Source organism: Mytilus californianus, unplaced genomic scaffold, assembly GCF_021869535.1.
Source record: "Mytilus californianus isolate M0D057914Y unplaced genomic scaffold, xbMytCali1.0.p SCAF_7, whole genome shotgun sequence".
Classification (NCBI taxonomy): Eukaryota; Metazoa; Mollusca; class Bivalvia; order Mytilida; family Mytilidae; genus Mytilus; species Mytilus californianus.
In genome coordinates this window covers 44,673,930-44,818,108 of record NW_026262723.1, presented here as the reverse complement: position 1 = coordinate 44,818,108, position 144,179 = coordinate 44,673,930, and the positions used below count along the sequence as shown (strand labels likewise).

Genomic DNA, 144,179 nt, shown 5'->3' with positions numbered 1-144,179 from the left:
GCGACAAACTGAAAAAGATTTTTTTTCATTTAAATACATACATGACAAATATAATTTAATAAAATATTATAAATACATAATTACTTAACCATGTCCAACACAACGAATAGGTAACACAATATTATTCTGTAGTAATGGTCTGGTCTCTGATTCAAACTTGATATTATTGGCAATCTTGCTGCTATTAGTGTGTATACCTATATGTCAATAAGATAATAAACAAAATAATAAAACATGAAAATGAAAAGAAAAGATGTGTAAAAATAAAATGAATAATAAATAAGAGTAAATTTCAAAATGGCTTTAGGCTCTTATACATTTATTGGTTTTCAAATATTTGGATTTGGGCGTTCCCGATGAAGGTAAATCCATAAAAAAGGGCGTCGGACGTTACAAATTTATAAACTGTTTTTTTTTTTTTTACTTTTTTAGAACTACTGTAGTTCATGTTTAAACAGTAAAAACATAAAGATGATAAAATAATTATGCTTGAGGTATTATAACAGGAGAATACAGCAATCAGTTAATCGATCCCGCATATTGTTATAGTCCTTTTGAAATTGAGAAGTTTTTAAAACTTCCTCTACTTTCATTTTCTTCAACCGTTAAGGTTATTTATTCTATACGTAGCAAATAAAGAAACATGGAATATTTTGTTTAGCACTTTCTCAATCTCTACAATATCAGAATCCTGATTTTATGCAGTGAGGAAATTTACTTAATTTTTTTCCGTAATTATTTTCAAAATTACTACTAACATTTTTTCTTTAGAAAGACAATTATACAAGTCGATGAGCGTATTGGTGGTTGTAAAATAAATATCACAGTGACTATATCATTTTCTCGGAGGAGAATATTTAACTGCGTGAACCTGATATTATGTAATCTTATGTAATGATACATATGTGGTTTAGTATTAAAATGAACTGCAACAACGTTATCTCATAATATTTTGTTTGAATTGAAATCAATAATAAAAAAAATGGTTAATCAAATAAAGAAAGAAAATGAACAAATAAACCAAAAGATTCCAGGTTGGAACCGTTAGAACATGTTTTAGGTTTAAACTGACCAAAACTATTATGAGTAGAACCGATTCTGTAATTACTTGTTCTGTAGGTACCAGGAAACCTGTTCTACATGCTGTTCTATACCAGTTTTCCTGACAGTTCCTGACATATTTTGAGAACTGATACTGATTGTGGTGTTAAGAAATAGCAGATAGGAACACTTCATTGAGAAGAACACTTTTGTATAACCTCCTTTTGAAATTAACTTCAATGGTAAGAACATTTGCTGAAGAATTGCAAATGGTTAAATCAAATTTGAGAGCAAAAACGACTCAGCATTATCAAATAAAAAGTCGCAAAGGTATAGGAATATGATACTATAATCTAATTGAATTGAATCAGAGCGATGGTATTAGTATATATGAAAAATTTTTATATGTAAAGAGTACTAAATTAGGAAGGTTCAATGATGATGAAAGATGTATGCAAGAGAAACATAAGCGGTTAGAACTGAAACTGATTGTGATATTAAGATATAGCAGATAGGAACACTTCATTGAAAAGAACACTTTTGTATAACCTCCTTTTGAAAATAACTTCAATGGTGCTAAAGAATTGCAAAGGGTTAAATCAAATTTGAGAGAAAAAACGACTCCGCATTATCAAATAAAAAGTCGCAAAGGTATAGAAATATGATATAATCTAATTCAATTGAATCAGAGCGATTGTATCAGTATATATTAAAAATCTTTATATGTAAGAATATTCTACATTAAGAAGGCTCAATGATGATGAAAGATGTATGCAAGAGAAACATAAGGACATGCAAATAATATTTACCTAATGAAAGTACCTATGATTTGTAAACAATGTGAACAATTTAAAAATAATTCACAACAAGTGGTATCAAGAATTTCAGTTCTTTTAATGCACACTTTTTTTCAAATTTGGAACATTTGACCAGTATGCTACAATATTTAATGATAAAGCAGGGGCAACCAGTGTACTTGTAATTGCTTAGTTTTCTTATCACTGATTACTTTATGTTTTATCCCAAAACACTGAACCTTAGATGAAATTTAAAAACCGGAGATGAATTAGAAGCAAAAGGATTATTTAAACATATATTTTTTTTTTATTTTGATGAACCTCCAGCCATGATAAAAATTCATGAAGGGAGTTTTACATTGAAAAAATACAAAATATTCTGTTTGTTATAGTTTTGCAGTAGAACGAGTTGATTGGATATCTCACCTTACAAGAATCAATTCAAAGATGCATACGGCAGTCAAACACATGTCTCATTATGATCGCAGCTATGTGATTAGCAGTTCGTTATAATGATCATTAACACCTTGATTTTGTCACTCATTATGCAACAGAATGTACACTACATAACCCATTTGATATCATCGACAAAATAATCTTAATTCAATTTCCTGACTAGTTTACTAATTGATTAAGATTCACAATATGAAGTTCTACCTGTATTCATCAGTACTAAGGATATAGAGGAAGTTATAAACAAGTAGATCACGGATCAACAGCTATGATTGCTATCCGTGACAATGTTAAAATAATGCATTGAAAAGCAAACAAAAAGCTACGGCGCTTCATACAGAATGTGCTTCGGTCAAAGAAGTAACACCTAATAAAATTATAAAAAGAAGCATTCAATTCTTAAATGTGTGTCAAAATATAAGTACACATGATCATTATAACGAACTGCTAATTATATAGTTCCAAAACGTGAAGTAAGAAAGGATAAATATTAAAAAAGAGAACTTGCTTCAAAAAGAAAAAGTATAAAGAATGAAGATTTTAAAACAAGAGATAACGTGTTTCAAAAAGAAAAGTTTGAATGGATAAAAACTTAAAACTGAGAAAACTTGCTGCTTAAAAGAGTGGGTAGAAATGGATATGTTTTCAAAAGAAGTAAAATCCTACATTAGAAAAAGTTCAAACGAGTCTCTCACTAAAACAAGAATACAGGTCAACTCAAGAAAATTAAGTAAATGAGCGAGATATAGACAGAATGACTTCGAAAAACACAACGTTTTAACCAGTAATTCAAAATTACTGAAAGAGAAGACACCGATTTAACAGACCATGAAAAAAGAATGAAATAAAATAAGAATTCAAGGTATAACCCTTAAAGATGCATAAGAAATTTTGAAACAAAAAATTATGAATGTCTCCGTTTATTTGTATTTTTTGTAAGCAGACTTGGTTTTGTGATTAAAGTAAATAATGCAAAAACTGTCAACAGGAATGCTTTTACAAAACTTCATTTTGCTTAATTCAAATCAAATCAGAAGACGAAATTAAATGAATTACCACACTTGTTTTGGCGCAATTTAAAATTTCCAGATTTTCATTATAAGAGAAGAGAGATTGATTTCATTAAGAATTATTTGACAGTTACCTAGCAGTTACAGTTATCAGGTACAGGTAACGTTGCAAACATGACTGTTAAAGTTCAATCGACAATAAATCCCTTTTAACGTACATTAGAAAAATCAAGTACAATATTAGTTTAGACGAAGAAATAGCGTTCAAAAGGTTTGATTTCAGTTAAAATGTCAGACTAATATCTGTTATTTGTGCATTTCATTATTTGGTGAAAACATTTAAATTATTCAAGTCTTCTTGGATAGAAATAAATGCAGATTGAAATACTAAAAAATAGCAAAACTGAATGGAGAAGTAATACAAAATGGAAAAAATAAGACGGATTAGGAAGAAATTCAAGATCAGCAAGATAAACGTGAGGCGAAAGATGACAAAGGGACATTTAAAATTAATAGGTCGAAAATAAACTGTCAACGCAATTGCAAAAAAGAAAAAAGAAAAAAAAACAAACATCAATCAACAATAAATACAAAAACAACACAGATAACTAAAGACTGAGCAACACAAACCCCACCAAAAACCTGGGGTAATCTCGGGTGCTCCGGAAGGTGGCACCCGTCGTGTTGCTCATGTAAGTACAAACCCAGTGATAGTATAATTCGGAAGGTCACATTCGGGGAAAGGTGAACGGGATTGTGGTTACGAAAAATGCAACATATCCGTCGTCATTTGTAAAACAAATATTCCATAAAGGTCAACCGGCTCGGGATGGCGTCCGTAAAATTTTCCAAAGGGATAATTTCAACTTCGAATTCACTCTTGGAACTTTTGGTTTGATAGCTTCCTTGTGAGTAGCAACCTTCGATCAAGGAAATCATTATAGGAAAGGCAAACCCTGGAAAATTATATCAACTGTGAAATATATACTCCATATGTAGGCGCAGCTGGAATGTTGCTAAATAGAAATGGAAAGTTCACAATTGGAATGCTGAAGTCATCTCTTTTGTTGTAAAATTTTGTTCTCAACCGACTCTTATTGTCAATTCCTCGATTTAAATCAAGATATGAAGCAGACTTATCTGTATCTGGTGTATCCTTTATTTCGATGGGACAGATGCGTTCAACATAGTCACCAAACTTTTGGTTGCAATGGGAATGTCAATTGTTTGTTGAAAAACACGTCCTCTTAATGTAACAAATATGTTGTCAATCAAGAAATACAGAATCTTGATAATGTTAGTTTGAGAGAATTATTTGGTTGTATCAGAGGGATTTTTTACAGTAAGATGTATCCTTCAATGAAGTGTGTACTCTAACAGATCTTTTGAATTTTTAGTATCCACATCTGATTCACGTCGCCTCCTCAATAGGTAGTTTCACAATATTTTTGAAGCTCGCCTTTGATTGCTGATGAAATTGATGTTGATAATATAGAAAGAGGTTTCGTGGCGCACTTGTAAGACCCAGAAATATAACGTTGTTTTTAATGACACTTACGTAATTTAGGTATCTAATACAGTGATGGTAGATCCAGTTCTTTATCTTTGGTTGAAACTCCAGAGGAACATAGAACAGACCAATGATTATCCAGGATTTCCTCCTAGGTAAGTGTCGTTGGGGTGTGTGTTGAGTTTTCAAGTGAATTGTCAATTAGTTGATTAATTCGATCATTTCAGTGAAGTAGATGGAAACGATACACATACAAATACAAAAACACTGTAAGATTACATTCCGGACGGCGATCAACCATGTGGTACAGGTTTTGTTTGTGCTCCTGGTAAACAACAAATAAGTGTCTATAGTGATCCTGATGCTTAGTACTGATCTTTTCAGTATATTTTGTAAAGACAGAGCTGTTCCAATATACACTACATGGGTTGACGAGTAGTACAGTTTGTACCAACTATATATTTTTTTTTCAGGTTAAAGATATTCAGTTGAAAAGTATAAGGGATAAGGAAAAGAGAGGCGAAATATACAACAGGGATATTAAAACTGAAAGCGAACTAGCAATGACATGGCAAAGATAAAATAAAAACACAGAAAACCACCAAAGACAAGAACAGTTAGACAACACAACATTGGAAAACTAAATTTGCTAAAGACTGAACCCCATTAAACAAAATGAACCCAGGTGGCCAGAAACATTAAGCTGATCCTGCTCCAAATGCGACATCCGTTAATCTACTTTTAAAGCCCATAGAAACAGATGTAAAAAAATCAAATATACCAACTTGACCATTTTTACCTTCTCTAATAAAGAGTTTCATTTCATTTGTTTAATTTCAATTAGATATCAGCCTGTACAGCACCATGTAACATCATTACGAACAATACAAATTGAATTAATTCTATAAATATCTGCATACACTTTGGTCATCAACTTTTTTTTAGAGCGTCTCGTTGAAACGAATCACCCTCGTGGCGAAATAATTGATGACATTATCTTTGATCAGTTTAACGATCATCATCCCGATTCGGTTGACCGATACGATGTGTCGGAATCTCAACTAAATAACGACATGTTTTTGTGGTATTAGATAAAGGCAACAGTAGTATATACCGGTATTCAAAAGTCATAAAACGATTGAGAGAAAACAAATCCGGGTTAAAAACTAAAACTGAGGGAAACACATCAACTATAAGAGGAAAACAAAGGAACAACAGGAACACTGAAGTGCAACAAAAACAAACGCCAACATACATAGAAACTAACTATTTGATAACAACTGCCATATTCCTGACTTGGTACAGGACATTTTAAGAAAAAAATGGTAGGTTGAACCTGGTTTAATGGCTAGCCAAACCTCCCACTTTATGACAATGTTAAAAAATATCGCTAAAATGACAACACTACGTGACAGAAATACAGCACAAACTCACGTAAGAACATTCATCAAAGAGAAACGTACAAACAAATATAGTCGACACAACATGCAAACCGCAAAACAACAACAAACATATTCCATCAACGACCGACACCACAGGACATCAAAAACAGTTACGCGCTTACGTAATTACCATGCAATCTCGAAATTTATACACTTGTTTTCACAATACTCGTCCAAACAATTTTCATGACAATGATGGTTTTGAAAGGTAATTTAGATATGATCTTTAGATACCAATATAGTCGTTTGATCTTTATTTTACCGATTGCGTCCTATTCCCGATTGTAGCGTTTTGACTAAGTATGCATTCGCATGGCAGGTGATGCATGAATAGCAAGAGAAACTAACCTCTGTGGACGCAATGGTACTTGCTCCTTTTTGAGTTCATGCTATTCCCTCGGTTTTTGTTTGTAACCTTGATGTCTCGTCAGATTTACGAGACTTAAATATCGGTAATTAACTACTATCGCCTTAATTGAAGATAAAAAATGAATCTCTGACAAAGGATAATTTTCTCTAATATATACGTGTATGACAGATGGGTCAATATCCCTAATGCGCCTCAAAATGAGGAAATCAAAAGTTGTGTGTAAACAAAATATCTCTGTGTAGTGATATTTGACACGTTTCTATGATAAACAAGTGACTGAGCTTAACCATTTGTGTTGATTTAGAAAGTAGGGGAACATAGAATAAATGTGTAAAAACTATGGAGCTATTAAATGTGTTCAAAGTATTAAATTTTCAAAGAACTTATTGTGTTAAAAAAGGGATTTTTTTTACCACGAGGAGCCGCATCACGAAAGGAGTTTCGGGGTTTGCTAATTTACGGAAAAAGTAATCTCACTTCGTACCCCGAAAATTTAACCACATATGTGAAAATGTCTCAGCTTCAAAACGAACCATCATACATATCCAAGTTAACGATATGGACTGAGCAACATATGAAAACGTTACCATTACCGCCTATGGAGAAACAATTGCGAACATTGACCCATCTTACAACAAGATATCAGCAGCTCTCAGACTGATTTATGAATGATTGCACCTTGTACAACAGAGAAAATTGTGAAAATGAAAGTTAGTTGTCTTTAATATATACCTAGTTATAACAACTGGTTCTAGATAAACATTATATATAAAGATAAAGCCACTATTTTCGCTTTTGAAATGCATTACTGGCACGGGACTGAACCCTTCTTTTAGGCACAATCAAATCTCTGTTTTCCCGAGAGATCCGAAAGGCACTTGTTATGACTGGAAAAAGGCATGAAAATTTAAAAATATCATTAAATTGTAAGTAAACATGACACAATAAAGTCTTTGTTTTGTAATTATCATTCTAGTCTACAGGAATTACTGAAAACTGTAGAAAAATAACACACTTCATACAAGTAAAATTAGATACATAAGTCATCATTACATTTTGTACATGTGCATTTACCCAATAATTTGACCCCTGGTCATTATAAGTTATATGCGAATAAACAGACAAATATGTCTTAAGAAAATCATGAACTATTCTATTTTAATGCACACAAGCAAATCACAAGATATTGTCTTTTTCTCATTGAAAAAGGGGGAGGGTCAAACCTTTTGAAACATAGTGCTGCACCTATTCAACTATTATAATTAAGATACTACTCATTAATCCTCATATAAAAGGTTTAAATGAAGGTTAATAAGCCACAAGGGAGAAACATCTCCCTTTTTTTGTGATAAAACTTTCAAGAATGAGAATTTTTCTCTCTCAATAATACTTAATATGTATTTATATGAATTGGTAACACAGCCTTTGTCTTATATCAGTTTGAGACATATCATTACTATTTAACCTGAGACGGCAAACTAGAGGTTTTAAACAGTTCTAAATAACTGGTAAGCATTTTATTTTATTAGGCAAGCTCTAAATTGTTTATTTATGGTATTTATGCAATTCAAATTACAGTCAGTATGTTGAAAATATGCTGATATGAAAACTGTTGCTATGGTCTTGATATTATATAAAAATGCTTAGTTACTGATCTTTTCGACTCGAAATTTCGAGTTAAACCTTGAGGCAACTGTTCCTCATGTATCACTGCAAACTGTTATTAGCATTATTTTGATCGGTCGTTATTTAAAGATGTCATAATACATGTGATGTCACAATGTTTCCTTTAAAACCTCATGTGCATTTCTCACTGATAAAGGGTTTTCACAGAAATACATCTAAAAAACCTTTTTTTTTTAAATAGAACTAGTAGTATAAAATTAATGACAGTATTACTTGTTAATCTTAAACCGCGTAATTATTGATTTCATAATAAACCCAAATATATATATATATATAAGTCTGAATTGAAAACAACGTTCAAACCTATGATTGCGTTGGATAAAAACAGCAAGTTTTATACGTGTGCATGCAAAACAAATTTCTTGGTAGAGTGGTCTAAATACAGCACAAACAACCTTTTCCAAAAGACCAAAAAGTGAAAAAGTATATTTAAACAAAACAGGTTAGTTCGAATTTCTGGTGGTGCATGCATAGAAGGAGAGTATTTCTGGATTTTTATCTTCTGGGTTAATTTCTAAGATTTGAACAAGGGAAAATGAGTGTAACCTTAAATTTATGATGCTAAAGATAATGTTAAAAATACTTTTTCACAATCTCTGTTTGATTTTAAGCTACAACTTTCTAGGCTTAGGGAAATTAAGCTCAAATATTTATGACGGTTGAAGATCCTTTTTTGGCCGACGATGGCATTAATGGTTTTATTGTGATGTTGTATGATGTTTACTTGACTTTTACCTAGTAGCATATTTGTGTATACTACACATTAAATCAAAACTAAAATTCCGTCGATTTCTGTTTATTATTATTACATATGAATACAGCACAAATGACACAGCTAACAATATTTACAAAGATACCTTCAAAAATATCAAACTTGTAAATCGTATTTTTTCCCACTTATATTTTGTAACTTCAGTCAACATTTCTAAACAAAATCAGAGACAGAATGCTATGTTCCTTTCATTTCATGTAGAAAATATAGTTCTTAAGATGTTCGTGCGGTCTTACATTGTTTAGGAACATTAGACTTGCCAACAGTTGTTGGAGTATTTGTTGGTTGTATCATTGTGGTCGCAGGAGTCGTTTGGTTGGATCGGAAACATTTGCATATCACCTGATGGCGTACTTCTTTGATTCTGAAAATATAGATGAATGGGTCTACCAAAGGGTTAAGCAAAAGCAAATTGTTAGTTGCTCTGACGATATCTCCATTTAGAGTACCAGTAATGTTAATGTACAGACCAAATATAGTTCTTGGTAATACTGAGCAAGCTGTTATAAGAATGATACAACAAAGGGTAAGCATATTATAGCGCATTCGCAATTCTGTTGTTCTTTGCTGATAAATTTGCAATCCACTCAAGCTCTCGATATCATGGATCTTTTTCCGATTTTGAATCATTATTGTCATTACAGCGATGTAACAGCATGCAATCATAGTAACAAATAAAGCATACATAACATCAGCATATAAGAGAAAGCGTTTCTGAGTGTTATATTTTGGTGAACATGGAAATTCTACTCGTTGGACATTGTCGATGAACTCTAAAACGCAACGAAATAAGTAGTAAATAAAGGCAACAGTACCGCTGTTCGAAACTCATAAATCGATAGAGATAAAAACAAATCCGGGTTACAAACTAAAACTGAGGGAAACGCATCAAATATAAGAGGAGAACAACGAGTAAACGTGGGGAAACAGAAATCCTAGTCCTATTGCAACATCATTTGTCAAAACCGTCAAAATTCGTTTTTTGACTGTAAACGTCGCATTTAGCCTGTGTAGGCACATGATAAATATCATCAGGAGAGAAGACAGTAACGCTGCAGGAACAATTTGAGTCACGAATAGACACTGGTCTTGGTGTATCTCATCAGTATAGAAATCATTCATATTCATCAAAATGGTGAACCACGCATACTCAAGTATGAAACATGCATCACTAATAATTAGAAAAAAAGCAAACCGAATTAACCTGTTTTTCGCTAGTTTTCTTGTTTTAACTAATGCAACTGCTGCAAAAACATGAATCCAAATAATGTAAAGCATATTCCAAGAATAAAAAACCACTTCATATTGAATGATGTTAAAAAATATAACAGCATTCACCAAGCCTTCTTCTAAGACTATATTTTGCCAGTTATTGAAATATAACTACTAGCAGTCACTTATCTACTAATCTGAATCATTATCTGTAATGTATTTAAGAATGTAATTATAAATTACGAGCGCATTCATCCCCTATTTTATTTTCTGTATTGATTAGAATCTTGATTTCCTCTGGTTTTGTCAATTATCATTGATATGGTGATAATTATGAAAAAACTGTTTATATAACTTTGAATTTTTCGAAATACTAAGGATTTTCTACCCCAGAAATAAATAACTTTAGTTGTTTTTGGCATGACCTTACGGAATTTTGGAACCTCAATGCTATTTGGCCACTTTAACTCTTTGATTCGAGCGTCGGTGATGAATCTTTTGTAGACAAAACGCACGTCCGGCGTATAAATTTTAATCCTGGTATCTTTGATGACTGTGTTCGTTGAAATGAAGCAATTTTTTGAAAAATCTCAAGGTACCTTGGTCGAGGTAATAACTATTAAAACAAACCACAGTAGATCGGAACGTTGTAATCACGAATTAGCAGAGCCAATAAACGTGTGTTTTTTGTTTCGATTAAAAAAGATACAAGTTTCTGCGCTCTATGATCTTAACAAGCGAAAAAAAGTCGTCTGATCTGAATTCATAGATTGTTTCCTTTCCCATTTTCTTTTACTAAATGTGGATTCGCATGAGAGGTGCTGGAAGAACACTACACGTTTTAAATGTATGCAACTTCGTTTTTGATTTCGGCTTTTCAATTGTATGATTAGGGTGCCACTGATGAATATTGTATGGACGAAACGTCTGTCTAACGTATCATATTATAAGCTTTTATCATGTCAACGACTTCCTTTTGGAATTTCTTGGTTTTTATCTTGATCTTTATATCTCTTAAGGATTTGCGAAATCAATATAAGGAAGTAGTTTAGTTTTGTATAGTCCATTTGACTTCTATATATTTGCTGAAAGAGATGCTTTAAAATTCCTTTGATAAAAATCAATATTTTTTCCTTGATTTATGTTAATATATGATACATACCAGCTCTGACTATTAATTTTATAATTTGGGTCTCTAATTAAAAAAGTTACCCATTTGGTCTCTATGCTATAATTTTAGTTTGTGAAGTGTTAATTACCTCTTGAAGTAAGTATACACAGTTTAACAGTCTTCCATTCAAAACAAAAACAACATTCAATTTTAATTTTAATGTTTGTTCAATTCTTCTTTGCCCTGCTCGTCTGAATTTAAAATATTTCTATTCTTAATTCAATGGTTATAAACAAGACAAACACAGAAATAGGATTAGTTGCTCGCACTTACATAGTATTTTCTCTAGCGATACATTTTTTTTAAAATTTTACTTGATAGTACAAATCTGTTACATTCAAACAACATATAAATACATGTACATGTTATAAATGTATCGGCAAAAAGTAAAATAACAAAAATACGGAACTCCAATGGAAAATTCAAAACTAAAATTCCTTTATCAAAAAGCAAAATCAAAAGCTCAAACAGACAAACGAACGGAAACCAACCTTCATATTCCTTCATTTCGTTATGCTGAAAATGGTGAAATAAACCTGGTCTTCTAGCTAGCTAAACCTCTCACTTGTATGACAATCGCATAGAAGTCCACCATATTGACAGCAATGTGTGAGCAAAACAAACAGACATAGCAACTGTCTATATACAAATGTATCTTCGATTCGACGTAACTGCGAGCACCTTTGATTCAACTACATCTGAATGCTAAAATGTATATAGTATCATAAAATAACACCCGTAGAAACCGCAAAAACATTTGTCTTTCCCTATCAAACTTCTTAAAGTGTAAGTTAGAAAAATCATACCTTGAAATAATAAACTTTTAAATGTCAGTGGTAATAGGCTCTTTTTTGTTTATGAGACACTCTATGCCCCCCCCCCAACCCCTCCAACCCCGAAAAAATAAAATTATAGTCATGGACAATGGATTATATCACAGTGTCACAGTGTCCGTGTTGAGGATACAAAACCTCAAACATCTAGCTCGAGAAAAGATGAAATGAAGGACATGTCGAATTTGACAGAAAGTTTACATAACCGAAGTTACCAAATAATTAAATATAAGAAAATTGACCCTGTACATAAGGTAGATAAATTCCTCAAAAATAAAAATTATAGTACACTCCCCCTTATCATTTGGATTTGAACCCTATTGAACTTTTATGGGGAGATTTGAAGGGATTCTATCGGTCAGGAAAATTCAACTTTTAAACTTAATGATGCTAAATCACTTATATGAAAAGGAGTTGAACAAATTGATAGTGTTAAGTGGTTAAAATCTTGTGATCGTGATAAAACTGTTCTTGACCCGAGCTTTTTGGACAAATGATGCTATCCAGGAGTAAATTCATAACATTGATATACACATTCCTTCTTACTTTGAATCTGAGGGTGAACATGACAATTCTAGTGATAGAGATGAGACTGAAAATTATGATTGGCCATAAAAATGAATTTGATGTGTCAGAGTAATGTTTTGTCCTTGCCCTAAACATGCTAAACCGTTAAATAAAAAGTGGATAGATCTTTTCATAACTCATGTCTATTAACATAGCATATGAAAGGATAAATATAACAGAAAATTCTATATTCATTTTCATCTATTTTGCCCATAAAGTAATGTTTTAGTAGTTTCTATTTAAAAAAAACATCTTTTTTTTTTCAAATAGAAAATGGGCAATGGGGAATCCTTTTATATATTGAACAATTAAAACAATCACATGATATACAATCAAATATTGTCTATTAGGAATGGATAAATACCCTGCCACATCCGGTCTGTGTTTATGTTTATATCGATATGATGAGTTAAGCCTTTTCCAACTGATTTTTATAGTGTGTTCTTGTGTTGTGCTGTTACACCACTGTCCCAGGTTAGAGGTGGGTTGAGCGTTCACAAACATGTTTAACCCCGCCACATTCTTTATGTGCCTGTGTCGCCCAGTGATTACCATTTATGCTCTACTAGATGGGGTATTAGGTATACTTTGATAAAAAGTTAACATTACGAAATGTACATCGAATGGAAGATTTTATGAGTGAATAAGATAATCTTAGCATAACAAACTTCACATAAGTTATTAATTTATGGTTCACTATTCAAAATATCATTGTATATGTATGAGCATGCTTGGTATTAAAAGATGAATTTTAAAATAAGGATAAATTCAATGCAATGCCTGTAATTATGACTACATTTGTGAAAAAAAAACACTCAAAGCTATACCATCGCAAATACGTACATGTTTAATGCAGATTTCTTGCTGAATCTAAGATTATTATAAATTGGAGAAATTTTGCTATATATGCTCTATGAAATATAATTCTAGTCATTCCTTTAATTTTTTTTCAGATTTTATTTTCGGTTCTATTCAATGTTGCTGTGTATTTTCATGTATCATAAAGTTTTGTTTTCTTTTTGATATATTGCGTAGCTAATTTGCTTTTGAAAACAAAAAAGAAGTTTTGCATTAGTCAAGAAGCAGTTTATACTGTGTTGTCTTTGGTTTTTCGTCCTTGATGTAGAATTTATAACTGATAATAATAACAAAAACTAAAAATATTATCCGTCATGCATGCATTTTATGAACAAATGTATTGAAATATCAAATATACTCATTTTTTGCAATGCGTCCTATCCAAAACCTGAAGTCATGACTTAATGAACAATGTAAATGTTTATGTATCTGTCATTTTGAACTGTTCAATATTCTTCACCTTGGAAAAATAAGTCAGGTTTTATGGCGAAAATGTGTGTGATTTTGAACTGACGTTTAGGGACTGTGAGTTCTCTTAGAACGGTACTTTGTGTCTTTAGTTTTTTTGTTTGTTTGTTACATGTTTGTGCTTTGTAACTATCTGATGAGTAGAATTATTTTTAACTAACTGTTGCAGTTTGTTCTATGTTGTGTTTTTACACCACTGTCCTAGGTTAGGAGAAGATTGACCGCTCCGGAACATGTTTTACTCCCGACACATTCTGTAGGTAACTTTCCAAAGTCAGGAACCCATAACTCTATGATTCTTGTTTGACGCTGTCTATCATGTTTATTTTTCGTTTTTCGTCTTGTACTATTTTATGTAGAATCCTTTTATTGCTGACTATACGGTATGGGTTAAGCTGATTGGGGAAGGCCAAATGGTGTATAGTTGCTTACATCTTTTCATTTGGTATCTTGTGGATAGTTTTCTCTTTGGCAAAATGACACCAGGGCCATGCGTTTTTCCGACTGTTTATAACGTTTTTATAGTTAATCCGTTGAATGTGAACTGATTGATACTTAAGTCTCGGAAATCATGATTTATTCATCAGTTGTAATTGGCTTTGAACTAACTTTCAGGAAATGCGCATAGTTTACTATTATATCGGTGCTTTGTGTATATTGTTTTTATAATAGTTTGTTTTGTGTTAAACATTTGAGTTAAGCTCACAAACGTTTTTTAACCACGCCACATTTGCATGTCCCAAGTCAGAAACCTATGGCTCAGTGGTTGTCGTTGGTTCCTGTCTGTCTTATTGTTTTTCTTAAATTATTTTGTTATTATTTAGTTCGGTAGTTTTTTCGTTTTGTATCTGGGGCCTTTTATAGCCGACTAAATGGTATGGGTTTTCTCACTGTTGAAGGCCGCATGGTGATCTATAATTGCTTATAATCACTCCATTATAACTCTGGTGAATAGTTGTCTCATTGGCAATCATACCATACTAGAATCTTCTTGTTTAAAATTTTTTCTAATTTAGTTTTGAATCTGTATCTTCTTTAGTTTTGCATTTACAATTAATTTACGGTTACCTAAAGACCATTCAACCGTCGATAACCGCCACATGTGCCAATAATATAAATTTTATATTAACTATGTTTTCTCTCTGATATAAGCTTCTTGACTATATATATATATTTTGCTGGGTAAAAGGCCATGAAGAATTGGTTATCCAAAATTAATAATTTTGCCATACATGAAACTTTTATAGCTTTGCAGACACTTTCCGGACGGAAGAAAATGAATGAATCAGATCTGTTTTCGGTTCCTTTCCCTTTTTGTTATATAGTTTTTCATGTTTTTCGGTTCTTAAACATCATTGGCTTTCAAATATTTAGATTCGGTTGTTTCCGATGAAGGCAAATCCATAAAAGCGCTTCGGACGCAGCAAATTTGTAAAGCGATTTTTCGATTTTTTTAAGACTACTGTAGTTCATGTAAAAACATTAAAATCATAAAATAATTATGCGTTAGGTATTATTACGACAGAATACGGCAATTACTTATATAATAATCAATTGTTTTTTTATACAAAGTAATCGATCCGGCATATTGTTAAAGTCGTCCCGTTCCTTTTAAAATTGTGAAGTTCTAAAACATCCTCTTCTTTTATTTTAACCAACGTTTGAGGTTATAAGTTCTATACGTAGCAAATATAGAAACATGAAATAGTTTATTTAACTCTTTCTCAATCTCTACAATATCGGAATCCTGTTTTTATGCAGTGAAGCAATTTACTTAATATTTGCCGTAAATATTTTCAAAATTACCACTTATATATTTCTTAGAAAGACAATTACAATGTATGTATACAAGTGTATGAGCGTATTGATGGTTGTTTGGTGAAATAAATATTACACAGTGACCATATCATTTTCTCGGAGCAGAATATATAACTGAATGAATCTGATATAATGCATTCTAATGTAATGATACATATGTGATTTAGTATTAAAATGCATGAAAAGCATTAACGATATCTCAGAATATCATGTTTGGAATGATATTGATAGTTAGAAAATAGATAATCAAATAAAGTAAGAAAATGAATAGATAAGCCAAAAAATTCTACGTTAAAAATGTTAAAAACTATTATTTGTAGAACTGCTTCTGTAATAACTTGTTCAGAGGGTGTCAAGAACACTGTTCTACATCCTGTTCCATACCATTTTTCCTAACAGTTCCTGAAATATTTTGAGAGCGGTTAAAACTGATACTGATTGTGGTATTAATATATAGCAGATAGGAACACTTTATTGAAAAGAACGCTTTTTGAATAACCTCCTTTTGAAATTAACTTCAATGGTAAGAACATTTGCTGAAGAATTGTTAAAAAAAATCAAAATTGAGTGCAAAAACGACTCAGCATTATCAAATAAAAAGTAGCAAAGGTATAGGATCATGATATAATAATCTAATTGATTGAATCAGAGCGATAGTATTAGTATAAATGAAAAATGTTTATATAAAGAGTACTAAATTAAGAAAGTTCATTATGATTAAAGATGTATGCAAGAGAAACATGACATGCAAATGATATTTACCTGAAGAAAGTAGCTGTGATTTGTAATCAATGTGAACAATGTAAAAATAATTCAGAACAAGTGGTATGAAGAATTTAAATTCTTTTAATGCACACCTTTTTTTTCAAATTTTGAACATTTGGCCAGTATGCTACACGATTTACTGATATAGCAGAGGGCAACCGTTGTACTTGTAAGTGCTTAGTTTTCTTATTACTGGATATTTTATATTTTGATCCAAACACACTGAACCTTAGATGACATTTTAAAAATCGGAGATGAATTATCAGCACAGTGATCTCAAAATATGCTTCTTTTTTAAAATTTGATGAAATTCCCGCCATGATATAGAAATTCACGAAGGGGGTTTAACATTGGAAAAAAAGAAAGTATTCTTTTGGTATAGCTTTGCAGTAGAAAGTGTTGATTGGATTTCTCACCTTACAAGAATCAATTCAAAGATGAATAAAGCTGTCAGACAAATTTCTCATTATGATCGCAGCTACGTGACTAGCAGTTGGTTTATATAATGATCACGTATATCTTTATTTTGACACTCATTATACAACAGAATGTACACTAAATAATCCATTTGATTCCACCTACAAACAAAATCTTAATTGGATTTCCTGACTAGTTTACTAATTGATTTAGATTCACAATATGAAAGTCTACCTGTATTCATCAGTACTAATGATATAAAAGAAGTAATATACAAGTAATTGAAGGATTTTTTTGAAGACCAGATGATACTAACATTACATGTATGTTTCATTAGAATCCGTAATTTTGATTGGCTGACAGTATTTGCGTGGCACTCCAACATCATATTTCATTTCTGTACAACAGCTATGATTGCACGTGCTATCCGTAACAAAGTTAAAATAATGAATTGAAAACGATAAAAAAGTATTTTTATTAATTTTTAATTTCATGGTTGTAGCATACAAATGTAAATATCTGATATGAAGCACTTCCGAATCCATGCTTCATACAAAATTTGCTTCGGTCAACCCTTTTACACCCCAATAAAGTTGTAAAAAGCAATTAATTCTTAAATGAGTGTGAAAAAAGTATACATGATCATTATAACGAACTGATAATTATATAGTTGCAAAACGTAAAGTTAGAGAAACATATTAAAAAGAGTGAACATGCTTCAAAAAGAAAAGGTATAAAGAATGAAGATTTAAAAATAAGGAAAACTTGTTTCAAAAAGAAAAATTTGAATGGAAAAAAAATTTAAAAAGAGAAAATGTGCTGCTAAAAGAGTTGGTAGAAAGGAATATGTCCTCAAAAGAAGTGAAACAGAAATCATTATAAAGCAAGGCAATGTGAAGAGTACAATAACAAAATTCAAACGAGATTATCACTAAAAAAAGAATACAGGTCAACTCCAGAAAATTTAGTAAATGAGCGATTTGCAAAACAGAGATATAAACAGAATGACTTAGAAAAAGACAAAAGTTTTAACCAGTTATTCAAACTTACTAAACGAGAAGACGCTGATGTTATAGACCATGAAAAAGAATGAAATAAAAAAAAAAGAATTCAAGGTATAACCCTTGAAGATTGCATAAAAAATTTTGAAACAAAAATTAATGAAAGGATTTACATTTCTTTGTATTTTTTGTCAAAATGCCAAAAACTGTCAAAAATAATGCTTCGACAAAAAATCATTTTGCTTCATTCATATCTTATCAGATGAGGATATAGAATGGATTTGCCACACTTGTCTTGACGGACTTAAATATTTCGCATGCGACCTACAGAATTAGGCATATCACCAGTACTTTCATGAGTTACACGACGGGTGACACATGTGGAGAGGATCTGCTTACCCTTCCAGAGTATCTGAGATCACCCTTATTCTTTGGTTGGGTTTTTGTTGCTTAGTCTTTAGTTTTCTATGTTGTGTTTTATGTACTGTTGTTTATATGCTTGTCTGTTTCTTTTTTAGCCATGGCGTTGTCAGTTTGTTTTCGACTTATGAGTTTGAATATCCCTTTTGTATTTTTTGCCTCTCCTTTCCATATTTTCAATATAGGTAATAACAAATCATTAGGAGAAAGCCTGATTACATTAAGAATGATTTGACAGTTACATATCAGTGGACACTGATCAGGTACAGGTTACGTTGTAAATATGACTGTTAAGGTTCAATCCACAATAAATTCCTTTTCACGTACAAGAGAAAAAATCAAGTTCAATATCAGTTAAGAACATGATAAAGCTAGCATTAAAAAATAGTGACTTTTGTTAAATTGTCAGACTATTATCTGTTGTTTGTGCATTTAATTATTTGATGAAAACATTTAAATTATTCAAGTCCTCTGGAATAGAAATATATGCAGTTGGAATATTAAAAAATAGCAAGACTGAATGAATAAGAAACACAAAATGTAAATATAAGACGGAACAGGAAGAAATTCAAGATCAACAAGATAAAAGAGAGGCAAAAGATACCAAAAGGACATTCAAACTCATAGGTTGAAAATAAACTGACAAAGTCACGGCAGAAAAAAGAAAAGGACCAAATAACAAACAACAATTTACAAAACACAACATAGAAATCTAAAGATTGAGCAACACGAACCCCACCAAAAAACCGGGGGTGATCTCAGGTACTCCGGAAGTCTTGTTGCTCATGTAAGTACAAACCCCGTGATAAATATAATTCGGTAAGTCACATTGGAAAAAGTAGGACGGGATTGTGGTTACGACGATTGGAACATATCCGTTGTCAATTGTGAATCAGATATTCCATAACGGTCAACCAGCTCATGATGGCGTCCGTACAATTGTCGAAAGGATAATTCCAACTTCCCTACTTGGAACTCTTGTTTAAAAGCTGCCTTGCGAGAAGCTATCCTCTATCACTGAAATCATGATAGGAAACGCAAGCCCTGGAATATCATATATACTGGGAGATAGGTACACTATGTGCAGGCGCTGCTGGAATGTTGCTCAATAGAAGTAGAAAGTTCACACTTGGAAAGCTGAACTCATCTCTTTTGTCGTAAAGGTTTGTTATCAACCGACCCTCATTGTCACTTTCTAGATTTAAGTCAAGATATGAGGTAGACTTAACAGTATATGTTGTATCCTTTATTTCAAGTTCGATGGAATAGATGCGTTCAACATAGTCACAAAATTTTGAATTATTTTGTGAGAAGTATCATCTTTATAGCGCAAAATAAAGTTAAAGGATAAAGTTCGTGTCTTTTCATTCTTCCTAAGAAGCTCCTGTATGAAGTCAGCATATAAAAAAGCAGGACCAACTTTTTCAATTTGTCTTTTAGTTTTGAATGGGGACTACTTGTGTTAGGTGTTAAAGTCAAATGTTTTTATATTATTGAAAGGTGAAAGAGTCTTATATTGTATGTACTCTTTGTAGCTTTTAGTATCCACATCTCATTCACGCCACCCTTAGAATTAGTTGTTTTAAAATAACTTTGAAACCCGGCTTTGACTGCTGATAACATTGGTGTTAATAATATAGAAAGAGGTTTCGTGGAACAGTTGTAAGACCCAGCAATATAACAGTGATGGAAGATCAAATTGTTTATATTTGGTTGAAATTCCAACGGAACATACAACAGACCTATGACAACCAAGGGGTGTCGTGGGTTTTCAAGTGAATTGTCATTAAGGTGATGACTTCTATTAAAGCAGTGAAGCAGATGAAAATGATACACATGCAAATACAGATACACTGTAATATCATATTCCGAACGACGATCAAACAAGTGGTACAGGTTTTGTTTTTTTTTGCTCCTGGTAAAGGCCAACGACAAATAAGTCTCTACAGTGATCCTGATGCAGAGCACTTATCTTTTCAGTTATATTTTGTAAGGACAGAGCTGTTCCAGTATACGCAACATGGTTGACGAGTAGCACAGTTTGCAGCAAACATATTTTTTTCAAGTTAAAGAAAAAATTCAGTTGAAAAGCATAAGTGATAAGGAAAAGAGAGGCAAAATATACAAAAGGGACGTTAAAACTGAAAGCGACATCACAAATCTGATGGTTAGAAAAGGATAACAGAATATGTACTGAATCATTGCCTTGTAAATGATATTGTCAGATTGGATGAAGGTTAAGATATCTTTCGCCTCTTGTATTACATCTTCAGAATAACATTAATTGTATACCAATTTATCTGCACCAGATGCGCGTTTCGACAATAAATTCTCGTCAGTGATGTTCGCAGCAAAACAATTTGAAAATCCAAAACTTATTTATAAAATGAAGACCTTATATAAACCTTAAAGGACAAAAGGTAAAGCCAAAGCCGGGCAAGGTTTCAAAGCTTTGCATGAGGGAGTTTCAGAAACTCTCCGATATACCTCAAAGAGAAAGAAAGATTTGTTTCCAATTATTAAACTCAGCATAGATACCAGGCTTAAAAGTTTGAATGTCAGACGCGCATTTCGTCTACACAATACTCATTAGTGACTCTCGAATAAAAAAGTTAAAAAGGTAAAATAAAGCAAAGGCATTTTCCAACATGGTTATGGCTCTCTTAAAGTTAATAAGCAAATACTAACTAAAAAGATTTAATACGAATTTTTGGCAAATTCAATGATGACAAAGATATAGTAGGAAATTGTCAGGATGGATATGAATCAGAAATCTTAACTTGCCATGTGGCATGCCCTAGATATCTCAATTATCGGGTTCAACGGTTTATCAACTTGGTGTTGAAAAACGAAAACAATTGGGAAATTCACAGCTTTTTATGGTTGATCTTTAATAAAGAGGTTCACCACACATTCATATCTTGATTTGGATTTCAGATGATCTGGAATATTGAAAAAAAAAACACATCGATACCAGGCTTATAATTTTAGACGCCAGACGCAATTTTCATCTACAAAAGACTCATAAGTGACGCTTGAATCAGAAAAGTTAAAAGGCCAAATGAAGTTCGAGAATCCAAAATTAGAAAGGTTTTGCCAAATAAAGGTGAGGTAATCTATCCTATGAGTAGAAAATCCTTAGTATTTCGAACAATTCAAAATGTTGGAAGTGATTCAAATACGGATGTAGTAGAATTCATAGATGAATATTTCTCCTTTTCATCACTTAAACATCACACTAGTTTAGTCATTAAACAAGTTCATAAACATCCAAAAACATACAGAAAAAAGTAACCCATTCTGTCGATGTGGATACCAGTAATTTCAGAGCTATTGAAAGAAGACGATGATAATGTTAATTACCATGCCGCCACTTCAAATTTTAATTTTATTATACACGTCTAAACATGTGACTACTTTATGACAGACATTCTCCATCGGATAACACGTGGTTATACAGGGATAACACCACCATAATATATATATAATTCGTCTCAAATTTAGCCCTACAATGTTAGATCTTCAAATTTGCGTTAGCAAATTTTTGTTTTTCCCTCAGCGGGATTCCAATCCTTGCTTCTGTGACATCGTGGGAACACCACCTGCACCGTGTGCAGCGCCCTAGACCACTCGACCACCTAAGCTACATTAAAATATAGCTTTCGGTGGTCGATGTAATACCTTTCCTTGTCGGCTTTATCTAGGGTTGTAACACAGAACATGCTGTATAGTGGCAAGTAGATGGTGTTCTTTTCAGATCAGCTATTCTGTCTGTCGTAAAGGATGATAATATTAATAACTATGCCGCCACATCATATATATATCTATAACTGTGATGTATTTGAAATATTCACGTAATCAATTAGTACAAAATTAATGATATCATTACTTGTTAATCTTCAACCGTTTACTCTATGTTGTGTATTTTATTGATTTTTTAATAAACAAAACAAATTTGATATATTTATATAATTTTTACTCTTAACTCTTTTATTTTGTTGAAGAAAATAAAAAAGAAACAAAACTGCCAGTCAAGCAGGCAATGTCTGGATACACATACAAACCTGGTTATTACTAAAAAATGACAAACATATGACAGTTTTATGCATGAGAGAATTACTGTAAAGGTCAACTCTTCTTAGAGAAAACTTGTATTCTTTGTCACTCTCTTCCAGTTTTTTTATAGAAACTTTGCCTTTTGAGTCATCTCTCTTTATAAGGTGCTTATCTGCAGTCAAATATGTGGTATTCCTATACTGGTTTGAGTTCAGTTTGATTGTTCATATGAAAAACAATTAAGCTTTTACAAAGTTTAAGATTATCCCAAGTAATTTGTACTTACATGCGCAACACGTGTAAAGCAAGATTTGTTTACCCTTCCGGGTCACCTGAAATCACCCCTGAATTTTGGTGGGATTTGTTTTGCTCAGTCTTAGTTTTCTAAGTTGTGTTTTGTGTACCATTGTTTGTTTTTTTCATTGTCGTTTTTGCCATGGCATTGTCAGTTTGTTTTCGATTCATGAGTTTGAATGTCCCTTTGTTATCTTTCGCTTCTCTTTTTCTCTTTGTTTTTCAAGCTACTTGTCATGTTTATGATTATGGTTATATTACGAACAGGAAGGCAATCTACAAAAAAAGAGAGACAAATCTGTTTTCATTTAGGAGTAGTCTCCATAGCAATATATAAAAGTTATTTGTATTTAAGGATTACCGTGTAACTTCAGTGTACATTTAGCATTGATAAAGTTTGCTTAAAATTGTCAAATCTACGAAACCAAAAAGACTTGATATATAAAAAAAGTATTTCTATGACCGATAATGTTATAAAAATATTTTTTCCGGAATTCACATATTCTTACATTAATGTTTTGAAAAGTTTATAACTTCAGTCCGTAGATCTTAGTTTGACCATAAAGCTTTTGTCATGAACATACTTGTAATTGGTTGTTAACTGCTTCAAAGACCCGGAAACTAAGGAACAGGAACTAAACGTGCGATAGCATCTCATTTTGCCACAAATTTAAACAATTAAAAAAAATGTTACAATTTATGAGCTAAGTTAAAGTGTTTCATAATTTAAGTATACGAATGATATGACTCAAAGACCATAAGAATAAAACAGCTAAAATTTTCTTATTAAAGTCTGATAGCACATCTAGAGAATGGCAACTAAACAGGATTTGTTTCTGTTTTAAACAATTTATTCGCATTTTCATATACCACTGGCCATTGACGTGACCGCGTGAATAAAAAAAACCCCAATACATTCATTGTATTCAACACAATTCAATTCAAAGTTATATAAAATCGATATTAAGAAAACAGACTACAAAACACAAGCTCTATCACATGGAATAGATAATAAAATATACATACACGAAAATTCGTTAATGCGATACCATTTTTTGAGGAAATGAAAAACATATTGTTTTATCTGTCAAATTTATGCCAGAAATAACGGCAAAAACGAATTGATATCAACGGTATTAAAGCATAACCTTGATCAAAATCAAACTTGCTTTTGTAACAATGTTTGAGAATGAGTAAAAGAATTATTTTATTTACCTGCAATTACAATTTCTTAGGAATCAACAATCAGCTATATAACAATATATGCACACATATAAAAATCATGCAAACAGCACAACCAAATCAGTATCACCTGAAAATTAAAATAAATATTTTCAAATCAGCGTTCAGAAACACTTCATGCAATATAAGTTATATTTTAAAACATAGCATTTTACGTTGAAAAAAATTAGCACATAGTTAAACCGAACTCCAAGGCAACCTCAAAAGGATTTAGTCCACAAAAACTGACAGAATTTAACACTCGACTATTCTAAGGGAATACGATATATTTTTGATCCCACGGTTTTTTTTATGAAAAGTTGCATACAAGCTTTTTTTCACCTAGTCAATTCAAATATGTAATAAATACAATACCGTCGTGTGCTACTTTAAATTTGTTCGAAATTATACACTTACGTGGACATTTCTAACTTTTGAACAGATATACCTAACTAATTTTGCTCCAGAAGATAAACACAAGCGGAGTTTTGTAAAAGCATTCAGAATATCTTCTTTATATAAGAGTGCTCTAATTTTGTGAAACAATTTTTTTTAGAAATTATTCATTTTAATTAACTTTTGATGATTTTAGGCAAAACCGTAATTTTCTGGTGTATATTTGTCTAATTTAAAAACAAAACATCGATAATTTGTTCATAAAAAATGGTATAAATCATCATCATATATGTAATCAAGCCAAATGTCATTTTTAAAATGAGAATTCGATGAACTCGTTTTCATACTAATGATTAAATTCAGTCGAAAATGCATGTTTTCCCGATGTCATAGTTTGAAGTCGCGAAAAATAACATTTTACGCTAGCGACGTCTTGACGTCTATTGTAACTGTATCATATGCCTTTTTCCAACAGAACGACTAGAAAAAAAAACTGTCAAATCAATGACTTGGCACATGCATTTACCGAAGACAATAATTGGTTCAACCTGGTTTTATAGCTAGCTAAACCTCCTTCTTGTATGACAGTTGTATATAGTCCTGTTATATTGATAACATTGTTTGAGCAACAGAAAAAAAATACAATTTGGTAACTGGACAATAATTGGGATCAAGCAGCCAATTGTAAAAACATACATCATCGATATGTTCCGGACAATATGAGTATTTGGACCATACGCGTATGATCATGACCCTATGCGTATATACTCATACGGTCCTACCTTACGCCTATTGTCCGGTTAATTTAATACGGTGAACGTTGCATTAGGTATAACCTTTATAGTTGTCATGAATTAACAGTTTCTTAAATTAAATTGTGATTATTTTGATTAAATAGTAATCATTGTTACTTGATTAACGAAAAAAGTGATGTTTACTCACAAGTTAATATTATAGCAAAAGCATTTTTACACAGTCATTATCAATTTTACCTTACGAAACACAATATGTCTACTTGGACTTTGAAATATAACCCTATTCATACGATTTTACAACCACAGTAGTTGTCTCTTAATTCGTATGTATAAAAAGGGAATTAGGGGGCAGCACGTACAACATATTGAAATTCTGACTTGGGACAGACACATAACGAATGTGGCGGGTTAAACATTTTATTTTGTACAGATATTTTGATAATTTATCTGTGACTTTGAAATAGTTTGGGGACTTTTGTTAAATTGTCAGACTATTATCTGTTATTTGTGCATTTCATTATTTGATGAAAACATTTAAATTATTCAAGTCCTCTGGAATAGAAATAAATGCAGATTGGAATATTAAAAAATAGCAAGGCTGAATGAATAAGAAACACAAAATGTAAATATAAGACGGAACAGGAAGAAATTCAAGATCAACAAGATAAAAGAGAGGCAAAAGATACCAAAGGGACATTCAAACTCATAGGTTGAAAATAAACTGACAAAGCCATGGCAGAAAAAGAAAAGTACCAAATATCAAACAACAATTTACAAAACACAACATAGAAATCTAAAGACTGAGCAACACGAACCCCACGAAAAACCGGGGGTGAGCTCAAGGAAGGAGGCATTTGTCTTGTTGCTCATGTAAGTACAAACCCCGTGATAAATATAATTCGGTAAGTCACATTGGAAAAAGGAGGACGGGATTGTGGTTACGACGATTGGAACATATCCGTTGTCATTTGTGAATCAGATATTCAATAACTGTCAACCAGCTCATGATGGCGTCCGTACAATTGTCGAAAGGATAATTCCAACTTCACTACTTGGAACTCTTGTTTAAAAGCTTCCTTGCGAGAAGTTATCCTCTTTCACTGAAATCATGATAGAAAACGCAAGCCCTGGAATATCATATCTACTGGGAGATAGGTACACTATGTGCAGGCGCTGCTGGAATGTTGCTCAATAGAAATGGAAAGTTGAACTTATCTCTTTTGTCGTAAAGGTTTGTAATCAACCGACCCTCATTGTCACTTTCTAGATTTAAGTCAAGATATGAGGTAGACTTAACAGTATATATATCCTTTATTAGCTCACCTTTCCGAAGGAACTGTGAGCTTTAGTCATCACTTGGCGTCCGTCGTCGTCCGTCGTCGTCGTCCGTCTTGTCTAATCTTTTTCAAACATTTTCTCCTCTTAAAACTACTGAATCAATTCCAACCAAACTTAAGCTGACTGATCCTTAGGGTATCTATAATAAAGTTTGTGTTTTATATTTGGTTTCGTCAATAAACATGGCCGCCATGGCTAAAAATAGAACATAGGGGTGAAATGCAGTGTCTGGCTTATATCTCAAAAACCAAAGCAGTAAGAGCAAATTTGACATTAGTTAAAAGTGTTCAATAGGTAAAGTTCTATCAGCCCTGACATTTTCAGATGAATCTATTAACCCATTGTTGGGTTGCTGCCACTAAATTGGTAATTTTAAGGAAATTTTGCAGTTTTTGGTTATTATCTAGAATAGTATTAATGATAAAGATAAACTGTAAACAGCAAATATGTTCAGCAAAGTAAGATCTACAAATAAGTTAATATGACCAAAATTGTCAATTGACCCCTTAAAAAGTTATTGCCCTTTAAGGACAATTTTACACAATTTGTTTATCATGTTTTCTAACTTTAAAAGATATTCTCCTCTGAAACTACTGAACCAATTCCAACCAAACTGAAGCTGAATGATCCTTAGAGTATCTAGAATAAAGATTGGAGTTTCATTTTCTATTTCGTCAAAAACATGGCCGCCATGTCTAGAATTAGAACATAGGGTAAAATGCATTTTTTGGCTTATATCTCAAACACTTAAGCAATTAGAGCAAATCTGATGAGACGTTAAAATGTTCATTAGGCCAAGTTCTATCAGCAATGAAATTTTCAGATGAATCTAACAGTCCATTGTTGGGTTGCTGCCACTTAATTGGGAATTTTGCAGTTTTTTTGTTTTTATCTTGAATATTATTAATGATAAAGATAAACTGTAAACAGCAAAAATGTTCAGCAAAGTAAGATCTACAAATAAGTTGAATGATCAAAATTGTCAAATGTGTCCTTAAGGAGTTATTGCCCTTAAAGACAATTTTTCACAATTTGATCATCTAGTTTGCTTACTTTAAAAAATCTTCTCCGTTGAAACTGCTGAATCAATTTCAGCCAAACTTGGGCTGAATGAGTTTCAGAATATCTAGTATAATTTTTGTATTTTATTTTCTTGTATGTCAAGAAACATAGCCACTATGGCTAAAATGAAACAAAGGGGTAAAATGTATTTCTTTGCTTTTGAAGAAAATATGACAGATACAAAGAACATTTCAATGGAATTTTTATGCCACTCATTGATGAAAGATTTAAGCATACATTACAGATGAGCGATTCATGCTCTTGAGAGCCTCTTGTATCAAGTTCGATGGAACAGATGCGTTCAACATAGTCACAAAACTTTGAATTATTTTGTGAAAAGCATCATCTTTATAGCGGAAAATAAAGTTAAAGGATAAAGTTAGTATCTTTTCATTCTTCCTAAGAAGCTCCTGTATGACGTCAGCATATGAAATAAAGCAGGACCAACTTGTTCAATTTGTCTTTTAATTTGGAATGGGGACTACTTGTGTTAAGTGTTAAAGTAAAATGTTTTAATATTATTGAAAGGTGAAAGAGTCTTATATTGTATGTACTCTTTGTAGCTTTTAGTATCCACATCTCATTCACGCCACCCTTAGAAAAAGTTGTTTTAAAATAACTTTTAAACCCGGCTTTGATTGCTGATAACATTGGTGTTAATAATATAGAAAATGGTTTCGTGGAACAGTTGTATGACCCAGCAATATAACAGTGATGGAAGATCAAGTTGTTTTTCTTTGGTTGAAATTCCAACGGAACATACAACAGACCTATGATTACCTATGATGTCGTGAGTTTTCAAGTGAATTGTCATAAAGGTGATGACTTCTATCAAAGCAGTGAAGTAGATGAAAATGATACACATGCAAATACAGATACACTGTAAGATCATATTCCGAACGACGATCAACCAAGTGGTACAGGTTTTGTTTTTTTGCTCCTGGTAAAGGCCAACGACAAATAAGTCTCTACAGTGATGCAGAGCACTTATCTTTTCAGTTATATTTTGTAAGGACAGAGCTGTTCCAGAATACACAACATGGTTGACGAGTAGCACAGTTTACACCAAACATATTTTTTCAAGTTAAAGAAAATTCAGTTGAAAAGCATAAGAGATAAGGAAAAGAGAGGAACAATATACAAAAGGGATGTTAAAACTGAAAGCGAACTGGCAATGACTTGGCAAAAATAAAAACAAAAAAAATAAAACGCGGAAAACCACCAAAAGACAAGAACAGTTAAAAAAAACAAAACTTAGAAAACGAAACTTGTTAAAGACTGACCCCATCAAAACAAAACATGAACTCAGGTGGTCTGGACAATAAACTGATCCTGCTCCAAATGCGACATTCATTAATCTTATGGTTGTAAAAGGACAACAGAATATGTACTGAATCCTTGTCTTGTAAATGATATTGTTAGATTGGTTGAAAGTTATGATATCTTTCGCCTCTTACATCTTCAGATTAACATTAATTGTATACCAATTTATGTGCACCAGATGCGCATTTCGACAATAAATTCTCGTCAGTGATGCTCGAAGCCAAACAATTTGAAAATCCAAAACTTATTTTAAAAATGAAGAGCTTATATAAACCTTAATGGACAAAAGGTAAAGCCAAGGCCGGGCAAGGTTTCAAAGCTTTGCATGAGGGAGTTTCAGAAACTCTCCGATATACCTCAAAGAGAAAGGAAGATTTGTCAGACGCGCATTTCGTCTACACAAGACTCATTAGTGACTCTCGAATAAAAAAGTTAAAAAGGTAAAATAAAGAAAAGGCATCTTCCAACATGGTTGTGTCTCTCTTGAAGTTGCAAATACTAACTAAAAAGATTTAATACGAATTTTTGGCAAATTCAATGATGACAAAGATATAATAGGAAATTGTCAGGATGGATATGAATCAGAAATCTTTACTTGCCATGTGGCATGCTCTAGATATCTCAATTATCGGGTTCAACGGTTATTCACAGCTTTTTATGGTTGAACTTTAATAAAGAGGTTCACCACACATTCATATCTTGATTTGGATTTCAGATGATCTGGAATATTGAAAAAAAACTCATCGATACCAGGCTTATAATTTTGTACGCCAGATGCAATTTTTATCTACAAAAGACTCATTAGTGTTGCTCGAATCAGAAAAGTTAAAAGGCCAAATGAAGTTCGAGAATCCAAAATTCAGAAAGGTTTTGCCAAATATAGGTAAGGTAATCTATCCTATGAGTAGAAAATCCTTAGTATTTCGAACAATTCAAAATGTTAGAAGTGATTCAAATACGGATGTATTAGAATTCATAGATAAATATTTCTCCTTTTCATCATTTAAACGTAACACTAGTTTAGTCATTAAACAAGTTCATAAACATCCAAAGTAACCCATTCTGTCGATGTGGATACCAGTAATTTCAGAGCTATTGAAAGAAGACGATGATAATGTTAATAACCATGCCACTACATCAAATTTTAATTTTATTATACACGTCTTAACATGTGACTACTTTATGACAGATATTCTCCATCGGATAACACGTGGTTATACAGGGTTAACACCACCATAATATATATATGATTCGTCTCAAATTTAGCCCAACAATGTTAGATCTTCAAATTTGCGTTTGGAAATGTTTGTTCTTCCCTCAAACCCTTGCTTCTGTGACATCGTGGCAACACCGCCTGCACCGTGTGCAGCGCCCTAGACCACTCGACCACCTAAGCTACATTAAAATATAGCTTTCGGTGGTCGATGTTATACCTTTCCTTGTCGGCTTTATCTAGGGTTGTAACACAGTACATAATGTATAGTGGCAAGTAGATGGTGTACTTTTCAGATCAGCTATAATTCTGTCTGTCGTAAAGGATGATAATGTTAATTACCATGCCGCCACATCATATATATATATATATCTATGACAGTGATGTATTTGAAATATTCACGTAATCAATTAGTACAAAATTAATGATATCATTACTTGTTAATCTTTAACCGTTTACTCTATTTTGTGTATTTATTGATTTTTGAATAAACAAAATAAATTTGATATATATATATATATAATTTTTACTCTTAACTCTTTTATTTTGTTGAAGAAAATAAAAAAGAAACAAAACTGCCAGTCAAGCAGGCAATGTCTGGATACACATACAAACCTGGTTATTACTAAAAAATGACAAACATATGACAGTTTTATGCATGAGAGAATTACTGTAAAGGTCAACTCTTCTTAGAGAAAACTTGTATTCTTTGTCACTCACTTCCAGTTTTTTTATAGAAACTTTGCCTTTTGAGTCATCTCTCTTAATAAGGTGCTTATCTGCAGTCAAATATGTGGTATTCCTATACTGGTTTGAGTTCAGTTTGATTGTTCACATGAAAAACAATTAAGCTCTTACAAAGTTTAAGATTATCCCAAGTGCTCCACAATGGGTAATTTGTACTTACATGCGCAACACGTGTGGAGCAAGATTTGTTTACCCTTCCGGGTCACCTGAAATCACCCCCGAGTTTTGGTGGGGTTTGTATTGCTCATTCTTTAGTTTTCTATGTTTCTAGCTGAAAACAATAAATACAATTAGCAAGACAAAGTTTGTTCACGACATTTTCGTTTCCAATAAAAAAAAAGTATTGTTGTTGCATTGTTTTTTTGGCAAAAATATAAAGTGAGCACCTTAGAACCTTAGTTTATTTGTAGAGCCCCTAAAGAAAATATAAAGCGGGACAACTAACAAATGTCGACTGGAACATAAACTACTTAGAAAACAATTGGACTTATAAATAAAAATATAAAAAAAGGGTTTGCTTTAGACATATGATACTTTAACACACTGAGATTTCTACTTTTTAAAAATCAAACGAAGCCATATCTTTCAAAAGATAAAATGTTACTGTATTTGAGGTGATCAAAGCTCAGATGGGAGACGGACGGAAAAACGTTAAAGTGTGTTTTTTTTTGCCACCATGTTATGCAGACAGATTACAACCTTTAGACTTAAGTGAAAAGAAATCAAAAATTCCATGCCTATTTTGTTTGATCAGTTGTATTTCAACAAATTGTAAAGAAGATGGACAGAAAATGGATCGTACTTATGCGATAACTATTGCACGTTACCGTGTTACCCCATGGCTCAGAGGCAAAAGGCAACCAATGCAAAACTATCGCACTTAAGCGAGTCACGAAGTCACACTTTAGCGAAAACTATCACACTTTAATTACATCCTCGCACATTAGAGTACCATCGCATTTTGGAGTTCTACATTTTTATATGTATGGTGGGATACTGTTTACTGTCACTTTTAATTTTATTTCGTCATAGTTAAAAAAAAGATACTTACAATACATACAATTACCATTAGATTGAAAATAACAGAAAACTACTTTGATTAAAACGGGATGAGAGTGAAACCTGACAAAGCAGAAGTACTAAATAGACATCTGGAGGTCACCCGATGGTCTAGGATGAGATATCATTTGAGAGCAGATGAACTGCTTATCATATTTATACTTCAAAACATGTAGCATCAGATGTTTCTATGTTATAAACCTACCAGCATTGATCCTTGCATGTCAAAATAATTGATAAGAGAATTATTCTAATGCTGAACAACCGTTTAAGTACCAAGCTATTGTGCTGTAGGGAAAAGAAGTTAAACGGTTACGTACGATATGTCCGATTTTTATTACAGCATATGTGATATCATATATATTTTATGGTTATCTCGCTTTTGTTGCTGAACAACTGAATGATGCATGTCAACCAAAAATAAAAACAAACCACAAGATGGAAATGATATGTGATTTCATGTACATTCATCGGGACATTTATTATGTCTTTCTCAACCATAAAATTTTGTTGTAACGTCAATTGGTAATATAAAAGTTATTTGTATTTAAGGATTACCGTGTAACTTCAGTGTACATTTAGCATGGATAAAGTTTGATTAAAATTGTCAAATCTACGAAACCAAAAAGATTTGATATATGAAAAAGTAATTTCATGTCAGATAATGTTAGAAAAATATTTTTCCAGAATTCATTCACATATTCTTGCACTAATGTTTTTAAAAGTTTAACTTCAGTCAGTAGATTTTAGTTTGACCTTAAAGCTCTTTGTCATGAACATACTTGTAATTGGTTGTTAACTGCTTCAAAGACCCGGAAACTAAGGAACAGGAACTAAACGTGCGATGGCATCTCATTTTGCCACAAATTTAAACAATTAAAAAAAATGTTACAATTTCTGAGCTAAGTTAAAGTGTTTCATAATTTAGGTATACGAAAGATATGACTCAAAAACCATAAGAATAAAACAGCTAAAATTTTCTTATTAAAGTCTGATAACACATCTAGAGAATGGCAACTAAACAGGATTTGTTTCTGTTTTAAACAATTTATTCGCATTTTCATATACCACTGGCCACTGACGTGACCGCGTGAATAAAAAATAAACCCAATACATTCATTGTATTTAATACAATTCAATTCAAAGTTATATAAAATCGATATTAAGAAAACAGACTACAAAACACAAGCTCTATCACATAGAATAGATAACAAAATATACATACACGAAAATTCGTTAATGCGATACCATTTTTTGAGGAAATGAAAAACATATTGTTTTATCTGTCAAATTTATGCCAGAAATAACGGCAAAAACGAATTGATATCCACGGTATTAAAGCATAGCCTTGATCAAATTCAAACTTGCTTTTGTAACAATGTTTGAGAATGAGTAAAAGAATTATTTTATTTACCTGCAATTACAAATTTCTTAGGAATCTACAATCAGCTATATAACAATATATGCACACATATATAAATCATGCAAACAGCACAACCAAATAAGTATCACATGAAAATTAAAATAGATATTTTCAAATCAGCGTTCAGAAACACTTCATGCAATATAAGTTATATTTTAAAACATAGCATTTTACGTTGAAAAAATTAGCACATAGTTAAACCAAACACCAAGGCAACCTTAAATGGATGTAATCCACAAAAACTGACAGAATTTACCGCTCGACTATTCTAAGAGAATACGATATATTTTTGATCCCACGGTTTTTTTTAATGAAAATTTGCATACAAGCTTTTTTTCACCTAGTCAATTCAAATATGTAATAAATACAATACCTTCGTGTGCTACTTTAAATTTGGTCAAAATTTTACACTTACGTGGACATTTCTATCTTTTGAACAGTTATACCTAACTAATTTTGCTTCAAAAGATAAACACAAGCGGCGTTTTGTAAAAGCATTCAGAATATCTTCATTACTTAGTATGCAATTTTTTAGAAATTATTCATTTTAATTAACTTTTGATAATTTTAGGCAAAACCGTAATTTTCTGGTGTATATTTGTCTAATTTAAAAACAAAACATCGATAATTTGTTCATAAAAAATGGTATAAATAATCATCATATATGTAATCAAGTCAAATATCATTTTTATAAAGAGGAGTCGATGAACTCGTTTTTAAGCTCATGATTAAATTCAGTCGAAAATGCATGTTTTCCCTATGTCACAGTCAAACAGCCAATTGTAAAAACATACATCATAGATATGTTCCGGACAATATGAGTATTTGGACCATACGCGTATGGTCATGACCCTATGCGTATATACTCATACGGTCCTACCTTACGCGTATTGTCCGGTTAATTTAATACGATGAACGTTGCATTAGGTACGACGAAGCTTTTAAACCAAGAGTTCCAAATGGTTAATTGAAATCATCCCTTCGTAAATATTACGGACGCCATCACGAGTTGGTTGACCGTAATGGAATAACCGTTTCACAGATGATATCGGATATGTTCCTTATGTCGTAACTACAATACCTTTCCCTTTTCACGAATGTGACCTAACGAATTAGACTATTTACCGGATTTGTAATATCATAAGCAACACGACGGGTGCCACATGTGGTGCAGGATCTGCTTACCCTACCGGAGCACCTGAGATCACCCCCAGTTTTTGGTGGGGTCCGTGTTGCTTAGTCTTTAGTTTTCTATGTTGTGTCATCTGTACTATTATTTGTCTATTTCTCTTTTTATTTTTGGCCATGGCGTTGTCAGTTTGTTTTCGATCTATGAGTTTGACTGTCCCTCTGGTATCTTTCGTCCCTCTTTTAAAGTTGTCATGAATTAACAGTTTCTTAAATGAAATTGTGATTAATTTGATTAAATGGTAGTCATTGTTACATGATTAATGAAAAAAGTGATGTTTACTCACAAGTTAAAATTATAGTAAAAGCATATTTACATGGTCATTATCAGTTTTACCCTACGAAACACAATATGTCTACTTCGACTTTGGAATATAACGTCAAGAAGTATCGTTAAACAATTAGTCAACTGTCTATCTCACAGGCACTTGAGGGCATTGCACCCTCTTTTTGTCTTTATTTTGGTGTTTTAATTTGATTAAAGTAAATTAAAATTTCTTAAATATTTCAAATGGTTTTAGTTATTTAATTTGTTCATGCTCCTATTCATACGAATTTACAACCACAGTAGTTAGTCTCTTAATTCTTATGTGGAAAATGAGAATAGGGCGCAGCACGTACAACATATTGAAATTTTAAGATCGTATGCATAGGAACAAGAAACATCAGTAAGTGAAAATAAGAAGAAATTAGAAAATAAAAAAATAAAATAAAAACTATCGGGAAAGAAGAAAAAAAGTCCTTTCGCCAAACGACGGTTGTTTCACTTACGGACGAAAAAATAACAGGATAAAGGCGCTTTAAATTGACTATAGCGAAAGCAAGATAACAGATACAACCAGATTCATACAACATGTCAAAGATAAAGGATTTCAGTAAGTAGTGTTGCCGATTTCGGCTCGAAGAATGAGTTATGTGTTCCTGTGAAGAAAGTTAGAATTTATTCGAAAATGACCTATCTGGTCTTAATACTAAGATGGTCCGGCACATTAATTAACAATGTTTGGTCATGACCATACGCGTATAGTCAAAATACTTATACGGTCATATTGCAACTAATAGAGACTTACTTTAAGGCAACAATATTTTATCGATGTTTAATCTCATAAATTCGGTAAAAGACACAAATCAAGGGTTTAAAGGATTTAAATAGAATCTAAAAGGAGCTCGGGAGGACAGGGTAAGCGTCTTCTGCTATAAAATTGAGAATGGAAATGGGGAATGTGTCAAAGAGACAACAACCCGACCATAGAGCAGACAACAGCCGAAGGCCACTAATGGGTCTTCAGTGCAGCGAGAAACTCCCGCACCCGGAGGCGTCCTTCAGTTGGCCCCTAAACAAATATGCATACTAGTTCAGTGATAATGGACGTCATACTAAACTCCAAATTATACACAAGAAACTAAAATTAAAAATGATACAAGACTAACAAAGGCCAGAGGCTCCTGACTTGGGACAGGCGCAAAAATGCGGCGGGGTTAAACATGTTTTTAGGAGATCTCAACCCTCCCCTATACCTCTAGCCAATGTAGAAAAAACAAACGTACAACAGTACGCACAGTAAAACTCAGTTTAAGAGAATTCCGAGTCCGATGTCAGAATAGGAAACAAAAGAAAATAAACAAAATGACAATAATACATAAATAACAACAGACTACTAGCAGTTACTGACATGCCAGCTCCAGACCTCAATTAAACTGATTGAAAGATTGTGTCTTCATCATATGAATATCAGGCACAATCCCTCCTGTTAGGGGTTTAGTATTATACCATCATAAAATGTATGAGAAGAACATAACCCGTGTCATGCCAACAACTGGTTTTAGAATAAATATGTTTAATTCCGATGCAAAGACATGCATACATCACCTGCCTTGCGAATCCACAAAAGGTCACAATCGGGAATAGGACACAATCTGTAAATTAACATATCAGACGACTGTTCTGGTATCGAAAGATCTAACATCCCAAAAGCATGTCGCTAGTGAGTTTAGACACAGACACACAGTATAGGTCAAACGATTTGTTTTTGTGACCGGAAAACTTATATAGTGTTGATTTCAGTCGTTTTTCTTTAGAAGCCTGTAAAAAAAATTATGTAAGCAGCACACTCCTGTTAATAACGACCGTATATTGTCATCATGCACGAGCGTAACGTATTAATTGAGATATGTAAACGCTGTACGATGTGAAAAGGGTATGTTAATGCTGAAAAATATGAAAGTTGAAATCATCAAGATTATCATTGATTCTAGTTTGAAGTCGTCCATCTTTTTCAATATCGAGAAAAAGGTCAATAAACGAAGGCGGCCTTCTAATTCCGGTATTATCCGTAATTGCAAGTTCACTGGAATTTGATAGAAGCCTGAACTCACTCAGAAGCCTGAACTGACTGAAATGTGGGTTGTTGAGGGACAAAACATCATCAATAATAAATCTTTGCAAGATACATTTTCTTTTTGTCTTTGAGAAGGTTCTCTACGAATTGTACTTCATATGAGTACAAAATCTAATACATATTGAACAAGTAAAAGACTACCAACTAGAGTGTAAATGCCATTAAACAATGCAAAACACAATAGTAGAATATCGAATGTTAAAGACAGATATACAAAATGGAAAACAATGTATTAAACAATGCAAAGCACAATGATATAGAAGATCAAATGTTATAGATAGATATGATATGATATTAATCAAATTAACTGATACCAAATGGAAAACAATGATTTAAACACTGCAAGGCACAATGATATAGAATATCAAATTTTATAAACAGATATGAAATGATATTAATCCCATTAACTGATACCAATTGGAAAACAATGAATTGAACACTGATACTAAATGGAAAACAATGAATTAAACACTGCAAAGCACAATGATATAGAATATCAAATTTTATAGACAGATATGATATGATATTTATCCCATTAACTGATACCAATTGGAAAACAATGAATTAAACACTGCAAAGCACAATGATATAGAATATCAAATGTTATAGACATATATGATATGATATTAATCCCATTAACTGATACCAAATGGAAAATAATGCATTAAACAATGCAAAGCACAATGATTGAGAATTCCAAATGGCAAGGACAGATATACCAAATGGAAAAAACACAATAATAATTCTCGGACATTATGATTCACTATGCATCTTCAAATACATAAAAAAAAAAAATTTTTTTTAATTGGACGTAATGATAGTCATGTTCAATCAGTCAAATCAGTAAATGGGATTAATATCATCAGTTTTTACTCATGAGGTTAATGACAAATAATAAAAAAAAATAAATAAATAAACATACAATAAAATCTGACTGCAAAGATAAGTTATTTTTAGAAACGTATAGCTAAGAACAAGATTAGAATAATCTGTAGAATAATGAAATTTACTGTTTGCGACAAATATAAATCATTTGAATACATTTGTACTGTCTCCTGAATGTATGACTACCAAACATAGCAAAGATATTGTATTAAAAATAGAAATATTCTCATGGTACATGTACTAGAGTATATGACTCGATTGTACAGTAGAGACATAAGTTTCATGGAACATCTTGCTGAATTATTGATATAATGAATCGTTATCGCTATTTAGGTACCATACTGAAAGAAGTAGGATTCATTACATCTTTGATCGAAAGGCAAAAGGATCCACAACGTTTACTCGAAGCGCGATCATAAACGACTTCGCTTTTTTTTTTAAAATCTTTTTCAAAAGCCAAGATTAATGACATCCTCTACATCCCCTTCATCAAGGAGATTTTTTAATACACACTTTAAAGTCTTTAGATTGACCCAACAGGGGATAGAACACACAAACTCCCGTACTCGTGACGAGCACAATACCACGAGATCACCGAGGCTGTGGAGGTACTTCATAGATTCACATAAATAGAAAGCCTGACTTAGCTATCTTTCTGTAAAGAGATATTTGGTATATGGTAGTGAGAAAGGAACCCTTGAACATAATAAAATCATACAAGACATCGAAAGACTAAAATATGGACTTTCATAATTGACAATGTACCTACCCCGTTGTGTCAACTTCTAAATTGTTTCAAGTTTAAAGAAGTTGCGACTATTGAAAAGAGGCTATCAAATACATCTATTTTTTAATTGTAATTGAATTATTATATTTTTCATGGTTTTCATTCAATTCACTGCAATTCTTAGCAAAAGAAATGATTTACTATATATATTGTGTAATGAATGCTCAAGTGGGTACATTTAATTTATGCAAAATGACATCGATCTAGATAACTTGCTGCTTCGATCAAAACAAACAATTTAAGTAATCGCAATAGGCGAATGGATTAAGCTAATTCATCAGTGATATAAACAAAATAGACGACAGTCTTTTTCCGGTCGCTCGATTAACCGTATTTAGAGTAGTTGACCATAATTAGATAACAGGAAATTAACAGACTTGAAATGACTTAATAGTAGGTCAATGATACAACTAACTAAGTGGAAAAAGAGACATAAAATTCCCTGTTTCCCACATGACGTAAAATATGCCACTCTACAACACATTAATGAAGACAATAGTATTTCCGAAGTAACCGATGGAATGAAGAATTTTAAAGAACACTGTTTTGAAAAGAAATTGCTTCTCACATTTTACTTTTACTTTATAATTCAGACGAATAAAAGCGCTACAATTGATATTTAACGAAAATTAAGAATGATTGTGTTTTATATAACAGAACTAACATATGACTCCACTTTATATTTTTAATTTCGAATTTAACAATCATATAATGAAGGTGTGATACATGTGAGTAAACATTAGTATTATCAAAAAAAGAATAATATTTTGTTTTCTTCATCTGTTTTGTTTCTTCAAATTAAAACAAATCGAGTTTATCGTGTAAATCAGGGACTTCTTACAATTCAGGAATTATTGGTGTGATTTATATGAGTAAGTATATTTCTAACTACTGCTGACAGTGTAAGAATAAAAAATAGAATTTTTTATGTTATACTTCAATTGACTATTCTAAGCCAGTTCAGCGGAGAAAATCAATGCTTTGTCTTTCTTTTAACTTATTTCATTGCTTTATATGAACAAAAGAGGAAAGTCATACAGTATACTTCAATGTGACAACAACCCAACAACACATAAAAACACAAAAGACATCAATGGTCAACGTATACGGTTTGCAAATAGAGATTCTATAACATATGTCAAACTCTAAATTGCCTAGTCAGGTCAAGTTAGGTCAAGTAAAGTCTTTGGTCTTCTGTGATATTCTGTTGAAAAATTATGTTTAATTTCAACTGCCATGAGTTTATTTACAGGCATGTGAATGTTCTCATTATTAAAGACCTTGTAGTTGTTTTTAGTTTATTCTCATTCATTGTTATACTTGTCATTTAAACTCAATAAATAATCTTATTAACATTTCTCTTGAAGATCGATCCAATACTACATTCACCTTCTATTTCAAATATCAATATGCTGCTTTAAACCTCTTCAGTGCAGTATAATAATTATTAAATATATATACAAGTCTAAATTGAAAACAACGTTCAAACCTATGATTGCGTTGGATAAAAACCGCAATTTTTATACGTGTGCATGCAAAACAAATTCCTTGGTAGAGGGGTCTAATTACAGCACAAACAACATTTTCCAAAAGACCAAAAAAGTGAAAAAGTATATTTTAACAAAACGCATTTGACTAGCAGGTCGAACAACGGATGTTCTTAAACCCTGTTGACTGCCATTGGCGATTGCCAAAAAAACGGACCACCAGATGTAACAAAATGGATTTTAACTATTAATTTAATACGAAACAGAAAACAATAAACTTGCGGAAAAGATGGTATACCGCAAACAAAAGGTGCAAAAATTAGTACACCATATCCGGATTTCGACAATTAATGTCTCTTCAGTGATGTTAGGAATCGAAACGGTATTTGGAAGGCCATATAATTTACCTCAATTTAGGATAGACTCTTGAATTTGGAAGAGTCGAAATAGGATGAACGGATCATATAAACCCGAAGGCAAATATAATACAAGCCCAAACGAAAAATATAAACAAGTCTAAATTGAAAACAACGTTCAAACCTATGATTGCGTTGGATAAAAACCATATATATATATGAGGAAGCATTCATAAAATCCTAGAAACAAGCTTTTCTTTGTGACTCTAATAAAGATAGTCATGGTAATAAACTAAGAACATATCGCAAAGTTAAAAATATTTACGAATTAGAAAAATATCTCCTACTGGACCTTAACAAAAATGTTATTTCTTAAATGGTTAAAATTAGAACTAGTAATAGCAAATTACTAATAGAAGTTGGTAGATATACTAGAACACCTTTAGAACAGAGAATTTGTTCACTTTGCAAGGATGGAATTGAAGATGAATTCCATTTTCTCATTTAATGTAAAGCGTTAGAATTTAATAGAAATATACTCTTTTGTAATTTAAGTGAAATAGTTCCATCTTTTGTTAATATGTCTGAACAAGATAAATTTAGTTTCATTTTGAAAAGTAATGATACTGACATTTGTACTGTATGTGTAGCTGGAATAAGCGATATGTATGATTCGAACATTCATTTAAAGCAAACATAATGTTGTTAAGAACTGTTGTAGTATTAAAGCTTATTGTAATAGCTTGAAGTGATAATATAGTATGAATAACACCTCCACGCAATGTAGATATAAAATATGTGTCTCTTATCATTGAGAAAACATATCTCTGTATATTTGCTTTTTGTTTATTTTTGTCTGTTTTTGTATTTGTATTTTGTAAATGTCAGCTGGTATCATTCCTGTATTGGAATTTACACCAATAAAATTATTTGATTTGATTTGATGTTATCTATATATATATTTAAAGTTTAATCAATACATGGTCTTATATCTTGGAAGATGTAAAGGTTTCTGAATAAAATCTTTCATTTCGACAATGGCCTGTAATCATTGGATTAGTAAACTTATACGTCCTCCTTGAATTACCAGCAAGTTCAAGACTGAAAAGACCGTAATAGATTTTACTGCTGTTTTGTTGCAATTCAAACCTGAACAACAATTCAAATTTCGAGATAGAGCTAGGAAAAAGACGCTACATATGGAATAATCAAAATTTTCTATCAAAATAAGTAAAATTTTAAGCTTACAGTTACAAAATGTTTTGAATTTAGACGTACATGTATACGTGTGCAAATAGGATATTGAGCTAAGAGTTATACAAGTCATATACTTTCCTTGTACCTGAGAAATTCTAATTTTTCAATGAGTTATCGAAAACAATCATCTTCTGAAACAACAAAGAGAGCTATAAAACCATCGGAAGTCTATAGCTTTCGTCAATGCATTCACACAACTTTTTAACTTTTTTAAGTTAAAAGTCCAACAACTCTCAAGCTGATAGGAGAAATAAAAACTTTGTTTTTTGACATTTTGTATCTACATGTACTTGTATTTTATGGGATTGTTTGTGTATCAAGTTACCAAAACATCAATAGATTTCAATTTGTTTCAGCATTCATTAAAAAAACACAAAAGGTATGACTGTTTAAAAAAAATAATGTTCTGACTTCAGTTAAGGAGCTCAATTTTTTTTTACCATAAAGCTGTATTTCATTTTAAGTCAGTTTGTTGTCATAGCCACGTGAGATTTCTCTCCTTTACAGAAAATAATTCCAAAATTATTATTGCATAGCAGCATGGTTTGAATAAAATGTTAACAATAACTTGAGAGAGGAACTGTAAGGCAAATTTCCACTTCGATCATTTGTTTCAACCACGGAACAAATCCGAAAGCTGTTGAACCTCTCTCCCAAGTTTTTGGTGGAGTTCGTGTTGTTCAGTCTTAATTTTTCTATGTAGTGCTTTGTGGACTTGCTTATCTTTTTTTATATTTCGTCGTCTTTGGATTTTGTTTGTTGCTAGGGCGTTGTCAGTTTCTCATCGACCTATGAGTTTTGAATGTCCCCTTGGTATCTTCCGCCTCTATTTTTTACAAGCAATCTTATATTCAAGCGTCTAATACTATGTACAATGATATCTAAGAAAATGTTTACCAATTTTTCATGTATCTATCAAATTATCCAGTGCCATACATCTTTTTTAGGCAATTTTGATACAAAATATCGCATGTGTTGTAACCTTTTATATCAAAGGACATCGATCACTAAATAATTAAATCAATTTGTATCTGACGGACAGTTTTAACATAAACATCCTTATTATTCTTTTTAATAAGTCAAACTTTGACAGGAGTTGTAGTTTTTAATCATCTTGTAGAGATGGTCCATGATTAAGCTACTTGTTCAGGATTTCGTCATAATGCTGTTACTACATTAAAGCTGTGTTACTATTATTATATAAAAACATAATCAGTCTATTTTCGACTTATGAGTTTGAATGTCACTTTGGTTTCGTTCGCCTTTCATTTAGTAAAGATTAAAAGCTAGACTACTTGAAAATGGCCCTAGTCCAAGCGTGAAATAAATTAAGAGAATATTGGTTCTACCTCTTTTGGAACTGTATATAATTCGTTGTTGAGATTATCAATCTGTGAATAATGAATCTTACAAAATTACTCATGTACAAGGGAATGGTTAAAGGCATTTTGTATTCTTTGATAATATTTATGTTCGTTGTGATGGTGAATCTTTTATTTGTGTCCTTCTGATATATAGCAGTTTGTTTCTTTACTGTCGTAAGTGTTCATGACTAAATGTAAATGTCACAAGGGCTAAACGATATGCATCTGAAAGATATTTTCAATAATAACTTATTATTCAGTGTCTTCAAGAATTTCATATTGTTCAAAATACAACCACCATTTTTTCCTTGGTTATGATGTACCATTAGCTCTTTCTTATGGAGTGTCTATGTCACAGTCGGTTCGATTTGCGCGTGTTTGTAGTGACGTAATAGTTTTCAATGAACAAGCACACTATTTGCATTACTAAAAATCTTACAGCAAAGATACAAATTCATAAATACATTTTTTTCACACAAATAGAAATTAATTGTGGAATTATGTTGAATTTGATAAATTTGTTTATAATTGATTGACCTCTAGATTTCTATATTTAGTTGTGTGTTATAGGTTGATATCTGTCTGATTGAGATATTATACCCTATATCCCTGTTATTCATATGATAAAATTCCCCCTCCTGCTCTTACCCTTTCCAACATTAGCACTAGTTTGTGTTCTTTCCTTACGAAATTCTTTACGCCTAAAACGCACAAAAGACTTTTTCAACATTGATTATCATCCTTTCCTTATTTCATATAAAACAAAGAAGATGTGGTATGATTGTCAATAAGACAAATCTCCACCAGAGACCAAATGCCGTAGAAGATTAGCAACTATAGGTCACCGCACAGCCTTCAAATATAAGAAAATTTCATACCGCATAGCAAGCTATTAAAGGCCCCAAAATGACAAATGTAAAACAATTCAAACGAGAAAACTAACTGAATGGATGTACAAAACAATAAACGAAAACAAATATGATACACAGCAACAACACATCCTTAATTATGGTTTAATCAATGTTTTTTTTTATAATGAGAATAACATTTGATATCTTAACAACTAGACAATGTATAATTTCGATATAATGAATTGACAAATACTTTGTACTACTAAGCTAAATTTAAACACAAAACTTATTTTTGATTTAATTATAAACCGTTAACAGCCAACACAAATGTGCATGTACATTAACAATCTTTATTCACCATTTAAGAAAATTGAAAAATTGACAACTTTCATCACTCACGGGTGTAGACTTCATTTCAAACTATATGACACAGGGTATCATATGTCAAGAATCAAGTGCTTCTGCATTTGATGGTTTTGATAAAGTTTCCGGTTGGAAAAATTTGTAATTTCCAATCAAATAAAATTATCAAATACCGCACAATCAGTATTGAGCTTATCTGATTTGGCTGTGCTATTTAGACTCTATCTGCTTAATATGTTTTTGGTTCAAAAGTGTTTAATTCCTTAGGTTTCCGAATATTTATACAAGAGCAGTTTTCTAGAACATAGCTACAAATTCAAGTAAAATTGTTCTGCGCTTTTAAACTTTTTATTACATCTCTAATTGACAATGGTGGTTTGATTTCACAGTTTATTTGTATATCTGTTACTGTCACAAGAACTAAAGTCAACAACATAACGGACCAGGGGCCGGTAACAAGAAGCATTCTTATGTCTTACGAACGTCTAAAGAGCGTCTTAAGATTTAAGAGTGTAACAAGACCCAACCTCAGACCTATCTTAGAATGATTGACAGCCCTTAATGTTTTGAAAAAGTGCATGATTTAAGAACGATTCTTAAGTCTACCTTAAAGCGATCTTACTTATTCCGGTAACACTAAATCATTCTTAAATTTTGGTCAGTTATTAAGTGTTCTTAAAACAAACTTAGCGAATTAGGGGTGTACCAAGAACAACTCGCAATAGCTTCTCTTGATATTTTTTGTAAGAGTGGTCCCGACTACTCTTACATTGTAGCTGCACATTCACTTGTTAATAATATAACAAAATGGCGTTGCTACTGTATGTATGTCAAAAAGGCTAAACTAACTTTACTGAAACGTTCTGCGAAAAAAATCACGCGCGATTTTGTGAATGAAAGGGGAAAGAAGATCCTTACGCGGTGCACCCGCGCATGTCAATTGCTTACTGACCCAATTATTTTTTATCACGACCAGTCAACTGATACTGACATTATCAGAGAGTAAACATCAAAGGAAAAATGCACAAATTACCGATAAATTGTTATATATGATATTATAGAATTAAATATGTTTTATTACAAAATATGTGTTCTCAATCTTGTAGACAGATATAACAGGATGTCATATCAGTACCAAAGACAACTCTCCATCCAAGTCACAATTTGTAAAAGTAAACCATTATAGGTCGAAGAACGGTCTTTAACACGAAGCCTTGGCTCCCACCAAGCAGCAAGCTATATAGTCCATAACAATCATGACAATAAACATAAACAAATAAAACTAACAACTATCGCTTACTAATAATCCTGCCTATATGTATAACATTAACTGGTTGCCATCAGAAATGGAAATATAGATATTCCAACTAACAAAAGCATATGCTTACACATGCACCCAAATATAAAGCACTAAATGCTAATACCAATATGAAGCTCTCATCTATAGAACTTGCAAAAAAAATGTCAAGATTACAAACCACAACGTAATATATCAAAAAATAAGAAGCCAGCTGACAACATGTGCTAGAACATTATTTGCAATTAATATTTCATTCCAAATCCATTACCACAAAACATCCTCTTACAGTATTACTACATCTGGAAATTAGTAACAACAACACTTAACCTGTACCGTCAAAACTAATTGCTTCTTCTAAGACAAAAACCAGATAAGATATTCATCACTTTTATACATATAAGATGTAATATTCTTATATTTGAACGGCCTTCTGTAGTAGTCCATTTTGTCAAGCAGTAATCCTCAAAAGTAAATAATACGTTTTTCTTATCAAGTTGATTATATTAACCTCACAAACTATTACATAACTGTCTAGACACAGTATGCATTTTAAAACTACTTGCATTGTCATAAACAGTAAACAATCATATTCCTCAAAACAAAGAAAAAGGTGCTTGTATTGCTACTCTAGCTATTATATATATATATATACTGTCTGAAATGCTGAGAAACTGGGAGAAGTGCTGCAAATGTTGCCTACAGATGCATCACTCATCAACTTTTCACAGTAAGGCAACCGAAAATAACTATAGGATATTTTGCAATGTTACCTGCAAAAGTATGAATGTTATTTACATTCTAGAATGTCTGTGGCCTCCAATATGTTGGTGAGTCAAAGCAGCCTTTCCACAAACGCCTCAATGTCCATAGGAGTGATATCTCTAAGAAGCCACTTTTCCCAGTTTCTCAGCATTTCAGACAGTCAGGTCACAAACATGATGACTGTAACCGCATGAAAATCCTAGTGATTGAACAGAACATTCAGTGGAGTGATGCCCAGCGACAGGTTCAGGAAAGCTTTTGGATAAAGGAACTTAATGTACATCATCCAAACGGCATCAATAAGAAATACTAACAGTTTTATTTTCACTCATTTTCGGACGTAAATATACTCAGATACGTATATCTGAGTATTGAGTTTTGTTTTATATTATGATGTTCAAGATTTTGGATTAAATCAATACACCAAAACTTACCTGTATTACTGAGCTATTTTACACATACAATCAGAATTGTTAAAATTATTGACACTGACGAAGGCTATTTGTTAAGCCAAAATATTTGTCAACACGGTTTAATAACAACATCTTTGTGTAATACCATCTTATATTAGTACCGTTGTGCAAATTTTTAGACTTATATACATATAAGTACAATAGTATGCAATTTTATCTGGATCTAAATATATATTATATCATATGTGACTATAATTCCTCCTTCCATCATTACCCTGATCCACCAATACTACAACTAAAAACAAGAACCAGGAGAAAAAAACCCACTATATATTCATATTGCTTGGAGTGCAAGATTCCAATAAAAAAACCTATACCCGCAAACCACCGATCTCGACATAATCAGCTAAAATACGGCAAGCTTTTTAGAAGAGCTATTACTTGTTAGAATGAACCGTTAGAATTCCTTAGGTTAAATCTGAGACTACTATAACACAGAGATTGGTCACTATAGATTTATCGGATTATCTGAGTCTCCGGTAGTTAGCTACGTTATTTTAACGTAGTTTCGTATTCGACCGTAGCAGACGACATATATCACCTATCACTGAGAATACTATAACAGTATCGGATATTATTATTTTTCTTTTAAAAATAATAAAAAAAAAAATTGAATTAATCAAAAAAAAAAAAGAATAGTTTTTATCTTTCAAATGCAGTTATCTCTATTCATATTTAAATTTTTGTTTTTAATCATTAATAATTTGTTAATAGTTTGTTATTATGCGGCCACTCTTGAAAATGTGAATATGATTAATCTTATCAATCTTACAGTTACATTGTTTTGCTACACGTCCGTTAATTGTATCTAATGTACAAATATTTTACCTGTAGACAGGTAGTCTCAAAAGCATGGGAGATGAATTTTGTTTCACAGCTGGGTGCCCAAGGTACACGAGGCTCCGTTTATTGCAGTAAACTTTTATTCTATACTTGTAAGGTATTTCACTGCTGAGTGCCCAATATACATGTGTATTGTAGTAAACCTTGTCAAATATCGTCGGTGCACTTGTGGTAGGATTCAGGAGGGTGTGAATGGGGTTTTATAGAATGGAGAAATAGGGGCAAAAAAAGTATAGAATGGAGAAAAATGGACCGACAAATAAAGAATAGAGAAGAGAAAATAATAAGTTATTAAGATTTAAAGAATAGAGAAAAATGGCATAGAAATTATAGGAAATAAAGAACCCCCATCCAGACCCTCATTCAGATTATCAAACGTAAATATTTTTTTTCAAACAAGTTTCACCCCCCCCCCCCCCCCCCCCACTTTTTTAAAATTTCCGTCTGATAATTAGGTCAAGTTTTTGCAAACAATGTAATAAGCGGCGATCACAGAAGAGAGAAAAAATTTCATTAAAGGTAAAGGAGTAATTTCAGGGGCGGATCCAGGATTTTGGAAAGGGGGGGGGGGGGGCGTAGTATTAAAGTTTTTTTGGACATTTTTTTGACTAAAAAAACATTATATAAGTGTAAAATGCATTTTATAGTTTAAGTGTAGGGGTTGGACATTTTTGGTGCCTTATTCTCTCAATCAATTGTCTATTATGAAATGATTGGATGGATCCAAAGCTATGTACTAATTAATATATTTGATGTGGGATTTGTCAGTAAAAAATGGACATGGAAAATTCTCGTTTGTTGTATGGGTAGTTAGCATAACCTCACAGGTTTCTTGTTGTAAACAAGGTATACGGCTATTCAATGAAATTTACAATACGACCGACACGAAGAAAGACAAACAAGCAATGTTCATCCAAATGTTTGGTTGAAATGTTTCACCCAACAAGGGAAGTGAGGGGTTCCAAATCAACCAAAGGCTACGAATGAGTCGGAAATGACAATGAATTTGTGAATGACGGTCGACACATGGAGACATATAGGCCACACCCAGCAGGCAGGTTGCAGTCGGGCCATGAAAAAAGTATTCAGTATATCAGTTCGGCGAAACAGACATTCCGGTCAGATTTTTTTGTTTAAGGCAAAAATCAGAATTTTTTCTCTAAAATATCTCAGACTGCTCCTTCATATCAAATGGTCCGTACCTTAGACTTTAAATGTATATCTAGAGCTTACTGACTGGGGATCACTATTCAGCAATGTTATTAATGGGCTGGGGCGTGTGGGGTTAAACATGCTTTCGTAGGTAAATAATATTGCTGTGGAACTTTTTTTCATGAGAGTATTACTTTTTGTTGTGTGGAATTGTGAAATAGAAGTCAATACTTTGTCGCTTTGAAGGCGTCATGCTTGTCATCCTCAGCCTAATAGATTATAGTTATCAAAGGTACCAGGTTTATAATTTTGATACGCCAAACGCGCGTTTCGTCTACATAAGACTCATCAGTGACGCTCAGAAAAAAATAATTGAAAAGCCAAACAAGTATAAAGTTGAAGAGCATTGAGGACCCAAACTTCCAAAAAGTTGTGCCAAATACGACTAAGATAATCTTTGTCTGGGATAAGAAAATCTTTAGTATTTCGAATAATTTTTACTTTTGCAAACAGTTAATTTATAAAAAAAAAATACCATATAATTGATATTCATGTCAACACCGAAGTGCTGACTACTGGGCTGGTGGATACCCTCGGGGACGAAACAATCTGTTACTGTAATTTGAATTTCAAAATGACTGAGTGACGTTTTTTTTTCGACGAACTGGTCAACTCCACCGTAGAGAATCACATGACTTTGACATAATCAATAATATATTACAGTAAATACAAGCGAAAAATATCTTTATAAGTAAAAAATTAAATACACGGGAAATGGCAAAGTTCACGAAGTCTAGTCTGATAAATCATTTTACAATAAAAAAAAAAAGTGCAAGCAAATGGGGGGCGTACGCCCTCTACGCCCCCCTCTGGATCCGCCACTGAATTTCCTTACGTAACAGATCAGCAAAGAGGTTATAACTGCAATGGATACATAAAGCAAACATAAGCCCTACAAATTATATACATGTTTCCAAAATATCGCCGGCATTTTCATTTTTCAATTCACAATGTCCAGTAACATTGATTTTTTATCTTGGGATGATAGTGATCTCAATCGTGATCTTTTACGTGGTGAATATACTGCATCAGATATTGAATCTGAGGATGACTATACGTCCCTGCTGCAAAGACTGCAAAAACTACAAAAACTCCAAAAGAAGCATCAACCGCAAGTACATGTAAATCAGAACGAAGAAGCTTCAAAATTATGTGACTGAATAATCAAATTATCACTGTTGATATAAATAGAACCACATTAGTGTAAATTACGATGACATTTTTTCAACACCAGAAATATGTGCCCTCTTTCAAAATCCCAGACAAGAAATTTTGTGCTTCAATACAGAGCCGTAAAGTTTTTGGAAAATTTGAATATTGTCTATTGTTAAAGTGTCGTATGTTTTAGTTATATCGCTATGCTTTTTGTAACCCTAATAATTGAGCAACTCAGATGAAAAGAGTTGTGATTTGCTTTAGTTTTTTTAGCCACAGCAAATATAAATGTGCTTGTTCAATGTTTGGTGACAAACCATGTTAATTGTTGTCGGCATGATGCTTTGTAAATAGGTTCCCTATAACATTTTTTTGTTGGGTAACTGCTGACAGTTTACCATGTGAAAATTCTGAGAAGCCAAAAATAATGCGGAATGTATAAATACGTAGCAATGTCAGATCTAAACAAGAATGTTAAATATGATAGCATATATTGATGTCACCTTTCTGTAAATTCAACTTCGATTCACAACTGCTTGTCAATGGCAAATATTTCATGTACAGTCAGCCTGATTAAATCGGAATGAACTATTTTCAAATTATGTTTAAAGTTTGTTTTTATGTTATGTCGTTACACCAATGTCCCATGCTAGTGGTGGTGATGAGCGCCTAAAAATATTTAACATTGTCACATTCTTTATGTGCCCGTCTCAAGTCAGGAGCCTGTAATTCAGTGGTTGCTGTTGGTTCATGTCCGTCATATTTGAATTTTCGTAAATTGCTTTGTTATTGTAGACACTTCGTTTTCTCTAGTGAATTGTTATATATTTTCCATGTCGGGGACTTTTGAAGCTGACTGCACGGTATAGGTTTTCTCATTGTTGAAGGTAATTACGGTGCATTCCAATAACTTACATCCACTTCATTGAACTTCATTTGGAATATAGGAGTTGTCTGATGATCATTAGCAAAAATATATAAAAATCTCCTTAAAGTTTGCTTCAAGTGGCTATTCCTTTAATATATAAAGATGTGTGGTTACTTGTTTTTTTTTCTTTCATTGAACTGTTATCCAAACTGAGCGTGTTAGTGAATTTCTGCATTCCTGTCTTAGTTTTAATGTATATAATAATAAAAATGTATATTCAAATACTTAAATATTTATTTCTCCATGTACGACAAGCATGACAAATTCAATGAAATTAAAAAAAATAATAAAAAAAGTCATTTTCTCCTGTAGTACTTCTCCCTTCTTCTAATGCGTGATTTCTTTCTAGGGGTATTCCTACAATAAAGAATATATAAATAAAAAGAAATAATCTTTGTCAAGTTTATAGCATAGGCAATTCATTAATTTTTAAGACAGTAATCTGAGACTTGAGACTCAGCAGTAATTGACCAATCATGTCAATATGGATCAAAATAGTTAAACTGATAAAGGATGCAGACCAAAGGTGCATGTACTTTTTACATCATGTTTGGGTCAATTATTTAAAAAAAATACGTCTATTTAGGAACTCATGATGTACTGGTATTTCACATGGTGACACATTTTCATTGCATAATATTATTATACTAGCATGTATAGACTGCATATATATTATCAAGGGAACCAAATATAAATCTAAATTTCCTTCACTATCGATACAAATTCACCTATCAGACCTCATGTTGTGTGTGTGCAACTTGTCTCGTGTGTTTCTCAGTTCTGCGGCGGGAACTTAATGATACAGAAAAATTGGAATTTCATATAATTACAAATTTTACATCATTACATCGGTTAATTACTAAGGCTTGCACATACATTATCCGGAAAACATATTGTTCATCTGAATGTAAGTTATGGGTGAGTTGCTCATTGACCCTGTCCCACGGACTGGTAATAACTCGAGGTTACTTTCCGGTTTGGTCGGTAAATTCAAGTCTATAACTGCACTTATTTTATTTAAAGTGCTTATAAACCAACATTTATGAACATGTCAAATCTTAAATTCACACTTACCGGAACATAACACTCTTTATAAATCCACATTTGTTAATTATTATTTTCTCTTTCGCTGTCAAAAATGGCGGTCGAATCCTTCTTGTCAATCATTGCGAGTCACGTGCCGAGTCACGTGATCGAAGACTCACAATTAATTACTATTTGACTGGTCAGTACGGGAAGTGACCAATCTCTGTGTTATAGTAGTCTCAGGTTAAATGGGTAGTTGATTATTGTGCATATTTTATCGTTCATTAAAACGTTTGTATGATTCATTTGAGGCGATTCTAATTTCTTTGCGATGAGTCTAACACGGAAAACTCGTAACATGAAAACTATTACGATGCAACTTAAGGGGGAAACAAGACCGTTCTACGACCAACCTGAGGGAGCTTTGATTTACACTCTTTGAATGATCTTAGGATTATCTTATCTTCCCCTTAATTCAATACTTACATTCTCAATTTTACGATCTCTTTTTATAAAATTTCTTGTTACCGGCCCCAGTTCTCCCCTTGTATAGAAGCTTCATAATTCCTTTTTTAATTCTAAATTGCTTGTATATTTCAAGCTTTTAACCTTGCAATTAAACTTCAATTTATAACGAAATTTTCGTTTAAGAGCGGTCAATACGATTAGAAATCAAAAATCTGAGACTAGTTACTTTCAAATTGGTCATTAGAAATATAATCGATTAGAAATTTAAGCATCAAAGTCATATTCATTGTTTCAAGATAAAAAGATACACGCGACTTCAGTTTTAGAAAAAATTGCAACATTTTTCATTTTTGAGTTGAATTTTTATTTTTTCTTATGTCAAAAACAAATAATCAGAATTTCTTCATTTTCTCAGAATTTAATTGACTCCAAAATTGTGTTAAAATTTTGTCTTATTTCAATCACTTCTTTAAAAAGTTATTTCCGATAGGAACTTGTATTCCAAAGAATGTAATAAGGTGATGCGTTTCTTTTGTTGTTGAGCATATCTTTCCAGTCAGTCCTATCTTCCGATTGATATAAAATCGTTTCATTCATTTTTTAGAACGAGCAATTTTTATAGATGCATCGCTGCTACATGTTATGGTCGTCCACTGTAACTAAATACGTTTCATTTCGCTTAATTATTCTCGTTCTTCTTACACATTACTTACATTGCCATTGGTTTTTATGCAGGGTAGATTAGATAAAACAGTGTCCTTTCTTACATGATTAGACCAAAATTACGAGTTCTTCTCCATTCACTTCATAAAAGACATTGCTGGAAAGTCGACTATACACACCCGTTCCGTTGGTTGACTTAAAAATGTCGAAATATTTTAAATTGATATTGATTGGATTTTGCTTTAAACTTGTAAGAAAAACAATTCCAAAAACATTGTATACTAAAGGAATTCAAGCCCAACGAGTGCTTTTAAATTGTGAATTGGTTGATTCCGTATTGGAATTTTTAAGATACAGTATCTTTTCATTTGCCCCTCTCATTTCTTAAACATGTAGTTTATTTTTGTATTCTTTTTTTCTGTTGCAAAAAGCTTAATCAAACTGCCAAGGTAAGCATAATTTCTTTTTTCATTTGCTATGTCTAAATGTGTTTTTTGTGTATTTGTGTTTCTATCTTTCAAACGTATATCAAACATGCCTTTTGTTGATACTGTAAGCTTAAAATGATATCATGTTCTCCGGAAATGGCTTTACTTAATCCTGCTCTCAGCAGGCAACACTTTAGATAAATTCAAATATCGAGTCAAATGAAATCCCAAATACCACGTACTTTACGACGGGTAATTTGCAGGGTTAACGTATCCCGATTGTCATACAGAACCTGCCCAGGCCGTCGTGTAGTCAAAGAGTAGTCAAAGAGTACCTAGAAGAATAAAAAAAAAAAGTTCTCTGTCACAACTCATGATATATACAAAGTCTTAATGATGACCGCAAAAAAAAATAACAACCAAGAACTCGAGTACGAAAATCAGTGCCGATAAGCTATTTTTAAAAGTTTTGCCCATTGGAAACATTAATTATATGGAAAATTGCATCGTTAGCGCTCTCATTTGTACAATTCTTGCCACATTTTTATGAAACTTTATTGTAGGTTTATATCAGCAATGTCTAGGACGAGTTAAAAAGTCAGTGCCGATCAATTATTTTTAAAAAGAGTAATGCCCCTTGGAAATATTAATTATATGAAAAATTGCATTGCGAGCGCTGTCATGTGTACAATTCTTACCAGATTTTTATGCCCCTTGGAAACATTGATTATATGGAAAATTGCATCATTAGCGTACAATTCTAGCCAGATTATTATGAAACTCATATCATAGGTTTGTATTATCAATGTCTCGAACAAGTTCGAAAATCAGTGCCGATCAATTATTTTTAAAAGAGATATGCCCCTTGGAAATATTAATTATATGAAAAATTGCATTGTGAGCGCTGTCATGTGTACAATTCTTACCAGATTTTTATGAAATTTGTATCCAATCAATTATTTTTAAAAGAGTAATGCCCCTTGGAAATATTAATTATTTTGGAAATTGAATTGCATTTGCTCTCAAGCCCTTGGACCTTGGACAGATAAAATATGTGCAACGCGGGGCACATTGGAACCCTGTTCTTTTATCTATTTTGAATGATTATCCAATCGTCAAATGGCAAACAGTTTCAATTGGCTTCATTTTGATGAAATGTAGTATTTAATATACGCATACGTACACCATTACATGCTCTTGTATTGCAAATATAAAAGAACAATTAGTAACCAGCAGTTTAATATCAGTCTTACACCGACGAACAAAAGCAAATCATCCCACACATTATCCAATTAAGAAACATTACTTAATGTTCATAATATTTTCACCTTGTTAATAGACGTTAAGTTAGACCTTTCAATCCCCATGGCGTCTTTAATGAATCACCTTATAATTATTTTTTGAAGTATGCTTAGTTTATGTTGTGCGTCTTTTTGATGCTTTATCCTCCGAAACAATTAACAGATATTTGTACCTGATAGAGGACTAACGTTCATCTAAATGGACACATAAAATTAATTGATCAGCTGCCGTTATAGTATACTGCATTGTAACATTTATAATTTAGTAGATTTAGAATGGTGAAGAAATTACATATTTCAATCAATAATTGTCGTAAATTACCAAAGAATGATTAAATTTGACTTAATGTGATGTGATTTGGGAAAAGTGTGCTATTTTAAAATCTCTCGTTTTATGTGTTTGGCGAAAGTAAACAACAATGGAATAAATATCGAAAAGAATAAGCAATTACATTTTTTTCAATAAAATTATTAGACGGAGCAATAAAAACCAAACCCCAATTAGAAAGCAGACAAAATAAAATTATAGACGATTATCTTATGCGAGCTTTTGATTTATTTAAAATATATGATGCTTGTTTCCTTGTAATATTGATACTAAGGCATTGAAAAAAATGCAATGGTTGATACAAACAAAAAAATGTAAATTATCACGCGAGTAAACTTAATTATACAAAATGTCTTTTGAACAGTGACTTGAACTATTATGAACAAAGATGAAGTGATAACAATTAAACCTATAAATATAGGTCTTGTTAAAATATGATAATAGTATTTAACTCATTTTAAGATAATTTCGTTATAAAAGAAGTGACTTGAACGATAACAAAAGAAAAGAAACTAATTTGCAAGACGCGAAAACTCTTTTGAAGTTCGTATTATAAATTAATTTCTACACGGCGTGCATATATTTTGATGCAGATGTTTTTTTTTTTTATATTTTTAGTATGAAACATCAGATAATATTAAACATGTGTAAGAAGAAGTAATCAAACCAAATGTAAAGTATTTATCGTTTTATTGATTGTCTTATTAGTATAAATATCTGTATACTACAGAAACAGGTGGTCAATAACTTTTGGAGTTGTATTCGACAGAAAACGTCTTTGAACAGAAGATCTCTTATCAGGATGTTTTACAACACTGATTGCGTATTATCGTCGTTACAAGATCAGCGAAGTTCAAATCGGAAATGATTTGGAAACTTTGAAATGAGAAAACAAACAACATCGGATCATAACATTCTTGGAAGTGAAATAAGGTTTTTATCTAAACAGTTAAGTTTTAAAGAAATTAAAATTGATTGCATGAACCGAGTAATTGAATGGCAAAATAGAATTGTACCGCATAACTGGTATATGGATAATAAGTTTTAAAGAAATGAAAATTGATTTTATGAACATAGTAATTGCACGGTAAAATAGGAATTGTGTAGCATAGCTGGTATATGGATAATTTTATGATGTGATCGGCCAATTGTGAAGTTGGGAAACAAAAATGAACAACAGTTTCACGAATGAAACTTACATTTCTGAACAAAAGATTTCTCATTTTTTACAAACTATATTCATATTCCTGTATTCTATAATCGTAGTAATAGCTATAGGGGGAAATAGTATAGTTTGCTATCTAGTTTATGCATACAAACGGATGAGAACTATTCCAAATTATTTTCTTGTGAATTTAGCAATAAGTGATATAATAATGGCAATTTTTTGTATTCCGTTCACATTTGTGGCCAATCTTTTATTAAACTATTGGCCATTTGGTGAAACCATGTGTCCTTTAGTGAGCTATTTACAAGTGGTAGCAGTGTTTCTGAGCGCATATACATTGGTTGCAATGAGTTTTGACCGCTATATAGTTATTGTACACCCATTTAGACCACGAATTACTACAAGAAAGACCTTGTGCGTTATTATCATTATCTGGATATTATCTTTATCTATACCTATTCCTACATTAATCAAATCAAAAGTGCAATATTATTCAAACACAAGTGGCCAGTGTTTAGAAACCTGGGATAATAATCACACTTTAATGTATGCCTACAGTACAGGAATAATGGTACTACATTTTTTCGGACCGTTAGTTGTGTTGATATTCTGCTATAGTAGAATAGGATATAACATTTGGAAGAAAACTCTTCATGGAAATGATGAAAATAAAAGAAGATTACAGCTAGCTTCAGCAAAACAAAGGGTGAGTACAAAGAAGTGTCAGTTCTTCACATCCAATTTGCGTATTTTATGCTGTTAATTGACTGTTTTAAGGTCAAAGGTACTCATATTTCTCTTTTGTTATCAGAATAATTCATGCCAATGTCCTGTCCATAAAATGATGATACTTAATATCATATATTCTACAAAAGGTGTCTGTACGTGATAAAAGATAATTAGTAGTGCCATTAAGAATCTACAAGTGAAAGAAGACCAAAGTTGTTCTGACACAAAACAGAAATAATTGAACGAAAACAGACTGTTGATATTGATTGAATCTATTCAATGGTTATATATAAGAATCAATCATTATGGTTTGAAAATGTCATACGTTTTTTGAGTTGTCTAAGACCATTCCCGACTGAACTACTTGTATAATCGACACAATTTCCTTGAAACACCTGGTTTAATAAAATCTTTTATAAATTATTACATGCTCAAAAGGTTCATATAGTATATATATACGAAACACAAAATATTCTGTCTTCACAAGATAAAATGTTAAAATATTACAGTATTATTTATTATTAAAAATTGGAATATCTTTTAAGATAATTAACCTTAAATGGAGAAAATGATTAATTTACAGATAGTCATTCTGAAGACTATTGGATGAATAGAAAAACGAACAAAATAGTAATATTTGAAATAAAGTCTGAAAAGAGATCTTTCATTTAGTTCATTTAGCCATACATATTAAAGTGCGCATACCACATTCTCAATTCACACTGACAAGAAAACAAAACGGGAATAGGCAACAAATCCCATCGAGAACACCAGAACCATAAAAATCAAAACAGAACGGTAAAATTACATCACGTGACTGAGCCGTATCACATTGTGTATTTGAACGTGACAGAACCTTTGAGCAACAAGAATAAATAGAGATGTGGGATAAACGTCAACGAGAAAGAAACCCAGCGACTAGAATACCAAAAGACATTTAGAGTGCAACAACAGTCTTCAACAATAGACATGTGACTTAAGATCTAAATCGCCCCGCGTTCATACTTAAGGATGTTCGCTAACTCTCTATAAAATTTGCAAGCTTTTTAAAAGACTGTTATAAATTGATAATATATAAAAACGGAACTAATCAGAAATAAATTATAGGTCTGTGTCCTTGTTTTTGAGATATAATACATTGAAAATTTGTCTGGAAATGATTTTCTCTAGATTTTTCTTACATTTAACATTGGTTCCTTTTTAAATCCAAAAAACTATGAAAAAACAAGGATTTTATAACATTGAAAAAATGGCTTTATAAACTATATGTAATTAAACTATGAAAAGAAAAGTAGGGGTTGGCGAGCAAAATATTTAATGGCACTACATGGACAAAACCAGAAGATTCCGAAAATCCAAAGAGCTAAATTTTCAAAGGAATAATGTATTTCCGAAAATTATCTCTCACATCACAGTCACATTTAATCCTTTCAGCCATATTTTCAATGTATTGGCTAATACTCTAGTATAATTCCTACTCAATATAAAACAAGTAAGCAAATAAGCTAAATTAAAATCAGAAAATATTAATAACGTGTAACATTGTTTGATTATTGTGATACGATGTGCTAGGCCTTGTGCCCGTCTTTATCCAAAATAAAATTTAAGGCTTCTTATTTTAGAATATTTGTTTTTCTTATTGTGAAACTAAACTAAAATTGAATAAAATAAACATATTCCATCAGCATAAGTCAAAATGAAAAACACGAAATCTTCACTTGGAAACTGATCAAGGGGAGATTCCTTTTAAACGGAGAAAATATCATTTTAGCTGCTAATTTGCCTGATTTTTATTTTATTTTTTTACAAATATATGCATGTCTACATGTAAGTGTATCATAAAACGAATAGCATGTTATTTGTTATTCTATAAGATATAAGCAATAAAGTACATAAAGATTTATCTGTCGTATACTTGTATGTAAACAAAGACACTATAAAAAGTAGGTAATGTACCTTATACTGTCAAAATTAAAACAAATGTTAGATCTTCAAAGGTTGAACTCATTTACAGTTTTTAAAGGGAACGTTATTATTCTCACTTCCAAGAGTTCAGATCTTTGTTGATATGTCTGCTATATGTAGGACTCGGAGGTGCGGAGGGGACGCTGAAGTGCGATGGTCACGCTAAAGCGAGATAGTCTTCGCAAAGTGTGATGTTTCTTTTGCTGATGGACCATATAACGTGTTATGGCTAGTTTATAATATACAGATGTGCAATTTATATTTTAAGAGTAGATTTTTTTATTAGTTAGCATACAAATTTGCATACATAGTTGTCCATAAAAACATTAGCATGTCCGTTAATAAATTTTGAAATTGTTAGAAACTAAGGTTTCAACTCCCTGAGGCAAAGTTGACTTGAGATGAATTTGGCTATTTTTTTTAGGTCCTTCTTGGTTATATAACTCTTCAACTGTTTAGGTTCTTATACATCCTTGGCTATCAAATATTCGGCTTTGAGCGTTCCTCATGAAGGTAAATCCAGGAAAGTGCTTCTGACATATGAAATTTATAACATGTTGTTTTCATTTTTATGGCATTTTGGTAAAGATGGTATGTATGCGTATTGTTGAAATAAAAAAATCGTCCAGGACGAGGACTGCAATAAGCTTCTTTACTATACAAATTGAAAAAAAAAGTATGTTATAATCGTATACTGTTTAAATTTCCTCGTTAGTTTCCTGCTAATATTATAGTTTCACATTTCTTTAAACGGAGTTTGCAACATTTGAAATACAGGAATTATATATTTCATATTATGTTCTCAGTTACAGTCTTGTGCTAGATGAGACATCGCCCTATCTAATTTTACTGCATATTCTCGATGATTTACTTACAAAAAGACATGACTTCTACATCGACATGTGAACATGAAAACCATTGAAAATATATAATTTATGTAATCTATTATAACACTTCAGCATTACCCCCAACGCACTTCGGCGTAGCTATCAATAAGATAGCGTCACAATGCCACCATTGCAACTCAGCGTAATCAAAAACCCACTTCAGCGTCAAACCATCGCACTTCAGCGTGACCATCGGGGTTCTGAGTATCATGGTGGTTTAGAGTCATACAATGATATAAACCCTGTTAAGTATAGTCCTTTTTTATAATTCTTTACAACATGAAATTTCAAAAAGCTATTCTGTTTTGGTACCAAAGTATCTCTCTCACCTTTAAATTGTTCACATTTGAGTACAAAATGAAATAGAATGTTTGTGACTAAGGGTCCTTAATCGAATAAGAGTTGTAATGTTTTTATAAATTTCACTATCGAGGATTTTGAAGTAGCTTTATCTTTCAGGAAATGTTTGAGTACACAATAATTAATAAAGTTTGGCGATTCTGTTACAATGAAGTTTACTAAACTGTTAAAAATGGTCTGTAAGAATAACTTTATTATCACGATACAATCAAGTAGAACTGACAAAGTACTTAGGCTACAAAACATTCTATAAAAAAGAATGAAATAATATTAAACCATAGAACATTTACAACATACAAAAATGTACTTTACTGTATAGACAGAAGTTGCGACCAGTAGATTAAATCCGCAACTTAACATTCATATCTAATGGATACCTATCAGTTCTTCATATATGACGAAACCATGTGTTGGCTCCTTTATAAATAAATTCAACCAAATTTTATAAACTTTGAAATGAACCCTTTTGAATGCAGAATAACTAAGTTTGACGATTTATCAAAAAGGTCAAGATAACATTCCACGGCTAAAGGATGTTTTCAGTCTTTGAGATCAACTCGTACATTGTACTTGTGTGCGTCTAATTTGCTTTGAAAAAAAAATTCGGTTACAAATGTACGTAAATTCATTTACATTTTCAAATTGTTTTATGAATTTTATATTCAATAAAGGTCAACCTATTGAACATTGTTTTTTGCCTATTCACGTTTACCTTGACTTTTTAAATTTGACAATGAAAAGAATCAAGATTATTTTGCAAACTATAAAACCGAATTATGAATTTTCCTGTTTTGACAACTTTTAATACCAAATTACCTCTTTTATATTTTTAAGCATATATTTCTTCACTATAAATGTTATCATTATACTCTTAGCCTTTTGATACATAAAAAGAGCATTAAATCTTTTGATTTTAATTATCCCTTTTATGTCATTTTAATCTATATTAGTTAACTTACGAGTGAAAAACTGTAATCCTTTGCACGCAACATTCAGTGTCACGAATTCATATACCTTCAGCTGACTAAGCAAAAACACGATATCATGTATTCACCAATATAAAACTTTACAGGTGAAATTGAAGATAACAATGCATTGATTGATTACTGATAATTTAGCTTTTGAATAAAAGTAAATTGAACGAAGAATTTTCCCGCCCAGTTGTAAGTCTTATAGTATTCGTATGATAAAAAATCGAAAAAGTAATAAAATTCATGTTATACATTTTCAATGATGTCACAATACTTCTGACCGTACTAAATTCATGGTAGACAAATGCTTATAGTTGAAGATCTACAGTTGCTAGCCTACTACGTCATTTGCAGCTATACTGTACCGTCTTATTTTTTCTTTATTTAGAAAGCTAAATACGGATATAGAATCAACCGTTTATATCGCGTGCACGCATTTATTGTTTCTCCATTCATGCGTCAAAAAATGAAGCATTTCAAAGCTATATTAGAAAACAATAAATAAATTAATTAAAGCTTTGATGGAAACGATCAGGATTATCAGAGAGGGAACAGCTTTGTTTAAATTTTATGTTCGATTTCCGGAACTACCTGTTACAGCGTAGCAGGATAAATAATGACAGAAAAGCTCGTTAAAACAGTTCAGTTATTACCTCCTACAAAATATATGCATGATATAGAACTGATCGACATTTTAATGACTTCTCCAGGTCACTTCATCACTGTTTGATTAATTTTATCTGTGGCATACACTGAACAGAACGATCAACCAAGACGTCTTCTGTATGTAAACAGCAATTTAAATTAATACAAAATCGACGACTAAAGTATGTTTTCAGTCTTTGAGAACAACTCGTACATTGTACTTGTGTGTGTCGAATTTGCTTTGAATAAAAAATCCGGTTACAAATGTACTTAAATTCATTTACATTTTCAATAACAGTGTTATTGTTTTTGAAATTTATATTCAATAGAGATCAACCTTTTGAATTTTTTTTTTTTGCCTATTAACGTTTACCTTGACTTTTCAAATTTGACAATGAAAAGAATCAACATTATTTTGCTAACTCTAAAACCGAATTATGGAATTTTCATATTTTAACAACTTCAAATACCATATTACCTCTTTTATATTTTTAAGCATATATTTCTTCACTATAAATGTTATCATTATACTCTTAGCTTTTTGATACATAAAAAGAGCATTAAATCTTTTGATTTTAATTATCCCTTTTATGTCATTTTAATCCATATTAGTTTGATTACGAGTGAAAATCTGTAATCTTCTGCACGCAACCTTTAGTGCCACGCATTCATATACCTTCAGCTGACTAAGCAAAAACACGATATCATGTATTCACCAGTATAAACTTTACAGGTGAAATTGAAGATAACAATGCATTGATTGATTACTGATAATTTAGCTTTTGAATAAAAGTAAATTGAACGAAGAATTTTCCCGCCCAGTTGTAAGTCTTAAAGGTATTCGTATGATAAAAAATCGAAAAAGTAATAAAATTCATGTTATACATTTTCAATAATGTCACAATACTTCTGACCGTACTAAGTTCATGATAGACTAATGCTTATTGTCAAAGACCTATACAATATGTTGTAGTTGCTAGCCTACTACGTCATTTGCAGCTATACCGTATCGTCTTATTTTTTCTTTTATTTTGAAAGCTAAATACTGATATTGAATCAACCGTTTATGCCGCGTGCACGCATTTATTGTTTCTCCATTCATGCGTCAAAAATGGCGCATTTCAAAGCTAGATTAGAAAACAACAAATAAAGAAATTAAAGAAATAAACTTTGATGGAAACGACCAGGATTACCAGAGAGGGAACAGCATTGTTTAAATTTTATGTTCGGTTTTCAGAACTACCTGTTACAGCATATCAGGATAAATAATGATAGAAAAACTCGTTAAAACCAGTTCAGTTATTACCCCTTCAAATCATGATATAGAACTGATCGACATTTTAATGACTTCTCCAGGTCATTTCTTCACTGTTTGATTAATTTTTTTTGTGGCATGCACTGAACAGTAGGATCAATCAAGCCGTTTTCTGTATGTTAACAGCAATTTAAATTAATACATAAATCAACTAGAATTAGACACAGAGAAAAAAATCTTTGATTTACGTGAAATTTATTCGACGAGTAAACATTACTCGAAATTCTATATATATAGTGTTTGATTTAAGAAATACGAATCTAACACTTAATGGTATACAATATACCGACCGTGCGAGGGCTTTATAGCCAGTCAAGGTCGTTAATAACCCCCATCTTCAGTATACAATATACAAATTGTGGATCGATTTATATATATTTCAATGTAATAGATTTATTAAAGTAGCTTCAGTAGGTACAGAGGTAGCATTTTAAATGTGTAGTTAACATTTGGTAATGTTAAATTTTTGATATACTGGATTTTTGTTTTCGCAGTATGAATATGTGTTTGACGCTGTATTAAAAACATTGAAGTGATTAAAGCGATTCCGAATATATTTTGTTTCGATATAAGAAAAATACACATCCATTATAATATATTTCTGACATTCACGGGTCTTCGAACTTTTTCACGTCGATGTATTGCATATGTGATTGGAAATAACAGATATGAAACTTCAGCTGTGGAAAGCCAATTTGACATTGATGTTTTTTTTACAATTTTAAAATATAAGCTACGTGATTGTGACTCTGTTGGACAGTTTCTTCTTGGTAATCTTACTATATCTCCCTACTATTTTATAAGAACAAATTAATCAATTTTGTTAGTCCTGTTTTCTGGCGTCAGGAGATGTTGTCTAATTTTCTACATGCGTGTGACGAATGCTGTTCAAAAATGCTTTATAGTCAATCATTTTAATAGAATTAGATATAAACATGTGTATACGTATTAAACCACACCTATGTATTATTTTATTTTGTTATAAGTTCAGTTTATAAAGCAATAGTATGACTATTAGCATACTATTGCTTTACAAACTGGACTTATAACAAAATAAAATAATACATAGGTGTGGTTTAATATGTATTCACATATTTATATCTAATTCTATTAAAATGATTGACTATAAAGCGTTTAAAATCAAACATCAAACATGTCTGCTCTTTGGTCGGGTTGTTGTTTCTTTGACATATTCCCCATTTCCATTCTCAATTTTATCCACAGATATGTTCGCTTGTATAAAACATATCAAATGTATATATGCGTTTCTAATGGCATCTTTAATGAATGGAATATCATTCTTCATCTGTTCAGTAAAATGCAATACACAACCATTTAAGAAACAGATCGTTTTTATTCATCTAATCATTTTTTATGCAATTCTTTCTGACAAAAGCATATTGAAATAGCACTGGATATGTTCAATAATTGCTTTTATCTGATTTCAAAACGATTGAAAGGCTGCATTAAAATTTCAAGTCATCAACTGTAAAATTTATCTTATCTTAATAGAGATAAATTCTTTACTTACAAATGTATCATGTAATGCATTAACTTTTGACAGGATATTATACAACTGTACCTGATTTTATAGAGATAACTTAATATTAAACTCGGTTGTTATCGTCTAGTCGGTAATCAGTCAGCCTCGTGAGTAATAACTTTGAATATACAATTATAAGATGAATTAACGTAAATGCAAGTTTTATTAGTAAAGCAGTCACACTAAAAAAAGATAGCAATAAAAAACCGGCAGTATACTAAATGTTAACAAGTTGTACTAGACTATAACTGTGTCGTATCGTAGTTTCTCGTGTTTTGCTATTGTATTGTCGGTTTTTCTTGGACTTAATATTATTTGCTGAAATTGTCAATTGACTCCCTGTTGGAATTCTTGGCCTTAAATGACGATGTTTACCAAGTTTGTTTGTGTGTTTTTGCTTCTTATGTTGAAAACTATAATAGAACGATAGAAACATTAAATTGAACAAATGATCGATAAGACCTGATCTACAAATAAGTCATCATAGCCCAAATTGTCAGTCAACTCCTTATATGAGTTATTGCCCATTAATGAAGACTTATACCATGTAGTCGATCCTTTTATATCGAAATCTATTACTGTATATATAAATAAAAATTTTAAAAGAAAAAAAAAATAAACAAGACAAGAGATACAAATACACAACATGGCTGAAATTGTTAATCAATCCTTTATAGGAATTATTGGCCTGTTATGGTTGTTTTTACCATGTTTTCATTCTTGGTGGAAAGTTTGGTGGATAGAAATAACTGTAAACAGCAAAAATGACCAACACCGCAGAAAATTGAGAAAATCAGTCGGATCCTTTTAACAGTTTAACTTATTGCATTTAATTGAAAATTTTAACCCTTTTTTTCGATTTTTTTGGAAAAAAGTATTAACAAAAAAAAAACCGAACTCCAAGGTAAATTAAATGGGGGAAGTCCACCAAACCTGACAACATTAGATTTTTATTTTCCTTTTCTTTAGTAATGATCCTGTTTTATAACTTTGAGTTTTGCTTAAAATCTTTTCCCTAAAGTATATTACACTGAAGCTTTCTTCTGGTGTCAAACAAGACCTCTTTACTAATACCTTTACTTTTAGTAAAGTAAATAAAGAATGTTTTTTAAAGATACTAAAACGAGACTTATACATAGGCTCTAAAGAGCATGTGTCGCTCACCTTGGTTTATGTACATATTCAACAAAGGACAATCGCCAACATTGTAGACGAGAATAGAATTAATGACAATAATCTCTATTTTGTTGATCCTGCATTGCTGATCAGTTAGTCGGTTTAGTTTCTCTCTATCTTTTTTAGTTTTTGTTCAAAACACAAAAGAGGGTAAAAAATCCTCATTTAAGGGCAGTCACTCCTATAAGGAGTGATAGTCTACTAACTTTATCTGCAAACTTTGATTCGTTAGTAGATCTTGCCTTGCTCATCATTTTTGTGTTTTAAAGTGTCTATTTATCTAATATAATTTTTATCATATACGGCAAAAAGACAAAAATATTGTAAAAATCGTTATTAAAGGGCAATAACTCCAATAAAGAGTGGTCGGACGATTTCCTCCATTTGTATTAATTGTAGAGCTTGTCTTGTTGATCATTTGTGCTTATTTAAGTTTCTATCTATCTATTATAATTTTTAAGATATAAGGCAAAAAAGCAAAAAATTTGTAAAAATCGTCATCAAAGGGCAATAACTCTAACAAGAAGTCGACTGAGGTTTTGTTTTCGATCATACAACTTATTAGTAGAACTTTTCTAGCTGATCATTTTTGCGATTTAAGTTTTGCTCTTTCTATTATAGTTTTCAAGATAATAGGCAAAAATGAAAAACAAACGGTAAAGTTTGTCCTTTAACGGCAATAACTCATAAAAGAAGTCGTCTGACAGTTTTGACGTATATAGACAATTGGTAGAGCTAAACATTCTGAACATTTTTGCGTCTGTCAGATTTTCTCTATTTATAATGGTTTTCAAAATAATAGACAAAATCTGCATTTTACCCCTATTTTCTATTTTTAGCCATTTTGGTTGGCAAGTGGGGTCATCGGACACATTTCTTAAAACTAAATACCCTATATGATGATTGTGGCCAAGTTTGGTTAAATTTAGCCCAGTAGTTTCAGAGGAAAAGATTTTTGTAAAAGTCGACGGACCACGTACGCCAAGTCATGAGAAAAATCACTTGGCCCTATGGACCAGGTGAGCTAATAAGTTTACCGACATCAAACTGTTTATCCACCGATGTTTTTCCAATTTAGAACCGAAAGAACACAAAAAATCATTAACATAATGAAAAAAAAAAAGATCTGAAACAAAAATTTTAGTCGTATTTGATTTTATATGCTTCTGTGCTTCGTTACGTGATTTTTTTTTACAATGGATTGACGGATTTGTTTTTCAGCAGGCAGAAATTTAAAGATCTTTGACAGTGGTATAATTGCATTTGATACAGATGTGTTTTTCGGCGATATATTACCAAAATTATTGAGTTGAAAGATCTATTTAGTTGTAATAGAATATCTTATACTTATACAAGAGACATAAGACACCAAGGGGACACTTTACAAGCCACACTACCACGATCTTAACGAAAAAATGGCTTTGTGTTTGAATAGCAAGCGTTGTTATTTGGCATTTTTCTTTAGCCGATCGAGAAAAGGGAGGTTAAGTTGCCGAAAAAAATGGTTTAACCTGTGACAAACGTAGATGATACACTGGATTTTTATAAAAATCCTTGGGTTTTCTTGTTTCTAATCGATTTTGTTTTGGTTCTCTTTGACAAACTGATTTCCTTTTCCTCCTTTGTAGTTTACAGACTGGTTTGATAGTAAAGTGTTGCGCCATTAATAATTGAAAAAATCATTCTTTACATTTCCCCAATATCTTTGCCGTAATCCATTTGTGTTACGTGTTAATCTAACTTATCAAATATGAACATCTCTACATCGATCAATCATGAAAAATCTGTGATAGTCTGCTTTCTATATAGTACGTTTTGAACTTTACAAAACTCTATTTTAAAAGCAGAATAAATAATAGAAGAACTGCAATTGATAGGAAGACCAATCATCTGCATAACTGCAAGTAACTATGGTAGAAAAAATAGGATTTATGCAATTTTTGGAACATGTCCTCAATGATTTTAAACCATTATCAAAAACTAAAGCCGGGAATGAAACTTTGACGGTGTTTCACGTAAATGCCCACATAATGAAGACATCTTAAATTTTAATTCTTTATTCTGTAATCCACATTATATGATTGTATTAATAAAACAAAGTGTATAATCATATCAAATTTTAGTGGTACCAAATTTTGATGCAATATGAATTGGAACAAAGAATGGCCAAGGCCATTGTGTTTGAATTGGTTATAAAAATACAGAAAGCGAAACTTTGATACATGAAGCTATCAAACTATCAATAAGGATTGCAATGAAAATTATACCATGCTTAGGAATCAGATCGACCTCAGAATGTAGGGAATGATTCCTACTCATAATTAAATTTCTAAATTGTGTCACAGCAAAATTTATTGAATCAATATATTCCTAGCAGAACTGCGTCTGCGTTGCTGCATATGAAAGGAGGTGTTGGGTATAAGTCGCTGTGACAGAAACCAAAACAACCCAAATGACTAATAGACATGTAGAGGTCAACATACAGTATTCAACAATAGACAGGTGTTTATACAATGTCAAGTTCTAAATCACTCATGGTCTGAAAACGTAGCAAATTTTTTCTCCAGAGAATATGAAATATCTGCTATACATAAAAAATCAACAACAGAAGAAAACGTTATATGACTATAGACAACCACTTGTGAGTTGAGATTTCAGACTTGGGACGCGCCAACGAACATGAGCTGGGTTGAACTATTTTTGGTTTGCCTTGACGTGCAGTCCTTCAGTGGGAATATCAATCACACGATATAAATTTTAACGCAACATGCATCAGAAAAGCATTTAACAGATATGTTATAAACATTTTGAAAAAGTTAACAACTTGTAATTCAGACTTGAAATGACTGAAACAATATAAAGTTGATCGTATTCTTTTGAATTTAGCCGGGTCTGTTATTTAAACAAATAAACAAGCATGTGTCGTTTGCAGATTCTCCACAAAAGTTATGACCGACCTCACTTGATACAGGAATATTTTTTAAATATACAGTATTAAAGCTCTAGTTGTTTTTGTTCTGTATTAGATAAGTTTTACAACAGCTGCCTCATGCAATATACAGTATGTATCTCTGTGTGTTCTTTTTGTTTTATATAAACAAAGATTTAATCATACCTAGCTGCAATAAATAAAAGAAGAAAACCTTTCATTTTATTTCTTTTGTTGTTGGATTGAAGTATTAATAATAGGATGAAAGTACAACATACCATGTACAAAGTTTTATGTGCATTTCTGGAGCAAGTTTTAAAACTACCCATTATACACAGACAGGGCGGTCAACATACCCGATAGGTTACGTATTTCAAAACGTGTACAACATTAACATTTTTTTCAGTCTATTGATAATTCATTGTTGGTGCGAGTTAAATATTTACTTCTATTCAATTTATTCACATATTGAAATGAGGTGGCAGATCTAGATACCATCGGGACTATCAACATTCTTAAGTTTCGATTAACAAAGGAGTGCTTGTTGTACCGTCATTGAATTTCTGTTTCACAGTTGACGACGAATATGTTTCAATCGTCGTAACCGTAATCCCGTCCTCCTTTTCACTGAATGTGACCTACTGAATTAGACCTATCACCAGGTTTGTACTTACATGAGCAACACGACGGATGCCACATGTGAAACAGGAGCTGCTTACCCTTACAGAGCATCTGAGATCACCCCCGTTTTTTTTTGGGGGGGGGGTGTTGTTTTGCTCAGTCTTTGGTTTTCTAAGTTGTGTTTGTATACTGTTGTTTGTCTTTTCGTCTTTTTCTTTTTTTTTGTCATGGCATTGTTAGTTTACTTTCGACTTATGAGTTTGAATGTCTCTTTGTTGCCATTCGCCTTGCTATTACGGTAAAGCCATAGTATAGTAATATCTAAATTTTGATGAATATGTGTTTTTTAGCCATGTGTGGTACACGTACATGCACAGTTTGTTTGACTTTAAGCGTAAGCGTAACTGAAAAGAAGAAACAAAAATGAAGAGGATTAGAATTTTAAATTCTTCAAAAATTAAAAAATGATATTTTGGAAATATTGAGAACAAACTAGAATAACAATTCAAATAAGAACTATTTTGAAAAAACCTTAAAATTAGCAAAGAATGCCTTTCCTTGAATCTCTTAGTTTTGCTGAAAACTGTACTGGTTTGTAAATAAATTACGCAATTTCGCTTTAAAGTATACTATCTCTGATATGCTTGAGATGTAGTATTTAAATCGTGTCAGGAAGGATTTGCTGCTTATTGTATTATAACAGAATTCCTAACAATCAATATTTTAGACCATAAATACGGCATGTTTAAGGTTAAGCCTATTATCTATAAAATGTAATCAGATTTTTGTTTTGAATTTGGTAAGGAAAGTTAAATTTATTTATGTTTCATTATTTGTATTATTCTCTGCGTGTGCGTAACAATAGCATGCGAAAATTAAATTCTTAAACTACTGTTCATTATTTTTATAAAATAGAAATCAACAAAGAGGTTGAGCTCAAATGTACTTTTAAAAGGCCATATCAAATCTGTTCAAGCACAAGCATGGGTTAAAGCAGTGATATAATTGATACAAATTAGAATTAAAAAAAACCCGGTCTTTGAATACACATGCTATGACACATTCGCCGTTTCCATTCTCAATTTTCCATCGATTTTAAAGGACCCAAATGTTGCTAAGCACCTTTCCTACCTCCATGACAAATATGTTATTGTCTCTGCAGATAAAATCCAAAGCAGTATTGTATTGCTGTGTAAATCACGTTACATCAACCAATTGAAAAAGGAATTGGGTATTGAAAATGCACTTGGAAACTCAACATATAACCCCACGACACTTTCGAAAGAGGGACTCCTGTATAATTATAGGTATTTTCTATGCTCCTTTGGAATTGCAACAAAAAAAGAAAAAGAACTGGATCTTCCTCCACTTATTTGATATCTAAATTACATAAGTTTCCTAACAAGTAACATTATATTGCTGGGTCTTCCAAGTGTTTCCCGAAACCTCTTTCTAAACTATTAACATAAATTATATCAGCAACAAAAGCCGGGCTTAAGGGTTATTGTTGAACTAATTACTCTAGGGTGGATTGAATCAGATGTGGATACTAAAAAAATTCAATAACTCTTTTAGAGTACATACAGTTCAAGTCACTATCGTTGTGCAATAGTATGAAAACATTTGATTTTTCTACCCTTTACACAAGTTCTCCTCATTCCGAATATAAAAAAAAATTGAAAGAATTGGTCTTACTTTGTTTCATAAAAAAGAATTGCTAAAATAGATACAAATATTTTGATCTAGGGAGGGACAAATCATACTTTGTTAAAAGCGCTTTAATTCAAACAAAAAAATGCTCTGTACCGGGCATTATAAAGGTGCTGATTTATTGATTAACAACGTTTTTGTTACGTTTGGAGGACGTGTTTTTCAGCAAACAATCGACATTCCCTAGGGAACCAACTGTGCCATTCTTCTATTCGACTTGTTTCTTATTCATATAAAGCAGACTGCATACAGGTGCTTCTTCGGAAGAATGGCGGAAAAACTAGCATAATCCTTTTACTTCATGTTCCGTTATATAGATGATGTCCTCTGTTTCTCCTATTGAGCTTGACATAAGGGATACAACAGATACAGTTAAGACTTTCTTGACTTACATCTAGAAGTTTACAATGATGGTCGGTTGAGAACAAGACTTTACGAAAAGAGAAGACTTCGCCTCTGAATTGTAAACTTTCTATTTCTATGTAGCAAAATTGCAGTAGCGCATTCATATGGAGCTTATAGCTCGCAGTTGATACTATATTCAAGAGCTTGCATTTCTGATCTTGGTTTCGTTGTCTTTACAAGAAAGCTACTAAACGAAGTGTTCCAAGTACCTCCGAAAATGTACAGATGCCATAACGAGTTGATTGACCGTTATGGAATATCTGTTTCACAGATGACGAAAAATATGTTTCAAATGTCGTTACCATATTTCGTCCTTCTTTTCTTGTATGTGACATCACACAGAGTTTGTGATTACATAAGCAAAACTATGGAAGCCACCTGTGGAGCAGGATCTGCTTACCCTTCCAGAGCACCTGAGATTACCCCGGTTTTTCGTGTGTTTCGTGTTTCTTGGTCTTTAGATTTCTATGTTGTGTTTTGTGTACTGTTGCTTATCTTTTAGGTTGTTCCATTTTTGCCATGGCTGTGTCAGTTTGTTATCGACTTATGACTTTGAAGATCTCTTTGGTATCTTCCGCCTCTCTTTTTCAAAGTTTTACAGGAAAACAATAATTTAAGATAAAAAAGAAGACACTATAACAAACAACACATATATTTTATATTCCTGAAATCTTAAAAAAAAAAACATATCATATTTGTAGAACTCAAATCTATGGTGAGGTCCTGATCTATGGCAAATTTTAAATCTATGGCAAATATGATCATGCCATCCAAAATCTATGGCAGATTTTTTAAATCCAAATCAATGGCAAATTATCTAGTTTCCTAATCTATGGCGGATTTTCTAGTTTCCAAATCTATGGCAAGATATGAATGCATCATCCGTCGCAATGTCCAAAGTAACGAAAATGCCGGTAGTAAAAGTCAGTATAAGAAAAACGGATTAGGGCCATATTCATAACCATTTGTTAAATGAACCTTCCATAATGGTCAACCAAATACGATGGCGACCAAAATATTTCCTAAGTGAGGAAGTAATATGCACTGAAACAAACCTTATGAGTGAAATGATGTGCCCCGGGAGAATAAGAACTTATTACTCTGCATGGTTCCTATTTAATCAAATAGTCAAAATGAACGTCCATTAACAAACCAAAATGCAGTTTGAATAAAAAGACCTAACAATTTGCCTTTTTCCATAATATTTATTTGGGCGTTAATTAATATTTTTCAACTGATATCGATTTAAGTCAAAGTGGTATCCTGTGATTTCATTCTTCACTTTATACACTTTGCCAGCCGTAGACGCTATAATATTAACTATAATTCCTTTCCTGAAATATTGGCTTTTAAAAACAGCTGTGCCTTTATTCATCGCGGGATTAGGACGGTACAGCACATATTGTCCCTCATCTGGATAAAAGGTCACATCTTCCTGTAAACCACCAAGAGGGAAAGCGGAAAGTTTTTCCCTGTGTATTTGTTTGTAGAACTCTGTGAGTCACGGATAATATGACTTTATTTAATTGTGACACTATAGTTTACTCTTTTCCCTGGACATTTACGTAATTTCAAAATCTGCGATAGATTTGGAGAAAATAAAAAACTGCGGCCATAAATTTATGATTTGTATGGCGTTTGTGACGTCATATTTGCCATAGATTTGAAATCTGCCATAGATCTTGAACCCACCAAAGATTTGAGATTTTAGTATGCGTAAATTTTCTTCGTTTTACGTACTGTTCAGTTTGTTAAAAAATAAACATTCACATGAAAAGATGATATGTCATACGGACATTTCAAAATGTTTTACATTGAAATGAAAATGCTTCAAATCTAACTAAAATAGAAAAACAGGCAACTAATTGCCCTGTATTGACTAATTTCTTTCGTTCACTGTTTAAAAAGTATTTAACAAAAATACCGAGCTCCAAGGTAACTTCAAATAAGGGGGATTTCTATTAAACCTGAGAAAATCAAACTCTCGACTATATCAACGAACGGAACAACTGTCATATCCCTGACTTGGCACAGGAATTTGTTAGAAGAAAATGGTGGATTGAACCAAAAATGAACCCCCCCCCCCCCATTTGTATGGTAGTTGTTTTTAGTTGTTTATAGAGTTACGTTATATTGAAAAAAAGGGCGAGCAATGCAGTATTTAATTATTTTTTTAACCCTAAAATAAATGTCAATTTAAACCACTTAAAAAGGAAATAAAAAACAGCAATGACCCTGTAACTACTTAAAATGATTAAATAACGTAAGAAAGTGCTGTAAACTCTCATGTCTCCCGTGTGTGTACTTCTGACATAAACAAAAAAGTATTGAATGTTTGGTTTTTATGTGCATGCTAATTACGAAAAAAATGGAAACTCTTAACGAACCTTTTCTTCTCTTAAAATTAATTAGTACCAGAGGATTTGAGTGATTCTAGCGGATAACAGAATTAAGAAATTAAGTTGCCGTACTTTGGATTTCTAATAAAATGCAGATTGACCAAATAAAAAATGACGATTGAACAAGGATATGACCTTTCAACTACTTATAATGATTAAATTACGTAACTACATGCGTAAGTTGATGCTGTGTTTTCTTTTTGTCTTCCATTGGTATACTTCTGACATAGCCATAGTCGTGAAAATTTTGTTTTAGAAAATGCCATGGTAGCTCTTATTATCAAACCGAAGGAAAAATATTTTAGCTAGCAACTATTGACCAATGTATTTTTTTCAAACATTAACAATGATAATTGAAAGATATGTATCTAAGCATCTGTATGCTTATATATACTTGATTAAGAATCAAATTTACGCCCTTCCCTATCTGGTTTTAAACCAAACTATTCATGTCAAACATCCCTCATTAATACTATTGATAGATGGCTGCATGAAATAACAATTAAGAAGTTCTTCCTGATTTAAAACAAAAACCAAAAAAAAAACCAAAAAAAAAAAACATTTGATGTTGTTAATTGTGAAATTTAATGGAAACAACTTGAAATTTATAGCTTCGGTTACATTATTAGTAATTAAAGATTCATATTTAGAAAAATAGAGCTCAGCAAGTCCATACCAGTATCAATATTCTGATAAACAATGTTTAAATGTTTGTGCTTCATAAGGCCCAATACTTGGTCCCTTTTTTGTTTGTTTTTGCACATACACGAATTACAGTTGCACACTATTGATAAATCAGGAGAGATTATTGTTAATATGCAATTAAAAACACAAGATGATCTTCAGCGTGTTGAGAAATTGTGTCATTGAAATTATATGTTCATAAATCTTAATATAACTAAGTGTATGGTGATAGGTACAAACCAAAGACCGTGTTTCCAGCAAGAAGAGAACATTTATAAATTGAGAATAATACCCTTTAAAATAGACTAGTGAACAACTTTTAGGTGTTGGAATTGATCCTGATATCTAATAGACATGCCATGGTAATAACTTATGTTTTATTTATTTCAAATATATATATATTTTTAAATCAAGACATTTTTAAATTACATTGATCCCAGAAAACAATTTTCTCCCGCGGATCGATTATTGTTGTATTGTTTGAAGTGGTTGGAAATGTGCTAAAAACAACCTAGTACGGCGACCTACAAAGATCTTTAGATGCTTACATCAATGTTGGTAGGGCTCAGTGGATACTTGTCTTGTTGGAAGTCATATCACATCGTCTTTTCATTTATAAGTTTGATTGCAAAAAAGACAACAAGACTAATTAGATACTGATTCACTTTTAACTTGGGTGATCGATGCCAGAAGAGAACAGTATCTTATACCATAATCTGTTTTGATGCCTACATAAATAGTTAGAAGCCCTTTATATTTAACTCAAATTTTGAGAAATGCTTGAACATAATACAGATTGTTTTAAGAATACATACTTTTTTCAAAATAAACAATATGCCAAAAAAGAGGTGAATAAAAAATCTCTCCTATATTCTGAATGGTCCTTATGAAATAAGTTACCATCATCCTTGAAACAATTAACTTCAAGTTCCAGTTGATCAAAACAAAATTTAAAAAAAATACAATTGATGAAACAATCAGAGGTAATGCTATTAGATGAATATTTTGAACTAGAATAGATAACAATAACAATTTATGAGGTAATTTGAATGGTTCAATACTGTATGAATTTATAATTTTTACTTCATTACAATTTTTCATTTGATTTTTTATCTCATATTTGTATTTTTTTGTTTGTTACATAATATTACAGAAAAGAAGTAATTGAAATCGGCGAAAAGACAATTGATATTATAATTCTTTGATTAGTAGCGATCGTTATTTTGTAATTGTATAAGTATTTACAAAGTGCATTAATGATGGTCCTGAAGAAATGCTTATTCTATATTATATGTTATGCATGATAAATTGTTCTTTTTCTCTCTTGAATATTTGACATATTTTAAATTTAGAAAAAAATTTAACGCGGTCTTTGAACCACCATTTTCTTATGTGAATGACTGTACCAATAAAGTCAGGAATATGACAGTTGTTTTCATATTTTCAATATTTATAAATAAATGCGAGTTTGATGTTTTGTGTTTGTTTGGAATTAACAATTGATGTTTTTTTCCTTATATGAACAAAAGACTTTCAAAGCATAGGAATATCATGATATAATTTGTTGTTTAAGATCATTGTATTAAATAGTAAGAAGATTCGAATGGGAGGCAACAAAAACCATAAATCGAAAAAATCGGGACAAATTGACAAAAAAAAAAATCTAACAACATAAAAAAAGCATCACAAAAAAACAAGAAAAAGACGAAAAGGCCAGCATAATTGCATAAAACACTGCAGTGAATACTATTACTGAGGGACTCGAAGCCCACGAAATTGCGGATGAACTGATATGTGTGTAGTCATCATCTCTGGCTCCACTAATGACACCAGTCATGTAACTACTAAAGTAGGGGTTAGGGTAATGTTTTTGGAAAAATTTATAATTCTAAACAAAACTGGAAACACGGCGTACTCAGGATTTCAAGTTAATATGGTTAATAATAGAATATCTCCCTAAGGCTAAGCATGAAGCTGGAAATTGAATATTTCTTGTCGAATTCAACATTTTTTTCAAAATACTCGTTATAACCGCTAGCCTTGTCTGCCCTTAAACCGGCCCTGGTACATGTAGAATCTCTTTCTGAACAACTACCTGAGCCATATGCCTAGATCTCTCACTTTATCCTATTTTTAGCTTTAGAGGTTGATATTTAGTACAACAGCTCTAAAACTGTAACATAATTACCTCGAAAATCCAAGGTATAATCTCTTAATCAGATAATGAAGGTAAATCAGTTTATTTTCAGTCAAATGATTTAGTTGTTACAAAAAACTGGAAAGTCAATTAACGATTTGTTTGAGAATAAATTCGTGGCCATTAGTATGGCACAGGAGCTTAACGTTTTCTTTTATGAATGATTCCGCTTTAAAGTTACAGTAATTTGTAAAAGAATTGTGTGACAGACAAATCAATTTAGCAAAAGCAGCATTAGGCTTCTCAACACATTTATGAAACCATAAATTAATTGATATCGTTTATCGAAAGCATTGCTTACTTCGTCGCAGATGACTGTGATTCCTATAGCATAAGTATACAAAATTCCTCTATGGAAGTGTTTAGGTATAGAAACCCCGGGTAACTCTTTTTATGACAATAAACATAGAACATGTTTCGAAGTATTTGGTTGGTCCTTTATCAATGTTTATATCATGTTTTTCTTTTGAACATTCATGACAGATCACTCCGTAATTAAACAAAACTTCATATGGTGATTGTCACGCGATATGTAAACTCTTGCTGCTCATGTGAACATTTGACTACACGATGAAGATATTGTCTGCGTTATACATCAATGATTACAACGACATGAAATTCTCGTGCTAACATAAATTTATCTTCAAAGCCGACTAAACAAACGGAAACGATTGATAAAAACACATTGTTTCGTATTCGTCGTGAAGTTTTTGTGATCGCAATGAAATCAGATTGTAACTTTATATTATTTATTACACTAGCTGTCAGCAGTGTGCTACGAAAACATGAATAAATTATATTAAATCAGACTGACTGCAGTTAGTAACTTTATGACTTTGTTGTTAATATAATGTGTTTATGACCGCATTGATAACAGTCAATAACTTCGTTTTGGTATTTTTCTTTCTCGTTTCCCATTAGTCTTTCAAAATATTTAACACATAAGTTCATTTTTGGTTTCAATTTTTGCCAATAATACTAAATTATGTTATTTGATCTAACGATTGATCATTCCCTCGCTAATGACTGTCATGATAATAACAATTATCACCGAATCAGCAAAGGCATATCTCTTTAAAGAAAATTGTCAAACCAGCAAAGTTCAAACTTGACCCAAATATTATAATGCAGTGTGTCAAAACAAAAAACAAAATTAATGACATGACTTTCATTCTGTGGAATCATGATTTAAGTCTCTTTATATGTCAAAGTTTAGTGTAAATAAATATTTGTTTTAACCTCGACAAGATATTTCCTTCTTCTGTTTTGTTTTGTTGTTTATATAAATAAGAAGGTGTGGTATGAGTGCCAATGAAACAACTCTCCATCCAAGTCACAATGTATAACACGTTAATTCTAGGTCAAAGTACGGTCTTCAACACGGAGCCTTCGCTCACACCGATCATCAAGCTATAAAGGGCCCCAAAATGACTAGTGTAAAACAATTCAAACAGGAAAACCAATGGTCTAATCTATATATTAAACGAGATACACCTATGAACCACACCAACAAACGACAACCACTGAACAACAGCCTTCTGACTTAGGACAGGTGCATAAAAATGCAGCGGGTTTAAAAGTTTTAAAAGGGGCTAACCTTTTCCATAACCTGAGACGGTAGTGTAATATTACAACATAAAAAGACACACTATAAAATATCAATTGAAATGGTTTAACTCGACCAAAAAGACATCTAAACAAAAACAAGTAAACATACACTGAAGGAATAAGTTTGATCTATGACACACTATAAATACAATATCAAAACGTAGGTGCCTATATAACATAGACGTTACAGGTAGTAATAAAAAAAAACGTAGGCTGGGACAAAATGGCGTTTAAAAAACAAACGTACACAGGTAAATTTAAATATAATAAATTTGTTATAAGGAGTACGGAACGTAAACATTTTTTACAAAATTAATAAATTTGTTGTTCAGAGTACGAGTACAGAAGTGAACATTTATCGTCATACTAAATACTTATGTGGTACATTAAAAACAGTGAGACGAGATATACATGTAACACAAAATAAGTAAACATTGAATTACAAAAATGCATTACAAATTTTGTCAACAGGTCAAATTATCACGAAAGTACGATTTGAGACTACTCGCAGTTACTGAAAGCTAGTTAAAAGCCCAAAACAATTAACAATAAAAACATAATGCATCAAAGACTAAATTCGTGTTAAAAAAAAATTTCTGGTATTTTTATTGCAAATTTAATAGTTTACCCAAATCTCGAGATAAATGTTGAGCGCAATTGTTTACTCGCAAAACTAAAGTAACTTTGCAGAATCTTATTCGGATGGTGCTACTGTCCGTTTCTGTAGGTATTGATGTCAGTTTTTCTGTCTTTTATGTTGAGTCGATTCATAATTAGTCATGTCCAGACTCTGGGTAACAAAGATCTTGTCATATAGCTTGGGTGCTTTTGGTTTATTGTAGAAAATCATACGAAGACCTCTAACAGAGTCTGGTTTAAAAATTTTGTTGTAAGATTACCGCCTTATTTACATCATCTAACATATCATTTTGAGCCAGTATACGTGTACCTATTCATTGCTGTAATTCTTAAGCATTAGACTTCATTATATGTCTCCCAATAGTATTCTGTTGTGACAAGAAAAGAATGAATATATTAACTTATTTATTAAACAAATCAATATCTTTAAACTTTCGTAAGTGATACATTGCGTGGCGTCTTGACAGCTAAAGATACAGATGTTAGATAGAATCTTGTAACACTCATCTGAAGTCGCATCAAGTATTCCAGAAAATCACACCTTCCCGGTCGGACTCTAAAACCTGTTTGTATTCATATGGAAATGAACACATTATTATACTGATTTAATCACACTTTTATTGTTGTGTTCGCATTCGTTGATGATTAAATTTATAGTCTTTTCAAAGCTCATTTAGCTACGTGGCTAATTTCTTACTACTACAGAAAGAACGGTAACATTCAGTTGTTAACATACTTAACCTATGGTGCTTTATTTGCAATAACATTATATATTCTTTCTTTTTTTGTTGTTAACAAGACTAATTTACATAAATTTCCATAAGCATTAACAAGAATATACAATGCGATTACAATAATTAAGTATTTTAATATATAATTTACTAAAAAGTGGCTTTAAAAAAACCCAGTTTATAAGACAGTTTTAATTGAATATTTACTTTATTTTTTAAGTAAAATGAAAGTCAAAGCAATTTGACACGTCTATCAAACACGCTCCTAAAGATATCTTAATAAAAATGTAAACATATAAAACGATAACGTTTATATATATATATCCTGTACATTAATTGTGTTATCAATTTTCCATCAATCAAATAGGCTTCGGCTGTTCTGTTTAGAACTTTTGTGGGGCTGATGCTCTACGATGCTTAATGTATATGTTTTTTGGCTCCCATAAACTTTGGTATCCGATTAAGGTTATCCAAGAAAATGGTGTTGTGTTTACTGAAGTGGGTGTTGAGGGATAAAACGTATGGTAAACCCCACCACATTTTTATGTGCCTGTACCATGTCTGGGGCTTGTTACCTAGTGGTTGTCGTAATTTCTTTAAGAGGGGCAAAAGGAGGCAAATGGTTATACAAAATCACACGTCGAAGATAAACTGACAACGTTATGGCAAAAACGAAAAATGACCTAAAAGACAAACAAAAGTCTATAAAACACAACATAGAAAAACTAAAGACTGAGCAACACGAGCCCCATTAAAAAACGGGTTGATCTCAGGTGCTCCGGAAGGATAAGCAGATTCTACTCCACATGTTGCACCCGCCGTATTGCTCGTGTAAATACGCACTCAGTGACGAGTCTAATTCGTAATTCAACATTCAAGGAAAGAGGACGGGGTTGTGGTTACGACATTTGGAACATATCCGTCTTCACCTGTGAAAAAGATATTCCATAACGGTCAACAATTCATGATACCGTCTGTAAAATTTTGAAGGTGATAACTCTAACTCGACCCCTGGAACCCTTGGTTTAATAGTTTCCGTGTTTATCCGAAAATTATGATAGAAAGTGCAAGCTCGGGAGTATCGTATCAACTGGGAGATATGAACTTCAAATGCAGGCACTGTTGGAATGTTGCTACATAGAAAAATAGGTAGTTTAAATCATCTCTTTTGTCGTAAAGCTTTGTTCTCAACCTGCCATATAATTGCTTAAATCAACTTAATCTGGACTCTACTGGATAGCTCATAAATGCAAGCTGCGGAGACAATTACAGCGACTTCAGTTTTAACAATATAAAACAACCATTCGTATCATTTGGTCTTTGGTAGATGGTTGTCTTTTATGCAGCTATACCACATCTCTTAATTTGGTTATGCAAAGGGGAAGAACGTGTATTTGTGACACAAACAAAATTAATTCAAGAAAATATCTTATATATCAATGTATCGCCGATATTTATTGAACAGAAATGTTCACACTTACATGTAACTGCGAGGACAAGACAGCCCCTTATATTAACTTATATGTACTATTTGCTATTAATCGGTAAATGATCGAAAGGACATAGGCGTTATTAACCCTTTCAATGATGACATACGTGTATATACCATACTTATATATACTTTCATATGAGATATGAGATCGCCGTTATTTATTATTACTTTGCAGAAGTTTGAACAAATGCAAGACGAATATTTGTTGGTACAGTTAATAATACAAAATTATCATAAACAACAATATCAATACAAATCAGTTTATTTTGATATAAAAATATACAACAACTTATTTTGCTAATTAAAAAAACGATCAAGGATAAAATACAAACATCATTGATTAATTTAGGTATCATGTCGTCAATACCACCTTAATCCTAGATTAGCTAGTAATTGCTGGTGAAATAAAATGTTTACGTTTGTGTCTTAGTCATCAGAAAAATTAATCTCAAATAAACGCATAGAAAATTCAAGGCATTTAATTGTGTACGTCAGATGCGCGTTCGTCTGCAAAAGACTCGTCAGTGACGATCGAAAAGTTAAAAGGCTAAATAAAGAACGAAGTGGCAGAGCATTGAGGACCCAAATTTCCGAAAGGTTTTGCCAAATACAGCTAAGATAATCTATTCCTGTGGTAGAACATCCTTAGTATTTCAAACAGCGCTTAATTGAAATAAAGTTTTTATCAAGAAAGCCGACAACAATATCAAAGGTTTTTATGTTTCATATCCTTATTAATTTTTAATTAGTGTCTCGTTTAAAACAGTACAAACCATAGTTCGAAAGAATACAGGTTACACAATTACCAAAATACAAAAAAGATGAACAAAACACACAACACTGCTCAGAAAACTACGATCAGCACGAAACCCACCAAAAGCCTGATATGAGCTCAGATGATCTGGAAGGGTAAATCGTGGCGTCAATTGTGCTGATTATCATGTAAAAAAAAATTAGCATACCGAAGCAAAATAGAAAATCTTGCAACAAGTTGACTCCATGGAGAAATTTAGTCTAAATTTTGTCGATGATTAAAGAAAGTCAATTATGTGCGCGCTTCCATGATCTTTAAAATTGAGAATGGAAATGGGGAATGTGTCAAAGAGACAACAACCCGACCATAGAGCAGACAACAGTCTTTGTATTTATTGTGTCAAAACCTTGCAAAACCCAAGGGTGAGTGGGGATTAGAAATATGGTCACTAAGCTCTTCTTCATACCGACAGGAAAACCCTTGTAAAAGTGTGGCGTCCATTCGGCTGTGTCGGCTGTACAAGTACGCAGCCACGTCAAATCAGAATGGGGACGTTAAATCCGATGCTTCATGTATAGAGAGAGTGCCACGTTCTCTGCACGTAAAGAACCCTTGCACCAACTCTTTGAAGGGTTCGCAGATGGCCTGTTGCAAGGCTTAATTTCTGTCCCTATCCAGTGGAAGTCCAAATTTCCCAGATTTTTATCCAGGACGGCCTCTATTACAGGACCTACTTATTGTTTTTATTGATAATTTTTTCACGTCCTGAACATGCATGAAGTATTTACCACTGGACGTTAAGCAACCAACAATCAATAAATCAACGCGTTGCATTAAATTACAATGTTGTTTATGAACCGTGGATATTTTGATGTCTATCTACAAATCGATGGTGCAAAAGATTGTTATTTTTAAGCTACTATTTTTGGAAACAAAAATTTCGTTCTGAATAACAACATCCTCATTAAATGACCATGGGTAAACTAGACTTTTGGCATATCATTTTTTACACAAAAAAAATTAGGAAGTTTTTTATCAACTATCTCTTCTAGTCGCTGACATTTCCAAGAGAATTCTCTAAATGATGCAATGGGATTTAAAGTAAATCAACATCGATTTTTATATGGCTGTCCTAAGTGGATGTCTTTTCTCGTGTCTTAATTATGTATTTTTTCTTATTTTCGAGAATTTAATGCTGATGGAATAGTTTTGATAGTTCAATTTGTTCAAAATCTTGTTTTCGACTTTTGCGATTTAGAACATGCCATATTGTATCTAGACACCTGTCTATTTTGGAGAAACTGTGTGTTGCATTTTAAGATCGGAGATAACTCTTACAGATGTACCTATCAATAATTTGTATAAAATTTATATATGTAAAATATATCGTTTGTTGTAAAACAGAAAGAAAAAAAAAACGTTGTCATTAAACCATAAGTCAAAGAAGGGCTAACAAAATCACGACCAAAATAAAAAAAGGCGAAATAGCAAACAATAGTCCACAAAACACTACGTGGAAAACTAATGATGATATTACATGGACCCCACGAAATACTGTGGGGAACTCTTTGGATTGTTTTACATTTTGTCATATCAGGACCTTTTATCGCTTGATTTTCGATACAAGGAATAGATTATATTAGCTGTATTTTTGTAAACCTTTCGGAATATTGGGTCAGGCCTCAATGCGTTTCAACTTCGTACTTAATTTGGTCTTTTTGATTTTTTTTTTTATTGGAACGTCACTGATGAGTCTTTTGTAGACGAAACGCGCGTGTCTGGCGTACACAATTTTAATCCTAGTATCTGAGTTTTTTCTTTTTTTTTTTTGGGGGGGGGGGGGGGGGGGTCTTAAGTTACTTACATACTGAAAAGTAAAATCACAAAAATACCGAACTCCGAGGAAAATTCAAAACGGAACCTAATCAAATGGCAAAATCAAAAGCTCAAACACATCAAACGAATGGATAACAACTGTCACACTCCTGAATTGGTACAGACATTTTCTAATGTAGAACATGGTGGATTAAACATAGATATAGTAAAGATTGTAGCAATTTAGTAATTTATAAATTGAACTGACCTAAACCAATTGAAAAGCCCGGGTGAACTCTGTTGCCGCGCAAGTGTCAGCAGTTACCGTCTGATTGACATTTTCTTCATATCGGCTTTAATTATAAACTAATCACTTTGTATAGACATAATTGGAACATATTGAGACCTACTACACGAATTTTAGATCTGTACTAATAGATTGTTTTTTTCTATAATTTAATTACTCTTAGACTAAAGTACATCAAACATTTTAAGTGTATAAATGTCAATTTAATTCAGCATTAAGTTTAATGGAATGCCTTAAAGCCATGCATCATTAACACTAGCTTTTGATTATAGCGAGGAACCATGTATAATCTTGAACAGAAATAACCTTGTATCATAAAAAAATGTATGATGTGATCAACTTATATTTTACACAGTCAAACAGTTAATAATTAACTATAATTGTATATCCTTTCACCTGCGTAACAGCATAATGTTTATCATACCATTGTAAGTACATAAGACCTTAAAACATCTCAACATTTCACTACACTGAAATCACATTTTGAAATAATGGACTTAATCCGGTAAATTAGTTTAAGGTGAACGTTGAAATAAAGTCATTTTCAGGCGTCAGATTTTATTAAATTTTGGAAACAACTAGAAAATGAAATTCTAAATTAATGCAATTCGTTTATTACGATTTCATATATTTCTTTGCGGGGGTAAAATTCACGGTTTACCTGTCGGAATGTTCAGCAAATTTTCAGTTGACGTTTCCGTTTATCTTAAAATTATTTATGTAACATGCACGACATAACAATTGACTTAAAATAGAGAAAATCCCTGATGTTTTATAATACTTCCAAACGTTGAATTTAGTTTTCAAAGTCGAAAATATACATTTTTGGGAAACTCAATTTACGACAGAAAATTCAAAGAGTAACGTAAACAGGTATAAACATGAAACACAGTCATTAATTAAGTTGAAAGACTTCTGTTTCTAACGTTTAAAATTTTAGCCTGGCAAGATTGAAATTACATCACGTATTTGACGTATAAACAACATTTGACATTTTCCCGCAGCAAATGATCAATTACTCTATATGTAGTGATTTTTTGTATACATTTGAAGATTTGGTATAAAGTGTATAAAGTTTCGTTTAACTGAAAAGGTTGAAAGAAATTAAGTATACCAAGTTTAAAACGTATCTTAAAAAAATTAGCTGAAAAAAGTATAGGTCAAAATTACAAAAGGAATAAATTGTTTTTAATAGAATAACCATATTTATTTTTCCTAAGTCAAATTACGTGCTTATTGACAATAATGGGTAAATGTATACAGGAAGACATGTCACCTTACCTGAACATATTGTGTTACTTTCGAGCCGACCAGCCTTGGTTCTTTATAATACATACCACGTGCTAAACGGGTAAGTGGCAATTTTGAAGTTTTTGTTTTGACTCGTCACATGGTAGTAAGTACCTTAACACTCAAGTCGAGCACGGATATTGATAAATTGTATGCTGGAAAACAAAATAATGATACTTCTTTACAAAATTACATACGATAAAACACTTGTTTTACCTTCTAGGAAAAGATACCTGGTTCCATAAAATCAAGACGTACTCATAACACGAGGCAAAGGCTAATTATATTAGAAATTAGTAGACTGAAGAATCGTTTAAATTTTGAATAATTATAAAACCTTCCTGCAATAGTGAAATGATGGAATAAGATATATTTTTATGCTTTGTAAGCCCTTCATTTTTACAATAAAGAAAAATAACGAAGGGTAATTGAAATGGCTGATAAAATGAACACTTTATATGGCTTTGTCTGGTCTTCACATAATGATAACGATTGATTGTGTACTATAACATTAACTCTTAGACATATCATGCAAGGTCTGGGATATTGTTGTACGAGTTTGTAAAGTGTAAAAAAGGCAAATATTTTGTAAAGTGTAAAAAAGGCAAATTTTCATTTTGTCAATGATGGAATAAAACTATTACTATAACATTAACTCTTAGACATATCATGCAAGGTCTGGGATATTGTTGTACGAGTTTGTAAAGTGTAAAAAAGGCAAATATTTTGTGAAGTGTAAAAAAGGCAAATTTTCATTTTGTCAATGCTTTATATCAAAGGTCGAGAGAAATCAGTTAAATTATTAATTTAAAAAAGTGTCATTCTTCAAGGTAGAAGATCAAATTAGCTGTATCTATATTTAAAGTTATAATCATGCTTATAATTATACGAAAATTTAATAGAAGCAAATGATAATTGTCAAATCACATATTTCCTCGGAAATAAACAGTTTTTATATTTGTTCATAATGAAACTTTGAAACGAAATATTGCATGTAGAAATAAGCGCCTTAATCGAACATTTGATGAAAGAGCTTCACTGGCATTAGAAACCCGCCATCAAAGGGTCTAGTCACATCAATTGAATTAAAGACATTGATTCGAAATTGACACCGCACGATATGACTTCTTGTAATTGGTTTGTTGACATTTCATTTGGCGTTTATTTGATCTTATTGGATCAGCTGAATGTTTTGACGTATATTTCCAAGAAAAGATAAGTTCATTTATTTTCTTTATGGGTTATGTGCGTATGTTACCACCAGGACAAGCAAGTCGTTACGTATAACAACTTTATTTTTATGAAGCTTTTGAGAGCGAAGTCAGCATCTTCCGTGAGTGATTCTATGCAGATTTAATACCAAAAATGAATCTCTTACAAATTTTCACAATAGCTTTGAATTATTATGTGGCACTAAGTAAAACCAAGGGAAATCGCAACATTTCAAACAAACAGTTCAGTTCGAAACGCTTTCTTAACCACTACTGGAGATGTTATGCGTAAACGTATTTGGAAAGCCATGTGAACACGTACGGCAAGATAATATAAATGGGTCTAACGAACAATTAAATCCTTATCAAATCAATCTGAGGAATCCGGAACCTAAACACACAAGAAATTATAAAGTAACACTAACCCCAATAATAACCGGGTATAAACTCACATTTAGGTATGCTTATTTATGCACAATTCAACACAATCGAATAATATTCAGAAAAGCTAGATTAACACTTTTGAAATAAAGCCAACAAGGAAAATGTTTGGACATACAATGAAAATATTCTGAAAATTAAAGCGGAAAATACCCTTTTAGAGCATCAAATGCGTATGTTTTGATAGACAATAAACATGAACGTTATGACAGCAAACGAGTGATAACTACCAAGAGACTATACAACCATCTAATACAGATTTTATTAAAAGGAGCAGCAAGTTTAGTTCTTGTAAACTGTCGAGTGGGTAACAGCCTTGGGGGACTAGCAGTCCATAATCAGTGATTCCAATAGATGATAGCCTTGAGGTAATTGTAGTCCACAAGAAGTGATGTCGAGTGGATTATAACCCCATGGTATTTGTATTTCACAAGCAATGATGTCGAGTGGATTATAACCCCGTGGTATGTGCAGTCCACAAGAAGTGATGTCGAGTGGATGATAACTCCGTGGTATTTGTAATTCACAAGCAATGGTGTCGAGTAGATGATAACCCCGTGATATTTGTAATTCATAAGCATTAATGTCAAGTAGATGATAACTCCGTGGTATTTGTAATTCTCAAGCAGTCGTGTTGAATGGACGGTAGCCTCGGGAACTAGCTCTGCACAAGCAATGGTATGGAAAGGGTAATATTCTAATGGGAATAGCAATTCAGAAGCAGTGGTGTCGAGTGGATGATACTCCCGGGATCTAGTAGTCCACCAGCAATTGTGTCGATCAAGATATATTAAACTAATGTAAAACGTTTTTTCCTACATTTAATGCACATTTCTGTTTTATCTTGAAGCTGTTTCGTTGTGTATAGAGCTGTGTAACAAACCATCTTTATCGAAGTGAACCTCACTCCTTATAAATATTTAATTAGTAAAACATACAAACGTTTTCAACCATGAAACATTTTACTCCGAAACGTAAAGTGGTCTGGTAAATTTTAGGAATAAAGAAATACCATATTATCAACCAACGATTCAAGAAAACCTCTCATGCATGATTAAAGGTTTATACTCTCTGATATACGAAACTTTTCCAGCACTGCCATATTCAGAACACTTTGTGATCAATGCATCCATTACCGATTGATTGATTAAAATAACCTTTGAGATGCAACAAATACATCGTCTTTAAAGTTTAGAGTTCCAAAGACATGTCTGTTACAAGATGTAAATTTCATTCAAAGATGGAGTAGTGGGTGTTAGTGATTAAGTGTATTCCATTATAACCTCTCTGTAGTAGGATATCAATATACAATAAAGAATCATTAATTTCTTAAAATTTAAAGTAAGAGCCGTCTTTGCTTTACTTGCTAAGTATAAACATCAATGTGATTGTTGTTACAAACAATATTTATTTAGCAAAGCGAATGTGTCAGTTAAGTGGTGTGTCTGTTAATTGCCTGCTTCTTTTGTTACAAAAAAACCCTCATCAAAGATACCAGTCTTATAATTTTGTACGCCAGACGCGCGTACAACAGACATATGAAATATATCAAAATCTAAAACTTGTTGTACAAAAACTTCATATTTGCCAAATTATAGAGGGCAATTAAAATGGTTGAACATTATAGCGCGCTCGCTCGCTCGCGAGAGAGAGAGAGAGAGAGAGAGTAAAAAAGTTGTTATGATACACCACAGTTATTTGATTTTTTCTGGTTTGTAAATACAATCATAATGTGACTATGTTTTGTCATATTTCTATCGGCTTTGGTAAACATTGTCATTGGAGGACAGACATAAGTTCGGATATCTTCCGCCAGAGGCAGCGTCAACAGTTGTGTTAACGAAAACATACCTTTTAAATTTATATTTTTTTCCCTCTTATTCGTAGTTAAATATATATGGAAGTTGCAAACGAGGAAAATGTGCATGTATTAAACCTTTATTTTGAAATAACATACTAGCTTCCTCCAAAACTTTTACATTTTTTTACTGTAGGTATTGATTGATCTGGCAGCAAGTAACAATACAACAATTCAGCTGAAATATATAAGTTGATAATATATATATTAAAAGCAATACATTGTATTCTTTTAACGGAATTGAGTTACCTGCAAAAATGGTAATGAACAACTTAGAATAATGTATGCTAATTACATGTGAAAATGCAGTAGTTATGACATATTACATCCATGCTAATGTAATATTTTTTTGTAGAGAAGTAACCATTATTCCTTTCAATTTTCATGATTATGCAATGCGTTTCCTCACAATTAGTCCCACATGACAAGCACTAACGATGGTTTTAAGGGATAGATGACACAGCATTATCTTTACTTCATGTTTTCTCAATTAAAATGCAGTAATAAATCACAATTAAGTGATAGAACCACAAAATGTTCTGTCACAATTTTATCATTTAAGACAATTTGCAATTATCAGTAAATTCCGTTTCCTCAATTTAACAATGCCGGTAGAGTTAATGTGCAAATATTAATATAACAATAGAACATAACTGGTGACAAGATTCATGTTTCTGGTAAAATTTACAAGAAGTGCTGCAAGCAAAACTTACAAATCGTTCATTTCTGTCCCTTTTTCAATGTATCTATCTAATATTTAAAGCAAGACCTTGCAGAAAATTATTCGAACCTTATTTCAATACAACCACTAGTGACTGTCAACAATATTATCAAGTATTATTAACATACTTCAATGATTCATAACATTCTGTTTCGGAAACGTAGATTTGAATATGGGGGTGAAAAGTTTATGACCTTGTCCTTGCAGACAAATATTACAACCTTTTCCGCTACACCCCTTGCATGGTGGGCAACAATAATACCAAGTATCGTCAACATCCGTCTAGACATTTACAAGTTCTCAGTCGGATACGACATTGTATATTTTCTAAGTTAGATTGTGACCTTGACAGGGAAAACGGACATTCCGGCCATATACGCGCAACACCCTCCACAGATGTGCAAAAATTAATGATACCAGATATAAAAAAATATCGTTCAAGGCAAACCAACATGCAGTGTCGGACACGACTTTAAATATTTAATTACAGGTATAATAAGCTGATCTAAGCTTATGACCTTGCCCTTGTAGACATACATTCCAACCTAATCTAATCGATTCACACTCTCTGAAAGAGAGCAACAATAAAGTAAAAAGTAGTATTAATATCCCTCGAGGCATTAATGAATTCTAAACGAGATACGACTGGCACAAGCAGACAGGCGGACTATCTAACAGACACGGATTGTTATATACCCCCATGGAACTTCCTTCGCGGGTTGTATATAAACTGACTTCTTTTCATGTTTCATTTCGTATGGAATTTTTATGACATGTTTGACTTGGTTAATATATAATTTGGTCTTGGAAACTGTATTTCTGTTTTTTCGAGGCTTTTATTTATATGGACATTTTTATAGGCATGTATCTATTTTGCATATGAATGTTTTATCATACACTATAGAAAGTATCATCACATAAAATTTATAGATTGGCGGTAAATGTCAATAAGACGGTCACCTAAGAACGCAAGCATTTAAAAAAAATGAAAAAATGATCATAAAAACACCCACCTTTTACAAGGATCGTTTGGAAGCCTTTAAAAATGTGAGAACATCACATTTATTATGACAAGAGCAAAACGACAGCTAACATTGATGATGATAATTATGGATGGCTGTTTAACGTCCAGCGTCAAATTAATATGCATATTCAGGATGAGACCATTTAAATGTAATATGAATATTAACCCTGCTTTGTACTTGACCGACACCCCAAGGGTGACTGGGGAATAGAAGTATGGTCACCATTGGTCTTCCTCCGACTGGCAGTAAAACCATCGCCAAAGTGGGGCGTCCGTTTGGCTGTGCGGGATGTACAAATTTGCAGCCACGTCCGGTCAGAATGAGGACGTTAAATCCGATGCTTCGTGTAAAGAGAGTGCCACGCTCTTTGCACGTAAAGAACCCTTGCGACAACTCTTTGAAGGGTCCGTAGGTGACCTGTTGCAGGGCTAAATTTCTGTCCCTATCCAATATACCCTCATTTCCCGTGGAAGTCTAAATTTCTCCGACCTTAATTCCGGACGCCTCTATTACAGAACCTACCTATTGTATTTATTGTTAATTTGTTCTCGTCGTGAAAATACATGAAATATTTGCCACTGGACGTTAAGCAACCAACAATCAATCAATACTTGACCGACACCATGAGCTAATTCACAAGGTAACAGTCCGCAGGAAGACATATCACCTTACCCGGACACATCATTCTGACTCCGAGACGACCAGTCTTTACTCTTACTCCTTATTGCCGCGTGCTTAGCGGAGAAGCAGCAAATACCAATTTTAATGTCTTTGGTTTGACCCTGCCGGGGTTCGAACCCACGACCTTCCGAACTCTAGGCGAACACGCTACATTGAGACCACCGCGGCGACCAGCTTACATTGATGAATGGTGTTTATTTGTAATTTCACATAAACAGGATAATAGATATTTGACTGTATGACCATAGTAAACGAGCAAACAAGCGTTTTCTAATATCTCTAACCTTTATTTTACAAATAAATACCCAGGAAGTTCTAGATAACATTAGATCCTTCATTAGTTTTGATTGACATAGATCAGGAAATACTCGTTTTATTTCTTTTATATAGGATTGACATAATATAACAAGAAACATAATGATGAAATCTATGACCTTTAATTGAGTTCTTTACCTCTTTAGATCCGATTGTCAGCAAAGATTCACGTATTTCTCATCTGGTTCGATATACGTGTGATCTCTTAAATAAAAGCAAAAACAAAAACAAAAACGCAATAATTCTAACACAAACACACTTTTACAAAAGAGATACAGATCAGATATGTGATATCATTATCAATTCATTGCGTCTATGTGCTATTATTATCAATTGTCATTTTTTTTAGTTAAAAGAATAAAGATATTTTAAAATAAATTATTTTCTGTATATTGATTTACTTAAAAACTTAGTTTACTGCAAATGACAGTTGCCTTCATGTGCTGTGCATGACGTTACTGTATGAAATGAATTAAGAAGCAAGTTAACATTAAGTCGAACACATTGTATATTAAACTTTCGCACGGCATACTTTCTAAATAATTTGTCTTTGATTTCAGCTACTGTCATCATTCTTTGATAAGTTACTATAGTATAGTATATATACAGTGTAGTACTAGTTTACTTGAATTATGTGGTTTTGGTGTCAACTTTATCACAAAATTTGTACTTTCATTATCAACACGACGGGTGCTACATGTGAAGCAGGATCTGCTAACCCGTCCGGAGCATCTTGGATCCCCCAGTTTTTGGTTGGGTTCGTGTTACCCAAGCTTTAGTTTTCTATGTTATGTTTTGTGGACTGCTGTTCGTCTTTTCCTCGTCTTTCGTTTTTTGTCACTACGTTGCCAGTTTGTCATTGACTCTGATTTGCATATATTATAGAGTTTACTGCATTTTTCTAAATTGAGTTTCATTGGACGTTCTTCTTTATACTTTTGTTGTTCCGCTGAACGAGATTAAAAATTAGAAAGGTTTGAGTGTTAACAAACCCTAACTAAAACCCCGTCATATCTTCACGTGTCTGTCATCCTGTGAAGAACCTCGTCTGCAATTGTATTTAGGCATATCTAAAGGGCTTTCATTCCCTTTTATATGGGAGTTATTTAAATCTATTTTCATGGATACAAGTTTTCGTGGTTTGAGGAAAAATTGTATTTGGTATTTGATTTTGTGGTTTACCTGTATCCACGAACATTTGTACTTCACAAATTATAATGAAACCGGAGTATATGGTAGATCTTTGATAGTCACTGTTAATTTAAATCTTTTCACTTTTTTATACGCAGGACGATTTACATCATGGCATATATTGTTTAGACACTTGTCTATTGACGAATACTGTATATTGACCTGTATATGTCTTTTGTGCTTGTGTGTCGCTGGGTTGCTGTCACATTACTTATACCTCACATCTCCTATTCGTTTGTATTTTTGTGCGAATTTCAAAGTTTTTGTTACAGTTTTTTTAAGCTTCCTAAAAATTTAAACTAAATAAAACGCAAAAATTTATTTCATGCTGTTAGTAAAGTACTGACCATCAACCAATAAGGTCAACAGAAAGGGAACTTGTTTAACAATTGCGCCTTTCAAAATGTATGTAGGTAAACAAAATAGTCATAAAAACAACAGCACAATTTGAAACCAATATATTACTCATAAATTCTTCACTCAAAGTAACATAAAACGTTTTGCTGCTATAATAAATGTTAAAATCGGAAGTGTGCACTTAACAAGTTGACTAAAAGGGTCCTTGTGAGGAAACGACTGTAAGTAGTGTAGAATCCTCGCAATTATAACAGTGGGTGAAGGCTAAATAAAAAGTGAAGTGCATTAAAATCCATAAACTGTATGACAACTATAACATCAATAGTTTGCACACAGGATAAGTGCTTGTAGTATGATCGAATTAGTATTTTTGTAATACATCTTTTCAAATTTTTAACAATTCAGAAATGTAAGAAGAACACATCTTTATCATTTGTAAAGACCCACCATTTAATAATACTTTTGGTTTTACACTATCATTGTAAATAGCTTTAAAATTTAAATCAATCTCAGACACTTTGACCTTAAGGTTTCGCTTTCCTTTCTTTTAAAATTGAGAATGGAAATGGGGAATGTGTCAGAGAGACAACAACCCAACCAAAGAGCAGACAACAGCCGAAGGTTATTGTAAGCTTTACATTTAATGATTATTTTCTACCGAAATTCATTCAGTTTTTTCAAAGTTTTCTCAGATGGAAAAATGGACAAAATTTGATTTTGAGACTTGTCGGACATTTTGTACGGTTTCGGTACTTATACATCCTCGGATTTCAAATGTTTGGCTTTGAGCGTTCCTGATGAAGGTAAATCCAGAAAAGCGCTTCGGACGCATGAAATTATTAAACGTGTTGTTTTCAATTTTGTAAAAGATTTTGTAAAATCATTGTTTCTCTTGTATTTGCAATATTTCACTTAGGAATTTTGTTAATTTTTATTGTGTAAGGATTAAGTCAAGTTTGGAAGATTAAGCTAATCTAATTTCATGTTTCAATTTGTTATACAATTAGAGACATTTACATTTATCTTACATAGTATTCTTGTATCTATTTAATTCAATAATGTTCTATTATAAATAAGTCTGTATTTTCTATTAAATTATATATCGCGGAAACTAGAGTCGTCATTTGTTACAAGAGTTAGTCCCAGAGTCAGAGTCGTTGCAGACTCGTCGCATTATCTATTGTGTGTGTGTGTGTGTGGTTGCAGGCCAACATAAATAACCCAGTCACAAGACACACCGTTTCTATTTGTGACAGTTGGAAGACCATTTAATGAAAATATATCACAACCTGCAAAACGAGACGAGTTTGATATTTATTGAAAACAAAACTGATGTAATTTCCATCCTTTAAAGGGGCACTAGCTACGAGATATATGAAAAATCTACAATATGATTTTTTTTGTTCAATCATTAATGAAAGTGAAATAGTGAAATAATTATTCGGTTTTAGCAGCCAGTATGGTTCAATTTTGTCAAAATAAGCTAAGAAACATTGATGATGAATTATTCACCTACAAGTGAAAAATTCGACCTCATTGAATCCGTATTCATGTGAACTTCAATTTAACCCCTTAGCTAGAGATGGATAACGCATGAATTGTCCGTGTAAAGTTATTCAAAGGATAATTACACCTTATGTAAGAATCCTGGGTTTTGATTGGTTGATAGCCAGTGTATTTTTCACCAATTTACTTTTATCAAATGAATATCGTTCATTTTTAAACAGCGCCGGAGTATATGCAAAAAGGATATGCCTTTTTTACCCTCTCTGCCGTGGTATTTGCCAAAAAATACTCTATCCGACTGGACGCTTGTAATGCCACGATCATCAATGCGTTTTATGTCACGATCATCAATGCGTTTTGTACGTTAACATTCGGTGTAATTAAACAGATATAGCATGTTCTTGAGGGGTATTTGCGAAAAATACCAGTCTTGAGAATGAATTTCCCTCGCCTTACGGCTCGCTAAATTTAACATTCTCTCGACTGGTATTTTTCGCAAATACTCCTCCTTAACATGATATATCTGTTCAAAAGAATGTCAACATTGAAAGTGACACAAAGGTAAATCATTTGATTGACTGATTCGATCCACAAAAAAATCATTCTTATACAGGTAAAAACGATGATCAACATATATTTTCAATCTATAATATGAAATTAAACAGACCTAGAAATATCTAATTGCACGAGTTCGCTTAATCTATTTATATCTATATTTATGTTTATATCGCTTATATGGTCATGGGAGGTGTTCGGAGGTTAACTCGATAGTTAATTAGATGGCGTCTAGACTAAAATACACACAAAACGAAGCTACATATTATCGAGATCATGCCCTGTAAATTGTTTATTTAAGACTCTCAATAGTTTGGATAAATGTTTTACATTGTTATAAATCAAATTTGAGAATTTGAGTCAAATCGGTGAACATAAATTTGACAGCTAGTGCCCCTTTAATATTGTTTGAAGACAATGTATGTAATCAGATTTTAAACTTTTATAGTAAACAAATAACTTTAATGCACTGTCCTGTTTACTAAGAACGCGTTAAGTGTATGCTTCCGGTATTGGCTTTTATTATTGCAGTAAAACTTAAAATGTTTTAATGCTCCTTTGAGTAAAGAATTTATGGGTAACAAATGCTATTATATAATGTTTTTTATGCATTTCAAACTGCACATTCTACATCAGTTTATTAATTGACTCTTTGTATGATCAAAGAGTAAACTAATTATGCCATGACCATTTTTGAAAAACAAAAGCATGGTTTTAAACAATAATTATGAAAGCATGTTTTTTTTTAAAGTCTTTTGTTTTTATCTATAAAGATTAAAAACCACTGGAAATAGACAAAAGCCGTGGTGCTACTATTCGCTTCACATTATGAGATTTAAACATTTCTCATTATTTTTTACACATTCGTACAAATTCAATATGACATTGGTTGAAGACTGTCTTCCGTTATAAATAGAACTCTCCATCAATTCGTAACGTTGTAGTCTGAATATGCTCCAAATAATATTTCAACAGCTATGTGTTTTTTGTGGAATATTTTTTACGCGAGTTGATGTCAACTTGGTAATAACGGAAACATATGTTGCGTTCTATGCTTATACGTTCACCCAAGTTACCTTCATAAGAATGCTCAAATCCAAGGGTCAAGAAAGTATTAATATATAAGGAAATATATAAAGAAAATTGTCATAAATCCAATTGAAAGTAAACTTTTCTATTTAAGATCAATAAAGACCATTGCATAGAATAAAATGACCTTGAGTCTGACAGATAGATTGAAAGCCACTTAACGTCCATCGCCAAAAATGATATACATAATTATGTAAATGGTTAAACACTGAAATACAGTATGAAATATTCTGCGTTGTAGTAGAACAACACATTTAGTTGGAATTTAAACACGATAGGTTTGAAGGCCAGTAACATTTCGCAGGCAGACTTCATCGTACTCGGACACCAAGTTCTGAATTTGTTCAAACAAGGGTTTGTTTGCTCTTAGTCCTATATACAGCATGCTTAAAGAATAAGCAGAAAATATAAATGTGAAATTATTTGGTTTGACACAACTTAGTATTGAACCCACAACTTTCTGGCGTACTCGACTAGAGAACGCTTCTATGGGACTACCCAGATGGTTAAGTCATTCTATGATGAAGACTTCTCTAAAAATACAGAAAAAGGAGATAGCTCTTATGTGTTTGCCTGCAATTTACTATTTTTAAAGCCAAATAATTTTGCGCATAATCCTCTATAGTGTGCTGTCATCGTGTTATATGGTTTATCCGCAGTGACTATTTATATCAATTTAAATTTTTTGTTTAAAATCAAAGTTGATGCTAACAATTAACCACTTTATCGGCAACGCAAATCTTCTGTTATTAAAGTTCTATAGGTTTGAAATTAATTTCAGTAGTTTAAATTATTTATAACATGGAAAATAATAGATGACGCCCTGGTCTTAAATTAATTTATACTGAGTGTTGTATAGAGGGAGATGCACGGAACGACATTGGTTTAGATTTATTGTAGACATGCAGATAAAAGAAGATATTAAGTGAGTAATAAAAAAAACCTACACGAGAGAAAACAAATGATCCATATACAAGATTGATTGGCCTTTATTAGAAAACTCACATACTTGTTACAATGTATACACAATTTATAAGTTTTGTTTAAATGTCAGCAGCTGTATAGATTCAATATACACACGTGTATGAATTTGGTTCTCACAAAGGGTACAAACAGAGACTGCCAATATCTTATATCCTGGAATGTTATTGAAGCATTGCCTTTACAGACCTGGTAGATTTATATTTTAATGTTTACAATGATTTTTCCCCGCCAACACTACAAATACTAAGCCATGGGTAGAGTAGGAAGGGGGATTGTTATTTCATATTTATTTTTTTCAACCTTTTTGCAGGTTTTGCATATTTTAAAAGACATTAAATTTGAACAAATGAATCATGCCTGTACCAAGTCAGGAATATGACAGTTGTTTTCCATTCGTTTGATGTGTTTGAGCTTTTGATTTTGCCATTTGATAACGGATTTTCCGTTTCGACTTTTCTTTGGAGTTGGGTATTTTTGTTATTTTACTTTTTATATGTATATAAATGCAACGGCCACACCTATACCTCAATGCTCATCAAATATAAATCGAAATAAGAATGAACAAACCCCTTAAGATAGTTTACGAAATGAAACTTAAAATGTCGGTGAAGAAATCTGTTTCTACTTTGGTAAATCAAATCATAATAAAAGTCAGATATAGCTAACTAAGAGGATATTACAGAGAGTCATAACAAATCAATGTTTGACAAATGTAATGGATTTAACTATAAACTAACATCACTTTATCACCGCACTACGTTATATGCAAGAGTCTTAAACAGGACATATTTGGGACACTGTAGAACGACCTGTTGTTGTTGAATGTATTCGAAGGTACATGCTAAATCGTCAAGGTTAGAAACCAAGGCACTAATAGATTCAAACAGAAAAGACAATTGTAATGGAATTAATTATAAAGTAATTTCACTTTATCACCGCACTACGTTAGACGCAAGAGTCTAAACAGGATGTATTTGGCACGAGCTAGAGCAACCTATTGTTGTTGATTGTCCTCAAAAATACATGCTAAATTGTCAAGGTTAGAAACAAAGCCTCTAAAAGATTCATAAAGGAAAAGACAGATTGAACGTAGTACACAATACTATTTATTATGATAGTAACTCTTCGCTCAAAAGATAACTGGCAAGGGAGCAGTTAAAACACATCTAATCTTTACCTGTCTTTATGTCATTTACCTTTCTCTTTTCAATATTGCATTCAAGAAGTTTATAAACTCTAGTAAATTAAATATATTTAACAAATCATACTTAAGTGGAGTTACATAGTTTTGTGGAGAATTGACAAGCAAAGTTGAGGACAGGAAAACATTTGGGGTTATCAGAAAAATAAACTTATGAAATAAAGTGAGAACATTTTTTAGGATTCTAAAAACTAAACCTGATTAAAAAAATATGCAGAAAAGTTATGACGACAAAACAATTTTGTGTCCCCCACCGATTTACCCTGTTTGTCCAATGCAACGAACACTTCTTTTGATAAATCTTTACATGTGCTAATTTTTACACGGATTAGGTAGCATACAAATCACAACATGTGTTTAACTCATTGTTTCATTGTTGAAGGATCTAAAATTATAGATATTTCATGTACATCTATACAGGTTTTACATGTAATAAGTATTATAGATACAATTAATAAGCGTTGATTCTTGAAAAAGAAACCATGAGCCCGGAGGGCGAATGGTTTGTTTTTCATGAATCAACGCTTATTCATTGTATCTCTAACTTAAACTATTGTGTTGATGTCTTTTCAAAATTTAAGCCTTTTCTTAATCATAATTTATTGTAAATGAGTTTTAATAACCATGTTATCATGTTCAACGATACATTGATACATCTAATTTCACAATTAATTGGTTAGAGAAATACAAATATAACATAAATTATCAGGCATCTGAATATCATCTGTAGTTTACAAAATAAGACATATCCGAACTTATTTTAAGTACATATAATAAGTATGCTACCGAAAATTCTATCAAGAAGCCTAATTCTAGACACATTTTTTGTAATTTGTATATGCCTTCACTTAGAATCGAACCCCTTCTTGAAATCAATTGTGTGTGACTGACATCAACACATCGACGAAACCTCTCGGCTAGCAAGAGCATTTCCGAAGCCTAATTCTAGACACATCACGATTTACACGCATAGGGATTTGCGAATAATCGTTTCCCTTCCGGAGCACCTGAGATCACCCCCAGTTTTTGGTGGGGTTCGTGTTGCTTAGTCTTTAGTTTTCTATGTTGTGTCATCTGTACTATTATTTGTCTGTTTGTCTTTTTATTTTTGGCCATGGCGTTGTCAGTTTGTTTTCGGTTATGAGTTTGACTGTCCCTCTGGTATCTTTCGTCCCTCTTTTGTAAAGATATGTAATAAAACAGATGAAAGCATACTACATTTATAAAACAAATATGGACATTTTGAATGTAATCGTTTTCTTTTGAATTCTGTGAAATGGCCAATAATAAAATCCAAAAGTAAACGTGAAAACCCGCTATTATTACAAAATTATCCACAGTAACATACAAAATAAGAAAAACGGAAAAACTAAAGAATAGGGACAACAAGAGAATACAGGGATTCGAACCTAAACGGACAAGTCTCTACCTTTAACTTGACTCCTTAACTCATTAATATTAACCATGTTAACCTCGCGGCTACCAACTTATACTATACTATTGTCTATTATGTATACTTAAAGGTACAAGCCGTGTGTGTCCGTTGTACCGATGTGTATCATATGTTCATTTATATATATAAACTAGACATTTAAATTAAAACCCACTGGTAGCCGAGAGGTTTCGTCGATGTGTTGATGTAAGTCACACACAATTGATTTGAATAAGGGGTTCGATTCTAAGTGAAGGCATATACAAATTACAAAAAAATAAGGTAAGTTTTTAAATTAAATCCATCAGTGAACAGAAATCAGTAAATTGGCCAATCAAAATTTAATGAAATAAGGCACACAAAAGAAACAATTGAATATAATTTGGTGAGTCCATTTAAGCGACAGATTTAAGAAGCGTTGATTCTAGAAAAAGAATCCACGGTAGGTCTAGGACTATGAAATATAAAGCGAGGGGCTTGCCCTTTTAATTGGTCCATTTTGGCTGACTACTTGTATCACAGGTGTTTGTAAAACGGAGCTCATTAACGAAGTTTTGTAAATCTTTTTCACTTTTTTGGTCTTTTTGGAAAATGTTGTTTGTGCTGTATTTAGACCCCTCTAACAAGAAATTTGTTTTGCATGCACACGTATAAAAATTGCGGTTTTTATCCAACGCAATCATAGGTTTGAACGTTGTTTTCAATTTAGACTTGTTTATATTTTTTCGTTTGGGCTTGTATTATATTTGCCTTCGGGTTTATATGATCCGTTCATCCTATTTTGACTCCTCAAAATTCAAGAGTCTATCCTAAATTGAGGTAAATTATGTGGCCTTTCAACAACCGTTTCGATTCCTAACATCACTGAAGAGACATTAATTGTCGAAATCCGGATATGGTGTACAAAAAATCTTTGCACCTTTGTTTGCGGTATACCATCTTTACCGCAAGTTTATTGTTTTCTGTTTGGTATTAAATTTATGGTTAAGATCCATTTATTACACCTTGTGATCCGTTTATTTGGCAATCGCCAATGGCAGTCAGCAGGATTTAAGAACATTTGTTGTTCGACCTGTTAGTCAAATGCGTTTTGTTAAAATATACTTTTTCACTTTTTTGGTCTTTTTGAAAAATGTTGTTTGTGCTGTATTTAGACCCCTCTAACAAGAAATTTGTTTTGCATGCACACGTATAAAAATTGCGGTTTTTATCCAACGCAATCATAGGTTTGAACGTTGTTTTCAATTTAGACTTGTTTATATATATATATTATATATATATATATATAGGTGGCACATTCTCTTTAGACATTATTACGGGTTTTCAATTCATGACATCGTCATGAACATGCATGAAATATTTGCCAGTGGACATTAAGCAACCAATAATCAATCAATCAATCAATTTATGACGAAATAGATCAAGTTTCCCTTCACAAGGTTTCAAGTACTCACTTTTTTGTGTACAAAGTAATTACATGATGATAAATTATCACAATATTAAGAAGGCGTTGTACTCTAATCAAGGTATAAAGAACAATATTTGTTACTCTTTATCTAAATGAAAGAAACTTGCAATCGTCAAAAACATTTTTTAGATCCAAAGATTTTAATAGCAGGATATTTGAAAATCAATGTGAAAACTATATTACAAACTATTTAATTTAATTTGAAACACAGCATTTTATTTCAAAATAGCCAGTGGCAATTTTTGGTTTAATATCTTGATTACGATACAATGAAATCTTACCCTTGTGGTCATTCATGCGTAGTTACTTAGTACACGGAAAAAGTATGTACTATGAAAATTAGAAGGCAAATTCTAGCAATTTGATTGGACGAGAAGTTGTAAGTATGTGCTAAATGAATAGGCTAACATTACGACAATGGTTTAAGTGTTCATGATGCCTAAGCTTGTATCCGTTGTGTTGATCATTGTATATTATTTGTAGGTTCTTCCTTGACTGTTCTGCAGTTGTCTCGGTATTGCATTGGACCAATATTTTCGAAAATTGCTGATATGATTTGCCTCTAAACTATCAGATATTTGCTTTTCCAACAAAGCTATAATGTTCATTTCGTGGACTAATAAACAATCATAATAAAATCCAATATAAATTTACATTTTTTTGGGCCATAATTCTGTTTATTACATTTAGAATTAAATGGAGACAGACACTTAATGAATTGTGGAAACGTTCGGATAAATATATTTCCCGTTATTGATGATTTTGTCAAATAGTACTTTAGTAGTAATTTAAAATTCATAAATAGCTCAGCATTTTCTGCACGATATCATCTACTAACGTTAATCAATTATTTTTGTCAATCTTAAAAATAATCTTGTATATTGGCATTGATAAAGTAGATACTGACTCGTAAGATTTTCGGCTAGTATTAATTTCTCACTTTGTTAAGACAATATGATTGTATTGTAAAAAGTTCAAATCAATAAAAATAATTTCTTTACCACTGTAATCTTGTTTTGTTTCAACATGTAATATCATGTTTAAATCATATGAATTAGTTTTATTGCAATCTGTGGTAGGCATTAATCCATCCTGCTGTTTCTTAAGTATTAATAATTGGTTAGATAATTGTGCATCTTCCTTTTAGATAAGGTGTTGATATCCAATGCATAGTTATGATTGCAAAAACTTGACTGCCACTTTTGACTACTACATGTTTCACATGTTATAAATGACCTTGGAGTCAAAAGCAATCGATATTTAGAACTCAATATTTGCAAACATCAAATTTTCTCTGAAAAAAGCAATAAAGTACACACATATTTTCTTTAAAAGAAAGCAAACTTATAATTCTTTTAATTCAAATTCATTTTTAAACACCAATTTTATAAATCCGGAATAACAATATATTGTCTCGGAATAAAACGATTTTTAAGTATGTTTGAAGCTTAGAAACAGGTGCAAATGCGAGGCTTCTCGATTATTCTTGTCCCTTTTTATGGTTAGTACAAATCTATTTCTTGACTGAAAATAGTAGTCAGACTTAAATAAACCTTTGTGATTTAATATCATGAATGCTTGGGATGAAAACTTTAACTGTTAGTCGGCAAGTATTTGCACTATGGTAAAATGATTTCTTCTCGAATGTTTCGGTTTTTATTTTTTGGTAAATTCTGATCCCTCAAAAGAGTTTATACATCGAATATGTACTGATTGAACCGTCACAATATGACTTTTTATTTGTAATGTACAGTGCGGCTTGTAGATGAGATAAATCATATACTCGAGTTTATGAATGTATAAAAAATGAAAAGAAAGTATCAACGATTATGGTCAGTTTTGCGTTTCATTTTTCTTTGGTTCTGACTATCTTATACAATTGTATATTAATTGTTGAAGAAAGCAAAACAATACAGTGACAGGAGCCTCATATTTATAGATTATAACATGCTCTTTTCCAATCTGATATTATCCCTTTACCCACAGGATGATACCACAGCCGATATAAAAAAGGTTATTGTCACATATTCAGCAAATGCTTATTAAATAGAAATTCATTTTCTCCACTTAGAAAGTTGCATTATTACAAAACTCCCCAACAATTTCAATTGCAAACTAGAGTACTTAAATGTGAATATCTAAATGTCAAATCACATTATTTCAATAGTGTTCTTTATATTATTTGTTACTGTTAATTTGCTCGACATTGACAACGAGCAAATCTACGGTTATTACGTATGTTAACATGTAAAGCCAAATGTTATTATCGTCATAAATATATGATAAAACTTTTTATTATAAAATATGTATTTTTTGTATCTTTGTTAGAAGACATGTCTTTAATACTGTTGAGATCTTACTTGGCTGCCAATGTCTTCTGTGTATCGATTTCTTTATCTTGCTTTTCACCACGGTGTTCTGAATTTGCTATTATTATTATTTCAATAAATACATTTGACATCTCAATATATTAGACCAAATCATCACAATTTTATGTCAATCATTTGATAATTCACCAGTTATTTTATTCGTCCATTTTCCCTCAAATAATTTACTGATTTCAAAATGAAATATTTTGTTAACATTTCGCATCTGGTCTTACAATTAGATTTAATGTTTGCCACGTGCTTGTTTTAACAGATACAAATGTTCGTTTTGCAAACATGCATTCGAGGATTGTTTATAGTTTCTATGTTTAATGCCATACGCAATTAACGTTTGTAATACAAACATTACAGGGTAAACAATTGGGATTAAATTCCTTAGTTCATATAGGTGATCATCCATATTTTCAAATCTCGATTTGTCACTGATGAGTATTTTATAGACGAAATGCGCGTCTGGCGTACAACATTTCAATCCTGGTATCTATGATGAAGTTCTTTTATTGCATACATGATCACAATTTTATTACACCTAAAATATTTGTGCTAACATTTAGTTAATATTTGAAATTGCCTTGATGTTTGCAAATAACACAAATGTCTCTTAAAGGGTGGTAAATCGATAGTAGTTTCTTGTTTTTACAGAAAGTATTCTCTTTAATCATTCAAATATAATGAATCTGGACCTAAAAACCTGTACTAGTTGAAGACTTACGGGTAAATTTTGAAAGTCTTTAGAAATTCAGAAATTCTGCAGTATCTCATTTTATTCCACATGTTATTTGGAGATTTTAAAATCAAACATCCCACTTTAAATGAAATATATATTCACAAAACAACTTTAATATAAAAATATGAATAATTTGTGCAAAATCGATTTTAACTAATTGTACATATGTTCCGGACCATATGATATAAAAAAGAAGATGTGGTATGATTGCCAATGCGTATATATTCATATGGTCCGACCTTACGTGTATGGACGGGTGATTAATACGACGAACTTTGAACAGTAATTGCGTAAGGCATAACCCTTTAAGGTGTCAGATTATGAGCTTCTTAAAATGAAATTTTGTTTTAGATAATAATTTGTTAATCATTGTAACGTGATTAAAGAAATAAAATGAATTTTACTCACAACTTAAAATTATAGTAGAAGCATTTTTGCATGGTCATTATTAATTTTAATCCGAACGCGTTAAGCAAGAAGTCAACTAGTTTAAATTTTAGCATTTGGAGCATTGAACCCTCTATTTCCTTATTATGGTGTTTCAAATTGTTTTCATTTATTTAATTTGTTTATTTGTTTATGCTCCTCTTTATACGATTTACAATTACAGTAGTTTATACGTGCTGCCCCTCTGTTCTTATGTCGAAACCACTGTTGTTGTAAGATCATATGAATAAGATTATGAACACATCAGTTTAGTGGAAATTAGAAGAAATTAACGAAAATATATTCTAAACTCTGGGGAAAGAAAAAAGTCCATGCCCCAAACACCTGTGATTTCACGTACGGACGAAACTTAAGACAGCATAAAGGTGCTTAACATTAACTATAGATAGCGAGGGCAAGACAATCAATTAATATACCAAGATTCAGACAATATGTAACAAAGATAAAGGATTTCAGTTAATAACTTGTGCCGATTTTGGTTCAGAGATCGAGCTGTGTCTGTTAAGGAAGTTTGAATTTATTCGACAAATACCTATATGGTCTAAAAGAGATGCGAAGGATACCAAAGGAACATTCAAACTCATAAGTCGAATATTATCTGATAAAGCCATTGCTAAAAACGAAAAAGACATGTATTTATTGGAAGATATTTTGTTTTGTATTTTCTTTTAATTTCTTACCAATGTTTTAAACATGAAAACATTATGAGGTTCTACCAAGACTGACTGATGATTTATCGAGAACAAACGGAGAGCATATCTAACATATTTGCGTATAGATATCATGTGAATCTATTAAACCATCTATAATTTTAGTTCACATGTCTTACCAACATTCAAAGAATCACCTGAAAATAACGATGTTTTAAAGCAAATCGCAACTTAATTGTAATATTATTGCACTGTAAAAAGTTCAAAATATAGAAATAATTTCGTTTACAGCTGTAAAGTATATTTATGTAAATAATATTGAGTAATATGTGAAATAATTTTATTGCAATCTGAAACATGCATTCATAAATCCTGCTGTTTCATAAGTGCGATAGAAGGATGACAACAAAAGATGTATCACTTAAAAAGTCTAATAATTGTTTAGACAATCTAAATCAAAACACTCGGCCAGACAGTCAGACAAAATTAAACACATTAGTATCAATATAATAAAATAAAATGTAATGAATATATCGGTCTTCCCTGAGGGCGTTTTAGTTTTAGTTTAAAGAAATAACAGGTATTTGTCAAACTATGTCGGCATTTGTTACATAAGTAATGGTAGGGAAGTTTTGAAGCAAACGTGTTACATTGTAAAACAATCAAGTTTATTCGATCGCGTATGACATGTTTAAGGTAAAGTTGATTGAAGACAGCAAGAAATCAGACAAAAACAAAGTACAAATGTAATTCTGAAAAACTTTAAAGAGCTCCTTTTAAGGCCAAATAGGGTTTATAGCGTTTCCAATTTAGAGCATTTAAATAACAGTTGTCTTACCAGAAATTTGATGTAGAGGAGACATTTTTAAAGCTTATGTATTACTCGGGAAACAACTTCACATTATTCGCTATTATAAGTTATGCATACAAAAGATTACGATTGAAACTTTTGTATCTAAATTATATTTAAATTCCATCCGTTACAGACTTGCTGTTAATATACATAACACTTTATAATTTTCGTGCGTCCCAAGAACTTTTAGCTTGATTTGTCGTCATCAGAACTGCTCAAAATCAAGAATTGAATGCATAGGGTGTATAATACTAGAGGAGCCATATGATCAAAAGGGACCTACATTGAATAGCCAAAACAATCTTCTGTCAATTCTGCCTGAAGGGGTTCGAACCTTAGTTATTCAATAAATTGAAGAAATGCATGTCATTTATCATGAGTTCTTGGCTATTGACACTGTCTATCCACAGCGGCATTGACCAAGTAAGAGTAGCAATAGTATACCAATGCTCAATACTCATCAATCCATTTCTAAAATACAAATCAAGATACACAAGCTCCAAAATGGAGCGAGATTGCGTCAACATGGTATGCGTATCCTGATCTGCATGCATTACAAATCATATGAATCAACACTCAGACAAAATGCCATGACAATCTGTTAATTTACATATCAGACAAAAACTTTCGTATCTATCATCTATGACCGCAAAACATGTGGTTGGTATTTTGCGAAACTGGTATATCCTGTCGGCAAACCAATTCGTGATTATGATCGTTGAACATGAGAGAAGTGTTAATTTAAGCCTTTTTTTCTCTTAATTGTGCTTGATTTTATGTCAGAATTCGAAGCACATCTCTGTTCCGAAAGTCCGTATAATGTGAACCTGCACGTGCATAATGAACTAATTGAGATCTGTAAACGCCGTACTACTGAGATATTGGTAGTTGGCAATGGTAGAGATGAAACAGTCATGTTGGTCACAGAAGAAAGGCGATAGAAGTTTACCAATGTTCAAATTTCGTAAAACGATTAAGAAGAGACACATAAGTTTAACAGAAAAAAAAAAGAAACTCGCATGAACTCTAAAAGGAGCGAGCCTGGATGTGTCGACAGGATAAGCGTCTCCTGCTATATAGGTGTAATACCACCATTGATTTTCCCCTATTAGTCTTTGTTAAATTTGCACTTTTCAAAAAATTGTGCAGAATTTATCTTTGTTTCAAATAAAGAAATTCTTGGCATGAGTAAAGTTTTATCCTGTCCAGTACTATAGAAAAAATTTCACATAACATTTCATTGCATATAAGAAAATAACCATCACTGGAAGTTAACCAATCAAATTTTCCCCCTTTTTTAACCTGTGTACAAGCTTTAGTAACCATGTAACCTCAAGTTTCCAAAATATTCTATAGAAACCCCAAATAAAGAAATAATGGTGCTTTGAAATACCCAAGATATATGTTTATGACTCAGAAATGTTTTACTGCAATGAAATGTAGGATCAATTACCTACAACTGTCAAATTCAAGGGAATATTTTTTTTCGACCTATTTTCGTATGCAACCGGATGTGACGTACTATGATTTGGTGGTATTAAACCTAAAGAAGACTTTTTTGTTGAAACAAACTGAATGTGACTTTTTTCCTTTGTAATACTGGTTATTTCAAGCATTCCTGTCAAGTTTTGTCATAATCAGTTCAATAGTTTGAGAAAAATCTAGTATAATGTAAGACGACATCTACAGCGATTCGAGCAAAATTTCTTCGAAAAATTCAAACCAAGCCGCATCATGATAGAATATAGTGTGGACCAATAAATGATCAAATATTTATCTCATCTGCCTACAAACAGTTGAATATGATACAAAAGATGACTTTAGGATGATAAATACTACAAAGGACCTCTTATTCTTCCTTATAAAGTCTCTTTTGGTCCATTTATACCTCTCATTTCCTCAAAATTTCTACTTTTTAGGCCAATAAATAAAAATTTTGGGGTAACTTTCACTCATTTATGATAGAAATGTTATTATAAATGATTAATTGAAGTATTCAAGCTGCTTGAACTATCCGTATAAAAGTTTACTGTCTCCAAGGAGGTTTCAATAAGTCCTTGCGTAAAACTTAAATTTACGCCGCGTTCCAGAGAGGGACATAAAAAACTTCTCTTTTGGTGAATAATTTGTTGTTACTGCTTTAAAAATAATTTCATTTACTTAAAACTATATATTTATTAAAGTATTTCTTAGGAAAAATTTTCTAGTATAGCAGAATATAAGAAATAAGGAGAAAAAGCTCCCCAAGACTCTAAGTATGGCTTGTTCTGTCAACTAATATTCATGGTAAAGTCCTATTTCAAGGAAATTTTCTCATAAAATGTATTTTGGAGACTCAATCCACTCAGAATATTTCATTATTTGTAATATTTCACTTAAATAGCAAGAAATTTTAACACATGAGAGTACTCACAAGGTCAAAGGTGCATGTACAGCTTCCTATATTAGGTGTAATACCACCATTGATTTTCCCCTATTAGTCTTTGTTAAATTTGCACTTTTCAAAAAATTGTGCAGAATTTATCTTTGTTTCAAATAAAGAAATACTTGGCATGAGTAAAGTTTTATCCTGTCCAGTACTATAGAAAAAATTTCACATAACATTTCATTGCATATAAGAAAATAACCATCACTGGAAGTTAACCAATCAAATTTTCCCCCTTTTTTAACCTGTGTACAAGCTTTAGTAACCATGTAACCTCAAGTTTCCAAAATATTCTATAGAAATCCCAAATAAAGAAATAATGGTGCTTTGAAATACCCAAGATATATGTTTATGACTCAGAAATGTTTTACTGCAATGAAATGTAGGATCAATAACCTACAACTGTCAAATTCAAGGGAATATTTTTTTTCGACCTATTTTCGTGTGCAACCGGATGTGACGTACTATGATTTGGTGGTATTACACCTATATGCATCACCCGCCATGCAAATCCATACTCAGTTAATAATTCACAATCGAGAATAGAACACAGTCGTTAGACAGATCAGATGACTATATTTGTATCTAGAAAACTAGTTTGAGGTAGTCCATGTGTGGCAATATAACGAAAATTATCAAGATATGAAACATCATCAATATGTCTGAAAGGGCATATTCTCTGTATCTTTGAGAAAGTTGTGTATCAATTCTGCTTTATATTAGTACGAAACATGTTTTTGAAACTGTTTTGGCATATACGCTCGAATCTTCTTGATTTCATAAATCTTTATTCGGTTAATATCTTGCATTTGTTTAAATTCTTATGTTCCGTAGCTACTTGTAATTTTTTCACAACCTTATAATATATGTTTTTTTTGTCAGATCCTTCAGTTTTTGCAAAGTGTAGAATTCTCTTCATGTCTTTCATTCCAAAATTTATTCTTTTGATTGTATTACAGGACAAGTCTAATTTAATACCTCAGCGTGTATCCTATATCTTCACTGCCAATTTCATTTCTTCCTAAACCGGGGTGTGCAAGTCATTTTCCTCGTGTCGTCGTTGTATGTATGTTCATGTCATCTGCTGTCAAGGATGCAAATCAAAGATTTATTGATTCAATAGAAAGAGTTGTTGCTGCTAATTATATATTAATTTCCAACTCCGGAAAGACTTTTGTCTTCATTGGTCAGTTAATCATGTGTTTGTTTTCATTCATGTGGGTTTTTTTAATTAATCTCCAGATTGCAATGCTTATACCAAACGGAATTCCGGTCTTGTTTTTCTTATATTTATGTCTTAAACTGATTTGAAATCACCGTTTACTTTACTTAAAAGTACTGGAAGGAATTCACGTCGTAAGGACTTGAGTTGAAGGAAATTTGTTAATTAATGGGATATGTCTCCATATTTGCTTGGAGCACTTTCAGGAGCTTTTGTTTAAACCTATAAGTAGTCCTGAATCTGCATGCATTGTAAGGTAGTCAGTCAATGTCATTGGCAGAACGTAGGAAATTCTGATGGTTTAATTTGGTTCACTAGATACCATCTATTCTGCTGCCGGTGGGTTATTTCAGTATCCTGACAACCGTCCATCAGATAAAAACACATGATAGGTCGGGTTTGAATTTCCGAAAAATAAATACAACCGAACTCAAATACAGCTAACATGCATGTTATAAAAACACACTGGAATTTACAAGTGTTACATACATGTTTACCTGGTTTAATTTACATTACCTCTATTTAACCAGGTAAACTGTTAAAAACACAAGTGATCAATACCAAAAACCAATTAAGAATAAAAAGACAAAAATAACAAATGATGCACCAAGCCAAATCTGAGAGCTTTATTCTGTTACTAAAACATTATAATTTATCGGATAATAACCTTTGTCGAACAGACGCCTTTTTTGATGATTGAATTATTCTTTTTTAATTTTGTTTTATATTTTAAACATGTAAAAAGAATAAATGAACATCTAAATAATAAAAGTACTTTTTTTATATTTTGAAATTTTTGAATAAACTGCGAAATTGAAATATAAATATTTAAATATTCGTCGGCAGTACAATTTCGCGTAAATATATACGCGCGAAAAAGTACATTAACAGTATATGAATTTACTAATACAGCTTGATTGTCGCGAAACTTTCGTGTTCTACAGCTTCATGTCGTTGGCGTAATACTTTGCTTAGGTTGTTGCGAAAATGAGTATTATATATCCTCTGTGGTTTTCACAAATGTTCAAATGCTAAGAACTATATCACAATGGTCTGAAGTTTCGAACCTCTGCAAAATAAATATAATCAATTAAAACGAAAGTAACACTTCATAAACGTTATGCATCCGAAGAGCTTTTCTGAATTTACCGTCCTCAGGAATGCTCAAAGCTTAACATCTGAAAGCCGAGGACGTACATAAACACCTTGATGCTTGATTGTTTTAAACGTCACGATGGCCTTTTCGTCTATCCTTAATATAGTACGGTTAATCAAATTGATAGGGTTTTTGATTATATAATCTGAGTTGTCAGCTTTGTTTACAGAATGCATATTACTCAATCTAAAATTGTTCATCCGAACTATTTTTTTCTCTTGATTTTACATGTACTTTTTATTCCTCTCTGGATATTTGTACTCATGATACTTCTTAGGATCCCCTTACCTGAGATCACTGGAATTTTTTCCTCAGGCTCATTTTGCTCATCTTCAGTAAGTTATGTTGTGTTGTGAAGACTGTTGTTTGTCTTTTCGTCACTTTTGTCTTTTTTTGCCATTACGTTGTCAGTTTGCCTTCTACTCATCTCTTTGGTATCTTTTGTCTCTCTTTTAGATGATGGGCGATATGCTATTATTTTTAATCTAAATGAAAAAGTATAACAATAATACCGAGCTCCAAGGCAAATTTAAAAAGGGGATGTCCATAAATCCTGCCTTGGTACAGGCATTTTCCGAAGAAAATGGTGGGCTAAACCTAGTTTCATAGCTAGCTTAACCTCTTACTAATATGACAGTTGTTTATAGTTTAGTTATATTGACAAAATTGGATAAGAAGCCCAAACAGACATGATAGATTAATGTGACAATAACTGGGATCCTACAGTCAAAACTGTGTAAACAGACATACAACACAACTGACTAAAAAATAAGTTATAATATAAGTCAGGACATTTAAGTTTTCCTTTCTTCTTTGACACGTTTTCCCTGATAGTTCTTATTCATGTAAGAAAAGAAAGGCGAACGATTATTAAAGGCCATTCAAACTCACAAGTCCGACAGCCCCATTAACAAATAGGAAAAAATACGAAGCAAAGAAGAGTCCACAAAATACAACATAGAAATCTAAAAAAAAGACTGAGCAACACAACATCAACCAAAAAAATTAGGGTTGATCTCAGTTGCTCCGGAAGTGTAATCAATCTTGCTCCACGTATTGCACCCATCGTGTAACTCATGTAAGTACAAATTCGGCGAAAATTCTCATTTGGTGATGTCACATTAGAAGAAAAGAGGACGGTACGTGCATTTCGGTTACAATTATTGATTCCCAGGCTGTTATTTAAGCTTGGTTCACTTTTACTAATCTTCTATCATAGTGAAATCATCTGTTTCAAGTTGCAGTATGTTGAAACGGTAATTAACTTCCTATGATTACTTCATAGACTTTTTTCGTTTTCCAGTTGAAATTTGCAATATATGTTGGACCCGTTACATAATATCTATTCAGAGATTACTATGCATACGTTCCATTTTTGTAGTCACTATGTCGACGCCCTTTTTCTCGTTTATGAGTTTCATTGTCTTATGAATTATCACCAGCTTTGACTTTCTTGCCGTGAACAACAAGACGGGTGCCACGACTAGAGCAAGAATTGGTTACACTTCTGGAGCACACGAGGCCACTTCTATTTTGTAGTCGGTTTATGATGCATTTGATTTATATTTTGCGTCGTTTTTGTGATATCTTTTTATATGCCTGGTATCTTTGATGAGTATTTTTTATAAATTTCGGTAATGGTCGTGACTATCATTGCCTTCAAAATTCGCATTCGGGCCTGTATTTGAAAACGGGAATGGTCATATAGCGGTTATTCTATATCCTTTTATGTGTAAGAGTAGGACAAAATCATTGACCAATCCATCATTGTATGATACATAATCACCGATTATGATTTATCATTCAATTTAAGATAAGGATCACACGACGAATGTCACGGCTAACTAGTAGAGCAGAAACTAGCTATCCTTCCGAGCACCCCAACTGAATATGAAATTAGGTTATTCTTATTCCAACATTATAGTGTGACAGCACTATAAATTCATGGTCAATACTACATCTGAATTTCATACCTATATATTTGCACGAGTTAACATGACACCAATATATTTTTATTAACTAATATATCATAAAAAAACATAATTAAAGTATAATAAATAATACAATCTGATTTTTCTTTATCATAATTATAGAGACTATCAAAACTCAGAATATAAAAAAACGAGGACATCTTGTTATCATAGTTAACATATGTCGTTCATTAATAAAAATATCGAAAAATTGCTTTCGTGATGATTTTTATTGATAACAATCTAAATTTCTAATGATATGAGAGACTCAGATTTGAAGAAAACGTTTAACTATTTTTTGCCATATTTGGGAATTAAAAATGTTTAAATCAGTACTCCATGTAAGATATTTTTGTCAATTTGCTCGCGAAGGTCGTTCAAATTTACAGATTTGTTGTTTTTTTATCAGAACATGTACAAAATTGGATTAAGGTCAGATCGCACAGCAAACAGTTACATGACTTTTCAAATAAACAATTTTGTTCTTCTAGTACTAGTTTTTCTTTTATGCTGACTTCCTTTATTCAAATATTAAAGGTTTATAACGGTACCCCCATTTAATGTAGCAGCATTATGTATAGACTTTGCATTTAAAGCAAGCGACATGAAGGAATATGGACAAAGACAGGTCGGACTGCAATTACAATTATTTCTCGTAAATGTACACGTCTTCTTCCCACGAACTATAACCTGTTGAGGTAGATAGTCAATTTTCGTCCAGAATAAACATATAATAAATGCCATTAAGCAACACCAATGCACAGATGTAATTTTGTGCTAGCGTTCAGCTCTTTTCCGAGCTGAGCAATCTATCATTTATAATTGGCCTTTGGACGTTTATTGCTTTTTCTAAGGTGCTTGGTTAATATCTAGTTGACGTTGAACCATCATCTCCTTATATTCAGAAACAAAAGTACATAAGAAGTTCGATATTTTCAAATACGTGTATTATGGAAAATGTCTTTATGTAAAAAACGTGATAATCTAAATTAGATATGTTTTTTTTTCTCTAACTGTCAAACGTTGATAAAAAAAAGCAAGATTAAATCGAATTGCAGAAATGATGCTGAGAATTATACAATTATTCTTATCAAAACAGAAACAATGAAGTACAGTGTCACATATGTACTCTTAATTATTGTTGGATGCAGTTTGAACGCCCACATTAAGACGACTGAAAATTAATTACAAATGTAATAAATTGATTATTACTTCCTTCGTACCAATTGTCAATGATACTTTGTTTTATGCTGTCAGTTCAAATCAGATTTCAGTACCAATTTACCATTTATTATGAGTTAGATTTATTAAATCGCGAGAACGGATATTCAATAAATAATATCTTCCACCCTACGGCCACGTTATCCACACATTCAAGTACGAGAAACAAATGACATATAGTGACAATAGAAAATAACAATGTAATACACTTTCAAGATACAATGTAGCTGCAGTTTCAGTCCAGTACTTGAAAAATCTACTGAGGATAATGAGATAAAATATAAACTTTACACATGTTTTTTTTGGGTCAAAATACATATAATATTTATAATAGAAAAATACAATTATTCAACCAGAAGACAAACAAACTGGAATAACGATAAACGAATCACATGGAAACAGAAATATTATATATTAATCTTCTGTCGAGAAAGGATGCCTTCTTTCAGCAGTTTGACAGGATTATTATTCTATTAATCAAAAAATGAAAAAAATATTTTTGAATATTGAATTAGACAGACGCTTCTTCCACGTTGTTATAAATAACATATACATCTTTAAAAAATCATGCGGAAGAATATCAACATTGACAAGTATAGCTGGAGACGTACATTGAAGTACATGTATTGTTTTATCAAGGTCTTGGAGATACATTCAACAACTGACCCAAGACGTGAATAATACAAACAACTAATTAATGGTGTAAGTATTACAGAGGACACACTTTGTGGAAAGAACCAACCGAATGCATTTAAATACTACGCAATCAAGGAACGAGGCTGGTACAATGTAGAAATACACGTTAAGAAATATATAACTTATTTGAAACTGAAAGTATTTGAATATTCGTAATTGTTTTGCATGGCAATGTAGAACTTCAGTGATACATTTGAAAAGATACGAATGAAAATTAACTAAGTCTTCATTGGAGTTATATAATTATCTAAAATGGATATGAAATAAAATAACATAGAATTAGTTAAATAGCAAAATAATGTTTACCGCGTGTGTAGGTAGTTTGGATTCGAGTTGATTTTGTAGCCTCTGCATAAAATTGTCCATGTTTTATATGACTTTCCTATTGTTAAGTAGCTTAATTTTTGAATGGTCACGTTCGTCATGAACAGACATCTATGAAACATTTTAAGATATAAATAAGATTTTTTCTTTCTTTCAAATATTCGACCTCTTATCGGAAAATCTAAATCAAAGAAATGTTCTAAACAATAACATTAACGGTACCATTTTACAAACTTTTGATTAGTTAATGCCCACTCGAGTTGCAGGTCAAGTTATTCTTTAAGATCCCTTTTGATTTATGTGTTCCAAATTATTTCAATCTTTGAGCTTTCAAACTCTTGGCTTTGAGCAATCCCTGTTTCGGTCAGGGCTTTCATACCCAAATAAAATTTAAAAAAATGAAGTGTTATTATTCCTAAAACGTTTTTAGTCCAACAAAAAGTCTATCAACTGTGCTGTCATGGAGGAACTTTAAATTGTTTGTATTTTCGATGAAAAGGAACCAGTAGAAATGACGAAAAACTATGGAAAATAAAATGCAGTAGTTAGAGCAAATTTTTTATTTACCTGTTTTACATGAAAAAATATTATTAATAATTATTTTTGTTCATCAAAAGAAAATATTAATTTTGTAAAGATTCAGCTATTCTATTCAGTGTTCTTTTTTGTATTTTCCTTGACTACATTTCTTACGAAAAACAAAATAATTCCAATTCAAATGTATAAGCTTTTCAAATATCTATTTATTTTGAAGCTAGAATTGTATAATGCCCGCATAAAAGGCAAACTATAAAATCTCTTATTAAGAAAACGTCAACGTACCTCTCTTACATAGATATAAGAAGATGTGGTATGAGTGCCAATGAGACAACTCTCCATGCATGAAAATTACAAATGAACGAAAACCAAGTGACATTCATTTTGTACGATACTCAAAGTAGACATTGTATCGACTCAAATACATAAATAGATTACTACAAATTACCAGTCTTCGATTTCGACCATTTTCTACTATTTACTACCTTTTTCTCATTAAGACTCAATTATATTTATACAATCCAATATACTATTAATAACCACCTTCCTTCTTTATGACTTTGATCGTCGTTGTCCTTTTTTTGACACGCATAATAAGATTACAACGTTATATGAATAGACCAGAATCCTACTTAATGTATTGGTATCGATGTAATTGCATTACCATCGGCAAATGATGAAAGCTTTATAGACACATTCTTTTATTTCATAACAAAACCAAAATAATCAAAGAACATCCTATTACTTACTAAGGACACTTAAATGGTTAGATTATGTACGATTTTACGGATGGTTGTTGACCAAGTAGAAAGTTTATATATATGTATTTACAATTATAAGTTTGAAATATGTGTTTTTGAGATAACGAACAAGTGACTTGAACTCTTTTTACCAAGATACGTTAAAAAAAGATCAAACGTTTTTGAATCCAATTCCAGAATACATTTGAGGGTACCAAGACCAAGAAAAGTTTCAACAGACAATTGCATGAAGCCTATCTCATGGCGACATCGCTTTAGAGAATCTTCATTTTTGTATTAGTACATTTCTGTCACCTAAAATGGCATATGTAATGTATGCGGCCACTCTCCTTACAACACAAAAGAGACTATTTAGAGAACTACAATACCATGATTAATCTTTACAATGTATAATGACTGAGTGTTTTTACTTCGACTTGAATTTCATTATAAGGAAGATGGTAATAGTTGCTTCTTTGGGCGGAGGGAGGTTATGTAGACTATTAGCTGAAAAGACAATTCATATGATCAATACAGTTTTTTTGCTTTACATTATACTATTGAAATTTGCCTTGCCTTTAGGTAAAGTGGGCATTTATAAGCTTAGAATAAACCCTTGCCATTATGGTATATTTCTAAGTTTTGACTTGATTTTAGTACTTATGTTTTCAGTGGGTTTTTTTCCCTATGTTTTTGCATAGTGAAATACTTTATTACCGATGCAATCATGATAAGGGGTTAGTGCTACTGGTCCTTGGCCCCTCCTAACGTCTGCGTTCTATACGCGGCATTACTGTTTGACCTATTTATGTAACTTTATATCAGAACTTTCAGGAACTGATTATCTCTATTTACAGCAAATTGATTTCCAGTGTTACAACCAAAACAACTGATCAATACTACTGTTGAATTATATAACGCGGAAATAATACACCAAAGAATCGTGCGTCGGCTCTAATCTGGCTTTACTAAGGCTACATCATTAACGAAATTGATGAAGTTGTAAAACAACTTATTTTCTGTGCAATAGATAACTCATAATTGTTATTCCAAAAGCAATACAGCTTATAGATATCAGTACAAAACATATTATAGTAGAAATCACAAAGTACAATTTAAGTACATGTAATTCATTAATACAATTTGAATAATTCAATACAATTTTGGAGCATGAAATACACAAGACTAAAAAGATAACTTTCATCTGATATTCTTCTTTTGTCACACACTATTTAATCCAAAGTTATTATCATTAAAATTCAATTGACCCTGTAAGTTGTTTTTTTTGGGGGGGAATTGAGTTTATACTAATAAACAATTTAAACAAGTATACTTATTCTTCAGTAAAAAGTATAAATAGTATTGATTTAAGGCAAAAATCTGAGATAAAACGTCTTCACTGGTATTTGTATAGAAAGGAGATATTTGTTTTGAAATATACACCGTAACCAATTATGCAAAACAGAATTCAAAAGAAAGAAATATAACAAAATTGTCAATAAATGATATCATAACCTTCAAATAATTTAGAAACCGAGCGTGCTAAAATATGTTACTGTGGTATTATGTTTTCTAAGCTGATGATCAGTTCACAAACCTATAATTATATCTAACAGTAAACATGTTAAAGGTGAGATGTTTGCTGTATTTTGTTTGAACAAGAAATAAAATAAATAGTTAGAAGACATTTTATCGAAGAAATTATAAAAAAAAAATGAAATGACGTATTACTCTGCAGTATTTTAGAAAACTTCATATATCACAAGTTGCAAATAACATGCTCAAGTTAAGTTCAATGTCCTTGTGTAAGATTTAATGATTTTCAATATCAAGACCAAATGATGTTGATGACCATGTCAACATATTAGAAATCTTTAATAGCATGAATGGAAACAATAATTTCCAACCACTTGCAAAGAAATGAAAATAAAATACTTTGACCTTTACCAAAATTTTTTTTTTTTTTACAGAATCGGATAAAGATTAAACAAAATAAATGTAATTTTTTGCTGTAGTATTACAATATGAGCTGGTTGAATGTTTAAGTATTTATCAACAGTGAGAGTTCTTCTATCACCAACGTATTTCAACACTACAGACAAGCTTTTTGTTCACATCTCATTTTTGTTGTTTTAAACTTGACAATCACATTTCTCTTGGTTTGTTTGGTGAGGCGTGTGGACAAAGACTATAATCTAGAACTCGTTCGCTATGCCCGTGTCTTTTGTGACGTTTTGGATTTCAATGAACGTAATCTATGTATTACTGGTAAATTATTAAGTCAGAGATTTCGTTACCACAAATTACTTAAAACCTTTATTAATTTCTTCCATAGATATACAGATTTGGTTTGGAAGTTTGGTTATACCCGTTGAAAACTTTTTTTAACGGAATAGCACATCCTAATTTTTACGGAGCTGTTGTTTACCGAGCCCGGAAATTTAGATACGATCCGGGTAAACTTATCGATCCTTTAAATAAACGTATTCTAAAAGGTTACCAATTTAACTTTATAATTAGGTCTTTGAATATTGTTTTTATTGGTATTAATATTGATTTCTGTTATCAGTAAATTAAAATCAAACTAAATATTATTTTTATATACATATGCACATTCATGGCTCTACAATCTTTCGATACCTATATCTTGGCATTGCACAAGGTCGTGTTTTTCTCTGACTGTTAATGACGTCTCTACACTAAATCCCTTAGATGTTGGATGTGTACTTATTGATATTTTCGTCTTAGATACATGATTTTTTTATTAGTTGTTATTGGCTTTGAACTAGCTGTCAGTAAATGCGTTTTGTTGTGGGGATGTTTAAGTACCCCGCCACGTGCACTCTGTGTTTTTGTTAGATGTATTTTGCTTTGTATCGATCTAATGAGTTAAGCCCTTTTCAACTGATTTTTATAGTTTGTTCTTATGTTGTTCTATTACACCACTGTCCCAGTTTGGGGGAGGGTTGGCGCGCCTTCAAACTAGTTTAACCCCGCCACATTCTGTGTGTGCCTGTCCCAAGTCAGGAGCCTGTAATTCAGTGGTTGTCGTTTGTTGCTGTATATCATATTTGTTTTTCGTTCATTATTTTGTACATAAATCCGGCCGTTAGTTTTCTCGTTTGAATTGTTTTACATTTGTCATTTCGGGGCCTTTTAAAGGTGACTATTCGGAGTGGGTTTTACTCCTTGTTGAAGGCCGTGACCTATAGTTGTTAATTTCTGTGTCATTTTGTCTCTTGTGTAGAGTTGTCTCATTGGCATTCATATCACATCTTCTTATTCTTATAATAATAAGAATGTAACTTCATTTTGAGGGTATAGAAACCAAAATGTTTGTAAAATATTTGTAAATAAAAAAAAATCGGTCTTTTTGGTAAGCCTAATAATTTATTTTCTCGGGGATTGGCATTGTCATATATCGTATGAATCTCGAGATTATTACCCTCATACAATGAATATCGACTTTTACATAGTCGTTAATAATAACCGGTCAATATTTGTTACATTCACACGTTGTTCTTTGTTTGATCTTCGATTAACAAAATCTTAATTACTCCCTAGCACATTTAAAACTTTTCTAAATCAAAGATAACCAAGTACAAATGAGCAATATAGTATGTTTACATCAATACCGACATCAGACTTGAAAACATGTTTGTTTTCATAATATGATCTTATTTGTCCCTTGAGACGTGTAATCAACATTATGCCATAAGCCATAATTTATCCGGTGAATAAATCTTTAAGCATTTACAACTTTTAGCTACAGTTACTGTTGGTCTATAATAGCCATTGTTCAAGAGTTATCGTTTCCGTTTACTGTCACGGTTTGAGTTTAATGTAGCTATTATAAGATGCTTTTAATGTATTTGTATCCTTTTTTATTTATTATGATATAGCAGAAAACCTATGATGTTTAGACACCATTACAGTTTGGTTTTCGAACTTTTGCATATACATCTTATATCGGGATCGATTATGGTATGGAATCCTTAATAAAAGGGAAATGAAAATTATTCCTATTTTAGTGATAAAACTTATTTACGTATATTGTATTAGATCTACATTGACAAAGAATACAATCGATTTAATGTTTACAAAATAATTGTAGAAATCTCATTGGAGGGTTCAAACTGTATTGGTATACACTGGTTCCATCCAAATAGTTGATTTTTGTTGTTGACAAATCATAATTTGGTGCAAAATGCTTAAGTCAAAATAGTTTTATTTAAATTCTAGTTTAATATAAACAGCAGTATGTTAGTACTTATGTAGAATTCATATTTTATGTCACTCAATATCATCGTTTCTGAAAAGAAAAAGTGGTTTTCGATTGTTTTGTTGAATGTACATTTGTATTACCAAAATTAAATAAAGTATCTATTTTCAATAAAATGACAATTCATGTTATAAATAGATATAAGATGTGGTATGAGTGCAAATGAGACAACTCTCGATCCAAGTCACAATTTGTAAAAGTAAACCATTATAGGTCAAAGTACGGCCTTCAACACGGAGCCTTGGCTCACACCGAACAGCAAGCTATAAAGGGCACCAAAATGACTAGTGTAAAACCATTCAAACAGGAGAAACCAACGTTTTAATCTATATAAAAAACGAGAAACGAGAAACACTTATGAACCACATCAAAAAACGACAACCACTGAACATCAGGTTCCTGACTTAGGACAGGTGCAAACAAATGCAGCGGTTTTGAACGTTTTATCTCTGTCGCCAACCTTCCCGCTAAACTGAGACAGTGGTGTAACAATACGACATAAAAGGACACACTATAAAACATTAATTGAAAAAAGGCTCAACTCATAAATCTACATGTATCTGTTTTATGTTTTCAGTTAATAAAGATGATGGCTACAGTTGTTGTATTTTACGCACTTTGTTGGCTTCCTTTCCATGTTATAACATTGGTTGGTGACCATGACCATACTATATATGACCAAAAGTTTATGCCAAGCGTATGGGTATTCAGTCATTGGTTAGCTATGAGTAACAGTTGCTATAATCCAATTATATACATTTGGTTAAGTCCAAAATTCCGTGCCGGATTACAACTTGCTGTACAGAAATGCACAAGAAGAAAGTCAAAGAATTGTGATTCGAACGAAAGCCTAGAAAAAATTGGTCAAAACAAAAATGTTATTTTAAGAATCGAGAATAGATCTTCAAAAATTGATTTTTGTTATAAAAAAGGACAAAAACCACGTAGTGCTAATTTTGAAAAACTATTGGCCGGAGAATATAACATGATACCGGGTAGTATACACAGCGATACCTAAATATACTTTTTCAGGTGCCAAAAATGAAAGCGGAATTAAATCAAAGTTCAGTGATATTATGTAAGAGGATGTGATTGAACGATAGTCAACAAAACTTGTTTTTTCTTAATACAGGCGAAATGTATGGAGCCATGCTGAAGCGTATGATCTTCTCGTTAAATTCTTTATAGAATGAAACAAGTGATTATCGGTTGTTTTGTTTGTGTGATTTGATAAGCTTTGAAAATATGAAAAATGTATTTTGCAATAAATGCTGAGTTAATATATGAATCCAACTATGATGTGAAATATTACCAACCTCAATTTGCATATCTGCATATAGAGAAGTGCAAAGTACAGAAAAACACTTTGTTACATTGAGAAATAAAAAATTGGAAGACAGGACTAAGACAACACAAAAGACAAAGACCATCACACATTAATAGCAAATACTGCTAATATGTAAATAACAAACATCACTGAAATTAAATGTTTAAGTAATCAAAATATATATTGAAAGAAAAACGAAAATGTATATCACAAGATAACGGGTAAGCATATATTTGTTTGTATTTATGTTCTATTCATAAATTCAAGCGAACACAAAATAAACTCAACAACTTTGCATGGGATCAACTGGCCTGACAGTGTGCAGCAAAGCTTCAATTTTATTAAAGACAAACTAAAGAGTATCTGTTACTGTCTGCCTAGGCCACTGCAGGTAACAAACACAAAAACCTACATGAATAAAAACAATTTTCATTATGTTCGCAAATAAAAATTATGAATCAAAATTAAGATGCTATTTCTTACATTATTATTCACATTAATAAAAATAACACAAGAAAAATACATATTGTCGGGTGGGAGGGTGGGAAACTTTACTGCCTAAAAAGCGAACCTCCAATGACAATATCTTCAATACACATAACTGCCAAAAGTATAGCACGAAATATTTGAATTGGCCTTATTTAAATGTTACGGTCAGTTCTTACTCAACAAATAAAACATTTAACCTATTATATACATTCAACATGTGTATCAATTATAAACAAATACACGTGGTAATGTTTACACCGGTATGGTGTACATAAATGTAATAAATATATTTATTTTCTTATTCATAAATTCAAGCGAACATAAATTATTTACAAAATAAACTCTCAACACCTTTGTATGGGATCAGCTCGCTTGACAGTGTGCAGCAAAGCTTCGAAAAATTAAGAAAGGGCAAAAAGTACATATTGATTAAATTCCAATATTATTGGAAACAGAAAGTCGATCCTTCAAAGACTCCTTAACATAATCGTCTTTTGCAGTGTCATTATTCCATCGACCATGTTTTTTGAACAATCTGTCCTCTACACCAGCCGCTGCAGCAGCCGATGCCCCTCCTGAACGAAGACTAAGTAGTCCAATTTTTTTACTATCTAAGCCTATATTCTGCAAGCTTGAAAGTAGTATTTCCCGAGCTCTAGTGTATGACAACGGACCTGTACGTCTAAGTTTATAAGAAATATCAGATATGAAATATACATTCATCGGATTTTGATGTAATACTAGCTGATTTGAGATACCGTTCTAACATAGAAACAGGACAAGTCACAAGATTAGTTCTAGAAATAACTATATCCCTCCCTTCTCTGTAAATATCAGTTTTACTCTTCGCCAAATATAAATTTGCGTGTGTAGAATAAATCGTTATATCGATGCCACTCAAATTAGCTAGTTCTGAAAACTTAAAAAACCTGAATAGCTAAATAAACACATACACACAGTTCTTAAATCTTTAAGATTACTATAAAGTTGACCATAAGTATGAACAATTTTTCGCAAAATGTCTGGTGTAATAGGATCTTTATAAGTGATAAAATGTCCTCATTTTCTTTGTGCTCCTTCATTAACAAACGTAACTAAATAAGAGGTACAAGGATTGATACTGCCAATACTGGAGCAATAAAAGGCTCAGTGCCAAAAATGGATTTTTTATTTGAACCACTGACAAAAATACCGCTAGTACTTTTAAATTCAATAACATCAGATATGATTGTAATCTCTGTTATTCAAATTTTTACCAAAAATGAATGGCCAATAGGTTGCAGATACCAATTTTGATACGATTAAAGTACCTTTAGCTTTACAAGCAATTAAATGTTTTATAGCTCTCAAAACTAAGTAAATAGGTGGTACAATCCAATTGTTTTCACCAGACCAATTCTGAGTAAAACAGTCTACAGCTTTAGTATTTACATTCCAGAATAAGGAGTTAAATCTTTCTAATTTTGCGTTACGAGAACTAGCAAAATGATCCATTGTATAAGGACCACAAAGGTCGTTCATAAAAGTATAAAAAAATTTCTGAAACACCCCAGTCTTCATAATCAATGATTTTACTGATATAATCAGCTTTCAAATTTCCGCCTCTAGGAATCCATTGTATAATTATTGAGATTCCCTTTTGTAAACAAATAGACTAAATGGAAATTGCTATATTTTGCAGTTTTTCTTTCATACTTCCTGCTTGAACAATTCTGACACAATTGTGATTATCAGTTAGCCATTTTAAGGATTTTCCAGCAAATGCATGTGGATAAGACATCAACGCCAATTCAAAAGCCTTCAGTTCCCTCCACGTGGAGCTCTCTAACATTTGAGCGGATTTCCACATCGTGTGAACATTTTTACTTTCCAACTCTAGTGTACATGCACCGGCAGCTATGCTGCTAGCATCAGAATATATCATAACATGCGACTAACTACATTGGTTCAATGTTTTAAAATTGACATTTGTAATGTTATCAAATCAGAACTTTAGATATTACAAAACTTTTACTTTCTAAAACTAAATAACTATCCAATAACATTCTACTTTCAATAAAAATATAACAATATCTAGTCATTATTCTAGAAATATTTCCGATCACAGGAGACATACTTATTATTCTACCCGTTACCTGTGCTAATTTTCTGGCTGAAGTATATGGAGAGTCTCTGAAAACATTATGAACAGATTGTAATAATTCGTCAATCCTCCTTTGAGGAATGCATAAAGTTCAATTACAATAATCCCAAATAATACCCAACCCGGCGTTTTACGTTTTCGGAAATTGGCATTACTTTTCCGGGAAAAAACGATGACGTTTCCGGGAAAAAAAGTCTACGTTTCCGGAAATAAATACCTTACTTTTCCGGGAAAATAGTAACAATTCCGGAAAAAATAAATTATTATTTTTCCGGGAATATAATTAAGGAATATCACAGTAGTACATTCGCCGTTTACAAGTTTTGTGTTTTGTTCAACAAGGAAGTCCATCTTCTCTTTTTCGTATTTTCGAATGAGTGCTTTAATAGATAAAGTTCTCATCTTTATGTATGATGTTGTTTGCAGTTTTAATAGCACATCGACAAAGACAAAAATGTAAAACTGCTCGTTCAAGTGGGCATGAAAAGACTCGGCACCATTCGTTGTTTTCTTTTCCTCGGGGTCAGGAGGTGATGCCCAAATGGTTGGTGGAAATCTCGAATTGCCATCTATATAAAATTCCAATATGTAATCTGCAAACTTCATGCATTTATCATTTTTGGAACATCTGCTATTAATTCTACAAAGCATTCTTCAATCTTATTGTTTGGCAAGTACGCCAAACCAAAGAAATGTGTCAGCCATTTTCCAAAATCCGAATCGTTGTCCTTGTAATCGGCCCTTAGACCTATCGACTGAATTTTACGCCACCAACTTTGTCCTAAATGAAACATGCAACAACTGATTGTAGCAGCATGAAATGAATAAGATCAGAACCTTTTTTGTATAAAAATATATAATAAATAATTTATCTAATATATATTCAAATATTTATAATTTACTACCAGGTAAATTTCCGGAAAAGTAATAAATAAAAATTCTGGAAACGTATACTTTAAGTTTCCGGAAACGTAGTATTGGAACTTTGAAAAATTAGCGGAAACGCAATACGCCCACCCAACCACTTCAACTGATTTCTTTTTTCGTTTAGAAGAAAACCTGCATTCCAAAGTGATTGTTTCACGAATTCAACATCTTTGATACATTCATTATTGTCGTTATTCATACCAAATCCGTCATCAAGATATAAAACGATTTTTATACCATTTTTTCTCCAATACTTGACCAATGGTCTGAGACACTTGGTAAATATGTAAGGACCCGTGTAAAGACCAAATGCCAAAACAGTAAAACAATAGAATTTCTCTTTCCACAAAAAACCAGAAATAGTGTAATGCTGTGGACATATATATCCAAATGAAAACAACCAGATTTTAAATCAAATTTATACAGATAATCATTTTTCTGAAAGTATTGCACAGCTGTTTTCCAATCTTCAAATTTAATCTTTTCTTTTTTCACCGATAAATTCAAAGTGCTCAAATCTAAAATTATATCTTAAATTCACACAACCACCAAAAGTATAGCACGAAATATTTGAATTGACCTTATTCAAATATTATGGTCAGTTCTTACTCAACCAATGAAACACATTTAACCTATTATATACATTCAACACGTGTATCAATTATAAACAATACACGTGGAAATATTTACAGACCGGTGTACAAAACTTTAATAAACATATTTGTTACAACCATCGTAGTGTTATATGGCTAAATATTAAAGAGAGGCGAAAGACACCAAAGGGACATTCAAACCCATAAGTCAAAAACAAACTGACAATGCCATGGCAAAAAACGAAAAACGACGAAAAGAAAAACAACAGTACACAAAGCGCAACATAGAAAACTAAAGACTGAGCAACATTACCCCCACAAAAACCGTTGGTGACCTCAGGAATGGTAAGCAGATCTGCTCCACTAGTGGCACGTGTTGTTCATACAAGTAAAACTCGGTGATAAGTCTAATTCGGTAGGTTACATTCGAGGAGAAGAGGACGGGATAATCGTAGTTACGACAATTAGAACATATCTGTCGTCATCTGTGAAACAGATATTCAATAACCGTCAACCAACGCGTGATGACGTCCGTGAATTTTCGAAGGGATGATTTCAACTTCAACGCTTGGAACTCTTGGTTAAAAGCTTTTTTGTAAGCGGCAACCCTTTACCAAGGAAAGCATTATAGGAAATACTAGCTCTGGAATATCGCATCAACTGGGAGATATATACTACATATGCTGAAGCTGCTGGATTGTTGTAACATTCAAATGGAAAGTTCACAATTGGGAAGCTAAAATCATCTCTTTTGTCGTAAAGTTTTGTTCTTAACCGACCCTCATTCTTAATTTCTAGATGTAAGTCAATATATGAGGCATACTTTAATGTATATGTTGTATCCGTTATTAAGAATATCGAAATAAGACTAATGTGATTAGATAATTAAAAGTTGTTAAAGGGCCAGTATGGAAAGCTTCAACGCATTTTTCAGTTGCGCACGATATACATAGTCAATCATCTCGTGATGGCAACCTTTAGTTATAGTTAAAGTGAATGTAACCTCTTCAATTTCTGAGATCATAAGACAGCAACCAAACATAACTAACATAAGTAGAGCTCACAACATTGTTTTCTACATGTACAATAGTTTCAGTCAAATATATAAAAGATGTAAAGGATAAAATAAAGAAAACCTTCGAAAAAATAAACATCAAATACCGTGAACACATAACCTGATCGATATTTGTTATGTCCCGGTACAATTGAATAAGAATTTATGGTTCCCTTAAGACAAAAAAGATTAACAAGAAGCAAATAGGTAAAAGAAAATACAACTTAAGGTTATGTTTCTGAAATGGTGCATGCTATTGAACATATAGTGAAGCTGAACCAAGTTTATGAGATCTCAACCTTTTAATATCAATTGGATTTTAGTTAATGAATAAGATATGTATCTACTTATTAACTCTTTCGAATCAATATAACTACATTACATAAGATATGACCATTTACATTATTCTTGCAGGTGAAATCATACTTGCAAAATAATTTTTTACATTTCTGCTACGTTTTATTGAAATCTAAGACATCACTGCAAACCGCACATATCAAACCAGCTGAGAAATTTACAGTCCTTTTGAAGGTGCCAACAGATCACCAAGGAAGGAAAATTAGCAATAAGAAAGGGAAGTTCGTCCCATATATATAAATTTAGGTATGAAGGTTGTAATGAAAAATGTTTATATCAAGGTCTCTAGTAACGTTGGATTTAATAAGAGTACTAGTGAGTTGAGGTGAATAAAATTCAGGTGTATATTTAGTAAGTGCTTCGCCACTGACATGATTTACAGCAAATATCTCTTAAATTTTCCATTGCTAAATTTAGAAATTATGTTCTTACTCCCTTCGGCAAAATTGGTTTTAGATATTTATTTTAGGTCCTTTCAGGTCATAAAGCCATTCAAATAGTTAAAACATCCCTGGCTTTCACATTTTTATGTTTTTATCTTTCCTGAGAAGTAAAAACAGAAAAACATTTCGGACGGATCAAATTTATAAAGTGTTACTATCATACACTAGGTCCGTACTGCTGCTGATGGATTGTTAATTCTCATTAGCACAGTAGTCAGTGTTTCGCCATTGACGTGATTCATGATATACTTTTCTTTAAGTTTCCGTTGATAAATTTAGATATTATAAAGAAACGAAGGTTTTTACTCACTGAGGTAAAGTTTACTTAAGATGGTTTGTGAAATTCTTTTAGGTCCCTTTTAATTATGTAGCTCCTCAAATATTATAACACTCATGGCTAATAACTTTGGGTATGAGTGTTCCTGAAGTAGCTTAATAGAGAGGAGTGCTTTCTGCGCACCAAATAATTATTGAATAGATATGAACATGAAGAATAAATTACAGACAAAATGTCATAAAAATATTTACAAGTATAGTAATAACTAGTTAGTAATCATTCCGTTGGATTTTAATAAAGTTTTGCATAAAAAAATCCATTTACACAGTTATCAAAACAGTAAACATTAATTATACGATAATTTGCCATATAAACAGATGTAATTTCCTTAAATATGTTCTATATCAATCAATGGTATTACATGTACCAAGGTTATAATATGTCCTTTTTTCAAATACGACAAAAACAGATGTGGAATGGAATTGAACGATAATTATTCTTTTGTTACGCATTCATTTAAGGATTTCTCATTAATATTGATAACTTGAAAATATTAGTTACTTTAAGTATGTCATTTATACTTTTTGTTACCAGAATATTTATGTGTTCGAAGCTAGTTATATAATAGCAAGAGAACAGCTGTAAAAATCTTATAGTTTTTATTCAAACTATTTTTAACTATTAAAATATTGACCAGTTTTAATACATTGATGATTCTCTGCTCTGTTTTACGTTTCTCTTCTGCATATAACATTTTGCATGTAAGTATCTGTTTGACTGAATCTGTTAAGAAATAATTAATTGAATCAGACTAACATTTGTCACTGAATCAATGGGCAACAAAGAGAAAACAAAGTATGAAACTGCTGACATCTAGGTAACCATTAAATATCGGTAAATACTGTTTAATAAGTTGAATCTATTTCTTAATGTTTAACTTTAGGCATGCTCTCATGGAAAAAATCAATTATATATTACAGATATCATATAAAGGGTTTTAGTATGGTAATCAGTGAGGGGCAAAAATTTTAAACCCCTAAAATAGTTGTTGAAAGTGTTCATTGACATACAGGGAGCTTTGTAACATTCCTTTAATTAAGCATGGAAATTATTTTCGCCATTCTGACAGATAGGCTTCCTATTCCTATTCCCCGGACAACCAAAAGGACGTTACTCTTTTAAATCAGTTGAACAGCTGGGCAGGAGAAGCCCAAATGAACATATTTCTATACCCAAATTAACCCTTTGATGAGGCATAAGAGTGACAAGACTATTACAAAAAGTAACATCACATACATTGCAAATCGATTTTTTTTTATTTAAGTTCATCCGCATTTTTACGTGATATTAAATTGGGGGTATATATACGTGAAATTTGACTTTGTGGATCGCAATTAACTCTGGATTCTATGGCGGTTACAGAGCTTTGCATTATCACGCCCATTAGTCATTATGTTATAAAAATAAACAGCCACAACCAGTAAGAATTGAGACGTTAAATTCGATACCTAGCGAAAAAGAGCCCTTGCAAAATCTCGTTGAGGATGCCATAGTTAGCCTCTTACAAGGCAAACTTTTTGACACTATATAACATTGGCAGTCGAAATTTTCTATTAAATTTATTTTTTATTTGTTTCGTCTCAAATTTGCATGTAATATCATTCACTGGAGGTTATGAAAAACAAATGAATTACTGGTAATTGTTTTAGGGACGAGATATATTTTTCCTCATTACCAAGGTTTGGACAAACAAAGATGAAGATCACATTGAGATCTACAATACCCAAAGTTCCTAAAACAGATAAATTAAGGCAACAGTAGTTAACCGATGTTCAAATCTCACAAATCGATTTAGGAGACAAATCAAGGTAACACACGAAAACTAAGAGAATCGCATGAAATCAGATGCACCAACAGGACAAGCGTCTCCTGCAATGCATGCATTATCATCATCATTACCCTCATGCAAATCCACATGCAGTCAAAATCTCACAATCGGGAATAGGAACCAACCAGTAAAATTTCAAATCAGACTGTTATATTGGTATCTAAAGATCTAAGACATGTCGCTTGTGAGTTGAGACTTAGACATATCGTACATGTATCTGTCAACTAATTTGGCATAGCGACCTCCATAAAACTGTCTACAAGGAACTTTATGCAATATATATTAAACATCACAACTTGAAAAAAACAATGACCTTGGAGATTTTTATACTCAGGATGGGACTAAATCTGAGTATCAGCTGCAACCTTTAACAAGTTGTAGGAACTGTTAGATGTAAATGATGTATACAATTGACAGGCAGAGTTGTCATATCTCTGTTAGGCCCATGGCAGTTATTTTTCATATTCAAGATCGACTCATGTCTTATTGATTCTAGGACTTATGTAAAACATTAATGTCATACTCAAAGTACAGCCGTAAATATCTACAGAGGTAGCTGAACCATTTGTAGGTTTTTTTATATTTTATCATTGTGACAATTCTGCTTCATTTCAGTCTCTGCTTTATTTCTATAAGAAAGAATATGTTTGTGCAGCTGCAAGGTAATCACTTTATTTGTTTTAGCCCGCTTTAAAACACGATTTGCCATAATGTTAGTTTTATGTTATTTGCAGTAAGGTCTCAACCATTAGGACATTAAGTTTACGATGATTAATTCATCTTCAGAGGCTTTAAAATTAGCAATAAAGCAATTTATTATTGTAGTGGTGTTAGGTTAGAATTATGTATTAGATGCTCAACTAAAAAATCGTGTTAAATAGTATATTGTTACTATTATGTAAATAATTCTACTCCTTGGGGACATTAAACAAAGAAAAAAAAAAGGAAAAAAAGTCTTTCTTTACATTTTGTTGTTGGCATAAAAGGTTTTATAGTTAAAATTGTATTATAATAATAATAATGTGTATTTTAAATGCATTAAACGTTTTGAATAATATCAATATTAACTATTACTTAACTATATGACATAACCAATTATCACTTCTCGCTCAAACTACAACGAAAAATATATTTAAGGGGGATAGTTGTGCATTACGTATTCACGTGTACCTACATGCATATTATGTATCATCTGTTAACAATATTGCTGAATAATATAAATTTACATCAGTACGATGTTATTGAACATCGGTAAACTACTGTCGCCTTAATTAATATAAGAATAAGAAGGTATGATATAATTGCCAATGAGACAACACTCCACTACAGACCAAATAACGGTTATAAATATAAAGAAATAGATTAATAATATAATACAAGATGTAGACAACTCTCCCACATGCCAAAAAAAACACCTTAACTATAAAATACAACTATGCATTTGATAATAAAACATCTATTTGTTAATGAATATTATCTCTTTTCTTAAAATGTTCTTCTTTACTTAGACACATAGTGTTATGTTGTGGTAATGTTGCTCATCCTGATTTAAACTAATGCGTGAAAATGTATATAATTACAGATGTTAGAATTTTTACTGGCATCTTATTATAATCCGTATCAAACTTTTACAAAACGCACACAGTCATGATACGCTGGGGAAAAATGTGTTCATTTGGAAAGACTATTGAATTTGACATATCTTTTAAGGAACTAAAAAGGTAATGCTCTCATATTAGCACCAATATTGTGATATCCAGATATGTGAAATACATTAATTCAGGACACATATGGCAGATGTTTTGGCATATAGAGGAACTATATATTTAAAGTATGATTTTACGTCATCCATGTGTCGACTGTACTGTGTAGAAAAGACAAGAATGAACTCGTAAACTCTCCAATTGAATCTCGTTAATCTTATAGATGGCCGGACGACTTATCAAATACGTATAAATTTGGTTCACATTTGAAACAAAACACAGAGAAGTAAATATCTCAGGCTCAAAATGAAAAGAGAATGCAGAGAAGACCAAGTTGGTTTAAAAGTGTTGTAAGCATGTACAGCAAAAATATCGGATAATATTAAGGGATGACATATTAAATAGATTCATTCCATACCTGTAAAAACTATCATGAAATTAATAGTTTCCAATAATGGAAACAAGAAATAAAATAAATATATATGATAAATTACAATCTAAACACCTTGAAGTACACAAAACAACGAACTTGGGTAAACCTTGATATATTGCTTGTGAAAAAAAAGATATGATAAAACACGTACAAAAGAGATCATGATTGAAATTCACACAACATACCCCAATACGACTATATTAAAGTAAAATGAACTATGCAACGTAAGTGCTTCGGAAAACGAGTTGTCAAAGATTCAACTGGAAATTCCCAGCTATCTCATATTATGGGAGTAAATTTGAGGCGTTCTCAAGACTACTTTAGACAATAGGTCGTATGATATCGTTTGCCTGATATAGTGCACTTACAATAGCCAATAGCTTCGTGACTAATTTTATCTGTAGGTTTGGTATTTTACACCAAGTACTTACATATCAAGTGCATACCGATCAAAGAAGACAAATTTGGTCAAAATTGTTTTAGGTGTTTAGAATACATACCGTTCTTAAACTGGAACAAGTATCCGAAAATTTTAAGGTTTTTCTATCTCAAGGTAAATATGAACCTAGTCAAATTTGGTACCACTTTGTAGACTTTCGGTTTCAATTCTCTTCAACGTCTTAATTGATGCGACCTTCCAGTTGCTTTTATTCAAACGCATGAAATGAGCTTACTATATAGACAAATTCTATTGTACTAAATTATTAACCTAGTGTCCATGGCGAGTTATAACATCTAAAATTATTTTCGATGTTATGTAAAGATAGTCCAATTAAAAGCTGGAAATCATTCATCGTGGTAAAAGTAGAAATGTAAGAAAATATTCACGGTAATTAGAAGAATCACATTCACCACTTTTTTGTTTTTTGCAACGGCATTGTCACTTATGAGTTTGAAAATCCCTTTGGTATCTTTCGGCTCTCTAAAACTTTTGATAGAAAAACAATAATGATTAGATAAATAAGAGGAAATAAAAAAACCGCAGCATATTTGATTAAACTCTAGAAGTATATTCTGCAACTCTAGTCATGTACAAACATGCAACTAACTTTTAGCATTTTGAGTGATGTTTGAATGCTTTCGTTAAAAGAAAAGTATTGCAACCGTCTAACATGGATCAGATATGAAAGGATAACTTATGAACCAAAGATTGCTACATAAAATATATGATGGAAAAGATTGCGTGCCAGATATATGATATGTTCACTTACACCACTTACACGGTATCCAGTCATACCACATTTTCTTCACTTCTACATTAGTAGAGATAGTAGGTAAAGCTGTCAAAGGGAAACATCAACACAAGTGGCGAAATAATGGTTAACTAGGGAAGATGTCAAATTCTGATATAGAGGGATGATGATGATGATGATGATGATGATGACGATGACGATGATGATGATGATGATGACGACGACGACGACGATGACAAGGTATGTTTGTAATTGACATAAAAATATATTATCAATCCGACATTATTTTTTGTTAAAAAAATTAAATTTAGCCTTACAAAGCTTTTATTCCAAAATACAGAATAAAGCCATGTTTATACAAAACCAATGCTAATGTCGAAGGAAATGCATACATGGAATCTATATATCCTTAGATATACATACACTTTACAAAAAATCTAGTTATTGCATTGCAAACGACATTTTGAGACTAAATTCATTTCTATATGTCCGGGTTTTTTCGAGAGCAGTTCGTGTTTTTTCGAGTGCGTCCGTGTATTATCGATTGATTATACAAATTTCCTATAGCTTAAAATGTTATGTGTCAGTGCATTTACGTTTAAAAACAGTTAAAAAAAGGTTCAAATTAAGTAATTTTTAAGACACGAAACAAATGCATTCATCAGTTTGATAATAGTGTAATAACCCTTACATTTTATAAACAAGTATCGTTCATTTGTATATATTGTTGTTTGTCACATCTTATAAATTACATGTACAGTATATATTCGGGATGTCAACAATCTAATGTAAGCATAGACAATTTGGATTGAGACGTTCATATTATAGTGTGTTAAGCTGATGAACTATTTATTTCATTGTTAATTATAATTATATGAAATTTAATTCAAATTGTATTGTCAATGAGAATAAAAATGGGGCGGATTATGTGTGTGAGGTTTTATTTTATAAATGGATTTTTTTTGTGGGGGCGGGGGGGAAGGCCTCTTTTAGTAGAATATTTTTTATTACATAGCATTTTTCTGATTCTTTACTGGTGTCCATGAGGTTTCTTACTGCTTTTTTAAAAACCCCGGGGTTCACCACAAAAAAATATTATTAACTGTAAAATAAAAACAAAAGTAGCATGAAATGAAGTTGAACAGATTACGAGTCCCCAGCACTATGTTCTAAAGACCGTTTTATAAAGGATCCAGTAATTTCTAATTTAACACTGGGAATTTGCATTAAATTGAAAAAGGTTAATTTTGATCCACGTAGTAATATCTTTTGGTGATTTATTGGGAATATATTGTAACGTTTCTGCTCTGTGTTGCTATAGCGTTTTCGATACCCTGAAGTGAAACTACGACCCACTGGCAACACTATACAACCCATCAGACAAACTTATAATCCGCAATAGATACTCTTTTCAATGACTGCTTCTTTGGGTCAACTCAACCCCGTAATCCAAGTGATATAATTAAAGATGTGTTGTTTCAGTAGACAAAAATATTGAATTCGTATGAAGTTAATGATTTAATGAAGTATTATAGATATAATTATATAAGCTATGTCGACTTTTCAAATGTACAAGTTGCGACTCCTGATTTTACTGTATTTTTGTGGAGATTCAACTTCGTAATATATGTAAGGAATCGTTGGAAATTAATAATAATAATAACTTTACTTTTGGTATTTCAAGTGAATAATATAAGAATCACTTTGACTGTAACTTTCTAAGAAGAAAAACTATGCTGATTTCTTATTTGAATAGCGACTTTAAGACTCGAGCCTGCGTCGTTGAGACTATGTATAAAATATGAAATATCTTATCTTTCCGACCTTTGGTGTACTTTTCAGTATATAATCTGTACGTCAAATCGTTAGAATCTCGTATAAATATGAAAACTTATAAACCTAAGTTTTTATAAATAAAACTCTGAGAAAATATTTCCTAACCTTTTAAACTGCAAGCTTAAATTGTTAGCTAAAGTGACGAAAGGTTTTTAATACTCAGGCTTTTGGTTATAAGCAACCATTTGCCACGGTAGTCCGATCACGACTAACGCTTTCAATAGCAGTTCAATATATTTACAATGAAAAAGACACTCGAAAGACTTCATATTGACGTCAAAAGCGACTCAAAAGACTCTATTTAGACGTAATATCGCCGTTCACGACAGTGCACTTTGACTGGTTTACGGTAAGTGACTCGTGTAAACATTGCGGACATTACACAGGAAAAGAGAGACTCTGAGTCTCTAGAAACTTGACCAGGTTAACTAATCCACTGAATATAATTATATATATAGATTAAAACAACATAATACAATCATCAACAAATATATAAAGGTATGTTAAGAGTATTTACTCTACACAAAAAATAAATGCAAAATCGACTCAGTTTCAGATGGGGCCTAACGTTATTTTATCTTTGCTCAAGTTACTGTCTATAAAAAAATGTGTTTAAGTATCAAATATCTAAGATAACTTATTTTAATATAAGGAAACGTATCTGAAAATTTCTTTTAGTATCCAAGGCTCTCAAACGGAGGTCGAACTGTTGATAAAAAAATGAAAAGGGGGAGGGGACACATACTGCCAAACAATAAAGACAAATCCGTTACAATATGATATTGTCCTTCACTTAATTACAGTTATAAACTAGAAAAAGTCGTTTTTTAAAGTCAAGAATACCTTTTTTTTTATTCAAATTTTCTTTAAAAAACCCGGACCATTTGCTGAAAAACCCGGACGGTTTCACAGTTGCTCTATTAAAACAATATTAAACACTGATTGTTTTTGTTAAATACAAGGAAATTATGCTTCTTTGTTGTTCAAAACATATATAGTATTCAAAAAAGATGGGTAGTCATGTAAAAACTATTATAATTACGAAATAGCAGTTAATTGACCCTATCGCATGTTTTATCACTCGAAAAAACCCGATCTACATTCGAAAAAAGTGGACCGATTCACTCGAAAAACCACAATCCTAGCCGGACACTATACCTACCGGGAAGTATGTGAGATTATCGTGTAAGGGTCCGACTTTCACCATCTTAAAATTTCCTTTCGATCTCGACATGATTGTATCATGCATACTTCAGGTTGTCATAGGTATTTTAAAAGCCCACCAAAGTATTTAATATTAAAAATACACAAAATTTAGAGATGACTTAATAAATGAAAAACGTTATGATTTATTTGTTTATTGCATCAAATATTCAGTTTGTACCATCCACTTCTTACATTCATTGATAATTCTCTCTAATTTGTAAAAAGGATATTTCATTTCTTTTAAGTTTGAATACACATCTTCACAGAAAATATATTTTAAGCTCTCGAAATATTGTTCGAATACGACACCTCAATAATATCCCGTTGCGGAAGTCTTGAAAATTGACCAATGAGATTGGAATTATTGATGTAATCAAGCTAGCTGTTTCATTGAAAGGCTTCGCTACTGCAGCTGTTTCTACTAAATGTACCTTATATCTGCTTTGCCGATATAGTTTCAGAAAGCGTTCAGTAATTGAGATTAGTATAGGTAAGGGAGTGTAAACTAGTACAAGTGTAAATATCTTTCTAAGTATAGACTGAAAAGATTTAAATCAAATATCGACTTAACTTGATTCAATTATTGAAGTTCAACGTGACAAGATGCAGGTTATTTTACGGAAACAATACTGATTTATACTTCAAATAAATGGAAACAAAAAAAAAACAAAAAAATCACGCATTACAGAACATTTTTCTAGTATTTATTTTACCTCGAGTCTATTTTCAAATCAATTGTAATGTTGACTTCCAAAAACTAAGACCATTGTTTTTCTTCAGATGATTTCTTGGTTATGAAGAATCTTCTATTTAAGTTTCGTTAGATGCCACGAAAGCTTGATTTAGATATTGATGCCTAAAGATTTCTTACCCAAGTCTGTATCTATTATATAATAAAAATTTTAAAAAAAACATGTTATATTCCGCCATTTAATCGGATAAAATTAGCAAACATAAATATAAAATTCCATGAAGGTTTGATAAAGTTATTGATGAATAAAAAACGTAAACACAAACAGAAACTAAATGATTGGACAAAAAGCAAATCGGACAACAAGCGAACGTTGCAGACAAAAAGCAACGTCGGACAATAAGCAAAGTGCGGTTCAAAAGCACTGTATAAGACGGCATATGAGATCGCTATACTTGTCTTACTTGCACGACAGGCGAGACAAAACGTTACCCATTTTATAAGATGTAAACACCTTTTCCATAAGTAAACCATCTAGAACTGACATGTATGGAAACTTACAAATACTCAATCTACATTGAGGTTAATGGCATCCATGATATTTCTAAACATTTTTACGTAAACTTGAGCGATTTAAGAACAGATAAATTAAAACCGTACAAGGGGTAATATACAGTGAAACGTAACGTTTGTTCAGTATTGGAATGTAATCTAAACACTTATAACAAAAAATCTAGCATTATTCTTAAATAACGAAAAACGACGACAAGGCAAACAACAGTCTTCAAATCACTTGATTTGATGGCTTGAAAGATTAAAGCATAATTTCGATTTTTCTAAAAATGACGAAATTTGTATATTTTTACACATATTATTGTGGACATGTGCAAAAACTGCACAAATACTTACAAGAAAGGTGTTGTTTATAAAGACAACCATTCTGGAAAATTATTTTCTTGTTTCTCGCATGTCCTCTTTATTCGAGGATGATTGTCAATTAAAATCGACAATGTATGCATTATCTCAAGAATCAATTTTATTGACGTCATACATGTACGAGTCGAAAACTGCCGGTTTTTAATTTGGGATAACATCAACTTTTAAATAAACATTAATGAAAATCTTGAATCATTAGTTTAGATGTTGGTTAAAAAAGAATAGGCTAAATGAATGACATATCATGATTTTCCTTTAGAGAACAATTATCCCATTTGAGCAAAGAGATTTTTTACAATTGCTTTCATGTTTGCTAGTTGTAAATGCACTAGTGTAATGAAGCCATAAAATATTTGTGTTACTCTTTTTTTCCTATTAATCACACTTAAAATGATCCCTGCCTGGTACTTAGAATTAATTGTACTAATTGTATTAATTGTAAAAAGAGAGAAATATACCAAAGGAACAATAAAATTCATATTAAAGTCAAAGAGAATCCGACAAAACGATAGTAAAATAACAACAACTAGAAGACAAACAACTGGCTAAAAAAAAACTACACAGAAAACTAAAGACTGAAAAACACAAACCCCGCCGATAACCATTATATTGGTTTGTGTATTCTTCATCTTGTACAAATGTTGATGCGGCTAAAGTTCTGACATCTTCCACTTTCCATTCAAAATTGTGAACCTAGAATTGTTGCTCAAAATATACAACAAAAAAAACAATCAAAATAATGATTGTGGGATCAAAGTCCGCATTTGTTCCTTTGAAGTTCTTGCCAATCCCAATATTGTGTTGAAATAATACATTTAATAAATCTTGCGGGGATTTTATTTTCATTTCAGAATTAATCTTATTCTTTTTGGAGATTTGAAGTCTAGCAGTAAACTTAAAGACTTATAGGACAATAATAGTGATTTATTTTGATCTGAAAATCAGAGGAATTGTAAAAATCGGCGCTTTTATTTATTTTAAAAGTATGATAGATGTTCACTTAGCAGACTTACTAAAGAAGAGAGTCTACCAACTTTTGCATTTCCCAATTATCTCTATTGTTTTAAGTTTATGTGATTTCAATTCGACATTATGTATGAATTTAAAGAGGCAATTAATTTTGGGGTTTGCTTACAAAATAATGAAATGTGTGTTTTAAATAATTAGTGTTTTACATAAATATATCAAGTAGTATGCAATCAGGTGATATAATACTTAACAAAAAGACACAAACTTTAAACACCTGCTTTCTTCCACAAATTAATTATTGTTTGAATTTATTTATTTAATTTTATTTATTCCTGACATTTCCTACAATACGTTAATCCTAACTGGAATTGAAATGAGTTTTGGTGAAATTAATCACATGAATAGACAAATTAACATTTTTGCAACATTTATTATAATACTTCAAAAAAGATAAGCTAACACATTTCTTTGTTTCATGCGCACATTAAAACTGTAATGTCAAAATTTAAAAACGCACGCATACTTAAGGGTGTCTTAATTTGTAAAAAGGATATTTCATTTCTTTTTAGTTTGAATACTCACCCTCACAGAAAATATATTTTAAGCGTTCGGAATATTGTTTGAATACAACACCTCAATAATATTCCGTTTCGGAAGTCTTGACAATTGACCAATTAGATTGGAATTAATGATGTAATCAAGCTGTTTCATTGAAAGGCTTCGCTACTGCAGCTGTATCTACTAAATGTACTTTATATCTGCTTTGCCGATATAGTTTCAGAAAGCATTCAGTGATCAAGTTTAGTATAGGTAAGGGAGTGTAAACTAGTACAAGTGTAAATATCTTTCTAAGTATAGACTGAAAAGATTTAAATCAAATATCGACTTAACTTGATTCAATTATTGAAGTTCAACGTGACAAGATGCAGGTTATTTTACGGAAACAATACTGATTTATACTTCAAATAATTGGAAACCAAAAAACATCACGCATTACAGAACATTTTTCTAGTATTTATTTTACCTCGAGACTATTTTCAAATCAATTGTTATGTTGACTTCCAAAAACTAAGACCATGGTTTTTCTTCAGATGACTTCTTGGTCATGTAGAATCTTCTATTTAAGTTTCGTTAGATGCCACGAAAGCTTGGTTTAGATATTGATGCTCAAGATTTCTAACCCAAGTCTGTATCTATTATATAATAAAAATTGAAAAAAAAACATATTATATTCCGCAGTTTAATTCGGATAAAATTAGCAAACATAAATATTAAATTCCATGAAGGTTTGATAAAGTTATTGATGTATTAAAAACGTAAACTCAAACTGAAACTAAATGATTGGACAAAAAGCAAATCGGACAACAAGCGAACGTTTCGGACAAAAAGCAACGTCAGATAATAAGCAAAGTGCGGTTCAAAAGCACTGTTAAAGACGGCATATGAGATCGCTATGTCTTTCTTACACGACAGGCGAGACAAAACGTTACTCAATTTATAAGATGTAAACACCTTTTTCCATAAGTAAACCATCTAGAACTGACATGTATGGAAACTTACAAATACTCAATCTACATTGAAGTTAATGGCATCCATGGTATTTCTAAACATTTTAAGTATACTTGAGCGATTTAAGAACAGATAAATTAAAACCGTACAAGGGGTAATATACAGTGATCCGTGACGTTAGTACAGTACTGGAATGTAATCTAAACACTTATAACAAAAAAATCTAGCATTATTCTTAAATAACGAAAAATGACGACAAGGCAAACAACAGTCTTCAACACACTTGATTTGATGGTTTGAAAGATTATAGCATACTTTTAATGTTTCTAAAAATGACGAAATTAAAATTATTTCACACATATTATTGTGCATATGCAAAAACCTCACAAATACTTGCAAAAAAAGGTGTTGTTCATAAAGACAAACATTCTGTAAAATTATTTAGTTGTTTCTTGCATGTTCTCATTATAGGAGGATGGAAGTCAATCAAAATTAAAATGTATGTATATTCTCACGAAAACAATTTTATTGACGTCATACATGTATGGGTCGAAAACTGCCGGTTTTTAAATTAGGACAACATCAACTTTTAAATAGACATAAATGATAATCCTAAATCATTAGTTCAAATGTTGGTAAAAAAAAAAAAAAAAAAATGAGTACCATATCGTGATTGTCATTTAGAGAACAAATATCACTTTTGAGCAAAGAGATTTTTTTACAATTGCTTTCATGTTTGCTAGTTGTAAATGCACTAGTGAAATGAAGCCATAACATATTTGTGTTATCTTTTTTTTCACAATTAATCACGCATGAACCCCGCCTGGTATTTAGCATTAATTGTATTCTAAAAAAAGAGAGAAAGATATCAAAGGAACAATCAAAATTAAAATTAAAGTCGAAGAGGAACCGTCAAAACGATGGCAAAAAACAACAACTACATGATAAACAAATAACTATACAGAAAACTAAAGATTGAACCCCCAAGCCCCACCACCCCACCCCCGAGAACCAATTTATTGGTATGTGTACTTTTCATCTTGTACAAATGTTGATGCGGCTTAAGTTCTATCATCTTCCACTTTCCATTCAAAATTGTGAACCTAGAACTGTTGCTAAAAATATACAACAAAAACAGTAAAAATAATGATTGTAGGATCAAAGTCCGCATTTATTCCTTTGAAGTTCTTGCCAAACCCGATATTGTGTTGATATAATAAATAAATCTTATGGGGATTTGTTTTTCATTTCAGAATTTATCCTAATGCGTTTGGAGATTTGAAGTCTAGCAGTAAACTTAAAGACTTATAGGACAATAATAGTGATTTAATCTTATCTGAGAATTAAAGGAACTGTAAAAAAATTGGCGCTTTTATTTATTTCAAGTAGGATAGATTCATCCCAATTGTTGTTCACTTAGCAGACTTACTAAATAAGAGAGCTGTCTACCAACTTTTGCATTTCCCAATTATTTCTATTGTTTTAAGTTTATGTGATTTCAATTTGACATTATTTATGAATTTAAAGAGCCAATTAAGTTTGGGGTTTGCTTACAAAATAATGAAATGTGTTTTTTAAAATACTTAGTGTTTTACATAAATATATCCAGTAGCATGCAATTAGGTGATATAATACTTAATAAAAAAGGCAAAAACCTTAAACACCAGCTTTCTTCCACAAATTAATTTTTGTTTGAATTTATTTATTTAATTTTATTTATTCCTGACCTTTCCTACAATAAATTAATCCGAACTGAAATTAAAATGGGTTTTTGGTGAAATTAATCACATGAATAGACCAATTAATATTTTTGCAACATTTATTATAACACTTCAAAAAAAGATAAGCTAACAAATTTCTTTGTTTCGTGCGCACAATGAAACTGTTATGTCAAAATTTAAAAACGCACGCATACTTAAGGGTGTCTTTTACAGGCAGTAATTTTTTTCCTCCAAACAACAGGTATGGTATTCTGTTTAAATTTTAAGCCAATGCAATACTAGTAGGTAGTGCAAACACATCTTACATCAATAGTAAGCAAGAGGAAGGGACAAGTCTTTCTCAATGTATTTCATACCAGGACCATTTTTAAAAAAGTCTTTCAATCTTCACTTAAATTCATTGTATCAAAAATGGAGCTCCATGTGTACTTTATTGATCTAATAATAGTACGTCTAATGTTTTATCAGATAAAAAAATGACTGAAATTTAAAATGAATATTTATTAATTGCGTGTGCCTGAAGCGCTTAAAATATCCAAAAACCGCATTTCTTACAGATTTAGGCACTTTTGAGTATTTACCTCAAAATGTACAGAAAGGACTTCGTTTACCAGAAATAAAATTCTGTTAAATATTAAATAAAACCATGTTTTGTCTTTACGATACAAATCGAGATATTTTGGTTAGCGACGTCCTTCGATGTAAAATGTGAGAAAAACTTGTAAAATTAGCAATGTTATATCATATTTTTGTGGAACATATTTAATTTCGTGGTTTACCTGTACAGTTGAAAACCACGAAAAATGGTGTCCCACGAATAATAATGAATCCACGGTAACAGTAATTACTATTTATTGTTTTCTCGTCCTTAATATGTATGAAATGTTTGTATTTTGATGTTCAGCAGTAAACAAAAGCAATGCTTCTCAAATGATATAAAGCGTCATTTGAATCTATATGTATTTATATATTAGTATTAGACACTTGCGAAAACTAGGTCTATACCTAGGATTAAACTTAGACTTACGATTACAGTTGGCGAAAAACAAAGGTTCATCTCAAAATATAAAAAAAACAATAGAGATACATAGTAAAACCAAATATTTTTTTATGATGTAAATAAGTCTTTTCGACGATACACTAATGCAGT

The 144,179-nt window shown here is 31.9% G+C and overlaps 1 protein-coding gene and 1 long non-coding RNA gene across 2 annotated transcripts; one reads left to right on the top strand and one right to left on the bottom strand.

The window, feature by feature from the left end:
- Positions 1 to 51,324: 51,324 nt before the first annotated feature.
- LOC127708632 (uncharacterized) lies at positions 51,325 to 52,378 on the bottom strand. Its single transcript, XR_007985332.1, has 2 exons — positions 52,183 to 52,378; positions 51,325 to 51,465 (listed from the first exon to the last, which is right to left on the bottom strand). It is a non-coding gene; the product is annotated as an uncharacterized LOC127708632 (long non-coding RNA).
- A 3,691-nt stretch (positions 52,379 to 56,069) lies between these two features.
- LOC127708421 (RYamide receptor-like) lies at positions 56,070 to 123,096 on the top strand. Its single transcript, XM_052213292.1, has 2 exons — positions 56,070 to 57,196; positions 121,912 to 123,096. The coding sequence occupies exons 1-2, from the start codon at positions 56,492 to 56,494 to the stop codon at positions 122,350 to 122,352; spliced, it is 1,146 nt and encodes a 381-aa protein (XP_052069252.1). The 5' UTR covers positions 56,070 to 56,491; the 3' UTR covers positions 122,353 to 123,096.
- Positions 123,097 to 144,179: the final 21,083 nt, after the last annotated feature.

Excerpts from the sequence above, each read along its gene's own strand:
- LOC127708421 (XM_052213292.1), top strand. The coding sequence starts at position 56,492 with ATGAACAACAGTTTCACGAATGAAACTTACATTTCTGAACAAAAGATT. Across the intron at positions 57,197-121,911 it reads TAGCTTCAGCAAAACAAAGG|TTAATAAAGATGATGGCTAC; the intron begins GTGAGTACAAAG and ends TTATGTTTTCAG.